The 109,071-nt window shown below is 45.8% G+C and overlaps 5 protein-coding genes across 6 annotated transcripts in view; 1 reads left to right on the top strand and 4 right to left on the bottom strand.

Moving 5' to 3' along the window:
• Positions 1–4,923: 4,923 nt before the first annotated feature.
• On the bottom strand, positions 4,924–15,597 carry TPI1 (triosephosphate isomerase 1). The gene is made up of 7 exons (XM_033173321.1): positions 15,413–15,597; positions 9,563–9,686; positions 9,339–9,423; positions 9,063–9,195; positions 7,607–7,692; positions 7,360–7,447; positions 4,924–5,518 (listed from the first exon to the last, which is right to left on the bottom strand). Exons 1-7 carry the CDS (start codon positions 15,519–15,521, stop codon positions 5,400–5,402), a joined length of 744 nt encoding a protein of 247 aa, XP_033029212.1. The 5' UTR covers positions 15,522–15,597; the 3' UTR covers positions 4,924–5,399.
• Positions 15,598–20,055: 4,458 nt separating this feature from the next.
• On the bottom strand, positions 20,056–49,497 carry USP5 (ubiquitin specific peptidase 5). Of its 2 annotated transcripts, none has more exons than XM_033172970.1 (20): positions 49,329–49,497; positions 43,181–43,306; positions 42,934–43,000; positions 42,540–42,673; positions 42,211–42,356; positions 40,517–40,701; positions 37,882–37,976; positions 37,290–37,483; positions 36,019–36,090; positions 33,485–33,566; positions 32,612–32,737; positions 31,436–31,589; positions 29,884–30,058; positions 26,716–26,804; positions 25,847–26,038; positions 23,745–23,888; positions 23,465–23,610; positions 23,164–23,317; positions 21,709–21,793; positions 20,056–20,671 (listed from the first exon to the last, which is right to left on the bottom strand). In XM_033172970.1, exons 1-20 carry the CDS (start codon positions 49,434–49,436, stop codon positions 20,578–20,580), a joined length of 2,568 nt encoding a protein of 855 aa, XP_033028861.1. In that variant the 5' UTR covers positions 49,437–49,497; the 3' UTR covers positions 20,056–20,577. The 2 variants fall into 2 exon arrangements, with proteins under 2 accessions (XP_033028861.1, XP_033028862.1); XM_033172971.1 differs by having other exon boundaries at positions 25,916–26,038; positions 49,329–49,495.
• Positions 49,498–49,996: 499 nt separating this feature from the next.
• CDCA3 (cell division cycle associated 3) lies at positions 49,997–55,125 on the top strand. Its single transcript, XM_033173538.1, has 6 exons — positions 49,997–50,086; positions 51,247–51,423; positions 51,579–51,717; positions 52,262–52,534; positions 53,699–53,820; positions 54,720–55,125. The coding sequence occupies exons 2-6, from the start codon at positions 51,304–51,306 to the stop codon at positions 54,858–54,860; spliced, it is 795 nt and encodes a 264-aa protein (XP_033029429.1). The 5' UTR covers positions 49,997–50,086; positions 51,247–51,303; the 3' UTR covers positions 54,861–55,125.
• Positions 55,126–55,979: 854 nt separating this feature from the next.
• Positions 55,980–82,666, bottom strand: GNB3 (G protein subunit beta 3). The gene is made up of 10 exons (XM_033173537.1): positions 82,297–82,666; positions 66,299–66,400; positions 65,324–65,362; positions 64,274–64,380; positions 63,061–63,124; positions 61,895–62,057; positions 61,158–61,224; positions 59,043–59,244; positions 58,674–58,890; positions 55,980–56,175 (listed from the first exon to the last, which is right to left on the bottom strand). Exons 2-10 carry the CDS (start codon positions 66,353–66,355, stop codon positions 56,069–56,071), a joined length of 1,023 nt encoding a protein of 340 aa, XP_033029428.1. The 5' UTR covers positions 66,356–66,400; positions 82,297–82,666; the 3' UTR covers positions 55,980–56,068.
• A 4,753-nt stretch (positions 82,667–87,419) lies between these two features.
• P3H3 (prolyl 3-hydroxylase 3) overlaps positions 87,420–109,071 on the bottom strand; it is a 25,804-nt gene continuing 4,152 nt past the window's right edge. Inside the window, exons 4-15 of the mRNA XM_033173166.1 lie at positions 106,421–106,552; positions 106,155–106,285; positions 105,806–105,895; positions 104,010–104,062; positions 103,789–103,847; positions 96,451–96,575; positions 96,249–96,344; positions 92,676–92,826; positions 90,770–90,887; positions 89,866–89,941; positions 89,312–89,452; positions 87,420–88,005 (exon numbers count right to left, since the gene is read on the bottom strand). Of these exons, the coding sequence (XP_033029057.1) occupies positions 87,787–88,005; positions 89,312–89,452; positions 89,866–89,941; positions 90,770–90,887; positions 92,676–92,826; positions 96,249–96,344; positions 96,451–96,575; positions 103,789–103,847; positions 104,010–104,062; positions 105,806–105,895; positions 106,155–106,285; positions 106,421–106,552 (1,391 nt within the window). The 3' untranslated portion in view covers positions 87,420–87,786. The remainder of the gene's footprint in view (positions 88,006–89,311; positions 89,453–89,865; positions 89,942–90,769; positions 90,888–92,675; positions 92,827–96,248; positions 96,345–96,450; positions 96,576–103,788; positions 103,848–104,009; positions 104,063–105,805; positions 105,896–106,154; positions 106,286–106,420; positions 106,553–109,071) is intronic.

Here is a 109,071-nt window from a genome sequence, read left to right as displayed (position 1 = left end):
TGTAGTTTGAATCCATTGCCCCGTGTCCGCTTCTCTGGAGCAGCAGAAAACAACCTTTCACCCTCCTCTATATGACATCCTTTTATATATTTGAACATGGCTATCACATCACCCCTTAACCTTCTCTTCTCCAGGCTAAACATACCCAGCTCCCTAAGCCGTTCCTCATAAGGCATTGTTTCCAGGCCTTTGACCATTTTGGTTGCCCTCTTCTGGACACGTTCCAGCTTGTCAGTATCCTTCTTGAACATTATCAAAATGATGATAATGATACAAAATATAGTGTGTGTGTGTGTGTGTGTGTGTGTGTGTAATTTATACATTAGATAAGTATACAGTGGTACCTTGGTTTTTGAACGTTCTTGTAGACCGTCAAAGTTCCAAAACGTTTGAAAACCGAAAACGCAAAATGGAAACCTCAAAACGGAAAACTCAATACGGAATCTGTGTTTCCTGTTCGACTTCCGAGGCACGTTCGAAAACTGATGCATTTACTTCTAGGTGTACAGTGTTCACGTTCCTAAACGTTTGTCAAGGGAGACATTCAAAAACTGAGGTACCACTGTATATGGAATTGCAATTGCTAGCTGTTAATTATTTTGTTCAATTAAACTGGTTTTTTTTTAAATAATAAGTACAATAAAATAAAATATCCCATTGGGAAATGCTTAGCTTAGACTCGTCCTCTGTGAACTCTGCCCTAGCTTCAGCTGTGTGCTGGCTGCCAGCATGGTGCTAGCTGGACTTAAGTCCAAGGCCTCGTGTCCCTTATCTGTGTAGCAATATAATCTGTCAATCTGTGGCTGTCAATATATTTTATTTTATTTTTTTAAAGCATAGCTTTAGCTTTCTGCGAGGAATTCCATGTTGTGTCGTTCTCCCCTCTCCTCCCCTTGTGTGCTGTTCTGGGGGTTCTTTTGACCCTCCTTCCAAGAGCCAATTTTGGGGGTTGCACAGGGGGGAGGAGAGGGGAGAAAGCCCCATTGCGCAGGCAGGACTTCTTGCACTGGGTCCCACTGACACAACTGTTTTGTTGAATCCAGGGCTCTCTATTTCAAGCACAGGATTGATCGAATTAAACTATTCCCCATCTTACTACATTAATGGTGGTCTGGATAAAGAGATACTTTGGCTCTGCTGGCTTGGGATGGTCGAAGTGGTGACCTCCAACAACATTGCTAAGTAGGTTTTCCTATCCCTGTGCTACCACTGGAAAGCTTCTGAATTATTTGAACTAGACCTCGTCTTACATTTGTGATTTAATGGTGCAGATAGAGCAACAGGTTGAATGCATCCAGCCATTATTATTTTGGATGAATATTCGTGCTATGAGACCTATGCACTAATAATTTACTTGTAATGTTCTTGAGATTTACAGGCGTGTTGTTTATTACCTTGGTGCAAGCGGAGTTGTGCTTTCGTCATCCCAAACTTGATCCCATTTTCATGAATTACTTGCAATAATTTGCAACAGTGTACACGTGTGTTTTATAATTTATTTGAGCATTTGAAATAATGAATGTGAATAAATCTTTGCATTTTTTTTCTTTTGTGTTCAGGGTAAACTTTGTTTTAAATGTTTTGATTTACTGATGCCCGCTATCATCCATTTCATTCTTTTCCCTTTGTTAGCTGACTTGATTTTCTTTCGGGATGAACAATTCTAATTCACTACGTTGAAATAATGCCAGGTGGCAAAGAAAGTGCTGGTGAAATTGACAGATTATTTTACATCCCTAGAACTGACCACGTGAGGGAGCTCTAAGACAGGATATCAACATTTTTTGGGTGGCCAAAATGACAAAGCACTTCCTCCCCCACCAAATTTTGCTCTGCATTCTCTGTTACTGTAACAGATCCAGCAGCAACGGCATTGTATTGTTTGCCTTTTTATATAACGCAAAATAGCAAAGAAACTGCTGGTCTAGGAGACATGGTTTATGGGTTAACTTTGCACTGCGGGGAGAATCACACCCTATGCTCAGAGCCACTTGGGTTACCACTTCTGTGGTCATGTCCACAGAATGGAAGACGACAGGATCTCCAAAGATGTGCTTTACAGGGAGCTGGCTTCAGGTACCAGGTATGATGGCAGACATACTATGAGCTACAAGGATGTCTGCAAATGTGACATGAAGGCTGGCAACACTGTGTGGGGAATCTCTTTCAGATGACTGCAATACCTTGAGTCAGGCAGCCAGGTTGTGCATCCATAGCAGCGACCAGAGGAGGAATGACTGCTGGGAGGAGCAGAGAGAGAGAAGGAACACCGTGGTGCACCTGCAGCAGCACAGGTGCACACCTTCATCTGCCCCACCTGCAACAAAACATGTTTCTCCCATATCGCTCTCTACAGCTACAGCAGCTGCCATCAGTCTCTGCTCGATTTGACTGTAACCCCAATGGCACTTGTCCATTGTCTCTTGAGACAGATGCCAACAGGTTTTCCTTTGCCAGGGGAGGATGAGCTATGGAGGTAGAGAGGGGACTCTGGCAGGCAGGACAGAGCCTCATGGGTCTCCGCAAGGCTGCTTTCTTCAACCTGGCACTTTCCAAAGGTTGCTGGACTCCAGTTCCCATCAGCCTCAGCCAATGGTCAGAGATGATGGGAGTTGTAGTCCCAAAATTATCTGGTGGCCACCAGCTTAGGAAATTCTGCTGAAGAGGTGCACGGTCAATAGCGAAAAGCACAATAACCCTGAAGTGCACCAGTTTGTCAGGCTCCAGTACCAGTTACCCACCTTATTCTAGTAGTTTTACAGTGGGCTGCTGAAATGGGAGCCAATTGCAACCTTAAGAATGAGAAAAGGGTATAGCAGGAAACCCTTTCCCAAGGTAGTCTGCTGAGCAATCACGCTAGGAAACTTAAGTGAAAGGAGAAGGCTCAGCCATCCAAGCCACATCTTGAAAGGTTTTGTTTTTTTAAGTACCAAGCATACAATTTAAGACTGCAAGCTCCTCAGGGGCAAAGGTATGCCTTTTCTGCTTATGAAATTCTGCATCAGTATCTGTTAGCATCCATCTGCAACAATGGAGTGCGCCTCTGGGGGTGAAATCAAACTTCCGAAGAATCACAGTGCCTGCTGTGGCTGCAGAGACTGGGAACTCCTAACTGCTGCCTCCCACGTTGTTTTTGCTGCATTGGTAGCACTGAAGCCACCTCCCCGGGACACAAGCTTGGGCAGTGTGAATGGAGGTCCTGGGCTGCCCAGACTTCAAGACCAGACCCCCCCTCTCAGCCTCACTGATGGGGTCCAAAGGAAAGCAGAGCAATACTCTTGGCACCAGCTTGGCTCCAGGAATTGCCGGAAGGAGGCGTACGAGGTGCCATCCAGCCGTCTTAGGGACTCCACTCCAGATTTGCATAGGGTTTACTCCTGAGCCTTTTCTCCTCTGGAAGATGTCCTGCAAGACAGTGGGCATGGACTTTTCCTCTGGAAGCCTGACCACAAGGCAGTGGAAGTTTAGGAACAGAGTTTCCTTCACTAGTGCTGCAAAGATTATGTGGCTACATCTTGGTAAGGGCTAAGGGAGACAGTGTATAGACGTGATGCCATCCTCCCCATTTGTAGGTTTATATAGCAAATGTAAAATAAATGATCGTGTAGTATGTGAAGCAGTAACCCTATTTTTACCTACCTGCTTCAAAGAAAAAAAAACCCTGCAGTTTAGTGGTGAAATATAGCTTCAGCACCCAGCGAACATTTTTTGCGTGACCAATCTTATATTTTCCTCTGCGAAAAGCTCAATTTTTTGATAATTGCTTTTACCAAGACTAAATGATTCTTCCCAATTACAACAATCATTCCTCAGTGGTGTATAAAATTCAGCCCCCTCCCCCCCCTTTTGCAAGCGATGCCCCCTAAACCACCTGCCAGGACAGATGTGGAATTTAAGATGGCCTGCTTCTAACCAGAAAGCACTCCCATTTCACGTGGGAATTTTAATGAAAAATTAACTTCTAAAATGTAGTTTATATGGCTTCAGGCATGCCAAGGATACAGATTCATTAAAACCAGTGTTATCAATTTTGCCTTAACACCCCCTGGTCCGTCCTGCCCCTCATTCATTTCAGCTAAAATGTGATTGCCTTCATTTTACTATGCTGCACTCTGAAAGGTATGGACTTAGGGATAGACTTGACCCAAGCTGCACATGGCAGCTTGCTTTGAAATTATGAAAGCCAAAGTTTTCCTTCCCTGTATTTGGGGGGGGGGGGGGGGAGAGAGAAGCGGCTGGCGAAAGTTCTCCAGCCAAGCAGCCAATAAACGGCACTCTTTTATTCTTGCCCCCTGCCATACATTTTCACTCCTTCCTCCAGACACAGTGAAAATGAGACTAATGCATCCCAAAACATTATGCAAAAATCTTGAGGCCTGGACAAGTTCCCCACCACATTCTCCCCCAGATGACTCAAGGTGAGCCTGCCTGGCCAAGGATCAGAACCAGCTCATGGCCCACCACCAAATCATGAAAATCAGTGCTAAAGGGAGACGCAGGATAACTTGACAGTGACGCAAAATGGTCTCTGGCCCAGTAGAACTGAAGGAGCGTCTCCACCCCTATTGTTCAGCCCAGACACTGAGATCCAGCACCAAGGGCCTTCTGGTGGTTCCCTCACTGCGAGAAGTGAGGTTACAGGGAACCAGGCAGAGGGCCTTCTCGGTAGTGGCACCCTCCCTGTGGAATACCCTCCCATCAGATGTCAAGGCAATCAACAACTACTTGACTTTCAGAAGATATCTGAAGACAGCCCTGATTAGGGAAGTTTTAAATGTCTGATGTTTTATTGTATTTTTAATATTTTGTTGGAAGCCGCCCAGAGTGGCTGGGGTGTAAATGATAATAATAAAAACAATAATTAATAATCATTTACCTTGCAGGCTACACTGTAGTTGTGGCAACAGATTTCAGAGCCTTACGTTCGTTTCCCTTTCTTTATTTCTGTTCATTGTTGGCTTAGGGGGTGGGACACAGTACGGACGCACATCTTACATACAACACAAGCCACTGGGTAAAGACTCCGACTCGGCTGAAGCGAGAGGCAAGAGACCCCGTCCTCAGCAAGGCAGCAAAACTAGACACTGATCAGAAAAAAGGAGGCCTCTGTCTAGCTTACAGGGAGAAGAGCAAGGCAGGAAGCCCTGTCCCTCCAGCACAGGGGGAAGTGAACAAAGGCCGGCCTGCACAAAGGATCCAGCTAACCGAGAAATGCCTTGGCAACTGTTGTGTTTAGCAGCAGCAGTGTGGGACAATTAACAGCAAAGTATGGGAGCAGGGACTTGAAGGGGAGTTTGTGTAACCCAAGTGCAGAGCGTGGGGGCGCAGGTTTCTACAGTGCCGTATCTTCTGCCTGCGATGAACTGCACCTCCTCACTTCGAATCCCGAGCAGCGGCTTTCAGTGTTTCGCGTTGATGATGTCTACGAATTCGGGTTTGAGGGAAGCCCCGCCGACGAGGAAGCCGTCCACGTCGTGCTGAGAGGCCAGTTCTTTGCAGGTGGGGCCAGTGACGGAACCTGCAAAGGATTACAATCCCCATTTTAATAAAAATTTATTTAGAAAAGGCCCAAGGAGGGAGGAGAAAGCACATAGCAGACAAGGACCAAAAAAACACAATGTCTTTGGCTACATGGCAATTTCCAAGGCTAATTCTGTGACACCCCCTCACAGTGCCTTTTAAAAGCAAAACTACTCTGGGAAAGATAATGTGGAGAGGTGGCAGGAGTCCTTAATCCTGTTTCTGCTATAATAAAATTGTGCGCACACAAACACATATACCCAAGAAGGGCACCTTGGAGCAATGTAGGCAGGTGAAGGGTTAAGCCCCACCTCTCCTCTTTGCTTCTCTGCTCTGAATTGTCTCCTCTCAGAGCAGCCATGCTTTCAAAATCAGGCGGCACGATTACATGTACTAGCTAGGCTGACCATTGTCTCAAACCACTGCAAACTGTTTATGGGAGAAGAGTTTGGATTTGATATTCCGCTTTATCACTACCCGAAGGAGTCTCAAAGCGGCTAACGTTCTCCTTTCCCTTCCTCCCCCACAACAAACACTCTGTGAGGTGAGTGGGGCTGAGAGACTTCAAAGAAGTGTGACTAGCCCAAGGCCACACAGCAGCTGCATGTGGAGGAGCAGAGATGCGAACCCGGTTCCCCAGATTACGAGTCTACCACTCTTAACCACTACACCACGCTGGCTGGGCTGCCCAGACTTATGGAGGTTTCGCCACAAACAAATAGCATTTAAATGCTACCCCACCTTGCCTTTTAAGAAAACCCTTCTTCTAACCCACATTCTCAGCTCTTCACAACACACTTAAAAGGTAAAGGGACCCCGGACCATTAGGTCCAGTCATGTCCGACTCTGGGGTTGCGGCACTCATCTTGCTTTACTGGCCGAGGGAGCCGGTGTTTGTCCGCAGACAGCTTCTGGGTCATGTGGCCAGCATGACTAAGCCACTTCTGGCAAACCAGAGCAGCGCATGGAAACGCCGTTTACCTTCCCGCCGGAGCGGTACCTATTTATCTACTTGCACTTCGTGCTTTCAAACTGCTAGGTGGGCAGGAGCAGGGACCCAGCAATGGGAGCTCATCCCGTCGTGGGGATTCAAACCGCCGACCTTCTGATTGGCAAGCCCTAGGCTCTGTGGTTTAACCCACAGCGCCACCCGTGTCTACTTATCCGCACACAGTTATCTGCAACTAATTATGTCTTTCCAGATGAACTCTCTTCATGTTTTCTTTTAAGTTTTTTAGTGTTGGCAGCAGGGTCAATCTGGCCATGAAACCGTGCTATCCTGATTTAAAAACCACACAGAAAGATTGCTGTTTGGCAACAATTTGGCAATTTGAGGCAGCGGTTCCACAGGCCTGACCATCCCTCCCAAATTCAAACTGCCATTCTCCATGGCAAGCTGCGAGAAGATGGACGCAGCTTCTGCGCTTGAATTGCGGCCCCTTTAATTTCAATTGCCGCTGTTTCATCATTCAATTCAAGGATTGTCCTTGGAAATCCTTACCAAAATCCTACAAAGGAGCTCACGCCTGCAAAGCAGGGCTTAGACATTTTCCATCCTCTTAGAAAAGGGAAGTGAATTTGGGCAACACTTTTCTCCCTACGCACATCCATACCTGCTGAAGAGCTGAAGATTTTTTTAGTTCTTGTGGCCTGATCTGGCCCTACTACAGCCTGTACAGCTAAGGAACTACAATGAACACGCAAATTAACTTTGTGCCCCTTTGAGATTCTGTTTGACAGGCGCACATCTGAAACAGGATGTTTGCTGTGCGATCAATAGGGGGGAAAGGGCAAACTCTTGCCACACTTGCTTTGCGGGCTGGGGAGGGCTCCGTTTACCTCCGTAGATGATCCGAGTCGACTGTGAAACAGCATCAGACACGTGACTCTTCAGCCAACCTCTCAACTTCTCGTGAACCTCCTGAGCCTAAGAAAAGGCAATAATTGTGTTACTAACGGCAAGCTAAAGGCCATCGTTCCAGAGTCTCAGAGTGGGGCTCAGGGACATTCCCCATCCCCTGATGCAAAGAGCACCTCCAAAGAGAAACAAGATTTGGGAACACGTTCTCGCTAACCACATCCGTACCTGCTGAGGAGTTGCAGTTTTACCAGTCCCAATGGCCCAAACTGGCTCATAGGCAAGAACCACTTTGCTCCAGTCCTTCACGTTATCTGGGGACAAGAGAGGGGAACAGTGAGCATTGGTTTTTTTTGCCGGGGGTGGGGGTAGGCACAATTCGACCTATTGGGAAGAGCAAGTATAGTTAGATGGCAGTTGCGGGGTGGGGTGGGGAGCACAAAGATTAGACATCTCTAAGATCTAAACTTCCCATCAGGTTATGAGGGTAGAACTCTAGAATTGTAGAGTTGGAAGGGGTCCCGAGGGTCATCTAGTCCAGCCCCCTGCAATGCACCAATATTTTGCACAGCGCGGGACTCGAACCCACAACCCTGAGATTAAAAGTCTCATGCTCTACTGACTGAGAGGGATTCGAAATAAAGCTGCAAGCCTCCATGAGCAGAGCAGATTCCCAGCTGGAGACATTCGTCTTCAGTGCATGCGGGGGGAGGAGCTGAATGTGCACCCTGCCCCCCCCAAATACCCATGATACGGAGCACATGAGGAGAAATGCCTGCGTAGGGCTCAATGTATCCAGAACCCAAAGTAATGAGAGAAAACCTAGGTCACTTAAAAGTTAGTGCTATCCAGAGCTTTAAGGACCTCTGGGCATGCATTTACTGTAAGCAAGTTGTGCTTCCTTTTTTCTGGTTATTTGAAGAAGAAGAAGAGGAGTTTGGATTTGGTATCCCGCTTTTTACTACCCGAAGGAGTCTCAAAGCGGCTAACATTCTCCTTTCCCTTCCTCCCCCACAACAAACACTCTGTGAGGTGAGTGGGGCTGAGAGACTTCAGAGAAGTGTGACAAGCCCAAGGTCACCCAGCAGCTGCGTGTGGAGGAGTGGAGACACGAACCCAGTTCCCCAGATTACGAGTCTACCACTCCTAACCACTACACCACACTGGCTCACATTTGGCTATACAGTGGTACCTCTGGATGCGAATGGGATCCGTTCCAGAGCCCCGTTCGCATCCTGAGCAGTCCGCATCCCAAGCACCGCGTCTGTGCATGCTTGCTGCGTGATTCGGCGCTTCTGCGCATGATGTCATTTGACGCGTCTGCGCATGCGTGAACTGCTGAACCCAGAAGTAACCCGTTCTGGTACTTCTGGGTTCGGCACGTTCGTAACCCGCACCGTTTGCAACCCGCAGCAATCGTATCTAGAGGTATGACTAACTTTTGATAGAATACAGATAACTGAACAAACTTTGTTGCATTGCATTCTTCATTAAATTATCTTTCCATTGAAACACACTTTCCCCAAAAGGTTTCCACAATTTTGGCCACTAGTGTACATGGCATTTCCTGCCTACTGAATGATCTATTACCAAACTTTTTGCCCCATTATTTCAAACCAAAGCATTTCCCTTCCCTCACTTGAAGCCAAAGGAAACTCCAGCACATTCCCCAGTACCTTCTTACCAGCAATAGCCTTGGTCTGCTCAAATACCACTTTCTCGGTGATGCCAGCCTCTCGCTCGTCCAGTTTTTCCCCAATGCAGGCGATGACGCCCAGACCCTCGGCCAAGGCGTGAGCCACCTTCTGTCCAATGAGCTGGAAAAGGGGACGGAGGGTAGCTTCAGAGTCCCATAAGAACTATACCATCTCCGCACACCTCCTTGCTGCAGACGATTCCCAGCCCAGCGATGGTGGAGGGAAAGAAACCTGCGGCAAGGCAAATCTACTAGATCACCCACCTCATCGGACTCGCCAAAGACATGCCTCCTCTCAGAGTGTCCCAAAATCACCCAGGTGACGCCAACATCCTTTATCATGGCTGGGCTGAAACAGAAGGAAAGAAATCACGCCATCTGTTCTGCCACGAGGTGCAAACCAAATCCTTTATTTACTTTTTTTTAAAATTACCCCTCGCTAAAGTAATGCCAGTTCTTTGTGGCCCCCAGAGTCCCAGCAGACTAACCTGATCTCTCCTGTGAAAGCTCCCTTAGGCACCTTGTAACAATTCTGGGCGGCCACACCGATCTTGGCATCGAGCTTCTGGCGGGCAAAGTCGAGGTAGATGGAGGGGGCACCACAAACGACCTCTGGGGACGAGAGAGAGAAGAGCATCTAGGATAAAGCAGGCACCCCCACAGAGTCTCTCGGCTGCAGATTGTTCCCACCCCAAGGCCAACTCACTCTTTGGGTGCTGGACACAAGACACTTGTGGGTCAAATCTGCTGGTCGTGCAATGAGGTTCAGAGGGTAACTGTGGGTAAATAAACCTTCCCTTCCACCACCAATCTCCCCTTCTCCAGTGTTAGAAACTCAGTTATATAAGCTAGGCACCAAATGGTTCCTTAAAAAAACCAAGGTTCCAGTTGCCAAAACGGAATGTCTAGTCTAGTTGATATTTGGGGGGCAAGACAACTCTAAAGTCTTATTTTTCAAAGGATGGACTGACTGCTATTGATTCTCTGTAAAACGTCTAGCTAGTTCAGATGACAATTGTGAGCTAGGTTAAGAACTTAAAAGAAGAAGAGTCACTTGATTGAGGACTGTCCACATGTATATTGGCCTAGGGGTGGCCAACTCCCAAGAGACTGCGGGGGGGTTGAGGTCAAAGTTGTTGAGCTATTTTTAGGAAAGAGGAAGGCCATTTTTTGGGGGGGGGGTCTGGGTCAAAGTTGTTGAGTTTTTTCAGGGAGGAGGTAAAATGTTGAGCTTTCTTTAGGGGAGCCACAGTTGTTCAGCTTCTTTGGGGGGGGGGGGAGCCAATGATCTATCAGTGATCAACCACAGACATCCAGTGATCTACTGGTAGATCACTATCTGCCTGTTGGACATGCCAGCACTAGAATGTAGGACAATTGACCTCTGGAAAGTGGGGTGGGGAAGAATTTGGCTGAAATGAGGCGAAGGGGGAGATTTGGCTGAAGGTGTTAAGGTGGTACCTGAAGGGAAATGGATGGTGCCATGGGCAAGTTGTTTTTTTAAAAAAGAGAGTGAGAAGTTGGAATGGCATTTCCATAGTGATTTTGTGGAGCCTGGGGATAGGTTTAGTGTGAGAATCAGAATAGGCAATTGCAAGACTTGGGGGGCACTGCTAGAGAAGTAAAAGTTCCATGGGGTGGTGCATTTGGGGTGGTGAGGAAACTAAGGAGAAAACAAGTGCACAGCAAGGGGAAGAAAGACCGTAGGTTTCCCAAGAAACTGGGACCTGGTTGGGTTTCAGACCAGAAGACAGTTATTAAGGGTTTGGGCAACTGATGGGAAGGAGTGGGGAGCGGGGTCCACAGGAGTTTCTGTGTAGGGAAAACAGGATCTTTCTGGAAATCAAAAAGTTGGGCTTAAAATTAACATAAAGACAAAGACTACAAATCCTGTCTCCCTGATAGTGACTGGGTGTTAATAGTTTTTATAGGGTGCCAACCAGGAAGAGATTGTCCCAAATCTGAGAAGTGATTTCTAAAAATGCATCTTCATACCAGGTGGAGGGAGGAGATTAACATATTTTAGGGGGTTTTCTGGAAGGGGCCTTAGGTGATTGAAACTACTAGATTAATAACTGGGGGGGAGAGAGAAAGGAGTGACATTTTGGGCAATTTTCCTCTTTGCTTAATATTTACATGCTCTTTTGTTTAACTTTAAATTTACAAACGGGAAGAGAGGATGTCAGACTTTCAGCAATGAATGGATTTCGCCTCACTTGAACATGGCCTGCCTGAGTTACAATCTGCTCTCTCCTTGACTTTCCATACTAATAGAACTTGCCTTCTCAGATGCAGACCAAATCTTATACCAAAAGCTGAATCTTAGAGGCGCTGTACAAAATAATACAGCCTGTCCTACTTTTGTAAGATTGAAAAGTGACAAAGGATATATTTGTCACCCAACCCAAATCTTTGGGATACTGCTGAAAAAGCCCAAGTAATAAATGAGCTGCTTTGGTAAGTTTTTCAATGAGGTTAAATGCATCTACTCCCTCCAAATCGTTTTCATTGAGAAAATGGAAATCTGCACTAAATCTTATGTCTCAGTCTAAAAAGTTACCTTCAGCAAGGTTAACCAGCAAACAGATTAGCTGTCATTTCCCATTACAGAATAAAAAAAAACCACCCTATCCTATTGACCAGGGATGAGGAACCAGTACTCCTCTGAATGTTAGACTTTAAATCCCAATGTTCAGGACCAGTTATGGTGATCCCAATTTTCAGAGGGTCACAGGGAAGCAGATGTGCCAGCCACATCTGGGTTCAAGGCAGTACAAATAGCATCCTTCTTGGGTGTGGCAAATCCCTTCTTGCTCTGCACTGCCAGCTCTAATCCTGAAACAGTATCTGCCTGAGGGTCAAGAGCATGGATAGGCAAACTAAGGTCCGGGGACCAGATCTAGCCCAATCGCCTTCTAAATCTGGCCTACAGACGGTCCACGGAATCAGCGTGTTTTTACATGAGTAGAATGTGTCCTTTTATTTAAAATGCATCTCTGGGTTATTTGTGAGGCACAGGAATTTGTTCATTATTATTTTTTTCAAAATACAGTCCAGCCCCCCACAAGGTCTGAGGGACAGTGGACGGGCCCCCTGCTGAAAAAGTTTGCTGAGCCCTGGTCAAGAGAAACTTGAGCCTTATAATTTGTTTTTGCAGGCCGGAGCCAGAGCTCAGGGGTAGAAAGAACACTTGCAAGTTAAAAGGATATTACTGGGGTGAAAAAAATCAATCAATTCAAAAAGAAATCAAGGTTTTACAAGTTCAATATTCAAACTTGATTAATCAGGAGATTGAATGGAAGATTAAATTGTTAAGACAAAAGGCTTTTGAATCAGCGAAATTGTTAAGACAAAAGACTTTTGAATCAGCGAATAAATGTAGTAAACTGCTTGCTTGGCAATTAAAGAAAAGACAGAAATTAAATACTTTAAGAAAAGAGCAGATAGAAGTAAGAGGCTACAGTTAGGAATTGTATTAGAAATACTAGAATAAGTATATTAAGCACAGTATATTTTTTATAATATGAGGATAGGGAATTACTACAGATGAGAGGCAGTGTATGTAGAAGGAGAGGGTCAATGTGATAGAAGTTGTAAGTGAATTTATGATAATGTTTTGTATGGTTGTTGTTTTTCTTTTTTATTGTTGTATGTAGTGTGCTGTTATGTTTTTGTATTGTTATATTAGAAAATAAAAATTAAAAAAATATATTACTGGCGTGGGGAAAGCCTTTTTTTCTGCACAGGTTCCTGGGTAGCCACTGCTGGTCAAAATAGGTAGCAAAATAGGACTAGACAGACAAGTGGCCTGACTCAGGACAAAGCAGTCTCATATGTTCATAGATACAGAAGAGGTTATAAACATGGAGGGAAACCTAATAAGTGTGTGGGGTGGAGCTGTGGGCGCTGCAAAGGTCAGAAACTTGAAAGCTGACTCCATGGGGTAAAGGGCAAACCTATTCCCTATAACCAATAATCTTAAGAACTGCTACAATATTTGAGAAAAGGGGCTTTTGGGGTGTGGGCAGCCTAGTGTTTACCTAGCAACATAATCCTGGATGTTTTTACAAGATGTTCTATGGCTAGAAGCCTTGCTTAGCCAGTTGGCCAATAACGGGTAAGAGAAAGCAACAACTGGAGAGCTCTGTTTGTTGGAGCACGGTGCTGATAACACCAAGGTTGCAGGTTTGATCCCTGTATGGGGGCAGTTGCATCCTCAAGGTTCCATCCAACTCTACAATTCCACGATGCAGTCTGCTTGTGGGACACTGCAGTGGCATCTCCTCCAACAGACGGAGGTAACTCAGATCTGCTCAAATCCTGAGGAGGCCGTATAATATAGAGGAGACAGAATATCTGGGGCAATTGAGTAGATCAACCTCCCCCCATGTAGCTTATCTGGAGGCCCATTTCCTGACCTTTAGCAAGCTACAGGGATAAAGTTTCCCAACTCCAAGTACAGTAGCTGGTATTTTTAGGCAGCTGTGCTGCCACCTATATTTAGGAACCCTCTCCTCCAGACCCTTTGACATTTCTTCAGGGTACCACCACCTTGCCCTTTTCTAACCCGAGAGGGACAGCGAAAAGGATCTGCCAGCCAAATTTTGGCCCAGGCGTACCTTTGCCCCCATCGCTGGCAAGTAAGGAGTCCTTGCTGCAGGCAGAGTCTCCCGCTGGCACAACCATGCCAACCAAAACCAAGAGAGGCAGACGGGCTAGCTAGCCTCACTGCCTGAGAACTGGGCATCTTGCCAGCCCCATTCAGACAAAGAATTCTGCAGCCAAGCAGGCCTCAATTGCATTCCCTTTCCGTCTCGCTACATGGCCCATGTGAGGACTGGTCAGATTATTTCCCGGCATCTCATCCACTGCTAGCCAACAGTTGAATGTAGGGTGGGTGGTCACGAACACAGCACCCAAAGTACTGTGTCACATGTGACTAGCAGGCAGGATCTCTCTGAACACAGGGATTTCCGTTGACTGGGCTGAGCTGTGACTAATAGTGGGCCTAGCTGCCCTAGCACAGTAGACTGTAGGGAGAGAGGAAGCTCCTTCAAGGGTATTCTAAGATTTTTAACCTTCCATTTTTCTCAAAAGGAGGTCATTAAGAGAAGGCAAAAATGTGCAGGCAGTGCTTTACACAACTGCTCTGCAAGGAGTAAATCTGCTCCTCTCACAACTATCAGTACAAAATCACCAGCACTTGACACGTTTACTAGTAATAAAAAATCTACTTGTATTTTAATCCTCTTTGCATTAAAAACAATTAACTTCGCTTTAAGCTTGTGCTTAGGCCTCGGCTGTTCTATGCTGGCCTCCCTGGAAAACCCATCCATGACCATGACTCCATTAATTTCAACAGCTCTACTCTGAATCAGACTCAAGTTGAATAGCACCCTCGGAACTCCCCACCACAGTATTTCTTCGGGCTTTTGAGCCTGCCAACACGTGCTGCCTGAGGATTTATTTCTTTTATAGTACAGTAATGCACTATTTCCCGGCGAGGAAATAATGTAGCAAGAAAAGCCTATTTTCTGTGCCCGGCCGGAAAGCTGTTAAACAGAGAAGCAGTTAAAAAAAAAAAAAAAAAAAGTATGTAGCAAGCTTCTTTTCCGGGGCCCAGAGGCTTCTTCGGCTCCCTTCCTCCTGGCAAGGCTTATATAAAGGACAACAGAAGGAGAGAAAAGGAAACCAGCTTGCTTGCCGGGAGAGGCAGCCCTGGAGTACGTGCGGGCGAGCACGCGGCTGGGAGGAGGGAGGGAGGGACCCAGGCATCCGGGCGCCTCCCCCGCCCCTTTTCGAGACCCTATGAAAGGCACCACTGTAGCCAGCTGTCCCCACGACCCCCTCTCAGGAAGGGGATGGATGGAGCGGGCCAGGAAAATAGGCCGGCCTCCTTAACCCCGGGTCCCCTTTCTCATGCTCAATCCCATTAGAGGCCGCTGCGGATAAGCCTTAAGCGCGTTAATCACAGACTCCTAGAGCTGGAAGGAACCCCCCAGGGTCATCTAGTCCAACCCCCTGCAACTGCAGGCATCTCGACATTGTTTCTCCCCTGCGCGAGTTCATCGGTGTGTATTATCCTTCGCGCTCCCCTATGACCGAAGCGCTTCATGGCGAAGGGGGCGCAAGAGAGGAGACGGGCAGGGCGTGCGCCCCCGGGCCGGTTCCCGAGCCTAAACGTGGCAACCGGGTGGCCCCGCTTGCCTCCTCCCAGCACCTCCGGGGCGCCTGCAGAGCTGTGTGCGGGGGCTTCGCCTCCCCTAAGGCTAAGCGCGCGCACGATCGCGCCCCTTAGGGGATTTCCCCACCCCCAACCTGGGCACCCCCAGGCTCACCGGTGTCTGCAGGGACCTTGGCGCCATTGAGAATCTGGATGAGCTCCCCGAGGCTCTTCTTGTCGCCATTCATTTTCCAGTTCCCGCCTACGAAGAATTTCCTGGGCATGGTGACGGTGGTGGTTAGTTGTGGTGCCCCGGGGCCGCCCGCCTAGATGGATGCAAAGGAGAACTTAGAAGGTCAGAGAGCGCAGCGGCGGCGCAGCCGTTTCCCCGGCTTCTTTATAGGGGCGAGAGGGGAACACGCCCACTGGCCCCGGTGACGTCACGCTGGCCCCGCCTCCCCCCGCCGCCTTCCTTTGATGTTCCGAAAGAACCCGCGAGCGAGCGCGGAGTGGAAAGCGACAGGGGGCGCGTGCGCGCTGGCTGCATTTCTTTCCCGGCGGTGATGTAAGAAGCAGAGATACTTTTCAAATGTACTTCACTTTTCTAAAAGTGCACCTGTGTCTTCTGTAATCAGGGGTGCCAACTTGAATAAAATATGAAGGAGGGGGGGGGGTGCAGGCAAGACGTGCCAAACACACCAGCATTTGAATGGCAATGCACATTAACTTGGGGGGGGGGAGCAATAGGTGTAGCCAGGATTTTTGTTATGGGGGGGCAGGCTTTATGTTGGAGGGGAAGAACTGCAGTTAAGTATTTTTACACCCATGGAGGGCAGTCCCCTCAAATATTTTATTGGGGAGGGGGGAGCAAAGAGACCTCAGGCCCTGGGAGTTGGGGCACCTATTCTGTTCTCTGTAATTCTATAACAGCTTGGTACGGTACAGCCTCCAAGAGAGACAAGAAAAAGCTCCAACGAGCTGTAAGAATTGCAGAAAGGATAATTGGTGTTAGCTTGCCTTCAATAGAGACAATTTGCTACCCGAGTTAGGAAGAGAGCAGAGAGAATTGTAGCAGATCCTTTACATCCCGGTCATCATCTGCTTGATTTACTTCCATCTGGACGTCGCTACAGGACTTCATATACAAAATCGGCCAGGCACAAGAATAGTTTTTTCCCTTGTGCCATTAAATTGTTAAATTCGTAGTTGTATAGCTTAAGGGGAGGTAAAATATGGGTGGGGTTTCTTTGCTTCTTTGTATTGTGAGAGGAACAGTGTCTGTATGTTTACATTGCAATGTAGCCGAAAAAAAATCCAAGTATGTTGGAAAATGTACTTGGCCAATAATAAATTATTCCTATTCCTATGTCTCTAATATTTACAATGGAACCACATCTCCATGCATGATTAGAAGTTGCAGTAGGCACCCATCAGTCTCAAGAAACAATGGAGTGTGCCTTCGAGGGTGAAGTCAAACCGCTGGAGAATCGCAGTGCCTGCTGTGGCTGCAAAGATCCATAACTCATAACTGCTGCCTCATGCATTGCTTTTGCTGTGTTAATGGCACCAAAGTGACCTCCCTGGGGCACAAGCCTGGGCAGTGTGTATGGAGGTACTGGGCTTCCCAGAGGACACTGGTGGGGTCCAAAGGGAAGTCGAGCAATATGTTTGGCATTATCTCTGGATTTGTGTAGGGTTTACTCCTTAGCCATTTCTCCTCCCAAATATATCTCACAAGGCAACAGATGTTTAGGATCAGTTTTCCTACTCCTAGGCGGGCTACCTTCCCAGGTAGACGAACCCCTCTTGACCATCACTTCCCTTTACAGTATGTGCAGAAACTGCCTTCTTGACCATTGGACCCACTTATTGGTCTGGTCTGCTCAATCTTCCAGTCTGTCTTTGCATGCAGAATAAGCCGCTAATGCATGGAAGGTTTGAGACCCATCAGCTCCCCTCACCCGGTTTAGCCAGCCATTCAGAGGTGTGACCGTGTCCGCTGTCACATGCTAACACCTTCTAGGAGCCACAGGTGAGAGCTAAGTGCAGGAAAGCACTGGTTTAAAAGTTAGCTGAAGCTGATCTGAATTATTTTGGAAATGGTGGCATAGTAGCTAAGTGGTAAAAAAATACATGCTTTCCTTGATTTAATGTAATGGCCCAGGTCCAAATTCCAGGTAGGCATAAGAAAGATCTCTGTCTCTCTCCCAGCAGAGCTGTTATCAGTCAGTGGGCATTACTCAGCCAGGTGTACCAACAGTCTGACTTCACAGGTAAGGTGTGGTCCTATGGAAAGGAGCCAGGATGGACCAGGAGTTGTGTAATTCTGCAGAATAGCTACCTCTCCCTGCTTCTCTTTTAGTTTAGCAAAACATTTTCTTTTTCTCAGCAACTGTGCAAGCAACGTGTAATTGAAATGCACAGATGAGTTCTGTTACTTGTTAAAAATCTGCACTTACAGCAGCCTACGAAAACCTGATCTGCACTGATTTCAGTGCTCTGGTAAGTTAGTGAGGGTTTATTTGAACCTGTTCACCTTTCATTCTGCTAAGATAATGCACAGCAGCACAATGTTTTGTTTTAATGTCTTACATAAAACAGTGGCTTCTAGAAGGCTCTCTCTCCGTGTGTGGCAATTTGTGGAACGGGGCCCAGCAGATCAACCGTTTCATATTTTGAACTCAGCTCAGGGCAGCATTGCAAAAGAAAAACCTGGAATAGAAAGAGCAGCTTTCACCCACCTGCTCAACATGTGGAGCACAATAAAGACCCACCTGCCCTGTGTAGAGTCATGAAAACATTCCATACAGCCTGCGATTCTAGCTACACAATTTCCACAAGGAAAACTTTTCCAGATCAGATCAGTGCTCTCCCCAAATATCCCCATACCCAACATAAACATGGGAAAATGCCTGGTGTTGCATAATGGAGCCCGTTCTACCAATGAGCTGGCAGATACATTGACATTTAGAAAGGGATTCAGGTTTCACAGTTTGGTGATCAGCCCACACTATTTCTCTGTAAGTCTGAGTAGCTTTAGACACTCTCCAGTTGTGGGAGAGCACATTTCTAGGGCTTATGTCTGTGAACATCTGACTGAATGCATTTGCAATGCCTGCTGAAACCTCAGAAGAGTATCTGACTACATGAATTTCCAGTGATTGGAAAGTGTTCCCACTCCTGCATAGCCCACCGCCCCTGGTTTCGCAGGGCCGAGGCAGAACAGATGATGCAGAACAGCATAAAAGCTGGGGGAACTAAAACGAATGGGAGAAATGTGCTGTACTTGCATAATTGCAACTTTTTCTGGAATTGAGTTTATATTGCATTGGTGCAGAATTTAATTTAGCGGAGTACAAACATTTAGAAAACCCAGGTGGCATTAGCTCCTGCATTTATCTGCTCTATAGGGAGAAATCTATTTTGTTTTATGCATTTTCTTTTATTTATTTACAATCACAAGAGAGCATTTATTATAGTAGTAAATAGAGGGAAAGCCTCCCCAACTGCAACCCCCGTTTTGCTAGTGAGACGCCTAAATTTACTACTTAAAACTATTTGAGAGTAGGATGTCCTTTCAAACCTCCGCCTTTCACACTAAGCAAATGGCTGACATAATATGCCTGCTGAACTAAAAGAACCAGATAATGGGATGGCACAGGAAATACTGTAGACGAGGGCCTCTGTATGCCACTACAGAGACATTACCCCCACCCCGCAGGGCAGTCTCTGCTCTGCAGTTGTATTGATCCACGAGCTCATATAGGGAACAAGGCCCGGGAAACAAGTGATGATCACTTTAGATACAAGGCCTGCATGACAGCAATAGAAAGCAGAACCTTCACTTTGTCCCTATTGAGATTCATTTTGTTACTCACTACAGTGCTAAATTCTACTAAATGGAGCAGGCATCTTTCTAACTTGTGACTGCGCCTAAAAGTAAAATTCAATTTTGTAACACAAGCCCAAAATGAACAAGTGTGACCATGTAGAAGTCTCTCTTGTATAATACTCCTTTAGCGTAGCAGGGCTGGCCCACCTGAGAGGCAAGGCGAGACAACTGCCTCAGGTGGCAGGATCCAGTAGGGCAGCAGATTTCAATGCCAATCTCACCGCCCACCACCCACCTTGTTCCTGATGTAGACCTTCCCTCACTTCACTCCCTTCTTCATTGACAGGGAGGGGGGCCACCATTTGCGGGGCTGCCGCAGGTGCCAAAACGTTTTGGGTAGAGTGGGCGATAGATCCAAAATATTGTCCAAAACCGGTTTGAATTGTGTGCTATGCAAAAATAACAATGTAGGAGAAACCATGAAGCCAGCTGTAGCTCCATCCTTATTTCAGACATTGTAATATATCAATATAGCACTGTGTTTTTCTGGTGATATATTGCAATGTTGAAAACCAGATATTTTCCAGTCCTAGTAGCAGAAGGGGCACCTTACCGATTCTCCCATGAGGGAGGCAGAGGCGTGTGGTGTAACAAATGCATAAGGCACAGAAAGCCATGTGAGCAGGAAACCAACCCCGTGGCCAAATTTGACTCCAAAGACATCAGGTTTCACTCATATGAATTAATTGAATGGCTCGGAGCAAGCAGAAAAACAAGGCAAAGCCACTAGAAGATGGAGTAGATTTTTGTGAGTTTTTCCTAGAAGACCTGCTCATCTCCATTAAAACCCCCTCCCCCCCCAAAAAAAAGATGACTTTTGTTACATCAGACCCAGGGCATGAGGCCTGTTCATGGACCATTTGCTCTGACCGACCAACGCAGATCAGCCTATAATTAAAAAAAATGAAGACTATGAGCAAGACCAATTGCTGGAAGGGGGTACAAGGTCTTTATTTGATCCTTTGTGTTTTGGCATATAAGGGGCACATGAAGAACTGGTGCTAACTTTACGGCCCAGGTTTCCCCCAGCACAATTTGGGGGGCGGTGGGGGGGGGGAGCTGACCTATATGGTACAGGAAGCCACACGTGACCCAAGTGCTCCCTCCTGTCCCCACCCCTTTCTAAATAGTCCAAGCGTGTTATAGTTACATCAAGAGGAAACATGTTGTGCACAGGTGTCCCCTGGGTGCCTGGGTTCAGTGAGATATATCCCCCCCCTTCTTGCTCTTACACAGAGGTTCAAACCCACCCCCACCCCCACCCATCAGTGTCCAGAGGGGCAGCAAACTCCAGCTTCCTCGAGGAGGGATACTGCTCCTGGGGCTGCAGCAGTGGCACACAGACACATAGGGGTTGAGAGCTGGCCCTCTTCGTTGCATTCATCGCTGCCATTTCCCCTCCTCCTGCCATCGCCTGGCTCCTACTCCACATCTGGCAGGAGAGGGTCCTAGCTGGAGATTCGCTGGTAGAAGTAGATGTAGCCAAGATCCTTGGGAGGCTTTTCAGAGGCGCAGACTTTCTGGTCGTTGTAGATCACCCATCTGGGGTGGGGTGGGGAGGGAAGAAGAGGGATTTAGTGAATTTATTTCTTTCCCTCTTATGAAAGGAAATCAAGTTTCTAGTCCTTATGGTGGCAAAGGATGCTTAGAAGTGAACAGATCAAATGCCTTGCTTAAATCTCAGCAGCCAGAGAGGTGAGATAAGATATTCAATATAGCTACTACCCCCACTCCCAAATATAATAATAATAATAATAATAATAATAATAATAATAATAATAATAATAATAATAATTTATTTGTACCCCGCCCATCTGGCTGGGTCTCCCCAGCCACTCTGGGCGGCTTCCACCAAACATTAAAATACATATATAAGTGAAACAATGTATCAATAGGGCACAATTATTATCCCCCCCCCTCTCCAAAATGCCACTTTGCGTAATGGGCATTACAGGCTTGGGATTGCTTTGGGGTAGAATTTTGTTTTAAAAACACACATAGCCCAGCATACAGGCTCTTCCGGTAGCCAAGATGCCCTTCCACAATGGGCTATCAAGGCAGTTATAGTGGTACCTTGGTTTTGGATTACAAACACCTCAAACCCGGAAGTACGTGTCCCGGTTTGCAACCTTTTTTTGGATTACAACCTTTTTTGGGGTGGGATTACGAACATTTTTTTTTTTGGAGGCCCCATTGGCAAAAGCGCACCTTGGGTTACAACCTGTTTTGGTTTACAAACGGGCCTCCGGAACAGATTATGGTTGTAAACCAAGCTACCACTGTACAGGGCTTCTTCCCTGCCTACGAAATTCAAAGACGTATTTCACTGCAGACCAAGGAACTGAACTTGTGGCTTAGTGGTTTCCCTCTATGGTGCTTGACCGATTAAAACAAGAGGCCTACAGGGTAGCTTTTATGTGCACCGGGAGCAAAAAAAGTGCAAACTTGCTGAAAATTCATGTTTCTAACTTCCACTTGTTTAATTTTGAGGGTTAGATTGCAAGTAATACAAATCTAGTTGGCTGCCTTCCTTCAGGATCCTTCCTTGTTCCCCACACCCCCACTCTCTTCCGCCTTACCTGCTATCCTTCTTGATATGACAGACATAATGGCCACACATAGTGGATGTGCCCATGTGGCTGATGAAGGCAAAAAGCTGGTATTCTGAAAGAGCGAAAGGGAAGAGTCAAGCATGCTCGCTACCCTCTCTGCATAGCTCTCCCTCAAACCGCCAGAGGTTCGAAGAATTGTAGAACTGAAGAGCTGGAAGGGACCCCCGAGGGTCATCTAGTCCAACCCTCTGCAGTGCAGGAATCGATGCAGGATCTGGTACATTATGAGATCGGATGAATTGTCCTGAAGAACAGCCTCGTTGACATGTACAGAGGAGAGGCAGGCCATGGCATGTGCGTTTGTTTGTGTAGGTGTGTGTGTGCATGCATGCGCGCGCGCGCACACACACACACACAGAGAGAATCTGGAATGGCACCAAGTCTGTCTTCAAACACTCCCGTCCCCTTAAAAAAGGTGACAGAGGACACAAGACTGGTTCAGAAAAAGACTGAAGAGCCTTTCTGGACCTGGTCAGTGCCCATCTAATTGCCATTCATAACCACCCAGTTATGGTAAAGTAGGAACACTTAAAGGGGATATTATAAAGGCTGACCACAGAACTCTGAAACCAGAGGGAAAACGGTGTATGAGATTGGAAGAAACATTTAGGTAAATGATAAGATGTGATTTTTTAAATATTTGATAATATTTTAATATTTGATAATATTTTAATATGTAATATTTGACATTGGAATCAGAAGAAATATAGGCTACAGTATAACAAAGTTTAGTTAAGAGAGGATAAAAGAAGTTGAGATGTGGAATTCGATGTTTTGTTCGATAAGAATAAGATTTAAGATATGTTGATTATAATTGTAAGATTAAGTTTAGGTGTAAGAAAGTAGATTCTACAATGTTACAAAGTTACTAAAGAAGATTAGAAATGAACGCAGAAAAGAGGACGCGAGGATGTCCCAAATTTAGGATTATAAAGAGGATAAGGATGGATAAATAAGTGTTTCACTTGTGTTTATTTTGTTTTGTAGTTTTTGTATTTGTATATGTTTATTATTAAAATCCAATAAATTCTTATTAAACATAACCACCCAGTTATTTCCAGGAAACAACGGCAATAACCCTTCCTGTATTGTTTGCTGGCTGGCATAAGGCATTCACAGGTACCCTCTCCCATACGGCTATGAGCCTTTTAAAGCCATGACTTGTCTAATCCCGGTTTTAAAGCCACCTAAGACAGCAACTATCACCGTATCTTATGGGAGCAAATTCTCTAGGTCAATTTGGTGCCAAGCTCCAAATTGGGGTGGGGTGGGGTGGGGGGAAATGAATAAGGGCTTCAGGGCTTGGGATTAAGACTGATGGGTGAGGCACAGATCTAGACAACCACAATGTTCCAAAGCGCTAGGGTACCAAAACTATTCAACCCTCGAAAGTCAAAACTTCCCCCAGGGTTGCAGACTCACTTCCAGATCCATCACGCACTTTTGGCCCTACAGGGACAGATTCAGATATGGATTCGGCCGCCGAACGCCCCTCCGAAATGTCCATGGCAGCTTCTGCATCCAGGTCGTCAATATGGCTGAAGATCCAGTCCACAGCCCGCTCGAGGCTGTTATTCTGTGGAGGAGAGGATTGCAAACTGTCAAGCTAGGAGCCCATCCAATTCTTCCCCCCTGCCCCCAAAGGGTACCGTTCCAGGCACAATGCTGCAGAGGAGAAGCAGAAGGGGAGGAACGCTCTGCTCATCTTTCACCCTTGACCCACCGTAGCTCGTAGCGCTTTCATGGCCTGATCCCGGGAAAAGCCCATGGAGACGATGGTGGCCACGCTGTCTTCTGATGGAGGGTCTGGGCAGGCGATGGTGGAACCTGGTCCACTGGATCCAGGAAGAACCAGAGGATTTGCAAAATCTAGAGAAAAGAGGAACGAGAGAAGGTGGGAGCCATGGAGATTTCCCGCCTCAAGAGGCTGCCCAACATGGCCTAATCCCAGCAGGAGGAAAAGTTTAACGCCCTGAGAATAGGGACCCACGTTGCTGACGTACCTGGATCGTCCATGTGGGACATGACCCAGTTCATCGCCGCCTCAGCCCCACTGTTCCCAGTGTAATACACAGCTTTGCGGCAGGCGTCCGTCGGAAAGCCCATCTCCACCAGTTGAGTAATCACAGACTCGTCCAACATGGGGGCTGCAACGGGAGGGGAAAGGGTTAGATGTCCCCAGAAGGCACCACTTCTGGCCAAGCCCTTCGCGGGACCAGGCCCCCGCCTTCCGCTCTGCAGGTTTTCTCTCGCACACACTATGCACCTTCGCCAAGGCCATGCCTGTATCCAACGGTTTGTGGAAATGGCATAACCACCTCCCCAGCTCTGTGCACATTTCTGAAAGAGGAGTCAAAGACAGACCAAGCCTGGGATGAGATGGCAAACAATGACCATGATTTACAACACCATGCTCTGTAATGAATACGATACTATTGTTGAACAATATGGGTTCATAATAACTAGGGGAACAATTCTATATGCATTGTGACGCCTCTCTTTTCTTCGTCTTCTTCCTTTTTGGTTGATGTGCGGTATGTCCCCCCCCCCCCCCAAAAATCATCATTATTTTTTTTAAAGATTGACCAAGCTCTATTCCCATCCATACCTTCCTCACAGGGCTGTGCAACTGGTGACTCACCAAAACCACATGCTGGCCAGAGTGGCTGGGTCAACCCAGATGGGTGGCATATAAATAAGATGATGATGATGATGATGATGATTATTATTATTAGGTAGCCTGCTAGCAAGCGGCTCCATCAGTCTCCTGTTCTCACTGTCGTCAAAATAACAACATCCCGACAAAAGTATTTAAGGAACAGGAGACAGGGAACACCCTACTAGGTGGGTTTCGCCCTTGACCGACTAGTTTCTTTGAGATTTCATGAACCTGATCCTGAGAGCAGTCTGTGGAGACTGGTAGTTGCCCTACCTTCATGTGGAGGGTTCAGGCAGACAACAGTGGAGCCTTTCGCCACTGAGTTCTGAAAGAGCCAGAGGAATTATGACGGCTGGGATGGTTGTCAAGCTGCTGGTAAAGGTAAAGGACCGCTGACAGTTAAGTCCAGTCGCAGACGACTCTGGGGTTGCGGTGCTCATCTCGCTTTACAGGCCGAGGGAGCCGGAGTTTGTCTGCAGACAGTTTTTCCGGGTCATGTGGCCAGCATGACTAAGCCGCTTCTGGCGCAACAGAACACCGAAACCAGAGCAGCACATGGAAACGCCGTTTACCTTCCCGCTGGAGTGGTACCTATTTATCTACTTGCACTTTTTATGTGCTTTCAAAATGCTAGGTTGGCAGGACCTGGGACAGAGCAACAGGAGCTCACTCCGCCGCGGGGATTCAAACCGCCAACCTTCTGATCGGCAAGCCCAAGAGGCTCAGTGGTTTAGACCACAGCGCCACCCGCGTCCCTCAGGCTACTGGTAGGCTACACTTTATAGCTGGTGGGCTGTGTTCAGTTTGCACAGGTCTTCTCTAAAGGAAATGTAACTGCTGCATGTGACGATGACTACTAGCAGAGGATGGGTAAGTGCCCTTTGACAAGAAACGGAATCGCAGAGGGTTATTTCTCTGGAATGCCTCTTCTGAACAAGGCCTAAAGATGCGCTATGCCCCATCCATTGCCATAACACCTCGCTCTGCTAATTTCATGGTCTCAGCTTGAGGAAGGGTTCAGGAACCTCCAGGGCACCACAGGTCTCATTAGATGGGAAAGAAGATGTTACAGGAAAACACAGCTCTGAAACAGACATGCCTCAGGCAAAGATTTGAGTGACTGCCTCTGGCTAGAAAAAGAAAAGAAAGGAGGTGGGAGTGATTCTCTAGAAGCACACTCTATAAGATTCCGACTTTGCAGTTCCATCCCTGAAGCCCCCATGATTCAATAGTGGATCCTGAGATGTAGTGTAAAGTGGTGCAGAGTCAGGCAGCCAGCAATTCGACCGAAGAGCTGACAGGAAGACAGACTGAGCAAGGAGAAGGAAAGGCACTGACACAGGTGACAGGACACAAGGAGAGAGAGGGAGGGGGAGTGAGTGAGTGAGTGAGTGATTGAGTGAGTGAGTGGCTCAAGGAAGAGAGGAAAGGAGAAGAGTCACTAACATGTCGGAGAGGAGAAGTGAGGGGAGCAGAAGGAGTCGTCGTCCTCGTTGCCATAGAAACCCAGGCTACCTTTGGGCTCATCTGGCGTCACCAGCGGGGGCGCTATGTCGGGCATCTCCTCCTCCTCAGGCTGCAGTCCCGTCCCCTGGAGTGCAGAGATGTCCAGCTCATCTGGCATTTCGATGGAGACATCTGTCAACGCAAGCAGCACAACGGGGAGCGTGTCAGGGATTGTGTCGCAGGTGAAAGTAAATTGGCTAAACAAAGAAGGCTAGCGTAAAAAAATGAAAGAAAACGCCACAATCTATGGACGCGCTAACAGAACGAGGCCACCGATAAGGAGATGCTCCTAAGAACAGATGTTGCATAGTGGCAGAAACCATGAACCAGGAAGTCCATAGCCACAAACCTGTCTGGAGGCGGCTGGAGGATGGATGGCGCCTATTATTATTATTATTACCTACCAGGTAGCTTTAAGCAACCTAATATCCTGTGGTGCCCCCCCTTCACTCCCCCATATCTACAATTGCAGATAATAGTGGCCTACCTCACAAGAGTATTTTAAGGATTAGCGGAGAGCTGAAGCACTCTGAACAGTCAGAAACACCATATAGCTTTGTTAAATATTGTCATTACGCTTGTCAACTAGGACGGAATATCTGGTGCAGCGACAAGAGTTGCCATGCTGGAATTATGGGGCGTCACTCCCAACCCTGGACAACCCGTGATTTCTCAACATTTTATTTATTTATTACATTTCTATACCGCCTTTCATCCTTAGATCTCAGGGTGGTTCACAGCATAAAAATACAAGACGAAAACACAAAATGTACACACCCACACACCCCCGCCAAGAATAGCCGTCTTACCGAGTTTTTTGGGCACCCAGTCTAGGCCAAAAGTGAACTTCTTGATCTGGATCACTAGATAATCTGGGAAGGATGCAAACCGGGTTGTCCTAAAAAATGAGAGGAAGAACTAGTGAAGCACACTATTTCAAAAGTTAAGCAACAGCCAACAGAGAGAGAAGGGAGACACCTCAATATAGACTCTTACATGGAGCAGCAGTTGCAAGCTTAGTTTCTTAGATTCTCGCAAGCTTCCCACTTTCTGCAGGGACCGTGCACACACTTAACTTGCTTCTACTAGGGGGTGTGCATTGCTTCATACCAAACGAAACCGGAAAATGGAAGCCACCAGTAACGAGGCTAACAGAACAAACAAATGAGTTCCGAAGGGGCAACTGTACACTTTAGAGCCGAAGATGTCCAACAATGTGATAGGTCTTCCTTCCACAGGTGGCAGGACAAAAAAAGACAGAGCTTTACCCTTTGCCCGTGCCGATACTTTCTGAATTGGAAAAAGGTTTGTGGGTTTCTGTGCAAAATGAGGGTATAGCTCACTCCTGAAGGAATAACGGCAGTTATGGCAGTTAGTAAGATCTAAGATGGCGGCACACAAGATCTACAGCCGGCAGGAACTCCTAAGGGGAGGAGGTGAAGACGACACAGAGAAAGGAAGCAAAGGCAGGGCTATTGAGCTTTATCAGCAGCCACCAAGACTACTGTGAACGTCATTGCTGGAGATTTCAACCATGCTGGACTTAAAACTGTGCTCACTGGAAAGGTCTATTGGAATATAACATATGGTTACAGGGCTTTACAGCTCCCACATTTGAACTAAACCGACCATAGGTCTCTGTTCCTTGTACCAGCATACATCCCCTCAGGAAACGGACTCTCATTATAACAAGGACTGTTAAAATCTGGCATGAATGTGCTACTCAACAGCTGTAGGACTGTTTCAAGAGAACCAATTGAGATATTTTCAAACATTCAGTTCTATGCTATATCAATCACTGCACAAGTAATGTTTTGTGTTGTTTTTAAGGGAAAGCATCCAATTGCATTGTATTTACAATGACAATAAAGAAATCTTATCTTAAAATACAGCTGTAGCTTCCTTATCAGTTCCTTTAAAACTTCCAGTCCTATTCCATACACTTCGCTGGACTGGTCATGTTGTGCGGATGCCAGATGATCGTCTTCCAAAACAACTACTCTATTCCGAACTTAAAAATGGAAAGCGTAATGCTGGTGGTCAACAAAAGAGGTTTAAAGACTCCCTCAAGGCAAGTCTAAAAAAATGTAGTATAAACACTGACAACTGGGAAACACCGGCCTGCAAGCACTCCAGTTGGAGAACAGCCTTTACCAAAGGTGTCAGGGGCTTTGAAGACACTCGAACTCAGGACGCAAGGGAGAAACGTGCTAAGAGGAAGGCAAGCTTGGCAAATCCACACCGTGATCAACTCCCGTTCGGAAACCAATGTCCCCACTGTGGAAGGACGTGTGGATTCAGAATTGGCCTCCACAGTCACTTACGGACTCATTGTTAAAACCGTGTTTATGGAAGACAATCTTACTCAGCTACAAGTGATCGCCAAAGAAAAAGAAGAAGAAGAAGAAGTTGTCCCACCCAGATCCCATTCCTCTGTGATATGGATTTGCAGATTGTAGCTAATCAGTCTCCTCCCTATACCTGGCATGTGTTTCTCTTATCTTTATTCATTCAAAGCTTGCTCGGAATCCAAGTGTGTTTTAGTGAGTGAGCAATTATGCACTGTGTGTGTGTGTGTGTGTGAGTGTGTGTGTGTGTGTGTGTGTGTGTGACAGAGAGAGAGAGAGAATCAGTCCATTCATTGTCACAAATTACAATGAATAGCAGATGGGCAGTTTCTGGTTGTAGACAAGGGAGACATGCTGGCAGAACATCAGGCCATGGCACTTGGCAGCCTCCCAAATGGAAGAACCCAGTAATTTTTCCCCATCCACTAGCTAGCAAAACGAGGAGGAAATGGACTGAGGGGAAGCAGGATGAAGCAGATCCTCTTTTGCAGGCAGCTGCACCTGTGTGATTGCAGCCACTTCTCTGGCTATGGAGGCTGTTGTTGCTCAGTCTCCCCCCCCCCCAATTTTTCCCCAGGTAGGGAATTTGCCAAGGGGCTGGAGTTAACTTTGGATATGAGGGATAACCAAATATGATCTGAGATATTCCCTACCAGTCAGGAAGCTGTGCAGGGCGTATCGTTCTAGGAAATTAATTGACTAAGGCAAGGCAATAAAGAGCCCCTCTCACTTTCCCTGTTGCCATAGCATCAGCCACCTGGGGCAGAAGGAACAATCGGTGCACAAATTGAGAGGGAGCAACAGCCCAGGGTTCTGTTTCCTCACAAATCCTGTGGGCAGTGGGAGGACGGCAGACCCAACCCAACCTTTTGAGGTGTGGAAGAAGACCAACAGCTCATGGGAGATCTGCAGATGAGGGGAATATCTTATATGCAAGATCTAGGTTTCTAGCACCTAGGTCTCCCAGTTCAGCTCAAGGTCCCACTCTCTGGGCCAGGCTTCCTCAAACTCGGCCCTTCAGATGTTTTGGGCCTACAACTCCTAGCAAGACCAGTGGTCAGGGTTGATGGGAATTGTAGTCTCAAAAACATCTGGAGGGACAAGTTTGAGGAAAGCTGCTCTGGGCCTCATCAGCTCTGGTTCGGTGTTGCAGTTTTGTTTCTCAAATCTTACAATATGCATTTTTTGTCAAAGCCACTAATGTCTTCATGGCAACAGGAAACAACTCTACAATGGCACTGATACAGTCACACCTTGGTTTTCAAACAGCTTAGTTCTCGAACGTTTTGGCTCCCAAACGCCACAAACCCGGAATTGAGTGTTCTGCTTTGCGAACTATTTTTGGAAGCCGAACATCCAACGCAGCTTCCGATTGGCTGCAGGAGCTTCCTGCAGCCAATCTGAAGTCGCGCTTTGGTTTCCAAATGTTTGGGTAGTCAAACGAACTTCCAGAATGGATTCCATTCAACTTCCAAGGTGTGACTGTACTAAGATGACACAAATGCGATCCTCAGAAAGGTTTTTGTTATTGTTAATGTTTTAAAAAACCAGAGTAACGGAATACTTTATTTCCTTGCACACACCCAATATCAAAGTTGCTAGCACTGCCTCCCTGCTCCCCCAACTCACTTCAGTGCCACAGACTTGGCCTGCAAGGCTGTGCTCCAGAAGTCATCTACTTGCTCTGGGGCCCCATAGGCCTCTAGGCAGGAGCTGAAAGGCACCTTGGCACGGACCAGTTCAGGCAGCGGCTGCTTCTCCTCCTCTGCCTGCCGCTTTCTTTCTTCATATTCTAGCAACTCATCTGCAGGGAAAAGCAAAAAGAAGCATGATCTATCACACAAAGGATTTATCATTAGGTTTGGCTACAGGTCATGGAAATTGGACTGGCCAGCTGCAATTTCCATTACATAATTCCCTGTGTCCGCTGCCATGCCAGTGGCAACATCTTCTTTCTCCTTCTTTATTAAAATTCCTATACCGCCCTTCATTTATGGAAGGTGGTTTACAATATAAAAACCCAAAATACATACTGTAGTGACAAATGAAAAGAGTACAACCCAACAGTTTAAAAGGACATAGATTGCTTAATTAGGATTAGAACAGCTACCAACCAGTCACAAACGTCTCTTCCTTGTGCAAGGTGTCAAATTGTGTGGTTGCTGGCAAACTCCGGGTGAAACTCATTATCTATATTGGTTGCAGTTTGAATTCTGGTTCATATTGGGAACTAAATCTCCCTTGGTTGCCCTAATACTTACTTCAAATGTTGTGAGGATCCTATGCCCTTTTAAAGTGGTTTTTTTGGGTTGGGGGTTATTGGGTTGTTGTTTTTATTTTGATTATGTATTTTGTGGTTTTATATTTTGATTTGATTCTGTGAACCGCCCCGAGACCTCCGGGTATAGGGTGGCATATAAATTCAATAAATGATAATAAATGATAATAGAAGACCTCTACCCATAAAAGTTGGGTGAATGCAACTGACTGATTTTATTGGATTTCTTGGTGGTATTTAATTCTATTGCCCAACCAACATCTGTTTGGCTGGGCAAGGTAACAGGGGAGTTCTTGGTTTGTTTTTGCTTTTATTATTTTGTGTTCTTATTTTGTGTTTTTGTGCTGCGAACTGCCCTGTGATATTCGGGTGAAGGGCGGTATACAAATTTTATTAACAACAACAACAGGAAAAGCTTTGTAGTATCCTCTCACTTAAATCCATGCTTAGTGCATGATGTGCATGCACCCTAGATGACTGATAGGGCAGAGGTGGAGAGAGGCAGAGAGAGCTGTTATGAATGGGGTTTTAGTGTTACTAGAATCTCATAGCAAGGCTCGGCCAGTTTCAGAGTGGAGCACGGAAAAGGGAATTGGCTGGCCGTTATCCTCATGAAAATCACAGGGAAATGATAGAGCAGGGTTTCTCAAACTTGGGTCTCCAGCTGGTTTTGGACTTCAGTTCCCATCATCCCTGACCGCTAGTCCTGCTAGCTAGGTATGATGGGAGTTGTAGTCCAACAACAGCTAGAGACCCAAGTTCAGGAAACATTGTGGTAGAGTAAGCTTTGCTCGGGGTGGAAAGGGGACCAATGCTCTTGCACATACCACTTTGAGCACAGAAAGAAAGATCTGCAAAGGACGGAGGGGGGGGGGAGACACCAGTGACATCACAGCTCCCCACCTTTGTTCAGTGCTGCCTCCATGGGCACCGGCAGCTGCATGATGTAATCGACGCGCTGGGTGTATTTCACTTTCTCCGTGGCCAAGCACTTGAGCTTCTCCTCCACCAGGAAGCGGAAGACCTCGTTGGGGTTCTCGGAGCTACGGCAGTTCCTCTGAGGGAGGAAAATATGGGAACATGAAGGAGAGGTGTTAGGGTCAGCGACAGCATACATACTGGAGGAGAGGATCCAGGAGCAAGGATCCAAACGAGCAAAAGCTACTCTGTCAGCCTCTCCTTTAAAAGCCTACGCCAAAAGCTTCCAAGCTTCCGGATTTTCAGGAAAGCACTTGCTTCGGCTGTTGAGGAAGCACACTTTTGGGCCCAGCCAGCACCCTGCATATCAGGCCTAAGCCAATGGCACACTCAACATTCCTCTGCAGTTAAATATGGTAGGGAGGAGGTTAGTAGAGGCCAAGCTGCCTTTCAGGAAGGTTTGGCTGTCATTGTTGGCCTTCTCACCGAGGAGCCCCAGGTTCACCGGAACTCTGTGCTTGAAAACTATACTGTGCCCTGTCTGTTTCTAAGGGTTTCATCATTCTAGCCCAGGGGTGGGGAACAGGATCCACCAGGCAGGTCGGATCCCTTCGTTTTCCCCTCTCCCCCCCTCCACTGAACCAACTTTGGCAGGGTAAGCGGAACACCAGCCTAGCAATTACCTAATGTCACAACGATGCCAGAAGATTGACACCCGTCAAAGTTCCAAGGACAGCTCCGATTTACAGCAACCTCTTTTGAAGATGCACTTTTCCTGAGCCATTTTGAAAGGGAACCATACAGCAGGCACACTTGTCTATTAACAACCCTCAGACCATATGGGATCACAGAATTGTAGATTTGGAAGGGACCATGAGGGTCATCTAGTCCAACCCTCTGTGATGCAGGAATCTTTTGCCCAACGTGGGTCTTGAACTCACGACCCCGAGATTAAGAGCTTCGTGCTCTTCCAACGGAACTATTTCCTCTCTTCCAGTGACAATACTGTCAGCAGCCTTCTCTCTCTTTCCCTCTGGTGGCAGCATTCAGTGCCGCATTGCTGGCCTGCAAAACAACTCCTAGCCACCAGCCCAAGTACCCTCCTACCATTTCTATCCAGTAGAAGAAGAAAGCCATTTCCTAAAGCCCGGGAATTGTTACCTCCACCATGTTGATGAAGTGCAGGAAGAACTCCTGAGCGTCTTGTTGCCGATTGGTAGAGAATTCTGGATGACCTTTGCCAACAAGTGATTTAAACATTCTCGGTGCGATGCCATCTTGAATGCCCTGCAAGGAGAGGAGACATTTGCTTCAACCAGGAGAGACCTGTAACCAGGGTGGATCTGATTTAAATCAAATTGATTTAAATCACGATTTTAATCACTAGTCAGTAAGACTTGATTTAATTTTTTATTTTTTTTACAGAAAGACTCATTCTTGCTGGTATAATCTTAATATTTACAACCAGATGAAGGTTTCATTTTTGGAATAATAAATTCTCAGAGTAGATTTTACAGCTATATCAAAAATCACTGATTTGGTTCTACTACTAGAAATACATAGGCAGAAAATTATGAAATTATTGTGAGGTTTAATAACTAAACTGTCCATATTTGGACAACTTTTCTGCTGCACTTTGTTGGAAGGAGAAAAATAATCATTTCCTTAATAACAATTTAAACAATTTATTTAACTAAAACAATAACATTATAGCATTTGTATCCATGTTTGTTAACTGATGTGGTTAAACAATTTAAAAAACAAACAAACAGAGTTTTAGCACACATGAAAAACTTAAAACAAATCCTTATTTACTGATGAATAGCCTTTGGACTATAATGTAACTTAAATAGAAAACTATCTTTAGAATGATTTTTCCTCCAGGAGCATTTTATTTTAAAAATCCAAAAAATCTGATTTAAATTTTAAAAATCCGATTAAAAAAAAAAATCATTAATTTTTACCCAGACTGCCTGTAACTGATTTAGGAAGCCTCCTTCCAAGCTCAGGGACAAATGGACTTCAAAACCTTACCTTCTGGTCCAGTTGCTGCTCTCCTTCTGAAGCGGATGGCTTTGAATATTCTCCAGAGAGTAAACCATGGCCCAGCTTGGCTCTGGAAAAGCAGATAAATTTAATCAGCCCTGGCACAGATGACAGAAGAATGACCTTGCGAGTTTTAACCTTGTAGCATGCCGAAATCTTGATGGGCATCTCCCACTTCACACAAAAGATCAGTGTTTGGGCTCCAATAGTTGGAGTGATTTGGGAGCCTCCCAGGGTCAATTGTGTTCAAGGATTTCTGCAAACAGCACAATATGTCTTTTCCAAGGAACAGGGATCTCAGGATTAGTGGTATCCAGCTTTTCCTTGGTTTACAGAATAATAAGAGCTGCAAGGGACTCTGAGGTGCAGGAATCTTAGCTAAAGCATCCATGACAGATGGCCATCCAACCTCTGCTCTTCAAAACCTCCAAGGAAGGAGAGTCCACAACCTCCCAAGGGAGACCGTTCCACGGTTGAACAGCTCTTAATGGTCAAAATATTTTTCCTGATGTTTAGTTGGAATCTCCTTTCTTGTAACTTGAAGCCAACTTAAGATAGCTTTTTCTTGTGATGTACCTTTGGCCCACGGGGCATAGCTGTCAACTTTCCCCTTCTTAAAAGGGAAATTCCCTTATTCCGAATAGGATTCCTCGCAAGAAAAGGGAAAAGTTGACAGCTATGCCACCGGGTGTTGCTGGACTACAAATCCCATCATCCCTGGCTATTGGCCATGTTTGCTGGGGCAGATGTAATTCGTTGCACAGCAACACCTGGCGGGACAAAGATTCCCCACACCTGAAACAAAAACTAATTCACACAATCCATTTTTCTTAGAAAAATGATCCCCAAAACTTGGATTTCATTTTAACAGGCTGCATCTAGACCAGGCATAGGCAAACTCGGCCCTCCAGATGTTTTGAGACTACAATTCCCATCATCTCTGACCACTGGTCCTGTTAGAAAGGGATGATGGGAGTTGTAGTCCCAAAACATCTGGAGGGCCGAGTTTGCCTATGCCTGATCTAGACACATCAAAGAAGTGTTTCAGGCAAACGTATTTTAAACTTCGTATGAGAAATCGGGTTGGCAAAAATGGAACTCCCAAGTCTTGTGCCACAGTGTTATAATGCATATACTACGCATATAAAAGACTTTTTCTTTACCAATCTAGCTATATTCTTAGATTACTAAACCCTCACAATTCTACAAAATGTGGCAGCACCACAATTGGTGCAGAATGTTTCTCAAATTGTCGCTGCTTTTGCTTAGTGAACACACACTGTTCACTGCTGAAATGTGACAGACAGTGAAGGGCCTGAACTCCAAAAGGCAGCCCCAGTAATCTAACCCAGGCACGTCCAACTCCCAAGAAACTGTGATCTACTCCCAGTATTAAAAAAACTGGCAGTGATCTACCCATTGTCATTGAAGGGAGGAGGAGCGTGCGTGGGGTGGGTGGGTGGAAGGGGAGGATTGCCCAGAGTTGTGTTTTTTGGGGGGTGGGGGTGGGGAGAGGTCAAAGTTGTAGAGCTTTTTTTTTTAGGGGGGGAAGACCAGAGTTGTTGAGCTTTTTTGGGAAGGAATGACATAAATCGCTCACCATTACCTACAACGCTAACAATACCTACAACGCTAACAATAATGTCTATAAAATTGTTGCCAGTAGGCGACAAATATACACCCATTAGATGCATCAGAGGGACAGAGTGAGGAGGGGGGCGCCCGAAGACTTTCATTATTCCTTTTTAAAAATCCAATGATCGATAAGGAGCCCGCGATTGACCGCGATCACCAGGGGATCTGCCTGTCGATCGCGGTCAACCGGTTGGATATCGCTGATCTAGCCTGTTGGAACTAGCAACAAGAAAAGGATAAAGGAGGGAAGGGCTAGAGAAACAGCAGGGAAGGAAACATGGAGAACTGGGTTGACAGAGTCACGGCCAATTGCTGTTTACAAGTGAGCTTGCATTACCTGAAAAAAGCAGTAAGCATCAACGACAATACATTCGTTTAAAATTTGCATTTTTTTAAAAAATTAACAATTTGCTGCTTAGCAGTAATCAGCTTTCCAAGAGCACTCCAGCAGATTCAAATCTCTGGGACAAATAAACGATACTCGTCTGCAGAAACTGTCAGGGCAATATGGTAGCACTGTCTGGAGAGGAGCATCAGCAGCCACTCAAGGTGCAAAAACAAGGGGCAGTAGCAAGAGAGGGAAGAAACCCCTCACTCTAGTCCCCAACCCTGCAGAGACTGGCACCCAGGGGTCTAGCAGCCTAGTTTCATAGGTGATGGGGGTGGGAGAACTGAAATGGATGTGGGTCAGGAGGGAGAAGGCCTTCTGCCATCCATCAGCTCAGACCTCTGGCAAGAGAGGGAGGAAGAAAAGGGTGTGGCGTGTGACAGAAAGAGAGAGAAGGGGTGGCTGTACCCCGCTATCAGCATGCAGCAGCCGCTGACACAAGGCTACCCCCGAGGGAATGCGGTCCATGACAGAAAGAGCCCTTTAGAGAATTACATACACTTGGGTGTTGAAGTCCTGTGTTGGATCAGCAGGAGCATTTTGGAATATTTTCTCTAGCTTGTCTACATACCTAGAATGGAAGCAAGCAAACAAACAAACAAAAAAAGAACAGTTCAGTGAACCACGGTTGCATAATTCGGAACAGCAGAGCTAGCAAGATTCAAGGGTTTTGGGGGCTCAAATAATCTCAACCTCATTTTGTTAAAATAATAATAATGCACATGTCTAGGCCTTGGAGCGGTAGAGAAACATCTCTTGCTTTTGGGTCTCTCTTGCATGTTTGGAGTTGGAATGTCCCCTTAATATGAGCTAGCTTAGGCACCAACTGAAGGATGCCAAGAGAGTAAAGCTGCCCCTCAGCTCTGAAATCTCCTTCCTCTGGAGACTGCTGTTTGGCATGGCTTCCGGAAACGGCATGTTTTCATTCCAATTGGCTTCTGATGGCCAGAAGCAGGGATGGTGGGCTTTAATCAAAGCACTGTGGCAAGCAGTTTTGTGATTGATGAACTCTCGCCCATTCCCAGTGCCTGAGATGTGGCAGGGAACACACTGAACAACGGCAACAAAACTCACTCAAAATCATTATCCGTATTTTGTAGGTCTGCTAGATTTACAAAGCTTCAGACAAGGCCCACAAATGGTTTATTTTAACTTAATTAGAAGCAGAGAGAATGAACTTGGGCTATGCTATTAGGACATGTTGATTTATTTTGAACTTTCAAATTCAAAAAATGAAGGGAGCTAAAAAGGTGTAACATACCTTGTGAATTCAAAAGATATTTTGGTTAAATCAAAATAATTTACTTTTGCTTGGTAAGGAAAATGTGTGTAAAATTTCAAAGAAATCATTAAAAATGATTGCCATTAGATTATACAATAATATTATTTTTATTGCTTCTTATTGCTTCTTATTTAGCACTGCCTGACATTTTCAGAAAGCAAAATTAAAATTCTCTGGTTTTCCAAAATCTGTTTGTGCCTCTTCATCAAACGCAGACTTACCAAGCTAAATGTTGCCTAATCACAAAAATAAAAGCAGATTTGAATTCCTCACACCCAAAAACTTATTTTTGAGACCCTTCAACTGAAGAAATTTGCAAAAATTATGTTTCACCCTCTAAAATGACACACCATACTATGCTATGCTCTCATCTCCAAAGGTATTAAGATTGCTATACTACAGGCGATATCTGCTTGCACTCTCAGAAGTGATTTAATACAATTTGCTGCAGCTACAGACACAATGGAGGCGTCTTCCAGGTCACTTACTTTCGCTGGAAATCTGGTATGCTGAACAGCACTTGCACTACTGAGTTGAGATAGCAGCTGTTTCCCAGGTTACGGATGCCTGTGTAGCCAGGGCCATAGAGTGGCTTGAGCTGAACCCCAGACTCTTGGATCAGCTCCCACTCACCAATCCGCTGGTTCATGTCAATTTCTAGCTCTGTCATCGTCTTGTCAGTCTGCGAAGAAAGAACCACAGAAAATGCTCAGAAAATGCCCCTCCCCCAAGAGTTGTTGATCCAAGGAAAATTAATGGAGTAAGTCACAACAAAGGCGGCATGTAATAAAGCTTAGAAAGAACTCAAGGGCCCTCTCCCCACTCTCCATCTGGGCTACTTGGAATTTATACTCCTAAAACACTGAATCAAAGACAGAAGAATTATTCTGGCCACAGTCCGAAATCAGGAGTTGGTAACAGGCAGTCTCTCTCCCTCTCTTCCCATTTGTTTGAAAGCCTTGGAGCTACTCCAATGGCAAATCTCATATCCCATCCTAGTGTCACATGTGGAAATCTCAAGCCCTAAGTGGCCATGAAAATCGCAGGGCAGGAAGCAACATTCCCACCGCCCCTTCTCACCTTCTGCATTTTGAGCATGTCAATCCCAAAATGAGCCAGGTGCTCAGCCAGGTTGGGGTCCAAAACCATGTCGTCTTCATCATACGAATAGACATCTACGGAGAAAGGGAACAAGGGGAGGGGAGGGGAAAACAGACAACTTTTTACCAAGTGCAACTCTGTGCTGTTCCACCTACAGAAATCCTCAGGAGCAGGGATGGCCATCTGGGGCAGCCTGGAAGGGTGAATGCTGCTTGAGCCAGCAAGATAAATTCTATCTGGTCTTCAGCAGTTCTAGCATTTTTTAAATACATGAGAAAATATGAACTATGATATTTAAACTTTCAATATTACATCTTTTTCCGCCTATTTTGCAGGATTGGTATACAATACTATTGACCCATAATTACTCAAGCTGCTTATGGGAGGGATGGGTTGCATGTCAAAATACCGTATTTTTCGCTCCATAGGATGCTCTGGACCATAGGGCGCACCTCATTTTTAGAGGAGGAAACCAGGGAAAAAAATATTTTTCTGGTTTTCCTCCTCTAAAACCCATGGGTTTTTTTTTGAGAATCAGCTCAAAGTTTTGCAGCTTTTTTTGCAAAGGGAAAAGCCCTGCTTTTTGAGGATCAGTTCAGATTTGTGCAGCTTTTGTAAAGGGGGAAAAGCATTGCTTACAAACCAGTAAGCACCAGTACAAACCAGTACAGACCAGTAAGCACCAGCAGGTAATAGGAAGCAAGGGGAAAGCAAACCAGTACAAACCAGTAAGCACCAGTACAAACTAGTACAGACCAGCAAGCACCAGTACAAACCAGTATGTACCAGCAAGTAATAGGAAGCAAGAGGAAAGCGAACCAGTACAAACCAGTAAGCACCAGTACAAACCAGTACGCACCAGTATAGACCAGTAAGCACCAGCAGGTAATAGGAAGCAAGAGGAAAGCAAACCAGTACAAACCAGTAAGCACCAGTACAGACCAGTAAGCACCAGTACAAACCAGTATGCACCAGCAAGTAATAGGAAGCAAGAGGAAAGCGAACCAGTACAAACCAGTAAGCACCAGTACAAACCAGTACGCACCAGTACAAACCAGTACACACCAGCAGGTAATAGGAAGCAAGAGGAAAGCAAACCAGTACAAACCAGTAAGCACCAGTACAAACCAGTACAGACCAGTAAGCACCAGTACAAACCAGTACGCACTAGCAAGTAATAGGAAGCAAGAGGAAAGCGAACCAGTACAAACCAGTAAGCACCAGTACAAACCAGTATAGACCAGTAAGCACCAGCAAGTAATAGAAAGCAAAAGGAAAGCAAACCAGTAAGCACCAGTAGGTAATAGGAAGCAAGAAGAAAGCAAACCAGTAAGCACCAGCAAGTAATAGAAAGCAAGAGGAAAAGTAACAGCCCCAAATGGCTGGAAAACTCAATTTCCCAGGATCCTCATTTTCCCAGGATCCTACTGTGCAAGGGGCCTGGGCGGGGCAGGAAGGGAGCTATCTCCCTTATCTCCCTCCCCATCTCCTGCAATCAGCTGTTGAGCGGGTTCCTTTCAACACTCTCTTTCCCTCTTGTTAGCCTTTAGCTCTTTCTAAAACAGAAAAAGCAGGATCTGCCTTTCCCCCCTGGACAATTTGGCTCCAGGGACCATGCATTCGCTCCATAAGACGCACAGACATTTCCCCTTGTTTTTTAGGAGGAAAAAAGTGCATCTTATGGAGCAAAAAATACGGTATGCTCCCAGCTCATGGTCGAGAAGGTCTGCCAGCTGGCAGCTGATTGGACGGACTCAGTTGTTTAAGTATGCTGATCTGGCTCTTGAAGGCCTTGCAAAACGCCTTGGTACTTGTCCTTTTTGGCTCCCAAACGCCACAAACCCAGAAGTGAGTGTTCCGATTTGCGAACGTTTTTTGGAAGCCGAACATCTGACATGGCTTCCAATTGAGTGCAGGAAGCTCCTGCAGCCAATCGGAAGCCGCGCCTTGGTTGTCAAACGTTTTCGGAGGTCGAACGGACTTCCGGAACGGATTCCATTTGACAACCAATGTACGACTGTATGTCCAAAATATATATCTCTCATTAACTGTGAAGCACCTATGTTTGATAACAGCGATCCTGCAAGGCAGTGGAGGTTTAGGTTCAGAGTTTTCCTTCTTCTAGAGGGGCTACCTTCCTAGGTTGATGATCCCGATCTGCCCCTCACTTCCTCCACTAAGTAAAGCCTGCTTTTCAGGGACCAAATCGTGAACTGAAATGTGAGTAAAATTTTTTGTTACTTTACTCAGAAAGACTCTTGTGTCTTATGTTAATGCATATTGTATTATTTATATGATGTCAGCCGCTCTGAGCCCGGCTCTGGCCGGGGAGGGCAGGGTAAAAATAAAAATTTGTTGTTGTTGTTGTTGTTGTTGTTGTTGTTGTTTTAAGAGGGGTCAAATGGGACACCAGGAAATAATCTTAACTAAGAGATTCTAGCTTAACTAACTAGCTTCCAGCTATATTGAGGGGAATTTGCTCTGCTATATCACTTCACTAGCGCGAGTGAGGGAAGGATAATACTTCTTCAATACATCCTTTCCTATTATCCTTAACATTCCCACATTGTCAGGACAGAGACTGGCCGCAGCCTCAGCTAGACGCTTTGCTCACCAGCTCCATCAGGAGTGATTGTTCCCAGCTTCACGGCCAACGGGTAGCCCGTTTCCCGGTAATGTTCCACTGCGTGGTTGTTGCCCCCGCTGCCGTCAAAGTAGCGTCGCCCACACAAGATGGAGCCATCGGTCATGTTGAGCCACAGGTTCTCGCGCATGTCGCACTTGCTGCACTTCCAGCCACTGGCAATGGAAACAAGTGGGGGATCAGCGACTTCTCTCAGCCACTGCGACTTTCAGCCCACTAGGAAGCAGGCAGGAAGGCAGCCATTGTACATGCAAGCCCGGGCATAGGGACACACGCAAGCCTGTCTCCTTCCTGGAGAACTTGCGGGCTTGCATCCTGAACGTGAGTGACCGCAGAGAAGGTGCGAAGGGCCTCAGGTGAGAGGAGGCAGGAAGACTTGGCAAGTGTCAAAGGAGCTCTGCCCTTCCTCCCGCTACGGGACTCAGCAGAGGGATGGAGAAATAGGAGCAGCCTGGGAGTCATTTTGGACTCACAGCTGTCCATGGAGGCGCAGGTCAATTCTGTGTCCAGGGCAGCTGTCTACCAGCCCCACTTGGTACGCCGGCTGAGACTCTACCTGCCCGCAGACTGTCTCGCCAGAGTGGTGCATGCTCTAGTTATCTCCCGCTTGGACTACTGCAATGCGCTCTACGCGGAGCTACCTTTGAAGGTGACCTGGAATCTACAATTAATCCAGAATGCGCCAGCTAGACTGGTGACTGGGAGTGGCTGCTGAGACCAAATTACACCGGTCCTGAAAGACCTACATTGGCTCCTAGTACATTTCCGAGCACAATTCAAAGTGTTGGTGCTGACCTTTAAAGCCCTAAACGGCCTTGGTCCAGTATACCTGAAGGAGCGTCTCCACCCCCATCGTTCAGCACGGACACCGAGGTCCAGCTCTGAGGGCCTTCTGGCGGCTCCCTCACTACGAGAAGTGAGGCTACAGGGAACCAGGCAGAGGGCCTTCTCGGTAGTGGCACCCGCTCTGTGGAACATCCTCCCATCAGATGTCAAGGAAATAAATAATTATCTGACTTTTAGAAGATATCTGAAGGCAACCCTGTTTAGGGAATTTTTTTATGTTTGATGTTTTAATGTGTTCTTAATATTCTGTTGGGAGCCACCCAGAGTAGCTGGGGAAACCCAGCCAGAATAAGCGAGGTATGAATAAATAAATAAAAATTCTTATTGTATTATCATTGTCAGAAAACTATCCCCGACTCAGCGCGGCGTGGTGCAGGGGCTCTCAGGATGTTACAGAAAGCCCCAGTCCCACCTTGCCAGCAGTTCCTCCTCTAGCAGCGGGAGGAGTGGTGAGGCATCCAGCGAGGAGGGGGAGGTCTCTCAGGGGGAAAGGAGCCGAGGCTCTGGGGATGCACGAGAGACAGCACTCACACAGTTCAGCAGGTGATACAGGGGGAGTGCAACTTCCGTTGCCCCAAAGGCGTCATGGGGTGAAACGAAAAGATGGGAGGCGGGGTTTTCGTATCCCTAAGCTCTTTTGTTGGGGAACATTCCCGGATTCTGACACCGCTTGATACAGACATGAACTTTTTAGCTCTGCACTGTACATAGTTTGCACAATAAAAACCTTAAAGGAAACAGCAGGGTTCTGGCTGCTTACTCATGAGCAACTAACTGAGAACCTTACAATTATGCTGAGACTTTGCAATCAAACTCACCAAGGAGGGATACGCACAGGATTCTGGAGCTGCTGCAGTGAGAAGGCATGCCTTGACACACGCCGAACTTCCCCATCCCAGGCCTGCACCTCCTGCTTCCGTGAGGCAGAGTCTGCTGTCAGAATCGCTTCAATTGCACTAGAAATCTGAGCGGCCAAGAGGAGAGGGTCAGTCTTCCACAGTTTCCTAACCCACCCACATGCATTGCACCTGCAGACAGAGGCACCTCAATACTTCCCCACCCCCCAAGCCCCAGTACTTGGCCTTTCTTCTGCCCCCAACAAACAATCCAGGACCGCCCCCCACCCCTGATAAAACAGAGAGCCTACCCTGTCCTTGACCATATCTGGTAGACCCTCCAGTCCATCTCGAGGAATATCCAAGTGCTCTGGTAAAATGACTATTTTGACATATTCATCATATTCATATTTCTCCTCCGGGATGTCAAACCCACCTTCCACGCCTGCCAAAAGCGAAGCAGAACAGCAGCGAATGAGAGGTGCAGGAGACAACATGGTAAGATCAGGAAGCAGAAGTCTGAGCCAAACACTAAACTCCACATCATTGGACACCCCCCCCCCCCAGCTTAGGACATGTGTGATCTAAAAGGGAGTGGAAAATACCAGCTTTCCTGCAGTCTTCACTACTAGGAAAACTGTAGCCCAAATATACGCAAGGACTTCATCCTCAGGGTACCAGAGAGGAGCAGGGATAGTTGCTTACCAATAGCTAGACGCGTTGGTTTCTTCCTAGGAGGATCTCCAGAGCTGGAGTTGGTATCTTCTTCTTTCTGGAGCAGTCAAGAGGAAGGTAGTTAGGAAGCCATCCCAAAGACAGGGCCATAGCCCACAAGGCAGTAGCCATTGGGACCTGGACTTTCTTCCCCTGCTCAGAAAGTTAAAACACGCGAACCCCACTTTCTCAGCTCAAGCAGTTCAAGCGCATAAGGTAGAAAGCCAGCTATTCTTACCAACTTGCGTGTCTTCTTAAGATGTAGATAAACTCGCTGACCTGTTTTCTCATAATGCTTCCCCACATACTGCTTTCCAAAGCCCAGGAATGTGTTCATGCAAATATACAAGCCTCCATCAGACTCCTGTAGAATAGAAATACGAGGACATTCAACAGGTATGGGGGTTGAGGGGGGTTGATGAGTCTTCAGCGCCATGAGCAGGGGTCAGCAAACATTTTCAGCCCTGGGCCGGTCCACTGTCCGTCAGACCTTGTGGGGGGCCGGACTATATTTTGAAAAAAAATATATGAACGAATTCCTATGCCCCACAAATAACGCAGAGATGCATTTTAAATAAAAGCACATTCCACTCATGTAAAAACACCAGGCAGGCCCCACAAATAACCCAGAGATGCATTTTAAATAAAAGGATGTAAAAACACGCTGATTCCCGGACCGTCCGCGGGCCTGATTTAGAAGACGATTGGGCTGCATCTGGCCCCCGGGCCTTAGTTTGGGGACCCCTGGCCATGAGTAATCCAACTTTTTTTTTGAAACAACAATATCACAAAGATTCTATGCCCCCTAAAGTTAAAAGGCCGCAGCCTAAGTTATCCAAATGTATTCCATCTGCAAATCTCTCGTTTTAAACAATTTCTTAAAAGATTCCAGGCTCTTTGCCACCCAACTTCCAAGCACATCTGTGCAATCTTCAGGAAGCTGAGTTCTACACCCAACACTACATTATGTGTTGTTGTTTTTCTGCATTCTTCATAATTGGAGCCTAAAGGCAGCCCAGTCTACAAACTGGATTTGAAAACCAAATCCAGCTGCACAGTCCACACTGGAGTGGACCAGATTCTGCAAGCGGGGAAGTCAAATGTTTGCATGTGTCCCCCCCGGTTTAAATTAAAAGCCTGCAAAGTTAAGTGTGCCAGTGAGAAGGCTAGACTGAAACCATTGTGCCAACATACCAGCTTGATATGTGCATGGGAGATCTGAAGTGGAACATAATTCAAGCCATTCAAACCGAAGTGGTTCAAATGAGAGGTCTGCGTCACGTTTTGTACCTTGTCTTTAATATGGAGGATTTCCAGGTTTGAGGCATTTTCGGTGTGAGGCTGCTTCCTCCCTGATCTATCTTTCAGTTATCATTTTCCGTAGCCTACCCAGCCAATGATGTTTTGGAGACAAGAGGAACCAGAACCACACACACATTATTCTAAGGTCGAGTTCATATAAAACAAATCATATCAAAGTGTGAACACACAAATGTATTCAGAGGAAAAATCGCAGCCGCTTTTGTTCCGCCTCTGGTCCTCCTGCTGCTGAACTATCCGTTACCAGTAGCTAAGTCACGGTTTGGCTTAGTGTTATGTTTGAACTAGGGCTTGTGGTTTGTATCCCTCAGACAAACCACCAGAAAGTTAGTCAAGATCATACCTTGGCTGCAGCTCGTGGTTTGTGTGGAGCGAGACAAACCACGAGCCTTAAAACCAGGCTTCCTCAAACTTGGCCCTCCAGATGTTTTTGGCCTACAACTCCCATGATCCCTAGCTAGCAGGACCAGTGATCAGGGATGATGGGAACTGTATTCTCAAAACATCTGGCGGGCCGAGTTTGAGGAAGCCTGCTTAAAACCAAGCCAAACCATGGCTTCAATCTGGGTAGCTCAGCAGCAGCAGAACTCAGGGAGAAGCAAAGCAGCTGTGATTTTGGCTGTCAGTACCCACATGCTTGTAAGTTCCTGCTTAGCTAGGGTCTGGTTTAGTGCCTAAATGCGAGTATGAGCATGCTACAGATTCATGCAGTGATTTGATACTTGCTATTATTATTTTTAAACACTTCCTGAGACATCAAAGACCCAAGGAAAAAGCTTAAAAGTTTTGAGTAAAGCGTAACTATGAAGATTGAGAAAGAGACACGTCATTTGGTGTGTTCTTCTGCATTGCCTTTTACCCCTTTGTAACTCGATATTGCTCAGGGCTGGCTTACAATTGTCAGTCTTGTATAGATGCCTACTTGGACATATGAACTGCATATAATCTATCTATTCATTAAAGCTACGAATGATGTCATATTTTTGTTGTTATTGTTAGCCTATGATTTTTCTATCCTCCCCCTCCCCCTGGTTATATTTGCAATTTTTTATTTTATTTCATGGGCCGGCTTTCTGCACAGAGGTTAAGGATGCTATTCAAGGCAGATCGGTTATCGATCCGTTTTTCTTCCAATTCCACAAATCCCAGCACGGACAGACACTCGCTCAAGATGAACCAGCCTCCTGGGCATCTTTGCTCCCAGGAAAGTGGCAGGCAGATAAAGGGCAGCAAGGAAGGGAGAAGAGATGAAGCTGATCTTTGGAGAAGACTCTCTTTCAGGCCAAGCAGTCTCTGTGCTATCACAATCATTCTGTGAAGGAGAGAAAGTTGCCAGCCTACTCCTATATTCCTGGTTTCTGCTTGCTGAGTAATAGTTGCTGTCTGGCTCCGTATGCAGCTGTGCTCCACCCTCAAACATCTGACCTGCTGCCAGGAATCACCCTCCTTAGGCAGACACTGGACTGCTAGCCTCCCTCCCTCCTGTGATCTAGGCTGCTTTTACTGTCCAGGAAGCAATACAATATTAATCTCAGTGAACAACCAGTGCTCTCCCCTTTTATCCCTGCTGACTGGGTGTGTATCCAGTGTTAAAAATTCAGATATATAAGCTGTGCGCCAAATGGATCCTTAAACCAAGGTTGCAGTCGCCAAAACAGAAAGTCTAATTGCTATTTGGGGGCAAGACAGCGCTTAAGTCTTATCTTTTAAATGATGGATCGAATGCGATTATGATTTAAACATCTGGCTAGTTCAGATGGCAACCTTGAGCTAGGTTAAGAACTTTTAAGAGCTTAAAGAAGAAATGTCCCTTGATTCAGGGACAGTCCACATGTATGGTCCTATTCCTACCTCTTTTTTTCTTAATGGTGACTGCTTCTGCTCAGGCTGCACAGAAAAAGTATTTTGGTGCCAGAAATTCATACTGATTGTGCAGAAAATAAAATATAACTGATAGAATTCTAAAGGCTGGGGGATTAGTGTGTGAAAACAGGCAAGATCCAAGGATCCCCAGGTATGCACCTCCTGCTGGTGGAGACATCAGGTGCCATCCTGGTGCCCAGGCATCTTCACTTGGTCACAAATGGTCAAAAGCCAGATGCAAAATGTGCCTGGCTAATTTCGAACACTGAGTGTGTCCTCATTAAAAATAGCTACAGCATATTCTTTTGAGGAAATCTGGTTATCACAATAAATCCTAATCAATTGGTGAAACTGAACCTGGGGAAGAACTTCGGTTGCTTAGAAAGTATATGCAGGATTTTTTACAACTTGTAAAAGCTGGTTTTAAATTAATTGGATAATTCTGACAGTTATAACAGTGAACCGAGTAACAGGCACAGCGCAAGATTTTCTGAACACATCCTTCAATAGCAATTTGTATTAGGCACCATGAAAACACCCAAAGATGGATAAATCTCAGGTAGCTGCTGTTTCTCAAACTCTTCCCTGCAAGGTAGAACATGGTTTGAAGTGTGTGTGGCGAAGCATCCCTATTCTGAGATCGAACATTTTGTTTCCATTAATTCTTAAAAGCAGATCAGTCTTTTTATTAGAGGATGTTTGATTCCAAATCTACCTACGGACAGTACTGCTGCATATCATTTTCAGGAAATTTGGGTCCATGTGCAAGATTGTAATGGGCAACAGTAGAAATATGGCATTCAAGTCCTTTCTGGGATTGAAATTTAAAGTAGTGTTAAACTCAAACATAGCAGACAACAGCACCTGTTTCTGAAAAAATACAGATTTTTATTTAATATACAGTAATCCCATCAAGATGCATGGTGCTTTAAAACAGTATAGCAATTGACCATTGTCACCTAGATCCCAAATTACAGATAAGGAGGCCTTGAAACCAACTGCTCGAGACAGATTTTGTGAGATCTGAACGCTTATCCCTATCTTGACAATATGTGTGGCATTAGTTCTGTACTGGTGAATGCGAACGTGCCAAGTGGCAGACATCACCCTGTCAGTGTCAAAAATCACTCTACAGCCATCTCTCGATGACACAGGGCCTTTCCTGACGACTACCAGCTAGTCTCAAATGCCCCTTTTCTGATCATTTTTGTTGTGAGGGATTCATTATGTCTCCCCAGAATTTCTGTTGCAGGAATGTTGTATTTTCACAAGACTCAAACTGCAACACACTGTTGCTGGGAAATTATTCTTTCCCCAGCTAGTAGAAACAATCTATGTTTGGAGAGGCCTGGAATGTGATAATGCAAATGAGAACCTGTCCGACAGGGTCCCTAAAGCTGCCAATTATTGCAACCAAACAGCCCTGGTCAAGTGCCTCAAACAATCCCTTCCTACCCATTTATAGAGGTTTGTAGGGAGTTAAGAAAAAGGAGGCTACTCTCTTGTTGTTTAGAAGAGACTCATTCTTCTGGCCCATCTAGTCTAGCACACTGTTCTCACAGTGGCCAGCCCATATGCCCAAGCTGATTTTTCAAGGAGACGCTCCTGGTCGTTCCATGACCAGAGGATTGCCAGTTGGTGCCAACATGAAAGCAAGCGATCTCTGTAACTGTTCCCACTCTCTGGAACGCCCACCTTTAGCCAATTTGTGAGATGGAGGCAGTAATGACCTCAGAGCACCAAACATACTGACACTCTCCATGACTCTTAATTTTTGTTTTGTACACTGCTCAGCTTTATCTGTGATATACTGTTGTGTTCAGTTTATATCTATTTCCTAGGAAATTACATTGAATGCAGTGTTATTTTTAAAAATAATTTTTATATAAACTACTTAAGAGATTTTTTCCATTGTTGTTATTACATAGAATCATAGAAGGTTCGTCTTCATTATACATCTTTAGACACCAGATGAAAATGTTCCTCTTCAACCAGATCTTTGACTGATCAACATTCTATGTCCTTTTAAACGTGTTTGGACAGGGAAGGTATTGTTTGGTTTCCTTCTTGTTTTTATTATTTATTTTGTGTTCTTAGTCTATATTTTTAGGCTGTGAATCACCCTGAGATCTTTAGATGAAGGGCAATATACAAATTTAATAAAATAAAAATAAAAATAACAGAATTGTAGAGCTGGAAGGGGCCATGAGGGTCATCTTCTAGTCTAGCCCCCTGGGATGCAGGAATCTTTTGCCCAACATGGGGCTTGAACCCGCAACCCTGAGATTTAAGAACCTCGTGCTCTACCGACTGAACGATTCCAGCTTAGGATAAATTGTGTGTGTAGTTGTTATAGAATGGAAACCAACCAAACTATATTTTTTTTAAAACTATGAAAAGAAAACAAACAAAACAAATAAGCAAGGAAGCAAACAAACAAATGAAGACCTCTGATGTCTTGTGAGGTCTAACCAGAGGCTCAGGACCTTGTCGCATCAATCCCATGTAAAAGGTGTGGCTGCAGAGCCAGTGATGCAGCACACGTGCGATTCGAAATTGAGAGGCCTGACGTTGCCCTTTCTCCCCGCCCCAAAGGACTTCGGGATTTGCAGTTTTCGGGGAGGGGTCGCCGCCGCCAAGCACACAGATAAGAGGGACTCCGCTTCCCAGCATGCCCCGCCCCGATAGTTCCAGAGACTTCAGTAGTCCGGCGAAGGGCAGCCGTACAGCCGGCAGCCGGGCGCGAGAACTACAGCTCCCAGCATGCCGCTTTGAAGCGCCCAGGCCTCGTATCTCTTTAGAACGGCTGAGGCGGCCCGTCAGCGGGATAAGGGGAGCGGCCGCGGCCAGGAAAACGGCGGGGTGGGGCGCCCGCAGGCAAGGCGCGGGCATAAGTCAAGAGGAACGCGGCGGCTCCCGCAGAACTACAATCCCCAGTAAGCCAAGCGTATTTCAAAAAACTGAAAAAAGAAAAAGGTGACTGGGCCGCAGAGCCTGCTGGGACCTGTAGTGCTCTTTCGGCTTCCTGGCAGCAGGTTCGAAAGGGACGACGCGCCCTGGGAAAAATACAAGTCCCATGGTACCTTGCGCCCGGCTAACGCTAACCTCCTCCCCTCACCCCACTCCCAGAGCCTGGGCGGTCGGAGTCTGCGGCGACAACGGGGGCTCCCTCTGGCGCCCGGCGCTTTCGTACGGGAGCTTACCGGAGTGTCGAAGGAAAAGGCGCACTCATCCTTATGGACGCGATCTCCGGCCTTGGGCACCCGGATGGATGGCAGTACAGAGAGTAGCGCTTCACTCAGCTCCGCCATGACAGCTGCTTTTTCCGACTCCTCCCACAGCAAGGTCCTACCAATCAGAGAGCGACATACCCCAGGCTCCACTAGCCAATGAGGACAGGCACGAAGACGAACGCTAGGACGCGCGGTGCTTTGTTTGGTTCGTCCTCCTCATCTACCTTTCCCCGCCTATCAGCGGTTTAGTTCTAAACGGACATCCTCCTAATCCAATAAGAATACTAGGCGACCCTTCCGACAAATAGAAACGTTCGGTTTCTTTTTTAAAAAACTCCGCCCCAATAATATTAGACTTCGAGGTGTGCTATTGGGTGGTGGGCTTTTGTATTTGCCCGAATTAGCCAATAAAATAGCGTCGGCTCTGTGGTCCGCCCTGTCTTATAATTGATTGACAAACACTCCACCAATAGAAGGCCAATATAGGAGGCGCACGCTTTCAACTTTCCAGTTAAAAAGAAAAGAGGGTGGGGAGAAGGAACTTGGGAAACGGGATTGACGTCACCTTGAGCAGCTCCGAGGAGCGCTGCGAGTTGAGTGACGGGAGTTTGATCCATTCAGGGCTGCCGCGTGGCGGCGCTGGTCGACTGTGGGGGGGGGGGGAAGGCGGGAGATTCGAATTGCAGTCATCAGAGTTGGCCCTCGGAGCGTCGGACGGACGAAAGCAAGTGAGTCGCATATAGTGGGGACGTAACTCGGGTGGTGGGAAGAAAGGCAGCTAGGATACCTGGCGAGAGTCGGGACCCCACGGGGAAGGTGGTTATGGACTTAGCGAGCTTAGCTAGGACTCGGGTCCGCAGAGGTCCCTGCACAGAAAAAGCTAGCAGCTAAGGGAAAAGACCCACTTTCACCTGACAACTAGCCTTCTACGTGCAAGATATTATTATTATTATCATCATCATAATCATCACTATCATTATCTATACTACACCTTTTTCCCTGACAAGGGCTTTAAGGTGGACTTCAGAAGATTAACATGATATGTCCTTTTAAACGTTGTTGCGGGAGTGGGGTTATATTTTTATTGTGTATTATGTGTTTTCATATTGTTCAATTATGTTGTGAACTGCCCTGGGATTTTCCAATGAAGGGCAGCATACAAATTTAATAAATAATAATAATAGCAAGAACAGCTAAAACATATTGGAGGGGAATCATTTTAAAAAATTAATAGCATTAAATTATATTTTGTGTGTGTGTGTGTGTGTGTGTGTGTGTGTGTGTGTGTATGTAGTGCTGGTTTTAATGTATGTATTTTTGAGTTGCTTCAAATTGCTGTGGCCAAAAAAAGAGAGAGACTAATGGTGATAACATATAGTGACTTATATTAAAGAGTGTTCAGTCATGTGAGCCCCCTTCACCTGCAGTCTGAGGTGCTGCTACCCCTTCATTGAGAGCTATATGGAATTCGAGAGGTTTCTACTGGGTGTTATGGGAATGCTAATATCTTCCTCAGTACTTCCCCCTTGATTTATGCTGGCTGGCAGTGCTATTTTTCCAGAAAAAGAGGTGCCGGAACCCACCAGGATCGCTTCTCTTATTCTCTTATACAGTAATGGCAATGGCACCCACCTGAGAGGTGCCGGAACTGAGTTCTAGTGAGTTCCAGCTTTAAAAAAAGCCCTTCTGGCTGGTAATCTAGAAACCCCTTAAGGGAGACGGTGCCAGGATTTCATTATGGCTTCTCCTATGCTTTCTTCATCCTGCAATGCTTTGGGGTAGCAGGCCTTTTAAAACTGAGGGTAGCCTTTGATTTAGAATATTATACTGCTGGTGACCCTTTTCCTGGATTGTAACTCAACATGTCGAGTGACTCTTCTTTCTACAGAAGTCTTGGTCAGCAGAAGAATTGCTCTGAGGATTGCTGTGTTCACTGCCTGCTGTCATGGGGGCTTCCGAGAGCTCTCCAACAACACCCACCTGCAAGCCTCTGCTGAATAAGCACCTGCAACACGTTAGCGATCCACGCTCACCTACAGCTGGGATCCTGAGAACTCCCATAGAGGTACAGGGAGACCTTGATACCCATCTTTCAACACCTCTCTAAAGCGGCATGACTTAGCATGTTGTCCCTTCCTCTTTCCCCATCCCCTTCCTGTTATTTGTTGCTCTAACTTAGTTCACACAGGCTGAGGCATGCTCATATTCATTGTTCCTTAGGTGGAAAGCTCCCCGCAAGTGAGTCCCCTGTCCGATCCAAAGGATGTTGGCTTGGTACCTAACAACCAGAATCTTAGCTGCGACCCTCGTTCCCCAACACCTGGTGTCTCGCGTACTCCCATGAAACCTGTGGAGCCAGGTAAGTGGGGATGTGATACCCAGTAACCCTAATGAGCACAGTGCAGAAAAATGGGACCTTTGATTTTCCAGGGTTGAGAACTGCCGCTCGGCAGAATGGTTCCCAAGAACTATAGTGAGAAATGTTGGCTGCTCTTTCCTCTCTTTGAGGAAAGAGCTGAGTGGACTCAAAGCCATCATCTGTTTAGGAAAAATTTTAATGTTTGATGTTTTATTGTGTTTTTAAATTCTGTTGGGAGCCGTCCAGAGTGGCTGGGGAAACCCAGCCAGATGGGCGGGGTATCAACAACAACATCATCATCATCATCATCTTGCCAAAGATGGCTCTGCTCTTGTGTTGCCTCAAACTCGGAGGTGAAAACATGTGGTTCCTGCTGGAGGTTTATCGAAGATGTTTTTCCTGGCATAAGATTTCACATTTATTTATTTGGTTTATGAGTCATATAAAAAATTATTCTTTAGGCAAGATGCACAGCAAAACAGGTGAAATTTAAAACAAACCAGACAACTCATATTCTCAGTTCTGTGATTTTCCTCCTTTCCAGACACCATAAACTGTCTAGTGAAGCAACTTAGCAGAGTCTTTGTAGCAGAGGACTTGGAGGGAGATATCTTTCTGGAGGAGTGTTGCCGTGAAAGCCAGAAGTCTGAAGCTGCCCTTGTGACAGAGGAGGCTTCTAGGGGAAAAGATTCTCCAGGAGAAGCATCCCAGGAGAGTCCCCTGTGGGCAGAGGAGATAAATGAGCCGCAGCCCTCCAACGCTTCTGCTGCAGCTGCAACAAGAACAGCTCCCCCTGTTGGTGTTCTTCATCCAACAGGTAAGGCTTTGATCATTCCAGGCAGTGCCTCTAGTCAATTGCTGTCATGGGCAGGTTGGATGCAGAGGAATGGGAGGAGGCACCAGCTGGTGAGCCCCCCAAGCGAAGAAGGCTCGGAGCCCAGGAAGTGGTGGTGGGACAACAGTGGGTGGGAGGGAGAAGACTGGGAAGAGTGTCAGAAGCTGAAGAGGTAACATGGCTTAGTGAGCTGTGAGAGTCTGTGGCCGAGAGAAGTCCAGAATCAGTTGCAGATGCTGAACAGGAGAGTGGAATGAGGGAGGCCAAGAGGCAGAGGTGAGTCCAGCTGGTGAAGAGACACAGGTGTCTCCTTCTCCTGCTGCAACATACTCCCTTCCACCCCTGTCTCCCAGAACCAGAAGAGGCATGCAGAGGGTGGAGGTGGGGTTTGTTGCATGCAGGCGCAGTATCTGTTTGCTTGGGGGGGGGGAGACAAACCTTGGCAAGGAGGGGACTTAGGCTGTGGGGAGGCAGGGACCCCCAGTCTCAGCAACCGCTTCATGGGGGAAAGAACCGTCAGAGACGAGTTGCTGTGCTCATTAGACCTGGCACTCCTTTGCAAACTGTGGCTAGCAAGAGTTAATTCCAACTTGCATGGTGTGATTTACTGCTGGCTTGCTCATGACACTTCCTGTTCAGAGGGGAGTGAGGAACAGGAATTTACGGGGGCAGTTGGGGGGGGCAAGGATGTTTGTGTGTAAACGCATATTTTTGGGTGTGCAGTTGTAGCAGTGTAAGCTGGTGGTTACTGTGAAAGGTATGGGGGGAACTAGTGCTGGCCCCCACTCCTGTCAAACAGTGTCTCCCATGCATGCAATTTGCAAATCAGGCTTGGTTTAAAACTAAATGCTGGATATGAGGCAAAGTGTTCCATCTCTGCTAGCTTCTTCTTGGGAGACCCCAAAGGGAAAATGGAGGAACACAGTGCAAGCTGCTGGTTGGCTGGCGAAAACAAAATGTGCTCTACTCTACGTCTTTGTGTGTCCCAGACTGTGTGGAGGTGGAGAAGGGGTGTGTCAAAGCTCTTGCACTTCCATTTTGAGAAATTGTAGAGTTGCTGAGGGTCATCTAGTCCAACCCCCTGCAATGCATGAATGCTCCATACTAAATTTTCATTGATTTGTTCTCTGCCCTTTTCTTTTCAAGGTAGCAAAACGACAAGGCACAGAGCCAGCAGCAAGATACTGGCAATGTCAACAGGCGCTGGACGTTCTCCCCTAAGTGTCTTGCAGGATGACAATTCCCCAAATTCCCTTGCTTCTCATCAGGTGATGTATGCGGAAGGAAGTCTCTCTACATTTCCACTGACCATAAAAGCTAGGAGCTCTGACACGCCTCTACTGTATTTCTGGGGCTTGGATTCTCAGTTTCAGCAGCCGGAGCAAGAGCTGATTGCTTGGTGCCTCTCCCATCCTATTAGTTTTGTTAGTCCCTCCAGCTTCAAGTGAGATTGTGTATACAGTATCTGAAACACCATTGGAAAAGCCTGCAAACACTCCCCTAAACCTCTGGAAACCCTTTGGAAAAAAATCAGCAGCACTTACCAGATGCCAAACTCCACCACAATTGCCCCCTCCAAACTTCCTTGTTCAAACTCCCAACTCTCCACAGACCTCAATGGTTGGTGTAAGGGCTCCTGGGATTGCACGGTGCTGTTTTTGCACCTTTTTTACCTTTCTGGGCTCTTTCAGCGCCATTTTTGCCATTTTAAAAGTCACATCCATGTTTGGTGTGATGCATGCATGCATGTGCAGCCATGCATCAATTGAATGAGCGTAAATTGAGTTGTTGCCTGTACTTTTCTTCCTAAAACTCAACTGAGTTCTAAGGCACAAAATAAGAGGCCACCACAGCTGGGGGATAAAATCTCATCACTTTTACTGCCTATCTGGTCTAGCTAGACCCTGGCAGCTTGGCCTCCTCTGACAGGGGAAGCACAGCAGGAGAAATGAGGCCGGTGGGTGTTTCTGTGTTTGTCTGTTTGCACAGAAACACGCTGAGTTCTTGACCTTTTCTCTCTCGCTGGATATCTTTTTATTAAGTAAATGCCCTCTCTCCTGACTTGTCACTGGTTGTTCCTATCTAGGGGTGGGAGCAATTGTGTGCCCTGGTGTCTCTCCCACCCCCCATCTCAATATGGCAACATCTTGTTTTTCCTTCTCTTCAGAGTAAGAGGCGACCATCAGTGGCAGATAACCAAGGAGAGCGCAAAGAAGGCGTGTTAAATTCTGGACGGGGCCTCAAAACAGGCTTCTACAGCTGGGATTCCTTGAACAAAGAGAATCGGCGCCATTTGGTTGAAAACTAATCTCCTTCAGATGCTCCAGGAATTCCTGGCCCCTGGAAGCTGCAGGAAGGAAACTGAAGACTCGAGGACTGTGGGCATATCGTGGGAAATGCAGCCTTTGCCTCCCTGGTAACTGGTTTCCCTCTCACTGCTTCTGTCCTCAGTAAAGGAGTTGCCCTATATATATATCTCTCTCTCTCATCTCTAGCTTCATATTTATGTTTTATATTGTACAGACTCTAGTAGGTACTTTCCTCCTGAAATGTCTTTGCTGCTATCAACTTTCTGTCTTGTGTGGAAAATAAACTTTCGCTTTTGATTGAGACGGCGGCTCTTTGGTATTTTGCAACCTGCTGGGAGGGGGGCTAGTGAACTGTGGTGTTTTTTTGTTGCATTCTTAAGTCCAAAGGGAGGAAAGTTTTCTCAAATGATGCAGCTCGAGCCAGTTTGTCTGATGTGTCACTTTTATTTTGCCTGGGGCTATAAAACTCCTGTATGGTACAATTACATTTCAAAGCAGTGGCTAAGAGGAATCTAGCAGATGCTGGAGAGGGGGAAAGTGTACACAGCGGGTAAGAAAGTGCAGGGTGGCAGCACTGACTACAGGACTACATTAAGCATTCCCTGACTCTGGCGCCCAAAATGGAGGCAGCAAACCCCACCCCACCCCTGAAAATGCATAGATTATAGCAGTGAGCTAACTTACTCTTCGTTCCTTACTTGAGATAAAAGTGAATAAAGATCAATGCAGAATCCTTGGTCTGATGAACCTCTTCTTTTCACAGAAATGCATGCGATCGGTTAACAAAGGGCAAAACGGGTTGAGGTATGTCTGTGGGTGAACTAATGGGATAAAAATGGAAAAGAAATCTTAAAAATTGAAGGTACTGGGGAATGCATTTGACTTCTTCTGGTTGGGGGTCAGGAACCTGATAGAAGCCTAGGGGCTTTCTGTAGCTTCAAGTAAAGGAAGCTGGCAGAGTTAATAGGTGGCCTGCCTCTCACTGAAGTGTGTCCCTGAAGCAGCCACACTAAGAGGGGATCCCTGAGCTTGGGTTGTGGGGGAGGGCAAGAAAAAGTGTTGGGGAAAACTGGCCTGTAGACCCTTTCCCTGACCACCTCCTTTAGGTAGGGAAGTGTCTTATGGATCAGTAAGTCTGCACAGAACAAGCAACCAGTAGTACGCAATAAATGATGTCTGGGGAGGTCTCCCTTCTCCCATTTCCTCGTCAGTTCCAGATTTTCAGGAAGCTGTCCCAGGAGCCGGTAGACACAGCCATGCCATCTGCGGTTACGCCCAAACAGCTCACTCGGTTGTCATGTCCAGACAGGATTCCTGACAGGGGAATGGATGGAAACCCATTATGAACACTTTAAAAATACTTGCATCCCATCTTTCTGCCATGCAGACCGAGGCACCTAACCTAATAAAGCAGAAAACTTGGTGTGAACGAACAGATATAACTGAGAATAATGGCCATGACAAAATGGGAACCTTGGGACTCGGCTATACAGCTGCAAATAAACATTTTAAATGTGTTGTGAAGTGCAATATACAAATGCAGCACTAGATGGTGATGGTGAGCTATGGCACATACAATATATTTTTCAAAACTTTTTTAAAAAACATTTTCACAGCATTTTTTTTAATTTTTATATATGAGTGTAGATTCCACCCAAGTTAAAATATTATCTAAGCTGCTGAGAATCCCTTGCTATTCTATCGTATGCAACAAATAATTTTTAGGAGACGTGATCGTGGTTTATTGTATCTGAAGTGCCTGGTGTTTTTATGGTTTTTATCGTTATTGTTGCTTTTCTTTTTGTTTCCTTTGTGAATGATGCCATGGCCTTTGGCTAGTGCAATAAAGTTTATGATGAAATAACTGGAAGCATAAGAGGAAGGAAACACCCAGGTCCCTTTAAGGAAGGAATTCCAAAGTCTGGGTGTCACCAAATTTGTCTCTGGTTGCCATTCACCTGCTGCGTCAGAGCTACTTGGAGCATGGCCTCCATCTGGGCAGCTTGATATGGGACAAAGTAGCTCTTTGTTTATAACTCAACCTACACTTGTTGTTGTGGAGAGGCCAGATAGAAAAGGACTGGGCACCTACACCTTCCATAAGAGTGTAGAAGACAACTTCAACAGATGTAGCTTATCAGACAACTATTAAAGGTGCAAGAGCCTGGTTTGGCACCTGACAGTCCCAGATGCACGAATGTGGCCTCCACACATCATTACAATACATTAAATTCCACTTCTCAACTCCATTCCCAAGCCTCTGAACCACTTTATACAAACAGTAAAGCCGTTGCACAATTAGAGAGCCCTTATTGGGGGGGGGTGGAGATGTGGTAAAGTAGCATTTTGAAGAAAGAGTGAGTGACAGTAGCCTGAGCTCTGATATATCTAGAGAAGTGGGTAGCTCTGTGGTCTAAACCACTGAACCTCTTGGGCTTGCTGATCAGAAGGTCGGCGGTTCGAATCCCTGCGACGGGGTGAGCTCCTGTTGCTCTGTCCCAGCTCCTGCCAACCTAGCAGTTTGAAAGGACGCCACTGCAAGTAGATAAATAGGTACCGCTGCGGCAGGAAGGTAAACGGCATTACCGTGCCATGCTCTGGTTTCTGCCATGGTGTTCCGTTGTGCCAGAAGCGGTTTAGTCCTGCTGGCCACATGATCCGGAATGCTGTCTGTGGACAAGCGGCGGCGGCTCCCTCGGCCTGAAAGCGAGATGAGCGCCACGACCCCAGAGTTGCCTTTGACTGGACTAAACCATCCAGGGGTCCTTTACCTTTACCTTACCCCTATGTATGGAGGGCTTTTTATATGAGGTAATATTCAGTCAACAACACACTCGTGTGCTGTGATCTGCCTCTCACTCGCACAGTCCAGGAACAATTTAACCATGCGAAATACTAATTGATTAGACAAGCTCTCAGCCAGATGACAGCCTGACCTCCTTGGAAAGGGGACACCATTCTCTCTACATTTGGAGAGCAGAACCTCCCACTTTCTGAACCTGATTTCAACTTCGAAACAAAATAGAAAATTCTTTCCAGTAGCACCTTGGAGACCAACTGAGTTTGTTCTTGGTATGAGCTTTCGTGTGCATGCACACTTCTTCAGATACACTGAAACAGAAGTCACCAGATCCTTAAATATCCCCACTCCCTCACTATATTTAAGGATCTGGTGACTTCTGTTTCAGTGTATCTGAAGAAGTGTGCATGCACACGAAAGCTCATACCAAGAACAAACTCAGTTGGTCTCTAAGGTGCTACTGGAAAGAATTTTCTATTTTGTTTCGACTATGGCAGACCAACACAGCTACCCACCTGTAACTGATTTCAACTTGCTATTGTGAGTTGGAAATTCATGGAATGTTATGGCGATTATTATTTTTAATTGGGTAGGGAGAGGGGTTTTAATTGTGCATACTGCTATTAATTAGATTTATTAGGTTTCCAAGCGTCATACATTTCAAAAAGGTGATAGAAGCCTCACGATTCATATAACACCCCTTTCTGTTGGTTTGATTTCTATTCCACCTTCTGTCCTTCACATTTATTAGTACTACTAATAACAACAACTTATTGATCACCTTCTACCCAAGCGTTCCAAGGCAATGTACAATGAAAGTAGCAAAAGTCCCAGCAGGTGTTATTTTAAATACTTGCACATGCAATTTATGGTTGTGACCCACGCTGGAATCAGTGTGATGATATATAAATACTGTAAAATAAAATAAAGCGACATGCTTTCCTGAGGGAGAAGACGGTCTTTGTCCCTGGAAGGGAAGTATCCTGCATAGAGAGATGCTCGGCCTACTCACCCACACGTTCTGCTTTTAGGGAGTCCCAGATATTGCAGTTAAAATCATCGTATCCAGCCAGCAGGAGCCGTCCACTGCGGGAGAACGCAATTGAGGTAATTCCGCAGATGATGGTCTCGTGTGAGTAGACAATGAGCTCCTGGTCTGCCCGGAGGTCAAAGAGGCGACAGGTGGCGTCATCGGAACCAGTGCAAATGGCCTGGCCACTGGGGAAGAACTGGGCAGAGACAGATGCAAACAATGATCTCACTCCCTTCCATCCTATTCTGCAGCCCCTGCCCATTATTTCAACTCTAGCTGCCTTCCCCTGTGCCAGTCGGTGTCCTTTATCCCAGCCCTGCCACCACCCCTCAGCTCTGGGGAACCTACAGAGATGGCGTTGATATCCGACTCGTGCCCTGTGAAAGTCTGGCGGCAGCTGCCCTCCCGGACATCCCACAGCTTGGCCGAGGCATCGCAGGCTCCCGAGATGAAAAGATTGAAGTCTGGGGAGACGGCCAGGCTCATGCAGTCTCCAGTGTGGCCGACAAACGTTGTCTTCGGTTGTCCGGTTTCAATGTCCCAGAGCATACTGCAGTGAGGGGGCATTGAGGAGGACAGAGGAACACAGAGTGATGTGGCTGTTCTGCTCATGGTTTCACCCAGTACAGACTAGGGAAACACACACACACACACACACACACACACACACACACACACAGTTATTTAAAGTACTTCAGTCCCACCTTTCCTCGAAACAGACCTCAAGGCAGCTAACAGCAGCAGCAACATTACTAAAATTGCCACCTGCTCTGCTCTTGTATCTGATCTTGTATCTGATCTGGTCGTGGCTTTAAGAATCCTTAAAATCATAATGGCTTTAAGAATCCTTAAAATCATAACTTGTGCATATGAAACAGTGAGTAGTTTATGTTGGAGATGTAAGATGCCCATTGCTGACATTTTACATATTTTTTGGAAGTGTCCTAAAAGTTTTGGACCAATACTTAGGAAATCAAAATTATTATCCACTGACTACTCCTTTTGGGTATATCAAAAGGTGACAGGGAGAGGTTCCTTTGTTTATTTTGTGCAGTTTGTATAATTATTGTTTACAGCTGGAATAAAATCTCTTGGCCAAAGTTTGGGATATAGCCTGCACAGTTAAACTGACTAGTATGATTCAGGTTAGAGAGAGTAAGGAGAATTACAGCTGCTTTTTTAAAAAATGGACTTTTTCCCATCATGTGGTTGTTGTTGTTTAGTCGTGTCCAACTCTTCGTGACCCCATGGACAAGAGCATGCCAGGCACGCCTATCTTCCACTGCCTCCCACAGTTTGGTCAGACTCATGTTAGTAGCTTCGAGAACACTGTCCAAACATCTCGTCCTCTGTCGTCCCCTTCTCCTTGTGCCCTCCATCTTTCCCAACATCAGGGTCTTTTCCAGGGAGTATTCTCTTCTCATGAGGTTGCCAAAGTATCAGCTTCAGAATCTGTCCTTCCAGTGAGCACTCAGGGCTGATTTCCTTAAGAATGGATAGGTTTGCTCTTCTTGCAGTCCATGGGACAATCAAGAGCAGGGGTAGGCAACCTAAGGTCCGTGGGCCGGATGCGGCCCAATTGCCTTCTCAATTCGGCCCGCAGACAGTCTAGGAATCAGAGTGTTTTTACATGTGTAGAATGTGTCATTTTATTTAAAATGCATCTCTGGGTTATTTGTGAGGCATTGGAATTTGTTCATTTTTTTCCTTCAAAATATAGTCCAGCCCACCACATGGTCTGAGGGATGGTGGACCGGCCCACGGCTGAAAAAGGTTGCTGACCCCTGCTCAAGAGTCTCCTCCAGCACCATAATTCAAAAGCATCAGGCTTTTAGGTTATGCTATGCTTTTAATAGGTTATGTTATACTCTGGATTATGTTATGTTTTAATAGATTATGTTTTAATAAGGATGAGAGTGTTGGAGATATGTGCAAATGTGTATGGTAAATCCGGTCTTTGGGTGTTTGATTTTCGTTGTTGTGTATACTGTGTATATATGGACAATGACAATAAATAAATCTATCTATCTATCTAAATCCAGATGCTTTTGTTGGAAATAGTTTTGCGATTTTTGTATGCTACATGAAATGTAATAAATGTTATTAACGGTTTCTTCCTATACTGTTTTGTTCTGTTCTGTTTGTATATTGTGAAACTATACCCACCCACCCTTTATAATAAGTAATTTAATCACTTTGTTTCATATTTACTCTATTATATTATGAAACATAATACTATCCCAGTGCTATCTCCGTGTGTGTGTGTGTGTGTGTGTGTGTGTGTGTGTGTTTGTGTGTTTTAATATTTACAAGGTTCCTGAAGGAGGTTTATTCTGAAACATACTGGCGCTGAAATAATTTTTCCCTTCAAGCACTTGTCATTCCTTCGTCAATCTCTCTCCTGCTCTCTCTCCCCACCCCCCACTCCCCCAATTCCTACATGGCTAGATAAGATATACTCACCATGTGGTGTCCCCAGAGCTAGTCACAATGTTATTGTCATCTAGGAATCGACAGCAGGAGAGATAACCTGCAGGGAAGAGATAACAGACTCTGAATATCATATGTTTGTGTCGGTAGAGGTTACTGCAAGCACTGTCTGTGCTCTCTGCAAAAAATAATAGTTTTTTTAAATCAACATTTTGGACCACGGAAAGCTGAATTGGGAAACCTACATAAATAAGTCCGATAAGGAAAATATTGTTCATTGTTTTGCAATTTTGTACTATAATAATGATCATTTATCCCACTTTGTAGAGAGGAACAAGGATCTACAAAGGGCACCACTGGGAATTGTATTCATCGACCTCTTGGGCTTCTGGGGTTTTGCCTCGTTACCCACACACTTGAAAGCATATCTTCACAATCACAGGACTAGAAACTTGCCTTTTTTGTTTTAAAGGAAAGCTTTGGGGAAGGGCTGTAGCTCAGGGGTAGAGCACATGGATGGCATGCAAAAGGTGCTCAATTCAATCCCCAGTCTCTCCATCTCCCCAGGAATCCTGCCTGAAACCCAGGAGTGCAGCTGCCAGACAGTGTAGAGAGCGGATTCGGCCAACACTGTAACTTGGAACAAGGGAGCGTCTTGTGTCAAACTGAGAGTGCCAGGAAGTTGAATTTGGCACTTGCTGCCGCTTCCTGTGTGTTTCCTGTGATTCTGTGGGAGGAAAGAACGTGAAAAGTCCTGGCAGAAAGTTCACCTGTATGGGCTGAGAGCTCCCGGCTCACTTTCACATTCCCTTCGCGGCTCTTGAGGTTGTAGATGGAGCACATGTTGTCGAGACCTCCGCAGGCCACAAAATTCCCTGATGGGGCGTAGGCACAGGTCATGACCCAGGAGGAGCGTAGAGGGATGGCATGAACCTGGGATGAGAGGACAGGATAGAAATCCAAAGTAAGGTTGGATGGCCAATTTAGGGCTGGGCAATATCTGGTTTTCAACATCGCGATATATCACCAGCTAAACATTGCGCTATATTGATTTATCACAATGTCTGAAACAAGGCTGGAGCTATGCAGAGGCCTTGACTGGATTTGTGGTTTTGCCCACATTTTGATTTTTGCATAAAACACACACACACCATGATTTGTGACATATTGACAGCTCAAAAATTATGAAACCAATATGGATGTCAAACCGGTTTTGGATGATGTATTGATATACAGGTGAAACTCGAAAAATAAGAATATTGTGGAAAGGTTAATTTCTTTCAGTAATTCAACTTAAAAGATGAAACTAATATATGAGATAGACTCATGACATGCAAAGCGAGATATGTCAAGTCTTTATTTGTTATATTTGTGATTATTATGGCGTACAGCTGATGAGAACCCCAAATTAACGATTTCAACTTTGGGGTTTTCATCAGCTGTACGCCATAATCACAATTATAACAAATAAAGGCTTGACATATCTCGCTTTGCATGTCATGAGTCTATCTCATATATTAAACTCCAGTAGCTAATGAAAACAATTGCTTACATAAATGGACTTTTCCACAATATTCTAATTTTTCGAGTTTCACCTGTATATCGCCCAGCCCTAATGGCCATCTGCCATGGGTGCTTTAGTTGAGATTCCTGCATTGCAGGAGTTTGGGTTAGATGACACCCCCCCCCAAGGTCCCTTCCAACTCTATGTTTCTATTATGCAATATTATGCAAGCAGATGGAGCTAGGAACATTGAAAGAAACACGGGCTGCAACTCAGACATGACGAAACAAACTCAGGAACAAGATGTTTGTGGCTTTGGAGGAAATTGGCATATTTTCATTTCTGACCTTGCTGATAATACCTGCTGATAGAAATACTTTATTGAAATACAAATACTTCATTGTCACTGTATCACATGATAATATCCCTTACCTTGTTGGTTGTGTATGTGTCCCAGACAATGAGTTTCCCATCTTGTGAGGCACTGACCATGAGCCTAAGGGAGAGAACCAGGTGTGTGTTAGCTTGGTTGCTTTGACCGGGAAGGTCCTGAGGGCTCCCTCCTTCAGAGTACACCTCCTTGCCTCATCTCACGCCATTGCCTTTCTCCCTGGGGCTACCAAACCTTCAAGGTTCAGTCCACATTCTCAAGGGAAATTCTGTGATTTCTACTACATTGGGCGCTTCCAGAAGAGGGCTTAATTTTCATGAGCTATTGAGATATTGCTAACAGGTGGCTGGCAACAGGTGTTTTTGTTTTACTTATTGTGTTTCCCCCCAGGAATGTTATGTTGTTGTTCAGTCGTTCAGTCGTGTCCAACTCTTCGTGACACCATGGACCAGAACATGCCAGGCACCCCTATCCTCCACTGCCTCCCGCAGTTTGGCCAAACTCATGCCAGTCGTTTCGAGAACACTGTCCAACCATCTCATCCTCTGTCATCCCCTTCTCCTTGTGCCCTCCATCTTTCCCAACATCAGGGTCTTTTCCAGGGAGTCTTCTCTTCTCATGAGGTGGCCAAAGTACTGGAGCCTCAACTTCAGGATCTGCCCTTCCAGTGAGCACTCAGGGCTGATTTCTTTAAGGATGGATAAGTTTGATCTTTTTGCAGTCCATGGGACTCTCAAGTCTCCTCCAGCACCATAATTCAAAAGCATCAATTCTTCGGCGATCAATCTTCTTTATGGTCCAGCTCTCACTTCCGTACATTACTACTGGAATGATATACCTGGTTTAAATAGGACTGGGGGGAGAGATATAGGCTGGCATTCTGATGTCAATGTAATTACTACACTTGAGTAATTAAGGGGTAGTTGAAGGGTGGGCTTATCTTCCTCTGCCTACAGGGCACTCTTATAGCTTAAGACTCCTGGATTTGTTCACATAATAGCATCACAATGATTATACAACACCAACAATTTACATGACGGCCATTGATTCCCACTTCAACCATTGTAAGGTTGATTTGATTCTCCCACCCGTTCCAAGCATAGATCTTCCCTCACCCCTTCTTCACCAGCTGGGGGTAGGGGGCACCATTTTGTGGTTCGCCTCAGGTGCCAAAATACCTTGAGCCTGAGCGAAGGAGCTTCTGGCACAGGGCGCAACAAGGGGAAGCAGGTACAATCCTTTTGTGTCACTTACTTGGAATCTGTGGACCAGTGACAAGCATAGATCTTAGCCAGGTGTCCACGCAGAGTCCTCCGTGTACGCATCTGAATGCGCCCAACCACTTCCAGCCCGGACACAAGCTGCAGAGAAAGGAGGAAGTTTCAGCCCCAGCCATCATGGCGGAAGGAGGGACAATGTATGTACAAACACACACTGTTATGGCTGCTGCATGGTATTAGTTCCTCTCTCTTTCCATGTACAGAAACCACCTTAAACAGGGGACTTCTGGGGGAAGAAATGGCGGGTTGACAGTCTCTCTGTCGGCTCTCTGATGACAGGAGATAATTACGTGGTGATTGATGATAGACTGAATGTCTGATCATGAGGCACTCTGAGATAAAGAGTGATCAAGGGAATAACCTCAAATGCTCTGATCAAGGCCGTTTTCTGCCATCTGCGCCCGGGGGCTCAGATGGTGGCTAAAATGAGCTGGCGAACTGAGGAACTAACATCTCACTCAAAGAACCATTTGTGGTCCGAAGATCTGCATCCCCTCTTTCTTAAAACATTTTTGGCACAAGAAAAATTGTAACTTAGATAGTTCTCTGTCTGCTGGTGAAAATTTATGATCGGAAAGCTTGTAAGAGTCGAAGAAGAAGAAGAGAGGGGAAATTGGCTAAGGCAGAGTGAAAAGCCTGATTTCTGGTTGACAATAAAGATTAAACAGAGGAAGGAATTCTTTGTGTGAAAAACCTTTATTCCTTTTTCTTCTTCTTGCCGCTGAGTAACTGAAAGTTAATCAGCATCCCTCACTGCATTTGAGGACTGCAGGCCACCTTTGGTTGTACAGTACAGGCTGTGTGACTCTATATTCCAATACCTAGTCACTGCTACTCCTTATACCCCCCCCCATCATTTGCTGCCTGAGGCAACTGCTTCCTCTCTTCTTTAGCCAAATGGCTGGGCCGGCCCTGGCCACAGGTGATTACAGGAAACTCCACTCCTCTCTTCTCAGCCCTGATGGATTTTTCCCTTTAGACAAATTCTGCCCAGACACAGTGATTTAGTACCAGCCCTTCCTACCTGTGTAAGCGTAGTGTCCGCACAAGCTTTTCGGGCATCCTGCAACAAAGGACATAGGGAGTGAAATTGCAGGCAAAAAGAGACAGTAGGCCTAGAGATCTTCTGTATCTTTGTGGATGCTGGTAGTCTCAGATTATCTGGCCTCAGATAATAATAATAATAATAATAATAATAATAATAATAATAATAATAATAGAAGAAGAATTTCATTTATAAAAAGATTGAGAAAAATTAGGAGAAAAAGTATAAAAGAATATTTAAAAAAATACTGTTACATGACCATACATTAATATACAGACATGTTTATTCTTATTATCCTAATACACATATAATTATCAATAACCTAATATATTATGTGTAAACTCATACCAAATATCATTGCATTTATCCAAAGAAGGTCTGCGTCTATAACAGGGTTGCCATGCGCCTGGATTTTCCCAGACATTACTGGGATTTCAAAGGCGGAATTGATGTTCGGGGGGGGGGGGATTTCCGGAAGGTGGTGCTGTGTCCTGGATCTTAGGCAAGTCAATCGAAAAACTGGGAGTTTTTTTTTTTTTTGGGTGTTTATGTGAAAGATTCTCTCATCTGATTTATTTCTTATTTCTTATTGTAAATAGCGTCCTTGTGGCAAGGAAGATTGGGACTAGGGTCTTCCTGATTCATAGCTTGGCCCTCACACCATAGATGGAGAACATCTGGCCTTCTGGATCAGTGTTTCCCAACCTTCGGGTACCAGCTGTTTTCGGACAACAATTCCCATCATCCCTGACCACTGGTCTTCTTACTAGCTAAGGATGATGGGAGTTGTAGTCCAAAAAATAGACGGAGACCCAAGTTTGGGAAACACTGGTTTAGATGTTTTGGGACTACGATTCCTACCATCTGTGACCATTGACCATGGAAGCCAAGAATGTCTGGAGAGGGCTAGGTTCTCATCCTGGCTTACGCCCCCCCCCCCCCGCCCCGCATTACCTCAATCTGCTTCTTCAGCTGCTCAGCTTCTTGCTTCATCTGCTCTATTTCACCCATCTTAACAGGCTAGCTTGGGGCCTCCCACTCGGGGTCACCTGGGTCCTGCGGAAATGAAAAGAGAGGTTGAGGTGGCCACATCCCAACTCGTTCATGTCTCCAGAAGTCCAGTGTGGTGTAGTGGTTAAGAGCGGTAGTCTCTGGTGAACCGGGTCCGTGTCCCCGCTCCTCCACATGCAGCTGCTGGGTGACCTTGGGCTAGTCACACTTCTTTGAAGTTTCTCAGCCCCACTCACCCCACAGAGTGTTTGTTGTGGGGGAGGAAGGGAAAGAAGAATGTGGGTAGTGATAAAGTGGGATATCAAATCCAAACTCTTCTTCTTCTTCCTGTTCATCCAGATCTCAAGAGTCGCTTGAATGCTGTATGCCAGAGTGTTACCCTGCAATTTTTCCTACACAGCAAAATGTTCTGCAAATTTTGGGCCAGCCCAAAGCAACGCAATGACTTTTACCACATTGCTCTGTTGCCACAGATCAATGAGGAAAGCTCACTAGGAAAAATCCATGAGCAAGGGAGGTGTGTGTGTGTGTGTACACATATAAAATAAATGTGTTATTCAACCATGTGTTTTTACAGTCTATCATGTTCTGTTTGCCATTTGTAAAAGTTATAGCCCCTAAAACAGAAAGCACAGTTAAATAAATCCACTTTAATAAAACATTGAATTTTTCACCCACAGTACTCAGATTCCAAACAGGCTACGAAATGTGTGGCCCATCCTGTGGACTCCAAAAACCACAAATCCACAACTTCGCCCAGTGCCTTCAGCCTTTGAGCTGATCCACACTATACATTAAAAGCACATGACTTCCCCCAAATAATCATGGGAGCGGTAGTTTGTAAAGGGTGCTAGGAACTGGGAGCTCTGTGAAGGGGAAACTGCAATTCCCAGGAGCCTTTGGGGGGGAAAGTCATGTGCTTTAAATGTGTGCTCAATGTGCTTTAAAAGCATGGGGTGGAGTTGTCATCCACTTCTGCTTTCCACCCTACCAGAAATTCCCCTGCTGTGGTCCATTGTTGGGTAAGTTTGACCGCTTAACTACTGCCTGGTACTTCTATGTCTTCAACAACAGCAGCAGGAGGCAATAATGTCCATGCCGCAAAACAACACAAAAAAACCAAAGAACTTCACCTGCTGATTTTTGCAGATCAAACTTCTGGTCTTTTGGCAACCCTAGCGCTGAGTCCATGCAGGGCTGGCCTGAGATGTTTTGGCCCTGAGGCAGAGCACCAGATGGCACCCTCTCCTCCCCACCAGGGAAGAAGGGTTGAGTGAAGATCTACATCAGGAACAAGAAGGGGGGAAAAGATCCATATTGGGATCTGCTGCCCCTGTGTATTCTGCAGCCTGAGGCAGATGCATCGTCTTACCTCATGGGTGAGGCAAGGCCTGCGACCGTTTCCCTTCCACTTCCTATTCTCTCCTGTGCGTGTGCCCTTGCATGTGTTGCAGGAATGAATTGCGCTGGAGAGGAATGCTTGGAAACGGTTTGCAAGTGTGCGGCCTTGGAGTTCAGTGTCAAGTGTGGCTGATTTCTGTATTAAAAACCCATTTTCTTTTCCCTTCCTTTAAATTATCCAAGCCCAGAAGGCTGGGGCACTCCAGATAGAACATGAAAATTATCCTGTGGATAACAACAACAACAACAACAACAACAACAACAACAACAACAACAACAACAACAACAATATTTATACCCCACCCATCTGGCAGCTCCCAGCAGAATAGTAAAAACACGAAAAAACATCAGTCATTAAAAACATTAAATACAGGGCTGCCTTCATTTCAATAAGCTCCTCTCCTCACCCACCCCACTAACCTCCTTTTCAGTATTAGCGATGCATCTAATTCCCTTCCACTCTTTTCAGCCAATTCTGGTCGTGGTCAGTTTGACGGACATTATTTAATGGATTTCTAGCCAGCTCTTTAGGGGATATCATATCCTCCCGAGGTGGGTTACAGCAAATGACTAAAACGCAACGTTACGATTCCAAGATTTAAAGTAGCATTAGGAAAACAATTAACAAGAGTAAAAGAAGTAGCAGCAGATGAAAAATGACCTTCTCCAAACTGTCTTGGGCTCCAGACACACTCACATTAAAAAGTACACGACTTCCCCCCCCCCCAAACAACCCTGGGAAGTGTAGCTTGTTAAGGGTGCTGGGGATTGTGCCTCTGTGAGGGGTAAACTACAGTTCCCAGGAGGGTTGCCACCCATCCTATACACTGCGGGGGGGTTATCCCTTATTTCAATGTAAAATGCTGTGTTCTGTATTGATTCAATGCAGGACACAGTTTGTCCTGTATTCCCCCTATTTCTGCTTTGCTGCTGGACTCTCTCTCTCTCTCTCTCTCTCCTTTCTTCCCACCCCCACTCACTCCCTCTCCTCATCCCACCTCCAAGGAGGAGCAAACCAGGGCAAGGCTTTCATGTTGTCCCTTCCACTGCCCTGCAGCTTGGTCTGGGTTATGGCAACCGCCCACAGCTGCAGCCTGGGGCACCAGGCCCTGCTGTCCCTCAGAGAGCAACAGGTTCTGAGTCTCTAGAAACAAGCGGTTTTCGGTCAGTGTAGCCCAGAAGAGACCCCAGTTTTGAAGAACATAATATTTGAGAGGAGGGAGGGAACAGCTACCCACAAGATTTGCCCTCCCGCCCTCCTTAATATTTTTTATCTCCTTCCGAAATTGAATATGTGGAACAAAGCTCATCCTCTCAGCAGAATATGCCCCCCCCCCTATTTATTTATTTTTGCCCTGGCCTGCATTTATTGCTATACCGTACTACGAAAGGTCATGTATTTCAGCTCTGGGTAGCAAAACACAGACAGATTTACAAATTTTGTGTGTGTGTGTGTATTTGTGTGTGACAAATTTTAGAGGGGCCAGCCGGTTAGGCTGCAATAGATTGTAATGGATTGCTCTGAAGTCATTTCAGCACCAAGTGGCGACGGGTGGGTGGGGTGGATCACGCGCAACTGCCACCAAGTCCTGTATTTTGCCAGAACAAAGGTGGCAACCCTAGTTTTCCAGGATTACTGGGGGGGAAATTGTGTGCTTCAAATTCACGGTGCCTACTCAGCTTTGGTCTCTCTTTGATCATCACATCAAGCCAGCAATCCTAATTTCTGCTGTGCTGCTACTTAGCAGGAGCAACAGGTGGCAGTGCTGAGAGAGGAAATTCAGCGACACCCTAGGTAGCTGCTACAACTTGTAGACGCTGCCTCGTTCAGGGTGCTTCTCCCACCACCAACTCAGTTCCTGCGTGTTGACTTGGCAAACATCCCTCTGCTATGCTGCCCAGCTAGGGACATCACCCAGTTAGAAAGAAATGTTAACTGATTCATCAGATGAGTTTTGAAATATGAATTAATTGATCCAATCTGCTGTTTTGGTTGTTTTTATCCTGGCCCGTCTTGTGGGTTTTATCCTCTTTCTACATATCATTGGATTTGTACGGTTTGCTTAATGTGTACAGTACCATCATTGCAAGCTGTCCTTTTTAGGCTGAAAGGTGCAACTGAAGAGTTTAGAATGCACATGATTGGATAGTTGTTGGGTTTTTTTTAATGAAAAAGGCAGCTTTTCTTGTTTTTTAGATGGCACGTGCATATGCCACAGAGGACCACATCTTAGAAGAGGGGTTCCCTCCTCAGTGAAAGGAGGAAGCCCTCTTCCAAGATGGCACTGGCCACCTGCAATTATTGTAAGACTTTCTGGTAAAAATCATTGGCATTTTAAAATAGGGCTGTCCAATTAATTAGGTATGTATTTTCTGGTCATTTTAAATGTTGTTAAATGAATGAATTCAATGGGATTATCTATTGGAGGCTGAAGCTGTATGCACAGGATTTAAAACAACGGCAACTATGGGAGTGAGGTAAGGGACTGGAGCAGCTTAGCGTGTAACCTTCCAAACTGATGCCAAAGTTTTGTGTTCATTTTGTTTTGCAAATTCCACATATTGTGTTGAGTGATTGATACTCAAACAAGACGCCATAAGTATCCCCCCAAACCATTGTCCAATTCACTCCAAACCAGTGCCATTTTTTTTTGCAATGATTTTGTGCTGTTTTGTACCTTGAACCCCTTGTTTTGTACCACCCCCAAAACTGAGTAATTTATACAGCAATCAGGCTTCCAAGTGAATACCTCCCCCAAGCCAACATCGTCTGATCCCCTCCAAATTGATGCCAAACATTTGTGCTCATGTTGTGCCACGAACCTCGCATTTTGTGCCGTCCTCCCAAACTGAGCTATTAATACTCAAACTGGGGGCCATGGGTACCCCCCAAAAATGCCCAACATTTTCCAGTTCACTCCAAACCAGGTGCCAAAACTTTGGTGTCAGTTTGGAGGGGATCCATTAATGAAGCTGGTTGGAACGATAACATGGGATAACAGGATGGCAAAGGGGCTACAGATTAAAAGACTCTGTCTGCATGCCCTTAAGAGGCCAGGAGACTGTCATGTGAAAATTGTCTGAATGTATGGCAACAAGGGTTTAGAGGAGGGTCATTCATCACTCTTGGTTGCCGACTGACTCTTCTCTCCCCACCAGCATCCCTCCATCTTCAGACTCCACTCACACCTGTTCTGTGATGGGCCACGGTGAGAGTTTCAGGTTTCAGGATGTTCTCTGGATGTTTTGCATCTCACCTGATGATCCCAGGTAAGACTGTTTGGTAGTAGGAATATATTATTTGAGTGATTCAGGGAGCGGCTGGTTCAGGGAGGAAACAGTGCACAGACCTTTTGCCAGTTCAGAAATGTCAACATATTCCCCAAGCATTTGTTTCCTTCTTCCCTGCTTTGGAGAACTGCTGGTCCCATCTGTGATCCCCACTTTCCCCAAGCAAGCAGGGAGAGGTTTCAAGGGCAGAGCTACCTACAGTGGCTTCATTTTCTTTGGATGAGAGATGGCACTGGAGCTTTCAGAGTGTTGACGCACTGTTGGCTTTATTTGCAAATATACAAGCACAGCAGTGGCAAATAGGCAGCAGATCCCTGCTTCACAGAGATGCCCCAATTTTTCTCTATCCCCATCTTTGTTGAAGTGGCAAACTGCTGTTCATCACATACAACACCTTGCAGAGCCCTTGTCTCAAACCTCACCTCCGCAGATCAGGAAACCACCTGCAGTGCATAGCCATTAGAGAAATGTTACAGTTCTTTAGCCAAAGGCCTGGCCACCACGCATTCTGAGGCCGGGTGGTGGCAATTTCATTTTTAAGAAACACTTTGTGAAAAGGGATAATACCCCCATGGCCTTGGTCCTGATCCCCCACCTAACCCCCAAATACCTTTCAATTTTAAAAACCCCATAGGAGATCCTAGTCATAGATTGCATGTTGATTGGCCGAAAACGATCAAACCAGAATAAACCTGCATGTTACATGGCAGAACCATGATTGGATCTCTTGCCATTAAGATAATAACTATTAAAAAAACATTAAAAAGCAGCTGCAGGGTGTCCATACTGGATCAGGGCAGGGGAGGGATGTTTTAACTTGTCCTGTGCATTTTACTTGATTGAAATCCTCTCCCAAAGATGCTAATAACCCCGCTGTGGGATGAAGGCAAGACAGAGGTATCCATATTGTGCCTGACTTTTTTCTTCAGCAGCTACAAGGATGGAGGAATTAAATGGCACTACAGGGAAGAATTAAACACCCTCAGGTACTGCTGTCCACATCCATCTTGGCTTCCCATTGGGTGATTCTGTTGTTTTTAATAGGTTGTAACGTGGCAGTCAGAGTAATGCTATAGCCACACACCACACTCTTAAAGCACATGGCTTCCCTCCAAAGAATTCGGGAAACTGTAGTTTACTGCTCACAGAGCTACAGTTCCCAGCACCCTTCACGAACTGCCACTCCCAGGATTCTTTGGGGGAAATGTGCTTTAAATGTATGGCGTGTAGGCTTTGCTCTTGGTCTTCAAACAGCACCAGAAATTCCTCAGGCTTCACCTTCTGCAGGTAACCTCACTACCCACCTCTCCACTCTCTTCCCTCAAGTTTTTTCCATGTCAGGCAGATGGATTTTTTTCCTGCTTCTTGCATCAAAGGGATACAATGGAGTCGCAAGGGAGTTGTTTACACTTCCTTGATTGCCACCAACCCCACTTCACCCCTAAACTTTGCATATTAGTCTGGAGTTATCAGTCTGGAATAAACTATCTCTCGGTTTCGTGCTTGGAATTGAAGAGCACAGACCAGAAATTTCTATACTTAAAATATGCTTTGGGTAAATATGAGTGATTGCCCCATCCGTACTGCAAGTATAAAAGTCTTGTTGAAGCATATTAACTAATCTGCATCGAAGGGACATTGAAAATAAAAATTTCAGGAGTGACAAGGGAATATGCACCAGAGAAGTAACTTGTAAAAGAGCCAAACTCCCTCTTAACTTCTTCTAGACCCCTTTTGTTTGGACTCTGGACGTCTCTCAGTTCTGTTCACCTTCCACAATTCTCGTTCATGTGCTTTCTTTCTCGATCTTCAAACAAAATCAGCCTTTCTGGGTTGGAAAATCTGGAGTGTTTCACACATGAGATGTCATAAAAAGACAAGCTCCCCCAGTTTAAAAACTAGGCAGTTTTCTCTCCTGTTTTTCTTATTGCATTGCAGGGACCCTTGACAATGTAAATAGAAATGATGGCTGCTATTTTTCATGAGGTACCACAGGATTTTTTTTAAAAAAAATTAATTTCTGTCCCACAGCTGCAACAACCACACTGGATCCTTATTGTGGTTTCTGTACGGGTCAGAATATCACATGGTCCTCAAGTTACTAGTCAAGCTGAGCAAATCAAGGCCATTGAACAAACAAACTGAACCCAGCCAGAATCCCTAGTCCCAAACTAGCGTTGTCTGAAGCTCTGGGCAGGTCCTTCGTAACTTAACTGTGGTTCACAGTTTCCCACAGTTCAGTGGGTATGAAGTAATCTGCTCACTTCCTGTCCCAAGAAGGGAGTCGAACTTTGTGATGCCAGGATACTTCATAGCTGTCTGTCTTCAAAGGTGCCTCCCTTTTGCAAAGGGCTGCCATCTGATGTAAGGAAAGTGGCTACCAAGGACAGGGCCTTTTAAGTGGTGGCACCTCAGTTAAGGAATGCTTTCCTCAGAGAGGTCTTGGTGCCCACTTCGTCATACTTTCAACAATCAAGGAAAGGCCTTTTAGAGTTAACTTTAGCCTTGCTTATTGTTTATATCTGGCTTTTTATAGCATTCTTCCTGTACGAACTGTAAATTAAAAAAAAAATATTTTATAAATTTCAACTGAAGACTGGTATATACATTTTGGGAATTTCAACTGAAGACTGGTATATACATTTTGATGGGTGACCATCTTCTAGGACAAATTTCCCTCCCTCTCTCTTCATGCAATACTCCATCCTCTTATTTATGGCTTCTCTGTGAGTTTTTCCATTTATAATATTTCACTTGCCTTAACCTTCCTGTAACTATAGCAGTGGTGGAAAGACCAGTAGATCTACCTGTGCATCTCTGTTGTTTCCACATTTGATGTTTCGGGAGTTTAAAATTGGTCCTGGTTTGGGGCATCTGATCAATGCATTGGCAGAATCTTCCTCGAGTGTCTTCTGCAGCAATATTAACCATGTGCTTTAGTCTGAATCTTGTCTGAGTTGCACCAAGAGACCCAATAATATTTACAGTGTTCTTTAATGACACAGCCCTTGGTCTTATTATTCTTGGAGGCGAATGTGTGGTTTATTAAAGTGGACAATAGGCCTACAAGCAAAGGAAGACGTGCAGCTGTCATGTTATCCTCTGCAAAACAGTTGTTTGAATATAACAGCCTTTTCCAACTGGAGTCCTCCATACAACTCTCATCAGCGGGTACGTAGTACCAGCACCTTCTCTCTCCCCCCCCCCATGTTAAAAGTGTGGCACTTATTGTAACAACTTCATGGCGAGTACCTTCACTTTTTTCCTATAAAAAAAAGAACTGGTCAACAACCAGGAGGGTACCAGGTTGGTGAAAGCTGGAATTGGCCTCTGACTTTTCTGTTCCCTCTCTTTCTCTTTGTCTTGTCTAAGGCTGGAACTGAATCCTGGCCCAATTTGTCCCAAGCTCTCTGCTCTGCTCCAAGGAGAAGGACCCACCTGCCTCTACATCCCTAAAGCCTGCCTTTTCTTGAATCTGTTTGGCAATTCACAGTGCCAGACCCTCCAAGTGTCCTATTTTCCAGGGATGTCCCTGTTTCTGATTTGATCCCAGAATGTCCTGCTTTTCCTTAGGATGTCCCTATTTTCATTGGAGACTTGTTGGAGTGTATGGAGTTATCCAACCCCTGAGGCGCCTGAAGGCAATCCCCGTATAGGGAAGTATTTTGTTTTTGTTTTTTTAAAATGTTTAATTATATTTTTATATATGTTGGAAGCTGCCCAGAGTGGTTGGGGCAACCCAGTAAGATCATAGAATCATAGAATCATAGAGTTGGAAGAGACCACACGGGCCATCCAGTCCAACCCCCTGCCAAGCAGGAAACACCATCAAAGCATTCCTGACAGATGGTTGTCAAGCCTCCGCCTAAAGACCTCCAAAGAAGGAGACTCCACCACACTCCTTGGCAGCAAATTCCACTGTCGAACAGCTCTTACTGTCAGGAAGTTCTTCCTAATGTTTAGGTTTGGGGTATAAATAGTAACATTATCATTATGGAATGGGACGTCCCTATTTTCATCGGAGAAATGTTGGAGGCGATGTTGCAGTGCCAGAGTATAGAAAAAGCATCAGACAAGCATGTCCTGTCTCCCTGCAACCCTGGAGTTAATGGAAGGTGAAAGCAGTACAACATTATACTGGAGGAGGAAGTGAAGGGAGGGCTTTGAGTGTAACACAGTGATTAAAAGTGGAAGTTATGAGCTGGAAAGCACCTAGTCCACATTTCACTGTGGACCCTCCCCTCTTCTCAACCTCAACCCTCCAAGTATGACGACAGGATACTTTTCCGTTTCTATTTATTTTGCTAGTTATAGGAATGATGTTACGGTTAAAGCAAAAACAGCAGAGAAAGGTTGCACCTTTAAGATTAAGGCTTACAGCTGCAAGCACACACTTACTTGGGAGTAAGCCCCATGGTGTTCAATGCAGAAATACTTCAAAGTAAACATGCACAGAGTTGGTCTGCACCAGATTTATGGTGACATAAGCTTTTATGGGCTAGTGCCTCCTTTGTCAGATTAATCATCCTTGGCAGACCATCTCTGCCTCCCTCCCTTCAAGGGTCCAGCCAGGTGTGGTGAGGGAAGGCCTCTGAGCGAGATCAAAAGGCCATGGGACGCAAGAGGTTTGGAAGACCTGTGACATTTCTATTCCAAGCCCAAGTATAATAAAATATCAAATGAGTTATTAAAAATATGGCAGTGGGACTAGAGCCATTGTTCCTTCTTTCACAATGCCATCCCGCCATTCCTCTCTAGAACTCAGGCAGAAGGGCCATTTAGGCAACTGCCAAGAAAAGAGGGGAAGGCTTCACCACAAAGAAGAGGACACATAGATTTGCATAACATTTGCACTGGCTAATTTGTATGTATAGGCGCATGTTTAAAAATGATGGCTGTAATTCAAACAGAAACACAATACATCCCTGCATGGCGGGGACGATTGCAGCCAGGTGACCTGCACATTGCCTGCTCGATCTGCCGCCCAGGTATTAACACTCAATGGGCCACCGTGACTCCCCTTATACCTTATAGCAGACTGGGGTCGGAGAGCCCTCCAAAGAGAGGCTGTCTCTAAACAGACTCTGTAAATACGCTGTAATGTGGGGAGAGTGGCCACCCTATGGGGAAATGTACACTGTGTCCTCACAACAACTTGGTGAGGTGAGGTTAGTGTGAGAGGTTAAGTACTTGCCCACAGCTATCCAGTGGGTGTGGGCTTTGAACTCCCTTCTTTCCAAACTAAAGCTTTATCTACGACCCCAGATTGGCTCAATTCCAACCTCTGGCCACCCTACTGGCACAGTGTTTTGCACACCAGCCCTGCCTGGCCGCAAATGGCGCCAGTGACCATTCCTCTGCGTCTAATGGGTGGCAGCTTCCCAGCTCTATCTACATCCCCTCTCCTGTCCTGTGGGGGCCCCAAATCCCTGCTACTTCTCCCAGCTGTTGCTAGCCTCAGCCCTGTTTTGCGCATTCGAGGCACAGCTCTGTTGCCTCCTGGGTTGCTTCTCCATCTCCTCGTATTATCCTTGCCCTATTTCCAAATCGTACCTCCCTTCCCAACTTCTCTTTTTGTCATTCGCCACCCGCTTCGTCCCCTAACTTCTCGTTCTCCTTTAGCTATTTTTAAGCCCTTGTGTTCATTTTGGGGAAGGATGCGTGCTGGGGTTGGGGCTTTACTGCGTGCGGCGAAGTTTGCACCGCTGCAAAGGTGGAGGGGTTACTAAGCTGGCAGAAGAATCCTACGCTAGGGCAGAGGCTCACTTATTAGGAGGGATAGGAAGGGCTAAATATAGCAGGAGGGAGAGATGGAGCAGCTTAGGCTCAGGTCTCCAGTGGAACCTTCCAATCTCGCAAAGGGAACAATCTAAATGAAGGCTGGGAATTGTTTCCAACCTCAGAAGGACAAGAAGCCACACACAAGGATAAGAATAACTCGTAGCTCCCCCTGAAGCCTCAGCCCTGCTGTACTCTACAGTAAATGGCAGAAAGCAAATGTTGGTCCGGAAAAGCAGCAAATTCTGCAAAGTGCTTTAGTGGACATACAGTAAGAACCCTGCCCATTGAGCCGGGCCTGAAGCAGATCCGGCATCAATTGTATGAAGCTTGTTTTGAGGCTGGAGAAACCCAGGGACACGAAGACAGTCCTGCTTTCATATACACAAGGCAGAACCCGTAATGCTAATGCAATACAATCAGTACTGTTTTTCTAGAAAAAGAGGTGCTGGAACTCACCATGAACGCCTCCCTTGTTCTCTTATAATGGCAGTGGCGCCCACCTGATTGGTGCCAGAACTGAGTTCCAGCTGGAAAAAAAACCCTGAATACAATCCATCTAAAAATGACAAAATGGTAAACTCGCAGAAAGAAAAGAAAACCACTTTGGGCTTTTTCCTACAGTCAAGCAGTATATAAACTTTATGAAATAAAATAAACAATAAATAAAATGGAGGTGGGCAGTTGGAAAGTGTAGGCCATAGTATACCTACAATATATATATATATTAGTTTTACGATGGTGATTCAGTAAGATGTCCTCTACCCCTCTTTTAAAAATAAATTTAAAAATAAATGATCAAGCCTGAAATGAAAAAAACAAAAAACACATTGGCTCTGTGATTCTTTGGCTCTGTGGGTTATGACTGTGTTCAGTGGATTCCCACCCCCCTGCCGCCGTCGCCGCTGCACCCCAGCTTGAACCAGCATGGCTGCCTGCACTCCTTTGTATACAGCTCTGAATGTGATCATGTATGGTAATGGATACAGAATCATAGAACTGTACAGTTGGAAGGGATCCCAAGGGTCATCTAGTTCAACCACCTGCTATCTAGGAATCTCAACTAAAGCATCCATGACAGATGGCCATCCAACCTCTCCAAGGAAGGAAAGGTCATTGCCTTCCAAGGGAGTCTGTTCCACAGTTGAACAGCTCTTACTGCCAGAAAACTCTTCCTGATGTTTAGTCGGAATCACACTTTCTTGTAACTTGAAGCCATTGGTTTGAATCCTACCCTCCAGAGCAGGAAAAAAGAAAGACAGCCCTTTAGATATTTGAAGTTGGCTATCATATCTCCTCTCAATCTCCTCTTATCCAGGCTAAACATACCCGACTCCCTCAACTCTTCTTCATAAGGCTTGGCTTCCAGATCCTTCATCATCTTGGTTGCCCTCCTCTGCACACGTTCCATCCAGTTTGACAATATCCTCTTTAAATTGTGGCACCCAGAACTGGACATGGTACTCCAGGTGTGGTCTAACCAAGGCAAAATAAAGCAGAACTATAACCTCTTCATGTGGGCACCATACTTCTGTTGATATGGCCTAGAATAGCATTAGCCTTTCCCCCCCTGCTGCATCACACTGTTGACTCATGTTAAGCTTTTGGTCCACCAAGACCCCTAGATCCTTTTCACATGTACTGCTAGTAAGCCAGGTGTCCCCCATCTTATATTTGTGCATCTGGTTCTTCCTGCCTAAGTGCAGAATCTGACATTTCTCCTTACTGAAATTCATTTCGTTAGTTTTGGCCCAGCTCTCCAGTCTTGTTAAGGTCATCTTGAACCCCGATTCTATCTTCTGTGGCATTAGCTACCCCTCCCAGTTTGGCGTCATCTGTAAATTTGATTAGCAACCCCTCAATACCTTCATCCAAGTAGCTGAACAACAATGGGCCCAGGACAAAACCCAGAGTCGTCCCACTTGTCACTTTTTTCCAAGATAATGAGGAACTATTAGTGAGCACTTATTGGGTTTGGTTAGTTAACCAGCTACAAACCCACCTAACAGTTATCTTGTCCAGCTGAAATGAGCTTAAGTTTTGCCCTGTTGATTTTGTTGGGACATAAGCATTATTAACATTTAAATTGCGTGACTCTGTAGGCTTGTTGTGTTTCTCACATGTTATACATAAATCCTGAACAGTTCTCAATCGGTGGATAGATGCTCGACTTACTTTACCTGTTACAGTGTAGGGTAGAATGGAAGCTTTAATTAGGTGATCAACTAAAGCCTTTGTTTAATTAAGGAGTCTGATGGTTAAGAGCACACATGTTTATTTTTTGATGCTATTTGAGTCATGTTTATCTTCTTTTAAGTTAACTTTAGAGACTTTCCTTTATCACATTCGTATCCTGCTCTTTGTCCAAGCAGTTCAGAGAGGCATGAATATGTTAATCCTATTTCATTCCCACAACAACCCTGTTTGGATGGGTTAGGCTGAATATTAATGACTTCTCCAAAGTCATCTGAGGACTTCATGGCTGGGTAGGGAATTTGAGTCCAGGTCTCTCCTGATTCCAGGTCCAAAACACTATACATTGTCCATAATTCTGTACAACACATTATGACATTTAAAACAAATAAAACCCAAGACTTTGGCAAAATTTGCTCGACCGCCAAAAACAAACAAAAAAGAGGAGATGCTTCTTCTGTTGCTACTTCTTCAGCTATAGTGAACAGTTATGACAGCCGTGAAAATAACTACAAGCTCTTCTATCCTATAATAATATCTTAGTTGAACCTGCCTAGGTGCCTCAGCCTTACACACATTAAAAAAAAACCCCGTTATTACTATCTGAATAACTGCGAGAGGCAGTGAAGGATAGGTGTGCCTGGCGTGCTCTGGTCCATGGGGTCACAAAGAGTCGGACACGACTGAACGACTGAACAACAACAACAACTATCTGAATTCTTCCTTTTTGTTCTTAAAAAGTGCCCCATGTCCTGTATATGGTGCTTTGCTAATGCCACCAGTGATGGCATTTATCTCCTTTGCAATATCTTAATATTATGTTATCATGTCTGGTTAGAGTTATTATATTCTTTCGGTCCTTCTCAGCAGTGCTAGAGCACCTAGACAACTTCGCCTGTATTACAGTTATACAAAATATGGCTTTCCCCTAAGGATTGTACAATAAAACGAGGCCTCTAGATCCGTCTTCACTGACTGGGTGCCTTCTAGATGTTTTGGACTACCACTCCCATCAGCTACAGCCAAGGCAGCCAGTGGTCAAAGATGATTCAAGCTGTAGTACAGCAAGTTCTAGAGAGCGCTACGTCGGCTACTGCTGCTCTAGGATAATGCACCACACATTAAGGCCAATAGCCTGGATAGCTCAGCTATTGGTTAGAGCATGGTGCTGGTAACGCCAAGGTTGCAGGTTCGATCCCCACATGGGACAGCTGCATATTCATTCCTGCATTGCCGGGGGTTGGCCTAGATGATCCTCAGGGTCCCTTTCAGCTCTGCAACTTCTATATGAAGAAAGCTCACACTGGTAGTTATCTTAGCACCAAACACCACTCATTAAGGGCAAGAACCAATGAAAGCTGGCCATATGTTCACCTGATATGTGGAAAATAAACGTGGTGTGAAACAAGTACAGTGGTGCCCCGCTAGACGAAAATAATTCGTTCTGCGAAAATTTTCGTCTAGCGGGTTTTTCGTCTTGCGGAGCGGCAATGACAGCCGCGCTCCGCAAAACGAAAAAAAAAAAAAGACGAAAATTTTTCGTCTTGCGAGGCAGCCCCATAGACTTTTTCGTCTTGCGGAGCAGCCTTCCGCTAGACGAATGCCTTCGTCTAGCGAGTTTTTCGTCTAGCGGGGCACCACTGTATGTGAACAATGCCTCTGCTCCAAACCAGCAGCATTTTTCCAAATACAAGAAACTGAAATCTTTTCTACATTAAAAAAAACCCAGAGTATTTGGTGACTCTGTTTTGCTTTCCATACACTTCATTGATATTATCAGGACAAGCAGTTTAGGGTAGGATCACTCAGTTTTTTTCCTCATTACTATGTGTATGTCTGTGCTTCTGGTTCAGTTAGCAAAAGGAAGCTCCAGCTGTGCTTACGTCCAATGCCACCCAAGACATTTTGCCGCCTGAGGCGAAGAACAAGAGGGTGGACTGAAACCAATGGGGCTGGCAGCTGAATCTTCACTTTGGCACTGGGGACGGCTCAGTACCTCTTGCCACACCTGAGGGCAGTCAGCTACAATGAGAGCTGCAGGGGCTGCAGCCGCTTCAACCCCTCACTGAACCTGCTGCCGCAGGTTGCCCAACGATAGGGCCGGACCTGTCCGTTTTTGCACACTGGCAGCTGACCATTACACAAGCAGTAGGCCCAAATAGCAACAACTCTAGGGGATGTACTCAGTATGGCCTGGCCCACCAATGCAGGGCACCTCCTGGCATTGCTGTGTGGGTGCCACTTGCCTGTACAACAGAGTGGTGTGAACTTTTGTTTTTGAAATTTAAATCAGCTAATGTCACAAATGGAAAGGAAATGAATGGACCAGTAGGGAGGGCAGGCAGTGCATATTCCTCTGCCTTGAATTTCTATGGCACCCCAAGTTTTCCTCTTGAGGCAGGGAAGGCAGGTGAAGGCTGTGGCAAAGAGCTGTAAATAGAAAAGGGAAAGGCACGGAAGGACGTGGGATTAATAGACGTCTTGGGACTCCATGTAATCCCTATGCAGGCAGGACTTGCTTGTCCTGTTGACCCTGAGCTCCTTCAGCACCGGATAGAGAGTTGATCCACCACCATTCTTACCCCCCCCCAACCCTCCTGCCAGAAGAGATCAAAGGGCAAGATAAAATTACCCTGATCTCTCCTCCTCTTCTATTCCTTCAGCCCCCACCAAACATTGTGGATTCTTTCTCCAAAGAGAACTCTGAAAGTACGGGTGCAAGGGTGAGAATCTGAAGCGTGTGGCTGCCAGCTCATTACATTAGGGGGTCCTTTAGGGCATTCTGTGGAATATCCTTTTCTGGGAGAAGCAGGACTCCTGGCCCTCTCTCCTTTTCAGTGAATAGAACGGAACTTGGTGCCAACCTGCCAGCTCTACAGGCAGGATGCACAAATACTTCAGGACAGCAAAAAGTACAGGGGAAAGCTCGTTCACCATCACTCGTGAAGCCTAGTCGCTTTTTAGTTTGTAATGAGTTCATCAGTTGGAAAGTTGATCGGTGATAATAGATAACACTCCTGTTGCACTTCACAAGGGGCAATATGCACACCTCCGCTCCACAAACTACAGAGATAATGGTTTGGGGAATGTATTTTTCTGAAAGTAGCCCCAAGAAACAAAATCACTTTTATGCAATTGCCTGTCCCACAACCTTCTTAAACCAGGTCTCTTTCAACACCCTATAAAACCCAGAATTTGCATTCCACCAAGTCAAAAAGAGTGAGGGATTCGGGTGCTAGAAAACAGGGAGAAGAAACAAGAAGGGAGTCTACTCTTACCGTTCTCTATGGGCTGACCCCTCCTGCTCAGGACCCCCTGGCTCCCTGGGTGGGGGGGTTTGGCTCCTTCAGGCCACGAGATACCTGCTTCCACTGCTAGTTTACTTCAACTGTTTGTGTTGCAGCACCAGCGACAGTCCACACGCTTGGTATCTCTCGCTGGCTCTCAATGTCTCATCCTCTCCCAGGACAGATCTCCCGGTGGGGAGCTGGGATACTGTGGAGGGAAGGGTGGGGGTTTGGGGGAGGGCCAATTCCAGGAGCAGCATCAGGCAAATTAAATCAGACACCAGAGAGTTGGGGAAATCGGATTGGGACTTAATGCAAAGCAAGCGGGTTGGGAGGGGAAAGAGAGGGAGAGTTATGTGCTTTCTCAGAAGGGGGAGGGGAGCACATCCAGAGAATGTTGGTGTGATTCATTTGTGTGTTGCATTAATATAACAGAAATGACCCCAGGGAGAAAATATACATGCGTTTATTTATTTTTCCATTTGGTGGGGAATGGGTCCAGAGGGGTATCCAGAGGCAGGCAGGTTGTATTCTGGCGGAGCCCACTGCCCTCTTGTATTTTGGGGGAAGCCCACCTTAGATCCCTGGGTTGGGAAAGGGCAGCAATGGGGAAACACACCTTAGGGCAATAATTGAGGCAACTGTATTCTAGAAAAAAAAGGTGTGCAGTGGGCTGGCAAATGCATTTGGTCGAAGGCCTTTTGGCAGCTGTGTGTTCTGGGATGCTGCTGTAGAAGGATTATCTTGGCCTCAATCTCTTTTAATCTCTCCTGCAGCTTTGGCCCAAGCCTGAGATAAATACCTTTTAACGGATCGCATTCTGACGTCAGGAAGCCATCAATCTAATCAGCTGGGCCACTTCTGGGCCAGAGGTAGCCCACCATGCTGCGAGGGCCGGGGACCTCACATGTAACTTGAGGCCGACTAGCCCCCTGACGGGGCTAGTAATGCGCTCTCCTCCTCCCGCAAAATGAGCATCATCCATGACAACTGGATTTGAAATGAGCTCTGGATGTACAGGGAAAAAGGGCAATTGGATAGGGAAGCAGATGTTGCAAAGAGAATAGAAAGGGGGAAATGCATTTAGTTCTCTCTTCTCCCCAGTTCCCTTTAGAGCAGGATAATAGTAATAACACTTAGCATTTATATTGTTCATTTCAAGCATTCTTGGTGCTTCAGTAATCCTTTGGACAGCCCCGTGTGGAAGCACAGCGTCATCCACATAATGCAGATGAGTAGCTAAGGCTGAGATTGCTATTTGCCTGTGGCTACCTAATGAGTTTTGCGGGTGAAGCGGAACTTTCGATTTGAGGCATCTTAGCTTCTACTCAGCAGCAGCAACAGCAGCAGTAGCAGCAACAGGCGGGAGCAAACCACCTATCCGTTTTTATCAGAATCCCATTGAAGCAAATGTGTAACACACACAAAAGCACCTGCTTGGCCATCCCATATCTTCCCGAGCTCATTGGGATTGGATTAGCTCTGATCCAGTGGCTAGGCAAGCCAGGAGCCACGGACAATGTATGAAACAGAGATTTAGTCTATGTTCACCCAGGGCTGTTTTTATAGCACTGTGGTTAGCCCTCAATCTTGGAATGGCAAGGGTTAACCCCCCCCACAGTGCTATAGTCTGGATCCAATCCAGTAGGGTTTTGCTGCTTTCAGACAAAGGTTGCTTCCAGATGACCTGTTTATTGACCCATCCTTCCTGATTTGATTGAAAAAAAGTTTGCAGGGTGGTATTATGATGTTTGCTGCTTATGCGCTCCGATCTGTTTTCAGTGAGGTTGTACGACGAAACAATTGCTATCTCACACTTTACAGCAGAATTTCCTGGTATTTGCCTTATCGCAAAGCCAGATTTTTTTTGCGAAGGAATAGGTTTGTTGCACAAGAGCACCAAATCCACTTTAACTGCGTAGCCTGAATTTGCTGGTGGTATTTGATCGCAAAACAGTGTCTTGAAGCACCTAAAGATTTCAGGCGATCAAAAAATGGTTGCCCCATAGAACTGTGGAGCTGCCTGAGTTGGAAGGGACCACAAGGGGTTGTGTAATCAAAGCTCCTGCAATGCAGGGATCTTTTGCCCAATGTGGTGTTTTGAAAAGTGTGGTGACTTATTGGGCAGCTGAGCCAATTCCCACCTTCTTTTCAGCACATGCTCAATATTTCTGTACCTGGAGGTGCTATTTTATCAACATGTTAATTTTTTTAAAAAAAACATTTAAGGCTTTTAATTTGAATTGTAGAATTGGAAGGGACCCCCCAAGCATCTGGTCCAACCCCCTGCAATGCAGGAATATTTTTGGCCAGTGTGGGGCTCGAACCCACGAACCCGAGATTAAGAGTCTTAACAAGGGGCACCCTTGAAGCTGCAAAGGTGTTCCATGTTTAAAGCACACACACAAACCATGCTGCCTTTTCTGGTCTTTACAGTCAACAACCTTTTCAGTGTGTTCCTTGCCCCCCCCTTTATAATTTGACCTAAAACAGGGGTCCCCAAACTAAGGCCGGGGGCCCGGATGCAGCCCAATCGCCTTCTAAATGCGGCCCGCGGACAGTCCGGGAATCAGCGTGTTTTTACATGAGTAGAATGTGTCCTTTTATTTAAAATGGATCTCTAGGTTATTTGTGGGGCCTGCCTGGTGTTTTTACATGAGTAGAATGTGTGCTTTTATTTAAAATGCATCTCTGGGTTATTTGTGGGGCATAGGAATTCGTTCTTTTTTTTTTTTTTTCCAAAATACAGTCCGGCCTCCCACAAGGTCTGAGGGACAGTGGACCGGCCCATGGCTGAAAATGTTTGCTGACCCCTGACCTAAAACATTCAAAAAAGTTATTGAAGTAATTGCTCGGTAGTATTTGCACTTTCACACAAATTTTTCGTTTAAAAAATAATGTGCTCAGGTGAATTGTCCTTCTGTTCCTCATGTGGTTATGCCATATCCCGTTGTGTGGGTGGGACACAGGTGAATGTACTCTGCATTAGGCAAAGTGGGAAGCCAGTTGTAATTCTCCCTTGCGGTGCAAGAGCAACGCTTGCCCAAAGGCCCAGGCTCCTCCCCGTAATGTGGTCATTGCCATCTTTGATACTCTACCCTCTCAGCTTCTGTTTGACTACAATATAATCCCATCTCTGGATGCTAATCCCCCGTGCAGGAACAACAGTGGATTGTGTTTATCCCAGACTGGAAACCTGTAAACAATCCAGAATTTCTCGTCCTCCCTGCTGTTTAGCTATGTGATCCAATAGATACCAGGAGACCATGTACGTCTAAATAACTGCAAGTCTGAATACTAAAAGCCAAAGCTGTTGTTGTTGTTCAGTCGTTCAGTCGTGTCCGACTCTTCGTGACCCCATGGACCAGAGCACGCCAGGCACGCCTATCCTTCACTGCCTCTCGCAGTTTGGCCAAACTCATGTTAGTAGCTTCGAGAACACTGTCCAACCATCTCATCCTCTGTCGTCCCCTTCTCCTTGTGCCCTCCATCTTTCCCAACATCAGGGTCTTTTCTAGGGAGTCTTCTCTTCTCATGAGGTGGCCAAAGTACTGGAGCCTCAACTTCAGGATCTGTCCTTCTAGTGAGCACTCAGGGCTGATTTCTTTGAGAATGGATAGGTTTGATCTTCTTGCAGTCCATGGGACTCTCAAGAGTCTCCTCCAGCACCATAATTCAAAAGCATCAATTCTTCGGCGATCAGCCTTCTTCGATCAGCCATCAAAGGCTGATCGCCGAAGAACTGATGCTTTTGATAACTAGCCAAGGCTAGTTATCAGTAACTCTTTTCCTAATCTTGCCCACTTTTGTGTTTGCTGAGGGAAGGGCTGTTCACCTGTTTTCCCTTTCTCCAGGCCTCTGTCTCCCAGCATCATTTGTTAATTAAATCTTTGCTTCCAGTGGCAACTCAGATGCCCCACACACAGGCTCTCTCTTTCTGTTTCTGTCTCTGTCCCCACAGTTTTGACAAGCTCCCAGGAGTGATAATCATACTCATCCAAGCTGGACCTGTTGACTTTCATCCTCAAAAGCTGCTTTCTCGCTGCCACGTTTAGTAGAAAGCCTATGGTTTCCCCACTTTCTGCTCAAGATATGCAAAAATGCCACCAGTGCAAAATAGGTCATTCAGACAGAGTTAGTTGTGAGGTCTGAGATTGTGGCATGTTGTTAGCACTGGTAGAATATTGTGCGCATGGTGTGGTGCGTCTTCAGCACAGTGTTATGTGGTGCCTAAACATCATGTCATTTTTGTCTCTGAAACAAGGACTCCTGTCCAGTCTGCGTTGCCCTCTTTGCAGGGAGGCCAGGGGTCAGTTTGAAAAGGAAGCTTTCTTCTGTGTGCTCTATTACACATATACAATGTGTTGCACCACCAAATGGGAAGGATTTGCCACGGAAGGGGAAATACAAGATCTGGTTGCTTGATCAAGCAACTTCTGGACCACTTACTCCATCAAGGTTTATCTCTGGATAAGATTTCATATATAGCTGAACTGCATCACACTTCCGCTATTGCAGAGGGTTGGGCTAAATGACCCTTGGGGGTCCCTTCCAACTCTACAATTCTATGAACTGCTGGAGACTGTCATCGTTTTGCAGGAACTCGGAAGATTTTCACGAAGAAAGGATCCATATCGTCGTTTTACATTTGCCTGGCTTTGAAGGGTTTCAAAAACAGTGGGGCAAAACAAATTAGTATGTGGTCTGTAGGAAGAGAATTAAACCTTCCCACCCACCTTTGAAGCATATGCTGTTAGCCCTACCTAGAAGGAGAGCGCTGATCTACTGAAGATCTGGCACAGACAGCACAAGCTGTTCCTAGGCTATATCTCAGAAAATTAATTGGCGCAAGTACATTCTTAACATTTCTTTCTCTCTGCTTTTTTACTCTTCCATTTCCAAAGGACTAGGAAAGGTCTGTTCAGGTTCCCCCAAATGTTCATTTCTTAACTTGCCCACCACAGATTCCTGCTCTGGCCTGGCTGGTTCCACAGGTGTGCGTTTCCATCCCAACAAAATTTCTCAGACCCATCCATTCAAAGAAATGATGGCGCCCTTCTCCTGTTTTTTTTAATTCCTTCATATGACTATGAGAAAAACGGGGCTGGTAGAAGAATGATATTCAACATTTATATAGCACTTCAGAATGGTCAAAGCACTTCTCACGTTATCTCAGGCATCCTTACAACAGTCCTATTACTCCTGTGTAGAGATGAGAGGCTATAGCTGAGATGAGAGAGTTTTAGCATGGATTATTCCTGGTTCACAGGAATCCCAGTTGGGACGAAATGATTCTCCGGCAAACTTGGGCGGGCATGGTCCAAGGACCCCCAAGTCACCTTCTGAGGTGATTTCTGGTGGTGCAACATGGAGAAGCAAAGCTGCATTGCCACAATGCCTAGCACAGGGCAAAAACTCCCAAGTCATTCACTTGTCACAAGCTGCTACAAAACCTGAAAGGCTTGTGCATGTCCAACATGCTCAGAATTCATCTTTGGCTCGCAGCCTCGTGGACTGTATCCCAGAGTCTGAGTTTGACCTGGTCCTTTGGCTAGTGGACCTGGCTCTTCCCTTTGGAGTCGGGGGCTCTGGGGAGTCTCCACCACTGGGTTCAGCACCTGCATGCTCCTCCTCCTCTGAATGCGACTGCTCCTGTTCTGCCTCCTTCTGCCTCATCAGCTCTTCTGCCCGGGCCCGTTCCTACAACAAGAGAGTGAGAAGATCGTATGTGTTGGAAACAGAGGCGCCAGGTTGGCCCCAAGATGGAGCGGGCCAGCCACACATCGTGTGACGCCACGCGCATCTCTCAACACCGTGCAGGCTGGTGTGACTTTATCCCAGGCTGCGCCAGTCCCTGTGGCATCTCCCGATGACACACAGTGCAGGCGCAGCCTTCCACAACATGTGGCAAGCCCCTTCAATGTTGAGGGGGCTGGGCCCTTTCACACAAATATCAAGGAGGCCGAAGATACCTTGGCCCCCTAGAGTTGGTGTGTCTAGTTAGAAAGGCGGAAGGAGTCTTAAAGAGCAGCACTTTGCTAGTTGACGGTCTCCTTGCCGAAGGGTTGAGCTGGCTTAACAACATGCATTATGTGTATTTTATTTTAATGAACCAAATAGAGAATAGATTAAGAATTATGAGAGTGTGTATGTACTTAACAGTGCTTAGCTTTTTAAAAAAATTGTTATTTTGTTGTCAATATTGTTTTATAGACTATAAATCATTTGACTTTTGTTGTAATTGTGATGTTTATTTTATTTTTCAGTTGCTGTTTTATAGATTGTAATTCTTTTATTGATGATTTGTTAATTATTTTATATGATTTATGCTGTATTTGTGATGTTCTATTACGGCTTATCATGTTGTTATTTATTGTTTGTAAGCCGCTTTGGGATTCATTTGAATGAAAAGCGGCATAAAAGGTAAAGGTAAAGGGACCCCTGACTGTTAGGTCCAGTCACGGACAACTCTGGGGTTGCGGCGCTTATCTTGCTTTACTGGAGAAGGGAGCTGGAGTACAGCTTCCGGGTCATGTGGCCAGCATGACTAACCCACTTCTGGCAAACCAGAGCAGCGCATGGAAACGCCTTTTACCTTCCTGCCGGAGCAGTACCTATTTATCTACTTGCACTTTTGACGTGCTTTCGAACTGCTAGGTGGGCAGGAGCAGGGACCGAGCAACGGGAGCTCACCTCATCGCGGGGATTCGAACCGCCGACCTTCTGATCAGCAAGCCATAGCTTCTGTGGTTTAATCCACAGTGCCACCCGCGGCATAGAAATACAATAAATCAAATCAAATCAGTAAGTGGTATTTCCTCCTCCAAAAATCCACACAGTGTGTATGCGTTAAATTCTACCACTTGCTGCTTGGATGCGGCGCACAGGCTATCCTCATCTCACCCGCAGCCCAGCCCCCATTTTACTCAAGTATATATGCCTTTGGACAATGCCCATTGGCTCCCTCATCCCTACGTCCTCCAGCTCGTCCTCTGCTTTGTGTTACCTGCTCCGCGTGCTCTGGAAAGAGGGTGTACCAGAGGGCAATGGCACAGCGCCTCCCACGGGTCACAGCCCACACGCCGTGAGGGTTCTCCCCTCCCGAGCTGAAGGCCACCAGCCTTCCACATTTAGGGCGCACCTCGGCCTGCCACACAGAAAGAGAAAAGGGGAGACTGGTGTCAATCGACGTCTCTCCCATCCGCCCGCCCGTTTCCCCTTCTCCAGCTCGTCGTCTTCTTGGGGCGCCAAGTTGGATGGCAACTTTGTGAGCTGGTGATGGGATGTTGGTCCCACCACTCTGGAGTGAATTGCACACACAATGAAGAGGGGCAAAAAGGTGAAGGGAATGCTGCGATTAGCAAACAGCTGGGCATGCCAGTCGACAAGGAGTTAATGCCTGCTCCAGGGTGAAATTTGACTGAATTTGCCTTTGACTGCCCAATTTGAATCTGCTGCGTTGCCAAGGACAGGTTCTGCGGGAGGGGAGGGGGTGAATCCCAGCTACAGCTGTCCTTCCTTCTCAGCCATCCCCACACCCAAGCCGTGGCCCAGACTCACCGTAACAGTCACAGCATCCATCTCAGTGAAAAAGAGGTTCCCCCCCTGGAAGTCATCATTCAGGTAGAGGATTGCACTGCAGAGAAACGGGAGAAAGGCAGAATTATGGATAGCTGGGATTTGCTCCAAGGTTCTTCGCTCGTTTTTAAGAGCCAGGTTGGACACGAACGTTGCCACAGAGACTGGCACCCCTCGGGTGAGGATTTGTGTTGTTACACATGCATGCTTGACTGGCATTTGCAACGTCAACAAAGCCCCAGAGCATGTTCTTTAACTCTTTCCAAAATGTTTGCTGGGCTGTTGTTTTAAACCGAAGCAAAGAACGGCGAGCAAACACAAAATGTAAAAGGCAGCCATGTTGGCCCATAAGAAACCTTTTGAAATTCATTATGAAGGCAATACGTTTTGCTAGGCCATCTAAAACGTCAACCAACTAAAATGGCACAAAAGTGTGTGCAAGCTTTTGGGTTCTTCAGGGCCTCATTTGAACACCTGAAAACTCCTCCCATATTCCACATTAACACTCTTACAAGGTGCAGAGTCCCAACTTTACCATCACCCATCTTTTTTTTCCTTCTTCCCTCTGCTTGCTTTGTTTACCATCTAGCCTGGGGTTTCCCAAACTTGGGTCTCCAACTGTTTTTGGACTACAATTCCCATCATCCCTGACCGCTGGTCCTGCTAGCTAGGGATGATGGGAGATGTGGTCCAAAAACAGCTGGAGACCCAAGTTTGGGAAACACCAATCTAGCCTGATCAATATGTCCTCAAAAGCTTACATACTATTTTGCGACATTTTGGATGGCCTAATAAATATATCGCCTTAATCTGGATTGTGTATAAATGAACGTACATGTGGCTCTTTAAAATACATATATATCAGTCTTCTCCCTCCGTGCCTCACCTGTAGTCTCTGTATATGTAGGCAGGAGGCTCCCGCCAACACGTGCTGCCCTCTGGGTCCAAGAGACAATTGTCAGCATGAACTGGGTGACTGAGGTCCATACGACTTTCCTGCTCTCCTAAACAACACCAATGAAAACCATAAAATGCCTTGTTTCTGACACCAGGAGAAAATGTTGAAGAATGCAAGGGGAAATATTGGAGGGGGATACATCCTGTCGGGAAGGACAGGATGAAATAAAGAAGTTTAATGAAATAAATAAATATAATAAAAAAGAAAATATTTGATACCTGCCATTCCAGCATTTTTACTGTAATTATTAATAAATAAATAACAACAACAACAACAACAACAACAACAACAACAACAACAACAACAACAACAACAACAACTCTGGGCAGCTCACAACAGAATATTAAAAACACGATAAAACACCAAACATTAAAAACTTCCCTAAACAGGGCTGCCTTCAGATGCATTTTAAAAATAGGATAGCTGCTTATTTCCTTGACATTTGATAGGAGGGCGTTCCACAGGGTGGGTGCCACTACCAAGATGGCCCTCTGCCTGGCTCCCTGTAACCTCACCTCTCGCAGTGAGGGAACCGCCAGAAGGCCTTCGGATTGTATTTTATAGTTAGCATGCATTGATATTTAAGGGAGTTCAGCTGATGACATTTCTTGTTTGATACTCTTGATAATTTGTATTTGGGAGCATGTAACTCCAGAATCTCAGTTGGTTAGAGAGTGGTGCTGATAAGGCCAAGGTTGCAGGTTCGATCCCCATATGGGACCGCTATGGCGCTACATATTCCTGCATTTCAGAGGGCTTCGACGAGATCGGGGGTCTGCAACCCGCGGCTCCGGAGCCACATGCGGCTCTTTTGCACCTTTGCTGCAGCTCCGGGCAGGGCCGGTGCATTTAGTGCCGAAATGTAGGGGGTGCTGCGCCGCGCTGCTGGCCCGCCTGCGCCCACCCACTTCTCTACCTTGCTGGCGGCTGTGCTGCTCATGCGTGCCTCGTTTCGTGCCAGCGCAGGCGCAGCAGCAGACCGCAGCAGCTTCCCTCCTTGGCGCCTGTCCTGGCGCTTGTGTTTGGCTGCGCCTGCAGGGGGGGGACGTGATCAGCCCCCTGCTTTAGCCCCTCTCAGCTGCCTTGCCCAGCCCCTCTGCTGGCCAATAGTGATTGGGGGCAGTGTGCATGCTGTGTGCTTTTGCATAAGTTTGCTAAACTTTTAGGGTTGCATTTGTGCTGTTCATGGGGCGGAAGTATTCTGGGGGGTTGGATTTCCCCTTCTAGATTTGCCCCTGCAGCGTCAAGCGTTCGGACGGTTCCTTTAATACAGTGCTTGTTGTTTGGCTTGGGGGGGAAGCGTTTCGTGATATTTTGCCATTTTGCCTTCATTACCTGCTCTTCATTACCTGTCTAAATTGTGCTATGAGCTTCTGGGTGTTTATATTTTTGTGGGCTGCAATGGTTTTGCGGCTCCCAGTTTTTTCCCCTCTTCGGAAACGGGTCCAAGTGGCTCTTTTTGTCTTAAAGGTTGCAGACCCCTGGACTAGATGATCCTCAGTGTCCCTTCCAACACTACAATTCTATGAATTTTGGTGTAAATTTCGCAAACAGAAAAAATTGAAACTTTGGCGTATGTTGAATATTCACAAATATAAGATTCAGCTCTGATGTTCACTCCTTATTAGATGACAGTAGCACAGCTAAGGCTTTTACTCTGCCTTTCAAATGAATTGTATGCATCACTTCTATCAATTGTTCGTTTTGAAGCAGTAAATTTATCAGCAGGGTCGTATTTCCAACTAACAATGTAGAATAGTAAATGCTCTTGTTCAGTGTGGAACATTGTGCTGCTGAGAAAAGACCCCCGATGGGAAGAGGCAAAGTTCCTTACCCTCTGCAGCCGTGCGACACACAAGATGCGTGAATGAAAAATAGAGGTCTTTGCCAGGGGTGAAATAGGATTCCACAATTTTTCGGGATTTCTCACTGGCTTGCAAGAGAAGCTTAGCATCCCTCCAGTTCACAGTGCTATCCTCAGCCAACTAGAAGACAAAAAGCCATTGCAGAAACCCTCACTTACGGAAGTGTCCTTAATTTGTGTGAAGCACCAGGCACACATGTGAAAGAGGGGGAAAGGATAGAGACAACAATTGCCAGAATATGCAGCAGTTTCCTTAGCAAAATACAGGAGAGGGGGCTTCTATACATGTAACAATTGGGGAGAGGAGGGCATTAAAGTTGGTGAAGCTTTTCTTGTTTGTTAGGGCTGCCAGGGTAATGAATATGTGTTTACCTTTCAAAGCATCAATGAAGTGAGAGAAGGGAATGCTTGGCTGGCTTTCCTTGCCTGCATCAAGGTATGTGTTGCATGGCAATCTGCACCTGCCCAAATTCCTTCATCTGCACAACTCTCCATAGCACAGGAGTCTTGTCCTCTGTTGCAATGGGGCACCCTCCATGACTGCGGAGAGGAGGAAGCATGGAGGGAGGGGTCTCTGACTGGTGGAGTTCAAGAAATGGGGCCTGAAGCAGAAATGCTCATAAAGACAGAATACAAGCAACCAAGGGTGGGAGAAAGGAAGACTGCTGGAAATATTCACTGGCATGAGATAGTCGCATCAGCCTGAGATTGAAACACACCTTTAGAAACATCTTGGGAAGAAATGCCTGGGCTCTTTTCCAGGCCTCCTCTATTCCCTCAGCATGCAGTCTACACAATTCTTTTGTACTCCATCTTTTTGTCCTCTTCTCAAATGTTTCACAATAGGATCATCTTAGTCCAGACTCCACCCATGCTCATAATATGGCCTCAGTGTTTTTCTCAGGGCTTCTGTTACCCTCACATTTATCATTCCTGATGATGAAGTCTCTAAATACAGGTAGGTAGCCATGTTGGTCTGGCACAGTCGAAACAAAATAAAAATAATAAAAAAATTCCTTCCAGTAGCACCTTAGAGACCAGCTAAGTTTGTTCTTGGTATGAGCTTTTGTGTGCATGCACACTTCTTCAGATACCGTACTTCAGAAGAGGTATCTGAAAGCTCATACCAAAAACAAGCTTAGCTGGTCTCTAAGGTGCTACTGGAAGGAATTTTTTTTTTATTCTCTAAATACAATGTAGCAATGAAAATCCTTAGATATTTGCACCACACCCCCCCCCCCCACCGGTATGGTTCCTGTAAGGCTTTGTTTTGCAAGCTGGTCTAGGGCAAAATATTTGTCACTTATAGGACAAGCATGTAGTGCATGATACGAGGTCTGCCAACTTGTCAGAAGCTAGGGGACAGCAGTTTCCCCACCAAACTGAAGAGACTCATTCCTCTTGGAATGATGGTTGGGAGGACCAGGGAAAATGTCACCATATGAATGTATTTAGAAAGCACCTTTTTAAAGAAAAGTATAATCTTATCTGGAGGCACATTGGAATGTTATGATCCTCAGCTGCTAATAATAAGATGGTTCTTGGGTACGAAGGAGGAGAGGTATATGGGATATAGCTCAGCTGGTATAGCATGAGACTCTTGATCTCAGGGTTGTAGGTTTGAGCCCCACGTTGGGCAAAAGATTCCTGCATTGCAGGGAGTTGGACTAGATTACCCTCGTGGTCCCTTCTGACTATACAATTCTATGAATCTATGATGGAGAGCATCTTATGGGCTAAGCCTGCAGCATGATGCTGTGTGCAATAATGTTTCTAAATTCCTTGTTTTTTGAATAAATGAAAAACAATGAAAGTCATTCTTGTGCTTCAAAATCCTGCAGAAACTCTTTGCCAGAGAACATGAATAAACGCATACATCACAGGCTATGCAGGCTACATAAAGGCAAAACTATACATTACATGCAAATTTGTTTCAGAGAACCCAATGGCTTTTTTTTTTTTGGAAGGCAAAACAGCTTCAGGAAGAGATTGTTTGGAGAGAAGAAGCATGTCTGTGTGTGCTAAGCCCTTTCTGTGTCAACCACTTCTTTGCTAAAAATCACACACCCCAAGCCGTTTGTCTCATATGGGGCTTCACATACATGTTTGTATGTACACATCTGAAACCCTGTAAGGGAAAATAATCCTTACAGAACTGTTTTGATCTACAGTAGAGAAGCACTGGGCCAAGGAAAAGGTTAAACACTCCCTTGCCACTTCTCAGATGAAAATTTTTCCCTCCTGAATTATTATTTTTTTACCCTAGAAGAAGCAACAGGAATGTTTTACAGTCATTTCCAACCACAGGAGGAGGAAAGTGTGTTTGTACATGCATGAGTGTGTCTTTACACCATAGCTGTCGAGTTTCGGATTTGAAAATAAGGGATCAGCAGTCTCACCTATCCCGGGGACAGTCACATGTCAGTGGTGGGCGGAGCCAGAAGCAAAAGTGGGCGGAACAGCAATGTAAACTCCAAGCGGGCTCGGGCTCGGAGTGGAGCATAGAGGAGGGCAGCCATGTGCTCCGCGCGATGGAGCCCCATCGTCTTCTTGTCTGATCCCATCAAAACAGGACAGGAAGCAGCAGCAGCTCAAAGGCAGCCAGGCTCCGCCCGCCAGCTAACCCTATTGGCCGGCTGAGGGGCTCGGCGGCAACGGATAGGGGCTGATGTAGGGGGAGGAATACACCCCCCCTGTAAGCATGGGAAACGGCTCCCACTTGCTTTGAGGGCTGAGGCTTTTCTCTCCAAGTAGGCGAGGTTTTTCTCCCAGTCTCTGGCCAGCAGGGGAGGAGCTGCTTCCATTAAAAACGGGAAATTTAAGGGAAATAAAAAATAAGGGGGAGCAGCGGGAAACTGCTTAAAATAAGGGAGAATCCCGGGGAAAACGGGATACTTGACAGCACTGCTTTACGCATGCGTGTAGATAAACACACAGCAGGCAACAATGCCTCACATATAGTGTTCAACTCCGATTAAAAATGTACTTGTTTACAACTTCTTTGTTATTTTACTTGACAGTGTACTTTGGCTTAAAGTTCTCACAGCTCTGGTTTCTCTGTAGCTTCAGAGAAGATGCAAAGAAAAAACCTACACCTAGAAACAGGAGCTTGTCCCTTCTAAAGCCACCCGGAGTGCCTTCCATCAGCTGTGGCTGGGGGCCCAGCTACGCCCCTATCTCAACAGGGATAGCCTAACTACTGTTGTCTATGCTCTGGTAACTTCAAGGTTAGATTACTGCAGTGCGTTATAAGTAGGGCTGCCTCTGAAGATGGTTCGGAAACTTCAGCTAGTGCAGAATTCAGTGGCCAGGTTGCTCACCGCGCCTTCATTTCATACCTTTAGGTGCCAGGCAAAAACTTTCCATTTTAACCAGGCCTTTGGTTGACATCCTATGTGGCTCTTTTTTTGGGGGGGGGGTGTTATTGGGTTACTGTTTTTATTTTGATTTTATATATTGTGAACTTTTCTGTGAACCGCCCTGAGACCTCCGGGTATAGGGCGGTATATAAATTCAATAAATAATAATAATAAAGACATTTACCTGCAGAGCCTTTAACACGGTTAATCCTTCAAATTTCTCATGGGGAGTGTGCGGCGAACGCCTGCCACGGTAGCCGCCTTCTGTTCCTCCAGCTGCCTGAAATGTATAGAAAACAATGTGAGGGACCCAGGGTTGCTCTTGGCTCCCCCTCCTGCTTCCGGCGGGGGGCGATGCAGAACAGATGCTGGCACCTCTCGCTTACCTTGGCCAGGCGGAGGATGTCTTTGCATTCAGATTCAGTCAGGACTCTGTCCAAGACAACTCTCTGGGAGCCATTGAGCTGCTGGGAGTCCATGGTGATGGTGATGCCCTCGAAAGCAAGTGGTTCTGGGGAAATGAGATGAGCAAGACGGTATAGGAATGCACACGTGAGGCAATGCTACCCTTCTGCTGTGCCCAAGGGGTGTAAATAAACAGGGAGGAAATTCATCTCTTTACAGTCCCTAGTCATTTATGTGTTGCTTCCCTAATGTTTAGGGAGAATACCTGTAAGACCATATAACACAGGTCCTGAAAGACCTACATTGGCTCCCAGTATGTTTCTGAGCACAATTCAAAGTGTTGGTGCTGACCTTTAAAGCCCTAAATGGCCTTGGCCCAGTATACCTGAAGGAGCGTCTCCACCCCCATCGTTCTGCCCGGACACTGAGGTCCAGCTCCGAGGGCCTTCTGGCGCTTCCCTCACTGTGAGAAGCAAAGTTACATGGAACCAAGCAGAGGGCCTTCTCAGTAGTGGCACCCGCCATGTGGAACGCTCTCCCATCAGACGTCAAGGAAATAAACAACTATCTGACTTTTAGAAGACATGTGAAGGCAGCCCTGCTTAGGGAAGTTTTTAACGTTTGATGTTTTATCGTGTTTTTAATATTCTGTTGGGAGCCGCCCAGAGTGGCTGGGGAAACCCAGCCAGATGGGCAGGGTATAAATAATAAATCATTATTATTTATTTATTTATTTATTTATTTATTTATTTATTTATTTATTTCCTGTAAAAAAAAGGTTCATGAGCACCCAGGTTACCTCCACCTGCAAGCTGTTGTTTGAAAGGTGGCAGCAGAAAAACAATTCAATGGTGCACAATTTGTCCACGACTGCCCATCCAGCTCAGAATTCAGAACCAAAAGCTTTCTTCGTTGCTGCTTAGCAATCAGCCAGGTCTACCACAAGGCTTGCAATGCCTTCTGTTGCACCAAAGCAGCCGAGTCAATGGCAGGCAGAGGGAACGTGACGCCTGGGACCGAGACTCTTTTTTTACTTCGTTACGCGTTAGAAACTTGCAAACACTATCTCTTCAAGGCTCAAGTTGGCTTCCAACAGGAAATAACGAAAATAAATAAACCTAACTGGAAAAAATGATAAAAAATATAATCAGTGCTTTTTTCCTGAGGGTACTCAAGGGTCTGGAGTACCGGCACCAGTTTTTCCCCTTTCAAATGTTAAGAATGTGGCACTTGTTAAAAAGTGAGTGCCAGCACCCTTTTTCTAAAAAGCAAAACAAAACTCTGGATATAATACAATCAGCAGCAGCTACCTGAGGGCACAGTGTAGCCGTAGGAATTTTTGGAAAGGGTAGTTTTTGCATTCGCTCCAAAAAAAGCTGCTAAGAAGGAAACAGTTCTGGATCTCACTGGTACTGTCATTCCAAAACCATGAGGTAAATGTCCTGCACCCTCCTCCTCATTTCACCAGAGCAGTGCTCATCCTTCAGAATGCAAAAGGCCTTTTGATTTTCCAAAGGGTGAACACCATATGTGGTGGTCTTGTGGAGTGGTAAAAGCTTTCTGGAAAATGATATATAATGAGTTAAAGAAAATGTTTAAGAAAACTTTTGTTAAAAAAAACCAGAAGCTTTTTTGTTAGGTATAATAGGTAAAGAGATACTAAAAGATGACAAAAGACTTCTCATGTACGCAACGACGGCAGTGAGAATGCTTCTAGCCCAGAGATGGAAAGAAGGAGAAGTGCCAATCAGAGAAGAATGGCAGACTAAGTTAATGGAGTATGCGGAGATGGTGAGACTGATGGGAAAGATCAGAAATCAGGAAGACCAAGTATTTTTAAAAGACTGGAATAAATTTTTAATATATATAAAAGTCCACTGTAAACAGTTAAAATCATTGGCAGGGATACAATGACACTTGTAATGTGAAGTGAACGTTGGTAACTATGGATATATAACAGATAGGTAAAGGTAAAGGGGACCCTGACCATTAGGTCCAGTCATGTCCGACTCTAGGGTTGCGGCGCTCATCTCATGTTGCTGGCCGAGGGAGCCAGCGTACTACTTCTGGGTCATGTGCCCAGCATGACAAAGCCGCTTCTGGCAAACCAGAGCAGCACACGGAAACGCTGTTTACCTTCCCACCGGAGTGGTACCTATTTATCTACTTGCACTTTGACGTGCTTTCAAACTTCGAGGTTGGCAGGAGCTGGGACCGAGCAACGGGAGCTCACCCCGTCGCGGGGATTCGAACCACCGACCTTCTGATCAGCAAGCCCTAGACTCTGTGGTTTAACCCACAGCGCCACCAGCATAAAAGATAACGGTAAAAGATGCAAAATATTTTTCTTTGAATATGGAACTCATGGAGGGAGGGAAGGAAGTCTGATGTTTATTTTAATGTTTTGAAATGGTTAAATTAAAAAGTATAAAATTGTGTAAAACCACTAAAAAAATTATATATGTACAAAAGATTTTGCAAAGGGTGCAAGCCAAGCCAAGAGCAAGAGCAAGACCAATAGGAGGCTCAATGACATTCAGGGTTTGTCATACAGATAACAACAACAACAACAACATATCCTTAGTATACTTTATTCACGTTTAGTACACTAGCAAACCCAGCTATTGCTAAGTTTTCACCTTGCAAATTTGCCATAACCTTTGGCATAAGAACCAAATACGTTGACAAACCCCTACCATCTTCGCTACTGCCTATGAACATGCATGGTGCAATACACCAGGCAGACACCTCTCCCATTCTGAATCAACAGTTTTAGTCCCAGCTGAAAGTAGAAGGACTGTTGTGCAAAAAGGAGGCATAGCATGGGGCTTGAATTCTCCTCTCTGGCAGCACCATTCCCTGGGTCATGCAGGCAGGGCAGCCACCGCTGGCCTCACTTTCATTCCCATCTGCCGTGCAGATGGCCAAAGGAACAGCATCAAATTAGACGAGCGTGTGCCCCTGCACTGCGCAGAAAGGGGGGAACATGCTCGTTCTGGGAGGGAATACGCTTTGGCATGGGTACAACACATGTGCATAAGGCAACCCTGCCGCTGCAAGCCCTGTGCGTAAGCAAACACTGCCACCGCAAGGGTGCTGCCTGGCTCTGCAAAAAGCAGCTATGGACCCAACACAAGTTTGCATGGAGGATGAGGCTGCCCATGGCTTTATGCTCCGTTATACGGCCTCTGTAATCAGATGCAGTATGCCTCTGAATACCAGTTGCCGAAATCATGAGTGGGAGAGGGCTGTTGTGCTCAAGTCCTGCTTCCCGGAGGCATCTTGTTGGCTACTGTGAGGACACAATGCTGGATTACGTAGCAATTGGGAGAGACTTCATCAGGTAAGGCCTTCTTCCACCTGACTTGCCCCGCCCTCCAGTCTCTGCTTCTCAATTTGTATTGTATTATCTTTTATGCACTGTGGCTTGCCGTTGTTTTGTTGATTGTAGTTTAGAAATTATTTACTGTAATTGTTAAGAGTGGATTTCTGTTTAATTTTTATATGCTGGTATTTAATATCATCCTATACTATTCTAAGCAGAACTGTCAACTTTCCCTTTTTTTGCAATGGGAAACGGCGCTGGAATAAGGGAATTTCCCGCAAAAAAGGGAAAGTTGACAGCTATGATTCTAAGGAATGTTGAATGTTACCTATTTGATGTACAGGTGAAACTCGAAAAATTAGAATATTGTGGAAAAGTCCATTTATGTAAGCAATTGTTTTCATTAGCTACTGGAGTTTAATATATGAGATAGACTCATGACATGCAAAGCGAGATATGTCAAGCCTTTATTTGTTATAATTGTGATGATTATGGCGTACAGCTGATGAAAACCCCAAATTAACAATCTCAACTTTGGGGTTTTCATCAGCTGTACGCCATAATCATCACAATTGTAACAAATAAAGGCTTGACATATCTCGCTTTGCACGTCATGACTCTCTCTCATATATTCGTTTCACCTTTTAAGCCGAATTACTGAAAGAAATTAACCTTTCCACAATATTCTAATTTTTCGAGTTTCACCTGTAGGTTGCGTATTTTAAAGTTATGTTTTATTATCACATTTTTGTATTGCATTAGATTGTTATACAGTGTACATTCTTTTTTTCTTCAGCTTGTGTATTGTGTATTCAGCCTTGGGTATTGTAAGATAGAAAGACGGTATACAATCTAAAAGTGATGATGATGATGAATTGGCTTGATCCAGCAGGGCTGCTCTTAAATATGGTGAATAAGCTCCTAATTCCCTAGCACTGTCCGATTTCTCAGCTTATAGCTCTCTCCCTCCCTTTTTTTTTTTTTAATAGCTGCCTCTTAAGCAACCTCCGAGTCTATTTGATTTAACATGAGTTCGGAAGCTTCAGCACTGGGTCCCTGTCATTTCACAGAATCATAGAATTTGGAAGGGGACGCAAGGGTCATCTAGTCCAATCCCCTGCAATGCAGGAATCTTTTCACCCAACATGGGTCCTTGAACCCATGACCCAGAGATTAAGAGTCTCGCCCTCTACCGGACTTCCGGCGGCGACGCCATTGCGGGTGGTCGTGGGCTGCTTCGGCTGCGAAGCGCCCAGTCCATCCCGGGGGTTAGGAGCCCCGCTACCGCAAAGCGGGGCTCCAGTTGGGGTGCGGGAAGAGCGTCCCGCACCCTGGGCTCCCCGGCTGTGCCCGTTGTGGCTCCGAACCCTTCCCCCGCTCCCCCTGTAAAGGGGGAGTGGGGGTGAAGGGACGACGGAGCCGGGCTATAGGGGACATGCCCCAACCGGGATGTAAATGCGGCGACAAAGCCTGTGATGAGCGTCTAAGTTCTACCTGTTTTTAACGAGCTGATAAGAACCCAGTGGTTGTGAGTACTTGACTGACTTTTTTTCTTTAATCTTGGAACGATCTGGGGGAAAGAGGAAAGGCAGCCCGCCTCCCTTCCCTTCGGGAGATGAAAGAAACTAACCAGTTTAAGTGACTGCTGCTACAATAATCGATAGAAAGTATCTGGAATTTGAAAACCGAGACTGCTGAGATTTCCCTTTGGGGATTAACTGGGGAAAAAATATCTCCATTTGAAGTTTTGGTCTTTACACTCCGGCTTCGGAGAAATGGCGACGATTTGGACTGTCGTGGGAAAAAATTGAAACAAAGGAAGGAAGAGACAGGAGTTGAAATTTGATACTCACCCTCCCTTCCAAAATGCTGGACTTTGTGTTCGCACTTGTATTGAACTCTGGTTTAAAAGATGAGGAAATGCTCACTGTCTTGAAGCTGGAACTGCTTGATCGGAAATTACAAGTCTTGAGTGGGATTATAAATAAAAAGAATTTACTTCCCACAGAGGAGGCTTTTCAAAAGTTTTACACAATGGAATCGAACCTTGGCAAAGAGCTGGAAGGGGTGCTTGAAGAATGGTCTGAAATGGCTGGGCAACTCCGGGAAAAGGAACCGTTTTCTGGGGGTGGCAGCCCTGGAACGGGAAAATTTATAATATCCAGACCCCGAGGTGGGAGCTCGGGGGTAAGGGACATGGAATTAAGATTTCTACAAGAAGAAGAAGTATGGTACAAAGAAACGGAGGAGCCCAAAAAAGAAGTGATGGACACCCTGAAGCTTGATGCAAGGTTTGTTGTGAATGCTGCCTGGATCTGTGGACATTTAGAAGAAGAGAGCTGGAGATTCGGTTCTGGTGAAAGACAGAGAAAGACAATGGACAGAGGGGGAGTGGGTTGAAGTATTAAATGTATATTCCAAATGGTCTGTCATGGTATCTGAAATCGGAGAGTGAAGTCTGTTAATTACAAGTTTATTTTAAACAAATAAGGAGATATCGAATTTTAAGTTAAAAGCAGCATGATAAAGGACAGAAGAAATAAGTTTAGTTTTTATAAGAATATTTGGTTAAGATTTCTGTTATAATAGAAAGATTAAGATAATTGTGTTATTTTTAATTAAAGTCAATTTTTTTTATAGAGAAAAGATGTTAAGAAAGTAGTATATTGATTTAAAACCGAAGGTGAAAAGGCGGGGGAAGTCAAAAGTCAAGATTCAGAACTAGAAATTTTTTTTATCTAAGGTATACAAACAAGAAGAAGAATCCTGGCATTATGTGTATTTGTATTTGTTTTTGTATTTGTAGGTGTGGGTTTGGGTTTGTGTTATATTATGAAAATGCTAATAAACTCTGTTTAAAAAAAATAAAAAAAATAAGAGTCTCGCCCTCTACCAACTGAGCTATCCTTCACACAATTTACATGTTTATAAAAGAAAGGATCACAAAACAAAAGGGGATTTCAAACCCAAATAAAAATTAAAATTAAAATTAAAAATTAAAGCTTCACCAAATTCACCAAAGCCAATTTAATTCAGAGCCAACTTAATTCAAGCGATAAAAAACACCCCACCCCCCTGTGCTGCAAGCACGGCTCCAGACGAAGTAGTCAAAAAGTTTTTTAGTTGTTTTTCACTGGGAGCAGAAATGCCTAATTAATATAAAGCCAGCGGGCTGTTCAAAATTCTTCAGTGCCCTTCCAAAGGCCACAAAGCTCAATCTGAAACTTGAACAGGAGTGTCAACAATTTTTTTTTGGATAGCGTTAATAAGCAAACCCAAACTTTCATTTTGCCAGAACCCCCTCCTTCTAAAGCTCTAAACTTGGAGCCTTGCAGGGGAAGAAGAAAAGATAAAACAAGGCCCCACCTCAAACAATTTGGAACAGGACTGCGGGGAGAGGCCTGCTTCAAGCCATACGCCTTCATCTCCCCTCTAGTTTGCAGAGAGAGGTGGCAACTTTCTATGTTTCCTTACTCTGCCTAGCAAGCTTCCTCTGCCTAGCAAGCATAGAGCCAAAACAAATCCCAGGCTTCAGTTGAACTTAGGAGCTGGAGAAGGGGCAGAGTTGGTCCCTTCTCCACTTTAGCTTCAGGTTCAGAGGAAGCCTCGGGCTCACCTCACTCACCAATGCCCAACTCCCCTCAAACCACAGCAGGGAGTCAGTGGGGATGACCAAGTCTTGTTGCCTAGTCAGCCTTTCCTCCCTGTGTGTCAGCTCAGTGTGTGTCAGAGCCAGTGTGGTGTAGTGGTTAAGAGCGGTAGACTCGTAATCTGGTGAACCGGGTTCGCGTCTCCGCTCCTCCACATGCAGCTGCTGGGTGACCTTGGGCTAGTCACCCTTCTTTGAAGTCTCTCAGCCCCACTCACCTCACAGAGTGTTTGTTGTGGGGGAGGAAGGGAAAGGAGAATGTTAGCCGCTTTGAGACTCCTTCGGGTAGTGATAAAGCGGGATATCAAATCCAAACTCTTCTTCTTCTCATTTTCTGGTACTCACCCCTCAGCTCCTGCTGTCCCATATCTGGGGCTTTCAGCCTTTGTTTCTCTTGATCTTCTCTTGGATTAACAAACAAACACAGAAAGGGACATCAGTTGCAGAAATGGAGGGCATGAGACTCTCTCCCCTATTAAAAAGTTCAGCAAAAAAGCAAAAGCTACAACTTAATATTGCTCCCCTTTCTAAGCATCAGCCCAGCCTCTCTACCTTCTGGTGCTTACTTGTGTTTTTCCTTCATGTTTTCAGGAATCAATTCCTCAGGAGTCCACGAATCCTAAAGAAAGGAACAGGCACGGACTCATGTTACACAATATTTTTCCATGCTGTGGCAGAACCCTCACCTCCTTCTACATATTGCAGTATAAAGTTCCTGCTCCCTCGCCATAGTATGCGCAAACATGCCTCCCAGCTAGTTCATGTTACAGCTGTGGTTCCCAAGCTTTCTTCTCTGGGCCACGCTTTCAGAATAAAAATTTGCCGGCACCACACCAATTTTTCATTGATAAGAAATACACTGGAGCACAGGAAGAGACACTCCAGAGCGGTGCTTGATTTATAACACAAAATACAACTACTTTATAATATAATCATGGGACATCCAGAAAGTATAAAGCAAGGCAGCTACACAAGAACTTGAATCATTCCCAAAATGTAATTATGAACGAGCTTCTTACATATGTACCTTAAGTGTGTATACCAACTCAATGAGAGGTGTGAGCTTGCTTTTGCCAGGTAATTTCGTTTGTACAAGGTCTACTTTGAAACAAATAAACTCTCATCTCCTCATCAATGCAAAGAAGTCTTTCTCTTTTCTGATGTGTCAGAGTTGAAAATCCCTGTTCGCAACAATACGTTGTGGAGAATGGTAGAAGAACAGCCAATGCTCTTAAACAGAGGCGTGGATACTATTTCTGGTTGTGTCAGGAAACCTCCCTCCCCGCGGATGGTAGGGTCGCGGGAGCGTTTACAGTATAGAGAACCTCCTAAACTGATCACCAGTTCGTCCTCCCCCCCCCCACAGCACCGCAAGCGACCATTCCTCCAGCGGGGAGGGGGGGTTAGAGGCAGGAAGGCGGTGCAAGGGCTCTGAGAGGATCGCAGAGCCTCAGCACCGTGGGGATAGCAGGGAACGGGGTCAGGTTCCCACGCTCCGAGGGAGCAGAAAGGAAGGACGTAGAGGGGGGAGGCGGGGGTTGAGAATCCCGCGCCTCTTTTGCTGGACAAAGAACAGGAAGAGCTCATTCCTGGACACTACAGAGTGAGGAGATGGACGTTGAATCTTTTGCTCCACTGTAAATAAGGTGCACAATAAAGAACTTAGCTTAGAAGTTCTGCGTTTGGCTGATTCTTCATGAGCAACCACTGAACGTCCTTACAGGTTGGATACCCAAAACAATTATTTTGATACGACACGACACTAATGTTTAAATGTTTCTTTGATTGTCCTTGAATATTCTGGCAACACTTGCCATTCTTTCGGGCCAAACCAGTGTGGCGCGCCACATTCTTTGAGAACCACTGAACCACAGGGATCTTTTTGGAGCCACAGCAAGTGAGAAGCCTGACCAAAGGTGTACTTTGTGTCAGGGAGGTAAGCAGTCGATTCCTTTATTTAAACAGTCCTCACCCTCCTGGCTTTGGGAACTCACTGTGCTCAACTGGAAGAAGCCATCCTGAAGTACCGTATTTTTCGGCATATAAGACGACTGGGCGTATAAGACGACCCCCAACTTTTCCAGTTAAAATATAGAGTTTGAGATATACTCGACCACAGATTCTCCACCCGACGTATAAGACGACCCCAAACTTTTGAGAAGATTTTCCTGGATTAAAAAGTAGTCTTATACGCCAGAATTTACAGTATCTTTGCTATCCATACTTTTCTTCCTGCTCATCACTTATCTCAGGCACCAAGGCGGGGTGGGGGGGTGGGGGGAGGAGGATATGCCCCCCCCTCGCATATAATAATTTGTCAACTACACGTCCATAGATGAATAAGCAGACTGCAGCTACTTACAGGGTCATTAAAAGTTTCCCCAAGGTGCTCCACTGCATAGTAAATGAGTTTCTTCTCCATAAGAGACCTCTCCACATAGTGGCGGATATTCTGTGAATATATTAAAACCAGGCAAAAAAACAAAAACATTACAACAAAACGGCTCCTGCTTTTTTTGCTTAAAAATACAACAACAAACTCTGACAGTAAATCTGCACAGCCATCTATTCATGTGCCTTAAGGTCACTTGAGTGATTTTCATGAGAGGGTTGGGAATCCTAAACTCTCCCTCTGGATTATACTCGATGTGAAAAATATTTGTTTCCTCATTTATGTGCTGCTTCCAGGTGGAGGAAATGTTTACTGGTACCTCTCTGGCTGCAACAGGCACATCTCCCAGTTCTGCTTGGTATTGCTTCACTTTGTCCAGCAATGCCCCGTCTGATGGATAGAACTGCAAATAGGTAGCTGCACATTCAGCAGCAAGGGCCCGATTCCCAGCTGAAAACGAGAAGATGGGACGCAAGTTACAATGGCTCCGGCTACCATGCCATCCATGCTCCGCTCCACCCTTGTCCTAGGCAGAGCAGAGGCAGAACCTCCACGTTCACACTCAGCCCAGCATCCCCTGCTTACTTCTTTCATAGGCAAACTGCAGCAAATCAAAATGAGACGGGATAAAGTCTTCTGTGGAAGACACCCTCCCGGGCTTGGTGGCAATGTCAAGGACACACTTCTGCCTGCACTTTAGGACCTGGATGTAGTGAGCTGGAAGAAAGCAGAAAGAGAAAGAGAAATACAATCTTTATTAGGGTCCACAGAACCATCAATTCATTACAAAGCCATTCCCAATTAGGACATCCTGCCTTCAGGTTTGTTGTTGTTGTTCAGTCGTTCAGTCATGTCCGACTCTTCGTGACCCCATGGACCAGAGCACGCCAGGCACCCCTATCCTCCACTGCCTCTCGCAGTTTGGCCAAACTCATGCTAGTCGCCTCGAGAACACTGTCCAACCATCTCATCCTCTGTCGTCCCCTTCTCCTTGTGCCCTCCATCTTTCCCAACATCAGGGTCTTTTCTAGGGAGTCTTCTCTTCTCATGAGGTGGCCAAAGTACTGGAGCCTCAACTTCAGGATCTGTCCTTCTAGTGAGCACTCAGGGCTGATTTCTTTAAGAATGGATAGGTTTGATCTTCTTGCAGTCCATGGGACTCTCAAGAGTCTCCTCCAGCACCATAATTCAAAAGCATCAATTCTTCGGCGAGCAGTCTTCTTTATGGTCCAGCTCTCACTTCCGTACATTACTACTGGGAAAACCATAGCTTTAACAATACGGACCTTTTTCGGCAAGGTAATGTCTTTGCTTTTTAAGATGCTGTCTAGGTTTGTGATTGCTTTTCTCCCAAGAAGCAGGCGTCTTCAGACCATATTTTGCGCTCTCCTCTTTCACCCTCATTAAAAGGTTCTTTAATTCCTCCTTAATTTCTGCCATCAAGGTTGTATCACCAGCATATCTGAGGTTGTTGATATTTTTTCCGGCAATCTTAATTCCGGTTTGGGATTCATCCAGCCTGACCTTTCGCATTATGAATTCCGCATATAAGTTAAATAAGCAGGGAGACAATATACAGCCTTGTCGTACTCCTTTCCCAATTTTGAACCAATCAGTTATTCCATATCCAGTTCTAACTGTAGCTTCTTGTCCCACTCAGACTTAAAGTAGAGATCATTGGTTCTTGCAACCACCGATAGAAACTTGGCCACTGCTAATGTTCTGGCATTTGTCCGGTCTTCCAGTAGGAACCTGACATAGTAATCCTCTGATTTTCCTGGGAGCGGAACTAGCAAGGGTAAAATCAGTTCAGCCCTGGCTTGCTCAAAATTTACACAGTGCAGCAAAATATGTTTTATAGAATCTGTGTCTTGGGCACATGAGCACAGTCTTTCCTGGTAGGGAACTCCCCTCATCCTGCCCTCCAACACTGCAGAGGGGAAAACGTTTAGTCTGGTTTTTGTGAATAACCTTTGGTAGTTTGGTACAGTCAGGTTTTTAATGTAAGATGTTAACTTAAAGACATGCCCATATTGTACTCCTACTGCCAACTGACTGCAGACAGAAAGAGAAATAGAGAATACACGCCCCCCCCCCAGTCACAGCTGGGCTGTCCACTTCTACAAAGAACAGCACTTGAAAAGCAGAAGGCGCTTCTCTAAGGGCTATGGGATGTTTCTTATACCTAGGGAATACCTTTTCTCTCAAGAAAATGCCCCCAGAGGTCATGAACTGGGGGGGGGGATATTGCCAATATTCAAAATTTCCCAACATTTTTTTTGTTTCACCACAGTGCAGGAAAGCAACCTAAATGAAAACACACCTGCCCTTTTACTCCCATGAGGTGAAGCAGATGCTTGTGGTGGGGAGGACATTTTAACTGGGGAAACATCTCTGGGAAATGGCTAAACCTTCTCTTTCTATTGCCAGACTCCCCCCCCCCCAACCCAAATACTAACTACTCTTAAAACAACACACGAAATCTAATTGACGGGTCTCCCACATCACACCTAGTTAAACCCTCACTCGTTTTTTGGTTACAGGTAGGTAGCTGTGTTGGTCTGCCATAGTCAAAACAAAATAAAAAATAAAAAAAATCCTTCCAGTAGCACCTTAGAGACCAACTAAGTTTGTTCTTGGTATGAGCTTTCGTGTGCATGCACACTTCTTCAGATACACTGAAACAGAAGTCACCATTTTTTGGTGACTGTTAGGCAAGCATTTGATATTCATTAAGCATCTGGAGAACATGCCAGCCGGGTGGGTGGGGTATGTATGTATGTATGTATGTATGTATAAATAAATATTATTAGAGCCTACAGAGGAGTAAGCACTTGTGCTTCCTTCAAGAGGAAGGCTGCCTCAAACCACAAGCTCTCTCCCCACTCGTAAGGTTCAGCGCTTCCTCAGACTTTTGCTGCTACTACCTGCAACATAGCTGTCAAGTTTCGGATTTGAAAATAAGGGATCAGCAGTCTCACCTATCCCGGGGACAGTCACATGTCAGTGGTGGGCGGAGCCAGAAGCAAAAGTGGGCGGAGCAGCAATGTAAACTCCAAGCGGGCTCAGGCTCGGAGCGGAGCAAATAGGAGGGCAGCCAGCAAAGAGGAGGGCAGCCATGTGCTCCATGCGATGGAGCCCCATCGTCTTCTTGTCTGATCCCATCAAAACAGGACAGGAAGCAGCAGCTGCTCAAAGGCAACCAGGCTCCACCCGCCAGCTAACCCTATTGGCCG

Source organism: Lacerta agilis, chromosome 16, assembly GCF_009819535.1.
Source record: "Lacerta agilis isolate rLacAgi1 chromosome 16, rLacAgi1.pri, whole genome shotgun sequence".
In the NCBI taxonomy this organism is placed as follows: Eukaryota; Metazoa; Chordata; class Lepidosauria; order Squamata; family Lacertidae; genus Lacerta; species Lacerta agilis.
Note: the sequence above shows the minus strand (reverse complement) of the source record. Positions and strands in the feature narration are given on the sequence as shown.

Coding starts and splice junctions, on each gene's coding strand:
- TPI1 (XM_033173321.1), bottom strand. CDS start 15,521: ATGCCCAGGAAATTCTTCGTAGGCGGGAACTGGAAAATGAATGGCGAC. Junction 7,693..9,062: donor GCAGACCAAGGCTATTGCTG/GTAAGAAGGTAC, acceptor TCTTGTCCCCAG/ATAACGTGAAGGACTGGAGC. Junction 7,448..7,606: donor AAACTGCAACTCCTCAGCAG/GTACGGATGTGG, acceptor GCCTTTTCTTAG/GCTCAGGAGGTTCACGAGAA.
- USP5 (XM_033172970.1), bottom strand. CDS start 49,436: ATGGCGGAGCTGAGTGAAGCGCTACTCTCTGTACTGCCATCCATCCGG. Junction 37,484..37,881: donor ACATGCTCAAAATGCAGAAG/GTGAGAAGGGGC, acceptor CTTTCTTCGCAG/ACTGACAAGACGATGACAGA. Junction 23,318..23,464: donor TGAAAGCGCTACGAGCTACG/GTGGGTCAAGGG, acceptor TCTCCTCCACAG/AATAACAGCCTCGAGCGGGC.
- GNB3 (XM_033173537.1), bottom strand. CDS start 66,355: ATGGGTGAAATAGAGCAGATGAAGCAAGAAGCTGAGCAGCTGAAGAAG. Junction 61,225..61,894: donor GGAGCTCTCAGCCCATACAG/GTGAACTTTCTG, acceptor TCTTCCCTGCAG/GTTATCTCTCCTGCTGTCGA. Junction 58,891..59,042: donor CGGATATCAACGCCATCTCT/GTAGGTTCCCCA, acceptor GTCTCTGCCCAG/TTCTTCCCCAGTGGCCAGGC.
- CDCA3 (XM_033173538.1), top strand. CDS start 51,304: ATGGGGGCTTCCGAGAGCTCTCCAACAACACCCACCTGCAAGCCTCTG. Junction 51,424..51,578: donor TCCTGAGAACTCCCATAGAG/GTACAGGGAGAC, acceptor ATTGTTCCTTAG/GTGGAAAGCTCCCCGCAAGT. Junction 52,535..53,698: donor TGGTGTTCTTCATCCAACAG/GTAAGGCTTTGA, acceptor TTTCTTTTCAAG/GTAGCAAAACGACAAGGCAC.